At 39.8% G+C, this 144,179-nt stretch overlaps 1 long non-coding RNA gene and 1 other non-coding gene across 5 annotated transcripts; one reads left to right on the top strand and one right to left on the bottom strand.

The window, feature by feature from the left end:
- Positions 1–48,044: 48,044 nt before the first annotated feature.
- On the bottom strand, positions 48,045–111,990 carry LOC124234344 (uncharacterized). Of its 4 annotated transcripts, none has more exons than XR_006887275.1 (5): positions 111,863–111,990; positions 93,103–93,281; positions 82,065–82,141; positions 66,393–66,501; positions 48,045–48,253 (listed from the first exon to the last, which is right to left on the bottom strand). It is a non-coding gene; the product is annotated as an uncharacterized LOC124234344 (long non-coding RNA). The 4 variants fall into 4 exon arrangements; XR_006887274.1 differs by lacking the exon at positions 48,045–48,253 and adding an exon at positions 63,106–63,319; XR_006887276.1 differs by lacking the exon at positions 82,065–82,141.
- LOC124234403 (U6 spliceosomal RNA) lies at positions 103,432–103,536 on the top strand. Its single transcript, XR_006887295.1, has one exon. It is a non-coding gene; the product is annotated as a U6 spliceosomal RNA (small nuclear RNA).
- Positions 111,991–144,179: the final 32,189 nt, after the last annotated feature.

Below are 144,179 nucleotides of genomic sequence, written 5' to 3'. Positions count from 1 at the left end.
CTTCAGCCCCAAAGAGGGCTCTCACCAGAAACCAGCCATGGTGACCCTCTCCTCTTAGACTCCAGCCTCCAGAACTATAAGAAACAAATTTCTGTTGTTTATAAGTCACCTCGTCTATGGCAATTTGTTATAGCAGCCCAAGCAGACTAAGACACACAGGAGAGTGAGACCGTGCAGCAAAGTTTCACTTGTGCAAGACGAATAAGTTCTGGAGATCTAACGTACAGCAGTGTGACTACAATTAACAATACTGTCTCGTGTATTTGAATTTTGCTAAGAGGATAGATCCTAAGTGTTCTCACCACAGAAAAGAAAAAAAATGATGACTTTGCGAGGTGAAAAATATGTTAATTAGCTTGATTGTAGTGATTATTTCGCAATGTCTAGGTATATCAAAACATTAAGTTGGGCACGTTAAATTTTTGTCCATTAAACTTTAATAAAGTTGAAAAACCATATAAAATAAATACATAATTATTTTGGACTTTAGAGTCATTGTATTCTACATTTTTTATGCATATTAATTCTGAAAGTGAATAATGGTCCCCTGCATGCCTTCTAAAATTATCCCTCTGGACATCCCCAGGGCATCTCTTGATGCTCCCATGCTATGTTTTTATGGTGAATGGGCAATTACAACAACTACAGCCTGAAAAGAGCACAGTAATCAGGAACTAGAGCCCTCAGGAATGATGATCCGAGTCACACTATGAAAGTCTGGGTCACATTAGAAGACAAGCCCCCTAAGTCAGAAGAGGATGAGAGGAACCTTGGATGAGGAACGGAGGCATAGATGATCAGACTAGAGGTCATCCCACTAACCCTCCAGCCACCATTTTGAAGAAGTTGTGACTAGACGAGCAGACCTGACACAGAACATCTGAGCAACGAGAGGAGTGCGCTTAGAGGACACTTAGTGCTCCTCCCCGACCTCCTTGGATCCCTTGTACTGTTTCTGTGAGGTCCACCCCAAGCTTTGGTGTCTATTTTCCTCCAGCACTTGACACTCTTTTTGGAGAATTGCTCTCAGGGTTTCCTGGAGCCCATTTGTTACAGACATCCCAGAAAGCAACAAGTGCTGGGGCTTTTTCACCCCCTAGGGGCAGCTCTTAGTCAATGACTGCCAGGTAGGGACTAAGAAAGACTAGCCCCCTGGCCTCCAGTGGAGACAAACTGAGGCTAAGCCTCATACCAGAATTTCCCTGCAGAATCAAGGGACTATCCTTCAGTCCTCTGCAACCGACTCGTTTCATCTCTATCCCTGCCCTGCTTCTCCTACCCTTTACAGATTTCTCCTAGGAACACTTGCCTAATAAATCATTTGCCACCAATACTTGTCTCAAAGTCCACTTCTGGGGATCCTAATCCAAGTCACCCTTCTTAATTCATAGGCAAACCCTCAGTGATACTTAGCAAACGACAATATTACTTTCTAGAAGCGAGCTCAGAGAGTTTTCTCTCTTCCAAAGCATATATATAATTTTTTTTGAGGTAGATTGGCCCTGAGTTAACATCTTGCCCATCTTCTTTCTCTATTTAGTATGTGGGATGCCTGCCACAGCATGGCTTGATAAGTGGTGAGTAGGTCCGCACCTGGGATCCGAACCAGCGAACCCCAGGCCACCAAAGCGGAGCACATGAACTTAAGCACTATGCCACCGGGGAGCCCCTTCCAAAATATTTTTTATTGATGGAATATATACAGTAGTTGCCCCCTTATCCATGGGGGATATGTGCCAAGACCCCCAGTGGGAGCCTGAAACCACAGATACTACCAAACCATAAATATACAGTTTTTTCCTGTAAATACATACCTATTATAAAGCCTAATTTATAAATTAGGCACCTAAGAGATTAACAACAATAACTAATAATAAAATAGAACAATTATAACAATATACTGTAATAAAAGTTATGTGAATGTGGTCTCTCTCTCCAAACCTAGGCCTGAATCTGTGGCACCATCCCTCACTTGCAGTAAATGGCTTGGTGTCACTCATTTCAGGGATCCTTGCTGAGGTCTTCACAGAGGCTCAATGCTTGCTGGCACAACACGTTGCCATCAATCTGAACACATTTCTTATTTGTGTCTTCCACCCACAAATTTAATACCTTTTCCATCTTAATTAAGCACTTATCACACACACTGTAGGCATAACTTTCACAGTTTGAGAGAATACAGCAAAATTAGCAGGAATTTCTTCTTTCTTCTTCACAATTTCATGGAGAGAAGATTCGTTCTTACCATAGATCTTAGCGATCTCAGCATATGATTTTTTTCTTTCCTTATTAAGCTGAGAACTTTCACCTTTTCACTTAAAGGAAGCACTTTTTGGCTTCTCGTTGGCATATCCAAATGGCCAACATCACTAGTCTTGTGCTTTGGGGCCATTATTAAGTATAATGAAGATTACTGGAACACAAGCACCGCAATACTGCAACAGTCAATCTGATAAGCAAGACTGCTATTAAGTGACTAATGGGCAGGTAGCGGATCCAGCGTGGATGTGCTGGATGAAGGGGTGAGTCATGTCCCAGTTGGGACCAAGTGGGATGGCATGAGATTTTATCAGCTACTCAGAATGGCACGCAATTTAAAACTTATGAATTATTTATTTCTGGAATTTTCTACTTAATACTTTTGGACCACGGTTGACCGCAGGTAACTGAAAGCAAAATCGCGGATAAAGGGAGACTTCTGTAAGTGGGTTCGTGTGTGTTTTAAATTGCAAGGGAAAAATGAGATAAAACCTTTCAATACTCTGGAATATTCCTTGCTTTTATTGAGAAGTGATCTTCTTTTCATATTTCCTTCTTCATACTTACATGACTCTGCAGCCCCAGGGCAGCTTTCTTTTTCTCCCTCTTTTGTTCTCTGAATGAGCTCATAATATCATGCTATTACTCTCACTGTGGTGTTCAGTTTCGGCAGCTCAGTTTGAGCCTGCACTTGCAAAAAATGTACTTTCCCTCTTGGCTCAAAGCTGGGATGACGGCAGCGTTGTCTTCGAGGCGGGGCTCAGGTTCCACCTGCTTCACTCCAAAGTGCGTGTCTGCCCAGAGGACTGTGGTGAGCCCAGGGAAGTCAGCCTGTCTAAGCTCGTCAACACAGCCAGCCCTGTTCACTCATCTGGCCCGTGCAGGCCAACTGCCATAGGGAGAGATGAACACAGCCCTTAGAATGAAAAGATTCTATGCTGGAAGGTCAGGCACGCCATCCTGGTCCAATCCTTCACGTTCCAATGAGGAAATTGAGTCTGCTCAGGGTCACAGGCTATTTTGGTGCTGGGTCTGAGATTAGAACCAGATGTTCATACTCCCAGTCTACCCTGCTTCATACAGGACTAGATTTTGTCTCTTTCCCTTGAAAGAGGCCCCTTCAAGTTTCTGCCTGTGACAGTAGTGGTTTTCACCACTCCCTATATGGGAAAGACAGATGGAGATCTTCCAGATGAGTCACAGCTTCAGCTTTTCATTCAGCAAATGTCTACACTGGGTGAGGTTAGACATGTCCCTTTTACACCTCATTGACCAGAGAACGGCCTGATGTATAAAATGCTCCGCGAAGAAGAGGAGATGGGAAGACATTGGTACCTTAAATTCTAAAATGGGAACTCCCTGACTCTAAGGCATTACAGTCACATGGCCAGCTACTCTCGCGTGACCTGTACCAATGGCCATGTTATATTTTTTCTTCATTATTAACTATTTCAACAAAAAATAAACTTGTAAATAGTCGACTGCTTTAATGATTTTCATTATTCCAAGTTCTAGTGTTTTCTTGACTTTAAGCAGCTATGTTTATTAGTGATAACAATAGTCATTGTTAATAAAGTAATAATTTCTTTGTTCTTGATTTAAATGGATTGAGTTAAAAGTGAAATATGCGATTTAAATTTCAGCAAAATAGTAAGTAGAATCAGGGCTCAGGAAAGGAAATAAACTGCATTTCTTATTAATTATTATTAATAACAATTATTATTAACTGAAGTTATTATTTGTAAAGCATTGTGGTGGTTAATTTTTTGTGTAGACTTGACAGGACCAGGGGGTGGCCAGACTTTTAGTCAAATGTTAGTCTGGATGTTTCTCTGAGGTGTATTTGGATGAGTTTAACAGTTGAATTTGTAGATGGAGTAAAGCAAATTCTCTTCCCCAATGTGGGTGGGCCTCATCCAATCAGTTGAAGGCCTGAAAGTAACAAAAAGGCTGACCTCACTACAGATAAAGGGGAATTCCTCCTGCCTGATTGCCTTGAGCTGGGACATTGGTTTTTTCGTACCTTCAGACTCCAACTGAAACATCAGCTCTTTGTAGATCTTGAGCCTGCCAATCTTCAGACTGGAATTACACCATTGGCTCTCCTGGGTCTCCAGCTTGCAGATGAGAGATCTCAAGATTTGTTAGCCTCCATAATCACATGAGCCAGTTCCCTATAATAAAGAATTATACTTATTCATGTTTCTATTTTTCTGGAGAATCATGACTAACATAATCACCTACTATATGCCAGGCATTATTGTTAATCTCACAACAAAGCAATGGGACACATATTATTCTCCCCATTTAGCACATGAGAAAACAGAAGCTATGTAAGTTTCAATGACTTAACGGGAGATTACATAGTAAAGAATATTCCTAAAATTCAAACTCACGTCTGTCTGCTCTCAAAGGCTGAACTCTGCATACCACCTGCCTCCCCAAAGCCTCACACCATTTTCTTTCCAGCTTTGCACCGATCTTTCTAAAATGTCTTTGTTCTCTCTTCCACTTTGGTAGGACAGTGGAATGGTCAGAGCTGAAGGCTTCTTTGATGCACTGGGACCTCGCCATGTCTCAGGACTGTTGTTCCTGAACATGAATTTTTCTTGTACAGTTCTGTGTGTGTAACTGTTTTAAGCGGAGAAGACTGTCCTAAATCGGTACTGACCACAGGCTGTGACCTTAAATACTGCCTTCCCCCTGATGTTAGGCATAGACCATGCAGGATTGATCCACACATTGATGCACCTATGTCAACCAAAAGCACACAGAATTTTAAACTTCCAGGCCTGAGTCTGCTCTCACTTATAGCTCCTCAGCAGCTCCACAGAGCCAAGGCCGGATTTCCATCTGGGGACCAGAAGTTTCGCAAAGGAGCTCCATTGGCCTGTGGTAGAGTGCTAGAGGTTTTGTCAGAGCCAGCACTTCACTGGGCTCCATTGTACACAGATATAAGGCTGAGTCTCAAATACAATGGAAGTGGAAGATGGACATATCGTTTCACTGGGTAATAGTTTTATTCTTGGGAACTCTCTTTGAAGTCAAGGAGATGAATGCCTGCAACAGATACAGAGCGCAGAGTGCAGGGGAGAGTGGCGCTCATGTGTCACTCTTAAATGCTTTCAACTTGGCTATTTTTAAGTCAAATGTCTTCAAATATGTCAAAGACACTTATTCTAATTAAGAGAAAAGGCCATGGCAAGTTGGGATTTTTTTTTTAACTAAGCCAATTTTTTAGCCCTGTAAATACAATTGAATGCGTCTAGAAACTTTTGTTCAATTATGAAAACCACATGTTTCCATCCTCATGATTGGCTGACCCAAATTTCCCCATGTTTAAATATTTTAATACACATCTACATGTGTAAATACATGTATGTACATGTGTGTCTGTGTATATGGGTATATGTGTATCTGTGCAAGTTAATGTATAATGTGTATGTTTATGTATTTACCTATGTACATCAACACCAAAGTATGGGAAATATTAATCCCAAAGCGAGTTTTCATAGAAAGTTCCAAACACTTTATTAGTAAGTGCCATAACGAGGATGTTTCTACTTCAATGCCAAAATAGAGAAGCAATAAAATTATGTAATTATGTTTCATTAAAGGTACTTACAATATTTTGGATAAATAAAATTGCCATCTTGAACTGTTAATGACTTTTCAAGTATAATAAATTATCTTTGGCCAACTTGCTAAAGCAAAATCTCCATGAAAACCCACACATATACACACTCACACAAGTTGTTTCAAAATAAGAAAAAGAAATTGCTTATCACCTTAGAAGTAGTGTTGGAAGTGCCAGTTGGAATACTGAAAAATCAACTAATCTAGAAGGTAAATGTGAGTTGTAAGAGAGATACGAAAAGATAGTATTGGAACCCGGTTAGCCGTTCAAGCCCAAAACATTGGGAATTTGTTTTGACAAGGGCTTTCAACGACGGTAAAAACTGTGTGTGGATCAAGGACAAAGGTGATGATTTCATAAAGACTGGAGAAAGTATGTCACGGAACAGTGAGGAAACTTGACTAGAATTCAGTGTCCTGAGAGACATGTCAACGAGTAGGAATGGGCCAGATTATGGAGACTTTACAGGCGTTCAGATTAATACTGAGGATTGAGGTTTAGTCAGTTTTTTACTATGAATGATATGGTATGAATGTTTTTTGAGGAAAACTGATGTCATCATTGGAGGCCAAAGAGAGATTAGCTAGAAGGTTTTCTGACACCCAAGACTAGGTTAGGTTCACCTGATACACGCAAATGTAGGCTTCTGCTTCTTCATTCTATTTGTCACGCTTAAAGTTACTTCTTCTGTGTCTCCTTTTGCCGTTGGACTGTAAACTTCCTGAAGGATGAAACTATTTCTTTCTTATCACTGTAACCACTGTGCCATCTAGCATATGGCCTGGCACATAGTAGTTGCTCAATACTTACCTTTGAATAAGTGAATGAATAAATGAATGAAGCTATTACTGAATATAGTCCCACAAGATAAAAGATTTGAACTACAATTATAGATATGAAAGGGAAAGATACTGCAAACACTGAAAATTAGCTTAGCATGGTTTTATATAGAATATGCAAGGGGTGCTGAGACAAAAAATATTAACTATTTGCATGTGGACAGAACTTAAGAATTGACATAATACTTTCACAAATAACTTAGCAATTTTGAGGTACTCTGCCCCATGTTTCTGACCTGAAATAGCTGAAATATGTTGATGTCATTGACAAAAGCCAAGAATTGAGCTGCATCATGAGTTTAAAAAGTATGACAAATTCGGTTGCAGTCAAGTTGAATTTGAAAACAAGACAGCATATTGACATGTAAATTTCTAGTATTCAGTTGAACATATGGAACACTCAAGTGAAAGGATGTGTCTAGAGATACTAATTTATAGCCTTTCAGTCATGAAAAATCATGAGAAGTTTTCAAGTGAAAACCAGATCAGTTTAATAACATGTGTTCATTAACGTGAATTAAAAATTCACTTTAAGGTAGGTATCAGTTGCGTTTGTCAGTTCATGTATTCAAGGAAACTAAATACTCCTATTAGTTTCAAAGTTAATATTATTTTTTTAATTAATAGAAATGGAGTTAGGAATCTAGACAAAGGCCTAAAGTCCAAGTTATAGTGCACCTGTGCTGACTAACCTTGCTAACTAGTATTTACATTTCCACCATAAAGCAGTGGAAATTGTAAAATTCCACTTTCTTCAGAAAGGAAGATATTCCTGATTTTCCTCCATGGGATAAGTACAATACAGTGTTTTCTTCACAGTGGAAACATTTGCACGAAAAACCAGCAAACTAATGCCTATCTCTTGCACACAAGCATTATAAGGGCCTTTTGAGGCAATGGGTATTGATGGAAACAAAATTTGTAATTTCTTTTTCTCTCTTTCTCTCTCTCTCTCCATCCCTCATTCTCTCTCTAGGAATTGAATCAGAATCATGGTGCTATGTCCACAATTTTCTAAGAAAATACCATAATTGACTCAGAAATGATGAGTCATGTACAATTTACAAAATCGAAACTACTTAAGATGTCTATTCCTATCTATATATATCCTTCAAACTATATTCATATTCTCACAACCTGATTTTTTACAATTTCTACTATAATGCTTTTAAATTTTTTTCCAACTTTTGGTGAGGGAGCATACTTTTGGTTAGGATTATTGCTTATAATTCACTTTTCTGGTTTTCATACACAGAAAAAAACATATTGAAACCTGCCTGTCAAACACTTTGCAATTTAACAGAACTTTGAAATGAAAAGTTTTCCAGAAGTTTTCAAAGTGAAAAGTATGATCAAATGGCTTAAGCCAAAGCCAAGATTTCAACTCGAGTCTTCACCATTTTCTTGGGTTCTGAGGTTATTAACAAAAACATGACAGGCAATTTGTAAAACTAAATAACACAGTTTTTGGAAGAAAACGTCCTTAGATAAATTAGATTACAGTGACATTTCACTGAAACATGAATCGCTAGACTATGGAATTTAATAGATGACACTTGACTTAAATCCCATCCAAGAAGTTTGTTATCGGAAGTAACACAAGTGCCTCCACATGGTGCGTGGCACAGCCTCACCTAGAGAGTTCGCTAATACAGCAGCCTCTAAGGACAGCATGAAAGCAGCTCTCTCTTGGGTTTCGAAAACCCTTGCACAATGAGTGATATTTTTCAATCTCGCAAGCGTTACTTTTTCAGTGAAGTCTTTCCCATCCTATACAGAATTCCATTTAGAGTACAGTCACCAGCCTTTTCTAACTCTTTCCTGACATTTGGGTGTTTCTCAGGAATGCACAGTTCTGAAGGGCTCTTCTTGTTTACAAAGACAGATCTTAAATGTGGAGGAGGCATGCCCTAGCATGGTGAGATTTTAAGAGTGATGAAAGAGTCCTCTCCCCTTCTTCATTCCAAACTGACTCTCTTATTTGCCTGCTTAAATTCCCACCCAAAGTGATTGCATTCAAGTGATTCTCAGAAAAATCTGTAGGTCATGAACCAGAATGGAGCAGGAAGACACTGGGAGGGAGAAAGAGATGAAAAATACGTTCTTAAGGTCCCTCCTTCCCTCTTTCCTCCCTCCTCCTCTTCTTCCTCCTCATCCCTCCCCGCCACTCCCTCTCTCTTCCTCAATCTCCCTTGAACAATGAGATTAGAATGTAGGACCGGCAAAGGGAATGTTAACTCATAGGCCTGGGGCCGTGCGCACTCCAGCATCAGCACCAAAGACTCAGCACCAAGAAGTGGACTGAGCCTTAAAGCTCTGCTCATTACAATAAGTATTTGCCCCAAAAAGTGGTGTAGGGGATTTTTTTTGTCATTGTGGCTATTTGAAAACCAGGAGTAGGAGCACTTTTATTTGGTCCCTTGTTTGAATTTGGTACTGGAAGATCCAGAAAGACATCACTAGAAGTGTGATCCATCTGATGTGGGAGCTTGTGTTCATTTACCTTCCGCAAGGTTGGGACCTTAGTCACTAATACATTATAATTAGCTTTGAAATGTAAAGGCTTAACAATTGTTCTAATATTTTTAATACTATCTGCTTTCCAGGAGCTGGAGCAGGGATCTCCAAAGCGGAGCACACAAATGACAGGAGGTACAAGGCAACCCAATGAGAAATAAGAACATATAAGCAGCTGTTGATTTTTAGATCAAAAATGAAAAATTAATCTCAACTAATATTTAAAGTACAAATAATGACATCTTCACTAGGTTCATGTATCAGGTGCCACTCATCACACTAAGTACATGAAATCTCCAGAGAGGGCATTTCATAATGATAGGGGTTGGCAATGGAAACTTCACTCATTTGATCACTTTCAACTTATCAGTCAAATGAATCAAAGTATCTGGACATCATTTCTTTAATCCTCAAAAAGTGGGAAAGCAGCTTAAAAAAGATTCTTGGCGGGGATGGCCCCATGGCCTAGTGGTTAAGCTCAGTGCACTCTGCTTCAGTGGCCTGGGTTTGGCTCCCAGGCACAGACCTACACCACTCATCAGCGGCCTTACTGAGGTGGCAACCCGCATACAAAATAGAGGAAGATTGACATGGATCTTCCTCAAGCAAAAAAAACAAAGAAAAGAGGAAGATTGGCAACAGATGTTAACTCAGGGCCAGACTTCTTCACCAAAAATGAACAAAAAACATTCTTGGCGATAGAAGAGAGTACTAAATGCAAAAGACAAGGGGGCTGGCCTGGTAGTGTAGTGATTGAGTTCGCACTCTCTGCTTTGGCAGCCTGGGGTTCACAGGTTCAGATCCCAGGTGAGGACCTAGCACCACTCATCAAGACACACTGTGGCAGCAACCCACTAAAACAGAGGAAGATTGGCACAGATGTTAGCTCAGTGACAATCTTCTTCAAGCAAAAAAAAAAAAAGAAGAAGAAGAAGACGAATATTCAGAACAGATGTTAGCTCAGGGCCAATCTTCCTTACAGAAGAAAAAACAAAAACAAGGCTATGACAGAACTAGCTCCTCTTCTACTTGGGGAACAAGCTGTTTCTCAATCACATCATGAGATTAAAAAACAAGGACAGTTTTCATCAGATATGACAAGAAGCCCTGCAAATGAAATGAGAAAAAAAAATCATTTGAAAGAAGGATTTACCTCCACCAGTATCAGCGATGAAACTTGTCTTAAATGTATTCGCTAAAGATGAGATGAAGGAGAGATCAGAGTGAGCAAGAAATTTAAAAATATTATTGACTTCATCTGATGCATTTTAGTTTCTATTTTATGTTGTTTTCTATAAAATAAAACTCTCCACCTGCCTTTTAGATTTGAGAAGATATTAGAGTTTTTTGCATGAAAAGTTATCTTAGATTAGATTTGTAAGAAACTGTGGAAGCTTTTGAATTCTATCGCCTACAAAATTCCTTCTAAAACTTCCCTGATACACGGCCCTGCCATGTTGTTACATGAAAATTTCCTGGCTGAATATCTCCACTGTGGGACAGCTCAGAATTATCAGAAAATTCTTTCCTTTAACAAGTTGAATACTGTGTTCTTATAATTTCTTTTTCTATATCCCACTTATTCCAGTACTTCCCAGGTTGGATATTAACAGTTCCTCTTATAGCATGTTTTTTTATATCCTTTACTATTTATTCGTTTCTCATCTCTGAATGGATTCCAGTTTGCCTCTCTCCAACTCTAAGAACTCAAAGCATCCTTTGAAATGTTACCTAACCAGGGTAATAGGGAGTAAAATAATTGTCTTCCCTTCTCATTTAGTCCACAAATATTAAATGAGAAACTACTTTGTGCCAAGCACTTTTCAAGGCACTGGAGGTACAGTGATAACAAGATAAACTCTTGCTCTTATAGAGCTTAGACTCCAGTGAAGCAGCCATAGAGAACTAGCAAAAATATAAAAATAAACAAGAAAAACCTACATGGACACAAGAGCCAGGCAGAGATGTACAGCAAGGAGATAGGCCAGAGAATGACTTAGTGGCTAATCTGAATTGGGTGGTCTGGAATAGCCTTGCTGAGGAAGGCTACATTTATGCTAAGATCTGGAAGAAGAACTTGCCAGGCAGAGACACAGCTTGTGCAAAGGCCCTGAGGTAGGAAGTGGTTTAGCCTTGAGAACTTAGAGCAAGTTGAGTAGGGCTAGAGTAGGGGGAAGAAGGGAAAATACTATAAAATGAGGCTAGAGAAGCAAATAGTGACCAAATAATGAAGGACCTTGTATGACATGTCAAGAATATGTAATTTTGTGCTGACTTTATACTTACAGTTATCCAATAATACATTTCTCACTGCCTCCATTTCACATTCCATGACTATTTATAGCTGGGCTCCTAATCAACACACCATCGATACAAGTTCTAGGATGTGCCTTGTTTAGTTACACTTCTTCTCTCTGCTCTACGAAGCATTTGATCATTGCCACATGGAGGCAAGCAAAAGTCATTCCTTCATAATCCAAAGAATCTGTTGATTCTTGTCACCTAGCAGTCCATCACATCACACTTTCTCATTCAATGCCTGGACCAAATAATATTTCTAAAGGTCTTCAATTAAAATTGAAGGCTATTCCTGGAAATGGCAAAATAAAAAAGTCTAACCAATGTTTAATATCCTTTTATTTGGAATTCTTGAGTGTCTTAAATGTAAAAAGAATAACAGGAAAAATAAAACCAAGGGGTAACAAAATTCAGGTAGGAATTTAAACTTTATAGTATAAGTGTTGCAATAAGCATATTAAAATTAGTTTTGCTTGAAATGTCATTTGAGAATTTCAAACCCCTCACAGGTCTCTCTCTCAGCCACCTCACTTTGAAAAATAAAATGTTCAGGGGGCCAGCCTGGTGGTGCAGTGGTTAAGTTCACACATTCTGCTTCTGCGGCCCAGGGTTCTCGGGTTTAGATCCTGGGTGCAGACATGGCACCGCTTGGCAAGCCATGCTGTGGTAGGCGTCCCACATATAAAGTAGAGGAAGATGGGCACGGATGTTAGCTCAGGGCCAGTCTTCCTCAGCAAAAAGAGAAAGATTGGTGGCAGATGTTAGCTGAGGGCTAATCTTCCTCAAGAAAAAAAAAAGAAAAGGAAAATGTCAGGTTTTCATGGCTTGCAACCTTATACCCACAAAAACAGAAATGTTTTTTGCTTGAACTTCTTACTAAAGGAATTTGCTGGCCTATTTCCTTATAATTACTGTACACTTATTCCTTGATTAATGGCTTATATGTTGACATGTAATTTGTCGTTCGTTTTACGCATCTAAATCTTTCCCTACTATAAATAAAAGATTTGTGTCAAAACTCAACTTGGAATCTTATTTTGAATAAATTATTAGAACAAAGCTAGAATCACTGGTTAAATACTGGTCAATCGCAGGTGAACATCCTTTGACTGTGTATTTGGATTGATCTTCTTTTTTCCTAAAGTTACTATGTAAACCAACATTGTTGGAAAAACTAGTTTTTAATCTGTCAATGATCCTACAAACACTGTCCCATAACTCATCCTTTCACTTGCGTGAGAACACTTGCTCTCCTCCAGTACTTGAGTACTTTTACTTTTTGACGATATTTTGGCCAACATCTCACTCAAGACTGGTGACCATTTTTAACACTTATTAGTCTAACAGTGGAAAATGAAACTTCAGTTCTTAAAATTTTGGCTTAAATTTATATATGATAATAATCTAACTTTTTGGTGGGGTATTCCAAGCATGCTAGTTGCGTCTCGCCAAAAAAATTCACATAAAGTCCTGGCCCCCAGTATCTCAGAATGTGACTGTATTTGGAGATATTGACTTTACAGAGGTGATTAAGTCAAAAGAAGTCATTAAGGTGGGCCTTAATTCAATGACTGGTGTCCATATAAGAAGAGGAAATTTGGACATAGACACGTACAAAAGGAAGACGATGTGAAGACACAGGGAGAAGAGAGCCATCTAGAAGCCAAAGAAGAAAGGCCTGGAATAGATCTTCTCCCACAGTCCTACAAGAAACCAACCCTGTCCATACCTTGACTTCAGATGCCTAGCCTCCAAGCCTATGAGAAAATACAGTTCTGTTGTTTAAGTCACCCCGTCTGTAGTATCTTAGTATGGCAGCTCTGATAAACTAACACAGTGGTTTCAGAGAAAAGTTTGTGAGGATTAGAGATCACTCACATAATTTAATGTCTTATGAGAAGTCATTTTCTGGCTACGTATCTTTAAGAGCACATAAAGTAAATACCACAAAGTGGCATTAAGAAATTGAAATAGCAAATCGAAGCCAAAGGAAACTTAGCACCATTTTGTAAGTTGAATTCACTTTCACCAAATCACATGATACTGTCACGGATGACATTTGTGAAACATTCATTTTACCACCCATTAGCATTTCTCCCGAAGACACTAACTTAAACTAGTAAAAGAGTACTCACTCTCTCCTACCCATTGACTACCAAAAAAATCTTCATTTTATGTCTGCTCTTCTTTGTTACACCTTCTCCTGAGTCCTTTAAAACACTGTGCGGACAGACCTCTTCATTGCAAAAGAGCTGAATAGAAGAATTAGTGATTCAGTGCTTTCCTTTCTTCTCCATTGTCAACAATAATTAATGTTCCTATCAAAGTAATATGGTTTTAATGCTGGTTTGGGTTGCTAAGGACTACGGATAACATGCAAATCAATAGAACATTAAGGAACCATGATTCCCACAAACCATAATCTGAGATAAATACCATATGACTCAGTAAATCTAAGGAAATGTCTCTTAAAATTCTAATGCCAACTTGCAGTGCCAAGCAAATGCCAGCAGTTTCAGACTCATGAGCAAGGAAAAACTAGAAGTCTGTGAAACTCAGAAAACTATTTTAACTTATGCTTGTTAACTGTATTAACTAAAACTTAGGATCCTTCTTTTAGAAGGAAACAAACAACAACAAATGTTCATTTTCACTCCTTGTAAAAAATACAGAGAAAAAGTTATGTTAGGATTTTACCCAGGATTTTAGAGAAGGTTTATGCTAGAGCAAACTACAGGAATTTTGAATGCCGTAGTGAAGTAGGCTCTTCTGTCCTTGGAGATGGCCAATCATCTTACCCATAAAATTTGCTATTTGACACGTTTCTAAACTGATCCATTCTCCCTACAAGACATACAAAGTCATACTCCCCCACACATACCTAAAATAAAGGATAAAAGGGTAAAAACAGAGAGGTGGGGTCAGTTTGCTGTGACATCCAAGGGGAATACCAATCTAGTAAGAGGAGGGTGGCCACCACGGTTTCTAGGCAGTGACCATACTCACAGTCACGTGTCTTATGTCACCACTGTTCCAAGTCAATGATCTATTTTGTATCAGTCTCCTAACAAGGGACTAAGGTTATTTGAGACCTAGAGACTCCAGAGAAGGACTCTGGAAAGGGCTGAGAAGACTATCATGTCCCCGGCTCAATGGGCTAGAGTTTGCAACAGGGCCCAGTGAGGACCAGGAACAGTAACCAGGAACCTAAGGCAGAAAGTCAGATATACGGACTGAACAAACAATGTGGTGGATGAGCTGTCTGCACCTGGGCACCCACACTGACCCATGACTCAGTGTGACTACGCCAAGAACCAAAGAGGCCAGCTATAGACCACACACTGTGGTGGGTACGGGCTTCTCTTGTTCCATGCAGAATAAACCCATGCCAGGGCTCAGTGATTGGGGAGGAAAGGCAGGGTCTAACCACTTTTGTCTGGCGGATGAATAGATACATTTACGTCTACCATATTTTTGCTCGTTATTAAAATGGGCCTTAGCCTTTTACAAATCCACTTACTAAGCCATTCACCCAACTTACCGAAATCAACTGAAGAAGAGTGACATCACCACTGAGCTCTGGCTACACATCAGTAGAAAAGGATAAGAGAGATTAGATTGGAAAACAAACAGGTAAGTTCTGCAGAGCTCTCTTGTTTCAAGGTTAAGGTTTATTTCAGGAAAAGGGTTATTCAAAAAGTTGGCTATTCCAAAAGAGAGTGGCTTTTAACTGATATTTATTGAACTCAAATTAAAACAAGCCCAGCAATAAACATTCTTTTGGAAGATTTTTGAAAATATGATTACATGTGGGACCCTAAAGATACTGCAGTCTAATTCATTCATTTTGCTTATGAGAAAACTGAAGTTCAAAGAGATTCTTTCTATTACCTTATTTGTCAAATAAATAGAATTCTACCATGATTATTTAATTTTTAGAAGACTCAAAATGTTACACAAACTTTAAAACACCATACAAATATAAGGTATTGTTATTATTACTATTCATAACTAGAAATAAACTTGTAAATAGCTTGAGAGTGGTCAAATTGAAAAAGCTACGTGAAAAAGCAATTAAGAAATTTCCACTTCCAGGGGCTGGCCCTGTGGCCGAGTGGTTAAGATCGCGTGCTCTGCTGCAGGCAGCCCAGTGTTTCGTTGGTTCGAATCCTGGGCGCGGACATGGCACTGCTCATCAAACCACGCTGAGGCAGCGTCCCACATGCCACAACAAGAAGGACCCGCAACAAAGAATATACAACTACGTACAAAAATCTTTAAAAAAAAAGAAATTCCCACTTCCAGCCAACATAGAGTAACAGGGACTGATTTATCTTCCCACCTGAAGCAACCAAGAACAGGAAAAATATGTGAAAGAACAGGTTTTTTAAACTGGCTATCAGGCAACGAGAGATGACAGATGAGAAGCAATTGCCCAGATTACTGCCTTGAGAGATTTTTCGAGCTCATGGCACAGTGAGCAGGAACATGGGCAGAGACTAGCAGACTCCATGAGTCGAGGACACAGAGCTCAGAGTCTGGGAAGACTAAAGCAGGTAGTTTACAGGACAAAGTACTGGATGCAATTAACAGCAAATTAGACATTACAGATGCAAACATTAGTAAAGTTAAAGCCATATCAATAGAAACTATCTAATATGAAACACAGAAAAAAGAATCCCCAAAGTTAAGAATGAACAGAACTTCGGTGAGCTGTGGGGAAACTTCAAGCATCTTAACCCAAGTGAAATTGGAGAACCAGAAGTAAAGGAGAGAGAGGAGGATAGAAAAAATATTTAAAGAAGTAATGCCCAATTTTTTTCCAAATTAAATGAAATCTATAAGCTGACAGATCCAAGAAACTAAAAAACTCTTAAGCACAATAAATGTGAAGAAAATTACACCAAGCCATATCATAATCACCTTAATTAATACAGAGGAACCAAAATAAGAATGATAGCAGATTCCTCTTCAGAAATGAGATAAGAAGAAACACCTTCACAGTACTCAAACAAAAAAACAATATCAACCTACAACTCTATACCTATCAAAAATATCTTTCAAAAATAATGGCTGAATAAAGACTTGTTCCAACATATAAAAGTTTAAGTAGATCATCAGCAGCAGATTCACTTTAAAAGAAATATTAAAGGGAGTTCTTCAGGTAAATAGAAAATGATATCAGATGGAATATAGACAAACCCAGAGGAATGAAGAGCACTAGAAATGTCACTACAAGGGTAAATATATCTATTGAAAATGTCCGTTAAAAGTAAGGATCAAAAAAGGCATTTTAAGATAAATAAAAACTGAAAGAATTTTTTGGCAACAAATCTGCACTAAAAGAAATGTTAAAGGGTGTTCTTCAAACTGCAGGAAAAAAATGCTAGCCAGAAACTCAAATCTATGAGAATTGAAGACTGCCAGATATGGTAAATAAGTGGGTAAATATGAAAGACTTCTTTGTTGTTGTTCTTGTAATTTCCTTAAAGACAACAGACTATTTAAAGCAAAAATAATAGCATTCGATGGTGGACTCTTTACTTTAGAGGTAAACAGTACCACAAAAATGGCACAAAGGATGGGTGGAGTGGAAATAGAATTGTACTATTGTAAGGTTATTGCATTGAGAAGTGGCAAGTGTTAACTGAGAACTGTGAAGTGTAAAGTACCCCAATATTGATTCTAAATATAGTCATGTGCCACATGTTTCAGTCAATGACGGACCGCATATGTGATGGTGGTCTCATAAGATTAGTACCAAATAACCTAGGTGTGTAGGAGGTTAGCCTAGTAGGCTAGGTTTGTGTAAGTACACTCTATAATATTCACACAGCCACAAAATCACATAAGGACACATTTCTCAGAATATATCCCCATTGGTAGGCAATGCATGATTGTAGACTTTGATAAGTTTCAGGTCTAGAACAATTACTAAAACTAATAAGAAATATAGCTAAGAAGCCAATAGAGCAAATAAAATAGATTCTGAAAAAATATTTAGTTAATTCACTATTAAGAAAATGGTAAGGCAAGCCACAGACTGGAAGCAAACATTTGTAATACATGTGCTCAAAAAAAGGACCTACATCATAATATAAAGAACGCTTGCAATTTAACAATGATAAGACCACCAATTCAATAAAGAAAAGGGCCAAAGATTTGAACAAACAAAAGAAGAAAGACAAGTGGTCAAGAAGCACATGAAAAGATGCTCAAGATCACTAGTTATCAGGGGAAAAAAAGGCAGTGGTAACTATCTGAGGTGATGGATATGTTAACTAGCCTGAATGTAGCGATTGTTTCACAATATATGCATCTATCAAAATGTACACTTAAAATATATGTAGTTCTTAATTGCCAAATATATCTCATTTTTTTAAAAAAAAGCACAATGATACACCACTTCAAACCCACTCATAAACTTAGTATGTGACCCAACAATTCTGCTCCTACATACTTAATTAAAAGAAATGAAAATATATACCCACAGCAACACTGTAGATATGTATATGAAAGTTGATAGCAGCTTTATTAATAATAACTAAAAACTACGCAGGATCCAAATGTCCGTTAACAGGTGATTGGATAAGCTAATTGTGGTATATTTGTTTGATAAAATACTGCTCAGCAGGGGTTGGCCCCGTGGCCGAGTGGTTAAGTTCACGCGCTCCGCTGCAGGCGGCCCAGTGTTTCGTTAGTTCGAATCCTGGGCGCGGACATGGCACTGCTCATCAGACCACGCTGAGGCAGCGTCCCACATGCCACAACTAGAAGAACCCACAACGAAGAATACACAACTATGTACCGGGGGGCTTTGGGAAGAAAAAGGAAAAAATAAAAATCTTTAAAAAAAAAAAATACTGCTCAGCAATAAAAAGAAACAAACTCCTGAAGTGGGCAGCAGCATGAATCAATCTCAGTAACATTATACTGAACAAAAGAGGCCAAGCTCAAAAGGGCACATATTGTGTGGCCCATTGATATGAGATTCTAAAACAGGCAAAACCAGTCTATAATGATAGAAGTCGGAGAAGCGGTTGCCTGGGGCTAGGGGTGCAAGTGATCAACTTACAGAAGGGCAGGAGGGAAATTTCCGGAGTTATGGAAATGTTACGTATTTTGATTAGGTTGGTGGTTACACAAGTGCGTACGTTTGTCAAACTCGCTGAACTGTACATTTAAATGTGCGCATTTTGTAGCATGTAAATTATACTTTGATAAAGTTCATTTTAAAGAAAATAAAAATGTGCTCTGAATAAAACATTTACAGTAACAGTTCTCATTCATACTCCAACAATAGTTGTCGATCATTTTAGCCTCCCCAAGTTTCCATGTTCTGATGTGTAAAATGAAGCATTTGCAATCAATGACTTGAAAGTTCCCTTCCATTTGAACAGTTTTGGAACTTTTTCAAATGCTAAAATTAACCAGTCAAGTACAGTCCATAAACTTTCCATATGTACTGCTGTGTACCTATACATGTATAAATATGTGTGCATATACATATATACATGTGTACATTTATAACATGTGTGAATAAACACATATATACACACAGATATATACACATAGAGAGAGAGTATAAAAAATTCACTGCCTTTTTATGTGATGTACGAACTTAATGGTATCTATATTTAAAAATAGCCAAAATATATTTTTTACTTCATAGTTGCAAGGCTGATATGATGTCAATTGATCTTTGCAATCACAGTGAGTTAAGAATTGCTTATTGTTACTGAATTATTATAAAGAAGACCAATTTTGCTTTCTTTGTTATGCTTATGAGTCCAGATGAGATCATAGTTTCTGCAGAATAACCTTCTGGAAAGGTCCTGCTGCTCAAAACAAGCGAGCATCATATATCATATACCATATTGACTTTTTCAGAATCGCGAGAAACATTTAGCACACCTCACCCTTGTCTTTCAATGTTAAGTGTGTTCACCACCATCACTAGTCATCTTTTACTGAGCATGTGTTATTCACAGGACATCAGAATGAAGTAAACCCTAAAACATTAAAGCAGTGATTCCCGAACTTGCCTGTTTGTAAGAATCACTTACTCCCTTTCCTAAGGGACCTAATGAGTGGAAATCTCTAGAAGGAAGGCCTGAGGTCTATATTTTTTACGTATAGCCCTCCCTCACTCCACCCCATACACAATGATCTTCAAGATTAGCGAAATCTGGGAAACACTGGACTGGTGTGAGAAACCATAGAATTTACCTCAGAATCTCCTCAGATCACTTCTTGGAGACATTTGACACATTTAGTGTGCTCAGATGTGGACTGTTTCTTTAAGTCTCACTGGTAATTTAAAGAGAAGGAGGTGAGTGGTAAATGACAACCAGACCACCAGATTCTGGGGCCAAGGGTGTAGTCACTGTGGCGCTGTCTTGTGTTATAAATAAGAGTAACTAGGTCCGTTATCGTCAAGCAATAACCTCTACATGGAGCAGATATTTCAACCTGGGCCCTGAAAATCAAAATAAACTGGACATCTCTCATCCAAAATAGCCAGAACGTGAATTTTCAAAGCCAGGATCCTGATGTAAGCAAATGTGCTGGTGGATGTTGGGTGTGTATCCGATAGCCAACAATTTGAGCAATGCAGAGCAGCTATGAGAGTCCACTGCAGACTGCGTGACAGGTCCAGAACATGGCTCATTTAAAACATCATTTTTTAAACCTCCATTCTTAAAGCCTTAAAGACAAGACTCAGATCTGATCCAGGAATAACGGTAGCTGTCATCTGTAATTTAAGAGGCAGGTGATAATCTCATTTTCCAGCCCTCCTGTCCCTTGAAGGTTGTTTATCTTTCCATAAATCAAAGACTTTCCAGCATCCAGGTTTCCTTAGGAGCCTGGAAGGCATGTTGTGAGCAGATAAGCCAGATCAAGAGGTCAAAGGACAAACTTAGTTCACTAGTCCGGCAAGAATCAATACAGCTTTCTCTCCTCAAAAATGCCCTGTTCTCAGTTTACTCTGTCAGCTTACCAGTGACTAAGGAAACAGGAAGTCACTAGAAAGTAATGAGCTTCTCCAAAGAAAATATGTGGGCCACTCCGACCAATGTCAGTGAGATGGGAGTGCAGAAGGAGACGTAAATACTCTGAAATGGACACAGGGAAGTTTTGACCACAATTTAAGCTCTCCCTCTCCCGCGTTTACAGATGGACTGTTTCAGAGGGGCCAGCTGGTCCAATCCCAGGAAAACTTCAAAAACATCATACCAGGAAATGTAGACAATGTCCAAAATATTATCTGTGGAATCAGCTAAGGCTTTTTTTTATTATAAAAGTTCTGGAAACTCCTTAGTAAATGTGTTAGTAATATTTTAAAAATACTTAAACCTGTTGAATTTTTCCTACTTCTATTATGGCTGATTGGTCAGTCAGAAGTCTCTAATTCAATAATTTCCAAACCTATCTGATGGCCAGATCTTTTAAAAATACATATTCCAAGCCCCACCCTAATTCAGTGGTCTGGGATGAGATTCAGGAATATGGGTAGTAAAAAGCCTCTTTCCTGACCAAATTATAACTGGCATTCGATTTGTTCAACACAAAAGTTGCGGACAGCAAGGCATCAGAAAAAATATGGCATATGCATACCTTTAAGTTATAAGAGTTTATAAGAACCTAAAATATATAAATATATCCATTTGCCACATTTTTGATCTAAAGAATTCTTTTCGCATGTGGTCTACTGATTGAAGAGTGAAGCCATCTTTCTCGCGTGCTTCACACCCACAAGACTAGATACACCATTGCCGGTTTTAATTTCTTTGAAGTAGAACAAGGACTTAAAGACATTTGAAAGAAATCTGAACATATGCTCTTAGATTTTTACAGTTTTTTCAATCCCACTTTCCTTATCCACAGACAACAATAAACAAACATTATCACTCTCTTCTCAATCATACTTTATCAGTTTACGTTATTTACGCTGTGTCATTGGTAGGTTTCGGAACAAACACGACGGGCTCTGGAAAGCATTTACATCAAATGGCATGTTCAGAAATGCTTTGGAATATTAGGGAATGGGCTTTGAGCTGGGAGATGTCAGCTCGCCGTGGTCGCTAATCAGTATGTTTTGGGGAAATAAAAGAGAAAGTTTGTTAAGCCAGAGAATGAGTTGAATTAATAGAATCTCTACAATATTTCTTAAGAGCTCCACACACAGGTGATTAGGACAATTACCTAAGCTTGGGAAATATTACGCTAAACCAGGGCTTCTCAAACTTGAATAGGCATACAAATTCCCTGAGAGTCTTGTTAAAACGCAGATTCTGCTTTAGGATGTCTGGATTGAAGCTGGAGAATCTGAGTTTCCAACAAGCACCCAGCTTGTTAGGAATCTGAGTGGGAAGGCTCCCAGATGAGATCTTTATTATGTCACGTGATGTTCTTGATGAATAGCTAAAAAAGAGACTAAGCTGTGGCAGCAGAATTGTAGCTGAACGTGGATATTCTTGCATTCTAATCTAAATCTTACTTTAAAAATTAAATGACTTCTTTTAAACAGAAGAGTTTATTAACTAATGTTTCTCATTAACAGTGTAAAATCTTTTGAATGTTGCCAACTATTTTCTGGACTTAAGTTTCTGTTTAGTGGACAGAAGAGTTAGGGAGCAGTAGCAGAATGCATTTTCATTTTTTGTTGATCTCGACATTACCAATCCTCTTTTTCTGTCCCCCCTACCCCGCTGCCAGTGAAATAGAAATTGAGCTATTTGCTCTTGTAGGTTTTGGCTGACAGGGAAGGAAACGATATTCATTGAAAACCTCATCAGGACACTTCTTTTAATTCTCTCTTCCAGTACTTGTTGTACAGTTTGGTTTAGCCAGTGACAGTAGCTAACACAAAGCCCAAATCTGTAATTTCTTGGCAGTAAATATCCCCAGGATGAATCATCATGGGGAAGACAGCAGTGAAGTTTGACAGTGGGATGAGAAAGAAAAGCAGAAGCAGTCCTCTGGCTGAGGTGGTTTATTTCAATTGTCAATACATCACAAAAGAGACTTTTAGTCAGAGTTTCATTTCCTCCCATTGTGATGGCTCCTACCACGATTGACACTTGATTTGACCCATTTCTGGCAATTCACGGCGTTACGCTAACACTAGCAACCAAACTCTAACCATAGTATGCTCATGCGGTGCACAGGATTATGGGTACTGCTATGGCTATAAAGGGAGCATTTTCTCCATGTGGCCTGAGAGGAAGCAAGTCTGAATGCATGTGCAGGGAGGGAGAGGCAGTTCTCTCTAGAGGTTAGGAATGCAGCGCTCCATTGTCAAAAGCCTCCTGGCAGCAGTGTACAAAATCTTGCAGAGCAGGTGAACGTAGCTGGCTCTCCCCACAAGCCAGGATGCTCAATGCCTCCTCTTTAAAGGCCATCATTTACCACTGAAAATCCACATCTGAGACTTTTAACTCCTGCTTAGGTGCAAAGTGTTACTCTAAAAGCACATGGCAGTTCCCTTCAAAATCATGGCAAGCTTTTTAAGGAATAGAAGAGACAGAACAAGAAGCCTACTAAATGGGCTGTTATTGGTCAAGTGTAGCATGACAGTCGTGCCCACATTCCCATGTGTTTTAAAAATATCTACACAGGAGGGCTTTGAGTTTTTGTTGATGGTGGTGGTTGTTTTTGAGGAAGATTTGCTCCAAGCTAACTTCTGCCACCAATCTTCCTCTTTTTGCTGAGGAAGATTGGCCCTGAGCTAACATCCATGCCCATCTTCCTCTACTTTATTTGTGGGATGTCTGCCACAGCACGGCTTGACAAGCGATGCATAGGTCCATGCCCGGGATCAGAACTGACAAACCCCGGGCTGCCAAAGCAAAGCACGCAAACTTAACCACTAGGCCACTGGGCCAGCCCCAAGAGCTTTGAGTTTTTTTATATTGAGAGATGAAGACACTCCTTGCAGTGAATCCTGCTACTTAATCAGCAGGCCAGCTTTTAAAATTCTGTTTCACTATAATATGTAATAAAGATGTTTTTGTGATCTCTTAACTGTGTAATTATCAGAAACACAGTTCCATTCTTTTAGAGGCCAGAGACCCCTTTGAGAATATGATGGAGTCTGTGGGTCATTTTCCCAGGACCCAAAAACATCTTCTGCATACAGCTTCCAGGGGTTTATAAAATGCCCTAAAGACCTTTTTTCTTTATGTGGCTATCAAGTTACAAATTTTCATTCCGATATAATATAGATATTCCCTGAGTCTTTCCAAAGAAAGAGATATAGGTACTAAACACTGTAAGCTCCAGGTAAGAAGCCCAGAAACTTCTGTCCCTCTCAGAAAACTGTCTGCTGTCAGCCCCTGGCTCCAGGAAAACGTTGGGAGGGAACAAGAATCACCTACTGTGAAGTTCTGATAGCCACCAGCTTCCTGTGCTGGGGCCGATGGAACGGGCTTCAGTTATGCAAAACAGTTCATTTGGTGCCAACTACAGTACCCATTTCATTGTTCACTGTTTCCGTGTTCGGGAACTCCTCCTCAATGATCGCCTGTGGCGTCACTGCCATTCTGAATCATGCAAATGAGGATGTCATATCCTCTGACTCAGAATGCTTTATTTCATTGAAAATTATTTTAAGAACTGCAAGCAGAGAGTTGGTCTTTGCTTAGATCTGACTTCCAAATACATCACTTTTCCTTTTCCCAGAGATCCAACTGATGCAGAGGGAAACTGGGGAGTATGCAGGGAGGGACCCAGTGGATCTGAGCTGGAGAAGCATGAACATTTGCCAGCAGAGGAGTGCTCCTCTACTGAGAGGCTGTGATTCGCGGTCTTTGCCAAATTTGGTGCAGAAGCTAATAGTACATTTCCATGTATGTACTTTTCTCCCTATTTTCCCCAAGGAAAGGGCGAGTCAGGATATGCACGCATAGCATGCAGGACTGAAATAGACTTGTTTGAGTAGTTCTGTACCCTATTAAGTGAAGTTACTTGGCTTTGTGCATTTTGAGCACCAGCATCCATTCTGGATCAGTCAGGCAGCATCCCCGTAGGCCAACTGTCTTTGTACTTTTGTCTCTGTACTGAAACCCTATGCAATGAGCATAGCGATTTATGAAAAAAGATGTTAAAATAGGATTTGGGTCCCAGTGGGCTAGTTGTGTGACTTACTGGCTATGTGAACTTAGGCAATATATTGAACCTCTCTGAGCTTCAGTTTACCTAGCTATAAAATGGGATAATAATGGTACCTATCTCGGAGAATTATTGTGAGGATGTAATTAATTAATATAATACATGTAAACTTCCTAGAACAATGCCCAGAGTATATTCAGTACTGTTTGATGGTTAGCTGTTATCACTACATAACTTATCCCTGAAGCATTTCTTTAATTCAGGGGTAAAGCCAGAAGGAACACGTCTTGATTTTGGTTTACAGGACAAAAGACAGTCTAGCATAGACTTTGGAGGCTGATAGCTCACCACACTGGAAAATGCTTTAGCAGTTAAAAGTCAGCCAAGTTCAAAAATCATCTCTTAGCTGAATGACCTTTGGGCTCAGTGTCCTCAACTATTAAGTAATAATAGATTCTTTCTCCTGGAATTTTAATGGCACTTAAACCAAACAAAGCAGGTAAGGCACTTAGCCCACAAGGAGCAAGTGCACAATCAATGTTAGTCATCATAAGACTAAAAATTAACTTAAGCATCAAGGTATGCAAACTATGGAATATAGGCAGTAGACACCCATTCACTTAAGAACTTGATATTGCACTTACTATGTGCCAGGCACAGATCAACGCACTTCATTTTTTTAAAATCCTTTTATTAGTTCTCCCAGCAACTTCAGGAGACAGGTACTATTACTTTGCCCTACTTTAAATATGAGGAAGCAGAGGCACACAATTACCAAGCTGCACACCCGGGATTCAGTCTCAGGTTCCCTTGACGATGCTCTTCCAGTGCTGTCCAATGGAACTTTCCGCAATAATGGAACTCCTCTGTCTGTGCTGTTGACACTAGCTACTGGGCACGCAGGGCAACTGAGTCCTTGAAATGTGGTGAGTGTGCTGGAGGAACAGATTTTTTATATTGTCTGGTTTTCATTAATTTAAATTAAATTTAAATAGCCACATGTGTCCAGTGGTTACCATATTGGGCGGACATACAGCCCAGACCACCATGTTGCATTACTTTACTAAAGGGCTAGTTCCACTAAAGAGAGAAACTAGTAGGGACCCTTATCCACACTGTTCTTGCTCCTCTGGCTACAGTTCCTTCACTCAGGATTTTTATCAGTATTTTCTTTTATTTTTTAAATGGCCTTTTCTGATGCACTAATTATCTTCAGTAAATAGAGACTGCTCCAAATGCTCCATTAATAATGGTTCATTGTTTAACTTTTTACCACTTTTGCCAGGAAGGATTTCTCATTGTGACTGATGCCAGATACTATTCTTTAGCCATAGGTCACATGTGGACAGTTTTCTGCACATGCCCGTCCCATGCTTCTCTAGAGAGGGCAGGAGCTCTAGTTTGCTTTCTTGCAGAATGAGCAGCTTTCTGACCGGTGTCGAAACTGAAAATGAAGCCCTGTTGGACAGAATAGAAAGCCATGAAACTAGGCTTTCCCTTGAGGCACCAAATTATGCTTTTACTTTTGCTTCTATTTCATAAAATTAGCTTCTTGGAGCAGGCCTGTCTGATTGCAAATGGCCAGTCCTCCCCTTCTCAACCTATGTGCCCTTACTCCCACTGCCGTAATTTGGCAGTTGTGACCTGTCCGAGCTCAAAGAGATTCAGGAAAAAAATTTTTTTAAATATCACATCTTTCTCCTGAGTTAAATCCGTATTGCAGTAGGAAAAAACAATTTCATTTGAATGATAATATATGCAACTTGTTGCCCATTCTCATTTTGACTTCATGATTTTATTCAATTATCTGTGCTATGAGGCTCCATCCAGATGAGCACTGCCCATTTGTAAGCAGGACAGAGTCTGACGGTCACTTTTACCCAAGTCCCCAGCACAGCATCACATGTCATCAGCATTTTCAAAACTGCATTTCCAAAATCACCACTGGCATAATTTTGCTTAGAAGCCACATGACAGGAACCCCACAGAGAAACTTGAAATCCTAAGCAAACTTTCAAAATATGGCATAACGATTATCCAATGATTTCTAAAAGGAAAGGCAGCGGCATCTCCAGGTAGTTCAGCCTGCCTTGCTGTTCTTGGAGTTGATTGAGTAGTTCAAATGCAAATCTCCTGCTAAGTCATTTCCTCTCTTTGTTTGCAGACTGGATTTCCAAGCAGAATGTTCATATCTTTTTCTGTATGTAGACTGACTCAGCCTTGCCACAATTTTGTGGGCGAAGTGGGTACGTACGTTATGTGCTTATCTTACTCATTTTCTAATGATATTAGAATGATGATCTTGAGAGATTTTAATTTCTCTTGTTTTCATTGGATTCTCTCTTCTCTCCCACCTTCATTCCTATTGATGTGTTCATAGGTTATCATTTGGGTGAATTTTGACGCACAATGAGTCAAAAATATTAACACATAGTTTTGATACGCAATTTTTTTTTCACTAATATAATAGAGGGCAGTTGCCTTGGCACTTACCAGAAAGAAAAAATAAATAAATAAAAAAGAAACAAAACATGAACTTCAGGGTGCTGCTCTCAAGAGACCTGAGAATCCCATCATGATATGTGTAATATTTTTCATCTAGGTGCCATAAACCTCCTCTCATGCCACACAAATGCCTTGCTCCTCTGTCTGAGGTTAGCAGAAGATTTCAGTCAAAACTTGTGTTCAGGGGCTGGCCTGAGGCTGAGTGGTTAAGGTCACATGCTCTCCTTTGGCGGCCCAGGGTTTCGCCGGTTCAGATCCTGGGTACAGACCTAGCACCACTCATTAGGCCATATTGAGGTGGTGTCCCACATAGCAGAACTAGAAGGACCTACACCAAGAATATACAACTATGTACTACGGGACCTTGGAGAGAAGAAGAAGAAAAAAGCTTGACAACAGATGTTAACTCAGGGCCAATCTTAAAAAATTAATTAATTAATTAAATAAAAACTCACATTCACAGCTCATAAATTTTGAAAGCTGACAAGCCTCCTTGCTGGGTGGGTTTGTATGGTTAGGTAGCTGTGAACCTTAAAACCAATTGTAGAATTCCCTTGTCTGGGAAGCCAAGCTAGGTGAACACATCAATTGTGAGTCCAGAATTATAAAAACAAAAGACATCAGTTTTACCCCCCACCACCATCAAGTCTTTCGTTTTGAAGCATTTTAATATAAGCATTATGGTTTAAAATTGCTGCGAGTAGAAAAAAAGATCTCTGTGTTCTTGCTTTTAATTTGCTTTGCATCAATAACATTCATATCAATTAGAAAGCAACTTCTTGGGTAGGAGAGAAATAGAATTCATAGACATAGAAATGAAAAGATCAAAAACCATAGGTGTTTATTATTGATCTCTAGAAGGCAAAAAGTAGCCACAAACTTTGGGTGCTATTTCGTGCCATATTTTATTTATTTTTACATTCCTGAAACCTGGAACATGAGTTTATTCAAAAGGCAGGCAATGCACTAGACAGTGGAATACAAAAGAATAAGACACAATCTTTACTTCAAAGAAGTTCACAGTCTACTTAGGGAGTATGAACATAAGCATTTTAAAAGAAAGTCTTAAGTGCAGTAATAGCTATATGATTCACGAGAGCACAGAGGCATCCAACCCATCAGTCTTCCTGGAGAAGGTGGAATCTGATCTGTGATTTGAAGGAAGAGTAGAAGGCAGCTTTGTGAAAAGGAGGTAGAAGGAGAGCAAAGGGACAGGAAGGAGGAGCATGGTGCACATGGAGAATTAAAGTGTTTCCACATTGCTAGAGAGGAAACTATGAAGGAGAGATTCATAAGAGATAAGTCTAGACAGGTCAGAAGGGAACAGATCTTGAGGGCCCTATTTACAGCAGGTGTAATTTAGGATTTTAAGCAGAGGAAAGGAAATGTACAATTTGTTTTTTCAATTTTATTTTTTGTCAAATTTTTTTTCTGCATCAAGATGATCATGTGGGTTTTGTAACGTTAATGTAGTATATCACATTTACTGATTTGCATGTGTTGAACCATCCTTGCATTCCAGGGATAAATCCCACATAGTCATTGTGTATGGTCTTTTTAAGTGGATAGTTGAATTCAGTTTGCTAGTATTTTGTTGAAGATTTTTGCACCTATGTTCATCAGGGAAGTTGGCCTATAATTTTCCTTTCTTGTAGTGTCTTTTTCTGGCTTTGGTATCAGGGAAATGCTGGCGTCAAAAAATGAGTTTGGGGGCTGGCCCAGTGGTGCAGTGGTTAGGTTCTCATGTTCCACTTCAGCTGCCCAGGGTTTGCTGGTTCGGATCCCGGGTACAGACATGGCACCACTTGGCAAGCCATGCTGTGGTAGGCGTCCCACATATAAAGTAGAGGAAAATGGGCACAGATGTTAGCTCAGGGCTAATCTTCCTCAAAGAAAAACAAGGAGTTTGGAAGTAAGCCCTCCTCTTCATTTTCTGAAAGAGTTTGAGAAGAATTACTGATAATCCTTCTTTAAATATTTGATAGAATTCACCAGTGAAGCCATCTACTCCTGAGCTTTCCTTTGTAGGGAGGTATTTGATTACTGGTTCAACCTCCTTACTAGTTATAGGTCTGTACAGATTTTCTATCTTCATGATTTTAGTGGTTTATCTGTTAGTTCATCCTGCATGACAAACTACTCCAAAACGTAGAGGTTTAAAAGAATGACTATTTAGCCAGCACAGCTGATTCTACTTGGCTCTCACATATCTCTGGGGTCAGCTGGCAAGTTGGCTGGCAGCTAGATGATCCAGGAGGGCCTCACTCACACGATGGTTGGAAGCTGGCTGCCACAGTTCCTTGTTTCTACTCCATGTGGCCTCACATCCACCAGCAGGCTAGATTGGGCTCTTTCACACAGTGGTCTCAGGGTTTCCAGGGCAGCAAGAGCAAAAGCTACCAGGCCATTTGAGGCTGGAGCTCACAGTGTGAACAATGACATGACTATTTCTAAATTTTTCAGGTATCCAGAAAGGAAGCAATTTATGAAATGATTCACTGAGTTTGAGAAAGGGTGGAATCAACAGGTAGACCCTGGAAACAATTAAAATGGGGCTATGGTGGAATGAAGAGCTGCCACCATCCAATGGAAACATTTTCACTCTAAATGTAATTCATGTATCTCTCATCCCTGCTTTTGCAGAAATATGGCTACCCGCAAAGTCTCCTCTCATCACTGCCACCACCAACTACTTCTGGGAGTCCTTTCTAGGTGTCCCATGTGGGCTCAAAAACAAACCAAGTCAGCTAGGACTTACTTGGTGTTCATCAAACATTTCTTTTTTACCTGCCCCAGCTGCCTTCTGATTTAAGTAATATGCCATTCTTTAGCACCCCCACCTTTTGTTCTTGGAAACTCCATTTTCAATTAACATTTCAGCTTCTACTTGACACCTCTGTCAGTTCTGCTGGAAATTATAGCTGCTACCAAGAACAACGACAGTGCCAAATATATATGGTGTTCTGATGCAGAGCGGAGGAAAATGTAGCTCCATTTCTTTGATACTCTCAGGTGGATACTAAAGGATTTATACTGTCCCTCCAAATGTTATACATTTTAGTGAAAATAGTTTTAACAGAATGTACTATTGAGAAGAAAAACTTATTTGTTATTGTTTTTCTTTGGCTTTCTTTTTGGTTTTGGTTTTGTTTTGTTTTTTTGCTTTTAGCATTTTTGTTTTGTTTTTGATGATGTAGACTTATGAAGGAATAAAAATCTCCTCCTTCCCCCACTTTCACTCCAGATAGAAGATGCTAGCATTTGTATCTTTAAAGGTCTAACCTTTCCTTCTAGCATCACTCCAGAGGAGAGTGCACATTTTTATTTCGGAGCCACAAAGACAGAGTAAGCCAGGAAGAGGGATAGAAGGTGATGTTTTCAGCTGAATTGAGTGCCCCAATCCCCAGGGGGGCTTCTCTGAGTTAGAAAGAAGTCAGTGATGACAGTCTTCTCAAGGAATGGGAATTATGTCTCCCCTTAGCAACCTTACTCAAGGGCAGTAGGACCTCTGAGAAAGGGCTAGATAAAGGTGTGAGAACTGACCACTTAGAAGTCTTCCTACACAGAGCACAGAGACACCCACTTCCTGATGGAGGAGATGACCTTAAATAATGACCATCTCAGAATATACAATGATGGACCAAAGGCCAGAGGATCTTTGTCTCAATCTTCTAGATGGGGAAAGTCTGTTGGTTGCTCTAAAGACCCTAGGGTGGCATGGACAACCACCAAAACATGATCAAGTTTGAAAATCCTACAAACCCTGTTGAAAAGGAACTGAAACTGATTTATCTAACTTAGAAAAATAAACATTGTGGTTTTTACACACAAGTGCAGCAAAGAAATATTGATTACACAACTTCAGCTTTTATTACCAAGCCTTTCTCTCCCTAATACCCAGGCAGCTGGACCTGGGCCAGGGATGAATCTAAAAACAAACAAACAGTAAGCCATGTTCAGAGCAACCACTTCTCTCATGCAAGCACTGCTTTATTATCAGGCCAAGCTTATCTTCCTGGATCTCTGTCCCTGAGGAAAAATTCTCTCCCAGGAGATTCAACAGTGTCTATTGCAAATAGACCTCTGTTGTATCTGCCACATCAATTAGGCAAATGTGCCCAGATAGTTCTGAATTCCAGAGACGGGTAACATGGGACTCAAGACCATATGTTGGGGGTCATAGGAAATATCATGCTCAAAAAGTCATGTCCTCTGACTTGTTAGTAAGTAGATCATCTTCAGAAGCTGTATTAGGATGCACTAAATGCTATAACAACCCCAAAATCTCGTTGGACAAATGCATTAAGAGTTTATTGCTTCCTCACATCACAATCAAATGAGATCAGCAAGGAGCTATGCTCCACGGAGTCATTCAGGGATGCATTTTCCTGCCGTCTTATGGTAGTGCCACTTTCCAAGGATTCATCCTTCTCTGCATTAAGCCAGTGATGAGATGAGAGCCAATGACGGGGCAAGAGCATAGAGGACTGCATTTGATAAGACTCCATGAGTCAAGCCTTGAAGTTGTATGTAGCACTAACGTCCAAATTCCATTGCTGCAAATTCAACACACCCTTTTTGCTCACTGCCAAGAAAGCTGGGAATTGCATGCCCAGGAATCAGTGGAAATTCATTTGGTAAACATCTAGCCAGTCTCAAGTCTCAGCCACAGGAATCAGCTCTTTCTCTCTGCTTATGTTTCTCCCTTCTCCTGAATTGGATGAGTTAATGACCAAAGATATCACAGAAGAAAGTATTAAATTATGACTACATTCCAACGACCTGAACAACTTATAGAATCTTAGTTCTCTTTGTGAAAGTTAAATCCTAGAAACAGGTAGATCAACTCCTTATTTTAATAATTATTTCACAGTGAATCTATAATTTGTTCTGGTGCTTATGATGAGCAGGCAACGTAAAACACTGGAAATCTAATTTTTTACTTCCTTAGAAAGGTACAAACATTGCCTTGCTCCACAATTTTACTAATGTGGTGAGAGATTGGCATTTGAGCTCCAAAGCCTCTCCAGACTGAGGTCACAGCTATGGGCCCCGGAGACTTGGCCTCAGGGAGCCAAACCACAAATCTGAAGGCCTTTTGGTGAATTAAAGGAATGAAATTGAATGTGCATACCCTTGGGTGGGAGTGCCCTCATCAAGGATGCTACAGAGCCTTCTCCTCCTAGTCTGGAAGCCTGAGGAGTGAGTCTACAAGACCAGGCAGGTAATCTACTTGTTCTCCCCTTGGGAGTGCTGGAGATAGGGCAAACTTTCCAGCCAGATTCCTTTTCTAATATTCCATGCTGCACTGACCTTCTACTGACTACGTGCACTCACAAGTCTACATTGGGAAATTAGTTTAGGGAGGGTCTCAGATAAGACTTCTCTTGATATTCTATGAATCCAGCTTATCTTCAGTCAGTCTCTGATTTCTTTTCTCTTCTTAAAGATAGGCACCTGAGCTAACATCTGTTGCCAATCTTCTTTTTTCTTCTTCTTCTCCCCAAAAACCCCCAGTACACAGTTGTATATTATAGTTGTGAGTGCCTCTGGTTGTAGTATGTGGGATGCCGCCTCAGCATGGCTTGATGAACGGTGCCATGTCTGAACCCAGGATCCGAACCAGTGAAACCCTGGGCCGCTGAAGCGGAGCGAGTGAACTTAACCACTCGGCCATGGCGCTGGTCCCAGTCTCTGATTTCTAGTGAATGCCTTCTTCTCTAAATATATTTGAATTCTTTCATTGATCTCACTGTCAATTTTTGTCCAAGATCCTCTTCAGTTAAAGGCTGCCTAACACAAGCTAAGAATAACTAAAAAGTTTCAGAGACAGTTAAAAATGTTTAGGGATTCAGAAAAAATGACACAAATTTCAAAGAAGAAAGGGTCAAAAAGTGTTTTGAATGGTGTGACCCCTTGAATTTCTGCATAAAGTCACCTGGGCTACTTTTTCACAATGCAAATTCCTGGTTCCCACCATAGACCCACAAATTCAGACTTTCTGAAAGATAGAGCTGAGATTCAGAAGTTTTAAACAAATTTCCCAGGTGATTCTAATTCACAGTAAAGTTGAGAATCACTAAACTAAAGGATGATTGGGTCTCTTGATAAAATACCTTTATCTCAAGAAAGAACCTTCAGCATGTACTTATGGAAGTTTGCTGTCTGTCTGTATCATTATAATATGGGTAACCTAAGGATGACTACGAAGAGAAAGTGTTAAGTGTTCCCCCACTCCACATCTTGCCCCACAGAAAGCCTGATGTCCTGATAGATACCCCATAAACAGTAAGCTGGTTGATGCGTTCAAGCATATCCTGAAAGACACCATGCCCTATCCCTTTCTTCATAGATAACTAGGGAGAGAGAGAGGAAGATATGAGGAGGCAGTTGCCTCTTTCTTAACTCCTCCTTGGGTTTGGGGGGAAATCAGAGAGGAAGGGGAACATTGAACTTGTCCTTCCTCCTCCAAATCTTGACCCAATAGACTCTCCCATAAGGTTGTGAGGGTGTTCCAGTTATCTCTTCCTGTGGAACAATCAACCCCAAAACTTAGTGGCTTAACATAACCATGTTATCTCCATAGTTCTATCAGTTGAGTGAGTTCAGGTGGATGGTCAGTCTTGGTATTTCTCATGCAGTATCAGTCAAGTAGCAGCTGGATCTGGAGATCTCTGAAGGTTCATGGGCCAAGTGTACAAAATGACTCCCTCATATGGTTAAGAATTGACGCTGAGTGTCAGCTTGGGGCACATCTGGGACTATCAATGAGAGCACCTGCATGTAGCCTCTCCATGTGACTTGGGCTTCTCACAGAATTGGTTAGGGTGTGGGAAGTCTGAGAAGGACTGGTCCAAGAGCAAGCATTCCAGGCAGGAGCTGCAAGACTTCTCATGAACTAGCCTCAGAAGTCATAGAACACTCCTTCTAATTCATTCTTTTGGTCAAGTAAGTCACTTAGGCCAGCCTAGATCCAAGAAAAAGGGAAATAGGCTTCTCTTCTTGATGAGGGTAAGGTCATATTGAAGAAAAACACGAGGGTGCGAGATACTATAACAGCCAACTTTGCAAAGTACAATCTTCCATAGAGGGTGTCTCTGAAATATGGTGCAGATCTTGTTTTTATTTTCCCACCAAGGGTATTGGAAGGGAATTAAAAAGGTACTTAAGATTCTGGGGATGGGCTAAGGTAGGCCCAGAAGATGGTACAGAAGGTAGCATTGGGGTAACTCTGAGAGCTCAGCCACAAACCCCACCCAACTCCAGCTCCCTGTGGTTCACCATGCCTTGGCATTACAGCAGAGGGAACAGAGGCTAGCACTGTTCATTGCCTATAAAAACATCTCAGGGGTGAGAGTTGGGGGCTATAGAAGCCCACACTGCACAGCTCCCACGTGGAGTGAATAGATACCACAACCACATGCTCACATACACCATGCTGATGGCAAAGACCCATACGAAAGGCTCTCCATCAATCTTTCCACTCAGGCATGGGATGCCCTGGGCATTGCCCGGAACATACACAGACATGCAGGGCAAGAACAAGAGAGTGATTGAGAAGAAAGACAGGCCTTCCCTTCTTCTCTATCAGGTTCCTTGAAGCTACACAGAAGACAGTAACAGAGTACAGTGATTCTGGAATATGCATGAATATTTACTCCACAAGAGACTGAGAGCTTAATAATGAAATTAGAATGCAAATCACTATTCAAGGCTGAATTTATCAGCAGGGATGAAGACGCCTTAATGATGTTTTATACTTCCTCTTCTCTGTATCTCCTCCACACCTACCCATTAAAGGCAGGGGCAAGGGGTTGGGAACTTGAAAGATTATGATAACAGCATAAAAAATAATCCATTTCATCTTTTGACACTACCAAAATGCTCAAGCAAACTTTCCGTATGTAAAGACTTTTTTGAAATAAAGCATTTGACTCACTTTCCAATAAGAAGATCCTGAAAGTTAGACCTAATCGTTGTGTCAGAGGTGGTTCTGTGGCAAAAAGCATGAAAAATGTGGAGTGTTTTGGTTCCATAGAGATAGCTATTTCATTCCAGGAATAGAGCTATGTGGTCATTTATAAATGTCTGTCCCTGCCATTAGTTTGTAAGCTCCCTGAGGGCGGGGCCCACCATTGATTGTATCTCTAGCATCTGACATGGTACATTGCACAGAGAAGGTATTCAGTACTTGTTGAATGAATGATTGAGTTGAGTTGATGAGTCTAAGAAGCACAGAACTTTAGAGGGAGAAGTGACTTTCGAGATCATTCAGTTCAACCTTGATCTTACAAATTATTATAGGCATGGAGGAAACAGAAGGTTGAGGAGAGGAGGGCAGGGACAATAAGTAGAAGAGGACCTTAGGGAATGAATTCATTTGAGGTGTGAGAGAGCAAATAAGAGCCAGTGAAGGGTATAAAGAGGGGTGCAGAGTAGTAGGAGGGAAATCAGAAGAGAGTATTATGTCAGAAGTGATTCGCTGAGAGAAGAAGGAAGTTAAAAGTGTCAAAAATACTGTCAAGAAGAGGGTAGACCATAGTTCAAGTTGTGTAATTATTATTTCTACAGATTGAGTAAATTCTATTCAGGAGTATAGTTGGGACTACATTCCGTTCTGAAAGTAAACATAAATTGTGCCAAAGTGCATAGTTTTCTGCTCCAATAAAAGCTTTGCCAACTGTCAAATACCAGTACTTTTAAAATTTAATAAGGATCTACTTCACAGTTAGAGGTATTTCTTTCCCGACCCCTACCTTGATTTCATGCAAATTATGAATAAGGAATATAGCAATTTAATAAATGACTGTACTTTTGAACTTAGCTATAATAGGAATCTACCAGAAGAGTGATTTAGAAGAAAAACTATAAAAAGTATTCTGCTTATGTTGAACTGAATTAAGGCTTTTAGGGAGATAGATGAAAGTGTAGTTTGCTAAAAATAGGGTACTTTGAACAAAATAGAAAGTGTCACACATCTTATGCATACAATTGATATAAGTAGTGTTATTTAACTTATAACCATTGTCACTTGAATGGATGATCACCTATGAATTTTTAACTGCAAGTTGCAATCTGAGCCAAATCAAAATGAATACTTATCAAAACAATAGATTTCACTTTTGTCTGCACTGTACAATTACCAAATTGATATAATATCTTACACAGAGCATTATCATGAAGATCAGACCATGCTCTTTCAAACACATCATTTTCTCTGGACGTTTTTTTAACGTCAATCATCCCAAAGGATCTCTGCTAATGTCATTACAGAGAAATAGGAAATGAGGTCTGCCATTTACTAATGTGCCATTATTTTGCAAAAAAGAAAAATCTAATAGGAATTTAAAGAAAAGGAGTAGGTGGGAACGAGGAGAAAAACATGTTAAAATGTGAAAATCAAGTAAGACAACTTGTTCAGATTCCAACAGCCCACAGCATACCACATTATGCCTGTCTCATAAATTTTTCTTTAGCTTGGGGTAGAAAATTAAATTACCACATTTCTGTGATTTAGGATCTTTGAATTTGATTTGAATAACTGTGATTCTGAGGTTGCTTCACTACATTTTTTCCTATTAAGGTAAAGCTTTTTATTATTTCAAGAATATGATAGTTTTGGTTCCCTAAGATCTTAAAATGCAAAATATGTTTACTAATTTTATTAAAATGAATGTTAGGTAATTCGCATAGATACTGATGATTACCTACACAACAAGTATTCCTTCTTTCCTATCAGAACCCTGATTTTATTCAGGCAGTCACCCTATCTTCATCACTGGCAAAATCCTGATTAGCTTAAACCAATCGTGGGCGTGTCATTGCCCAGGAAAGCGATGTTGGTCCCAGGATGATCCCGCGATCTAAGTTGGCCCAATCAAACTGGAGAGAAAGGCTTAGTCTCTCTCTTTCTCCTGCTAGGCTTGAGCAAGGAACACGAAGTCCCAGTTGTCACAGAGAGCCATCTTGCTCCCCTGAGGAGAACTGGTCTTAAGATCAAGAGTGACAGAGCAGAGCTACTGAAAGAACCTGAATTTTCGATACCTCCATTGAACTGCTGTTCATTATCGCTGGAGCCCACTTTACCCTTTGGATTGCCAGAAATGGAAGAAAATAAATGTCCTTTTTGTTTGTCTATTTAAACGGAGCTTTTCTGTAATACACAGCCAAAAGCTCTCAAGTGTAACTTACTTAAACTCTTAAAAATGGCATTGTGTATTTACTTTATTCTTTCCTCACAACTTTGGGTGGCATACTTCTAATACATTTGAGAATACAGAGGCCAACTAAGGACAAATTATGTACCAAATATAATCTAACCATGTTATGACTAGAACTTCCGCAGCCTAACATACCAACAACATATGATAGTCCCTTAAGATAATTCAGACAGATCAAAACAGTAGCTTAAGTATTTAAACCATTCTGTGACCTCTGCCAGGTTACTCATTCTCGCTAGGCCTGAATTTCACATCTGTAAGATAAGGATAATAATATCTACCTGATGGACTTGTGGTGTAAACTGAAGATCTAAACATCTGAAACATAGTAAGCTCTCAATAAGTATCTGCTCTGTGTGAATTTCCCAGCACATCCAGCTCACAGCTTTACATAGTGGCTACTCAGTCAATGTTTCCTGAACAAAATAAAATTGAGTACTATATCCATGCTGTGAAATATGTGCTATTATAGAAGGAATAAGTACAATTAGTAGGACTTTTTTCAACTTTTGATCCTTCTAAGCCTTTCATTGCTTCCAGTTTTGCATTGATATTTTTCCTATCTTACTGCTCACTCCTAAACCAAAATGGAAAATTAGCACATGATTACAGTCTATTTAAATGTATGATAAGTCACATTTATATACCAGTCTGGACTTGATCAGGAAAACAAAGTCAATATCAACATTATGGAGAAAATGGATGGAAATAGAAATTAAGGCTACATAAATATGAGAGGATGCAGCACTGAAGGTTTTAGAAGATGGTGGCCGGACAATCTCTCAACTGGTGAGGGAGAAAAAGCCATTTATGCCTGGGAAGTTCAGGAAACTGCCACAACCATGAAGTGGGACCTTGCAGAGAGGTCTAGAAACCACTTCCTCTGCCACAACCTAGAGAAATCATAATCTGGGGAAGTCCAAGAAAGTGCCAGAACCACTAAGTGGAAGCTTGTGGAGAGGTCTAGAAGCCAGCTGCATCTAACCATCAGGACCTTCCCAGGATAACCGCTTCCATTTCACTTCCACCCTCCAAATCTCACTCAAGTTCCTCTCATTCACAAATTTTAACCCAGAACCACACAAAGAGGGGGATTCATGGAAATGTGGTTCTCTGCCTTAGAAGGGCCTGTTGGCGATGGTACCAAGCTGAAAACAACCCAGCCAGCGCAGTCCTTACAATACCCTTGTTAATTCATTAATTCAGCATCCATCCCATTACTATTACCATCTTTAACTTCCAAATAAAAATGATGACATCATGCTTCCACTAATGTGACTATCCTTCACACAACCAAAGACATGCTAACCATTCAACAAGAGGAGACAGACAGACAGTCCACATCACTGCTAATTCTTTAAAATACAAAGCAAGGTAAGTCCATTGTCCAGAGGAAATATGATACAAGGACGTCAGTGTAAGAAAAACTTAGGTTCAAATCCTAGCTCTCCTATTTGACCAGTGTGTGATCTCCAGCAAATTATATACCTTTCAGAGTCTTAACTTCTCCAGCTGAAAAACAAGAAAACATATTCTGTCTACTGCAAGTATTAGCGACATGAAATGCCTGGCTCATGGTAAGTGCACAGCAAGTATTAGCTTTTATCAAGATTCATTTTAAGTGGCTTGGATCAATTAACATTTTTTGCTGATGACATTTCCTGATGCTCAATAAATTGCTTTCATACCCCAGCACATTTTTGAATATGTTTGCATATTGCATAAACTTTTCATTTGCTGAAATTTTCAAATTTAAATGATCAATGTCTTGTTCCTGCTTAGGTAGTCTAAATATAAAGATATAGAGACAGTCAAGAGTTGACAGCAAAATCTCAAAAAAGGAAAGGCTAAAAATCTGAATGATATACAACTTGCAAGATCAGCTCCTGAATAATAGGAAATTAACTGTTTATCCAAAAAGGCAGTAGTCCTGTCGTATCTAAATTATGCCAGGGGTGACTTCCGGGAGGAATCAGCTTTCTCTACTACAAAGATCCGATGCATAGGTTTGTAACTCAATGCTCTGACTTCATGTCGGAGGAGAAAAATCTCAACTCAAGTATCCTACCAGAAAACACAAATTTATTGACACTGGCAGGTTACAACACCATGAAAAATTATAACTGGAGAGCAAAGACAAAAAACAAAAAACTCAAGAAGTCAGAATACTTGAGATGTACCTCTTCATAACTTGGATGGCTGTTCTTTTCTTTGGACAAAGCATACTGAAGGTTTTTCAGTGTTTGTACTGCAACTCATCCATACTTATGATATAATATCCAAAAGGCAGCCAGCAAGCCCAAACTTTAAGGCTGCCAACCACAAAAAATTACTTAGCACAACAATGATCTTTCTTAACCATAAATGACATTATCTTAGGCCAAGCTTCCTAGATAGGCTTGGATTGTAATAGCTCTTTACCCTGGGGCTTCTGACAGTACACCAGTGCACATCGAGAGGGGGAGAAAGGCAAACACAAAATGGAAATAAATTAAATTAACTCTTAAAATATCTCAAATTTTTAATAAATGGGGACATTGACCTTTTGAGTGGTAGCTCTTTGAGTGAAAACAAGCCATTTCCTGCCAAGTATACAAAAATCCTGGAAATTATAGGGTGCTTAAAATTATGTTTATGATTCCACAACTTCTGTGCATGCCAAATGTAGGGTAGTATAGACAAATTTCAAATAATCTCATTCAAGTATTTGGCTCTAAATAACTAAAATAACAACAGGACTTAGGAGAAAAATAATATTAGAGGCATACCATTCAAAACCCAAACACTTTGAAACCAAAGTCTCGTCTACGGTAACCCTTTAATTTTTGGACATTTCTAATGATTGCAAACTTTTCCATCTGTAGAGGAGACATCCCTACATCTACCTCCCATTGTTCCTAATTTTTCCTCCTAGAAAACTGGAAAAAATACTTTAATATTTGATAACTCCTAAAATGATACCACGTTTTCTTTCCTCTAAGCTAAATGTGTACAATTTTTCTTAATATTTTTAGGTTTCAAATCCCTTCTTTATTCTATGTGACTTTCCATGAAAACTTTTCAGTTTATCAGCATCACCTTCCAAATGTGATGTCCACATGAAGTGTGATGAATGAGGTGAGATTGGCTTGTGGACCAATATTACTCTATACTTGTCACTTCCTTGACACTCTGGCCTACCTGTCTACTTAGGACACCTAAGATTGAATATGGTTTTAAGCAGACATATTACATCATTTACTTGTCATGAGCTCATGATTGGCAAAAAACACTAGTCTTCTTCATAGAAATTAATGTTAAGACACATATTGTCCATTCTATATTTGTTCAGTTGAGTTTTTAACTCGTAACAATTTACATTAATCCCTATTACATTTCATCTTGTTAAACTTGGTCCTTTATTTCTACCTGATTCCAGATCTCAATTCTGTTATCCAATATATTAGCTAACCCTCTGAAGTTCATGTTAACTCTGTATTTCCTAAGCACATGGACAATGCTGAGTAGGCATAATCTCAAACACCAGCTGCACCTAGCCAGCGACCTCCTGACAGTCAAAGATATTGATATTGATTATTTTTATAGGTGCAACCTAGCACTCAAAGATTCACAAATTCCCCTAAATAAGTTATCATCCTGACCATATTTCTCTTTTTTTCAAGAAGATATTATCTCTATAGCATAACAAGCTTATATACTTGTACCATTTTCCTCATCAATCAACCTAGACACCTTGTTAAAAAAATGAATTTGGGAAATTTGAAGAACCTCGTTCTAAACGAATTCATAATCACTTGTCACAAGCACTTGTGCTTTTCCACAGGACCCCAAAAATATCTTTTAATTACTTTGTTGGAGTACTTTGTCTCAAGTTGATCATCAAGTTCACCAATCCATAGTGTTCAAAATCTTTTTTTGTTAATTTCAGGATTTTAATGCCTATTTTGACAGCATTTGCTCGTTTCTAGTTTCAGCACCTCCGTCATTGTCCAAGACGTTTCAAGAAAGCCAAAAGAAGTTGAGAAGCTCATTGTCATAATCTCTGTTGATCAGGAAATGTAGAAATCAAAGAGGATTACATGAGTTCAGGATTTTCCTCCATATTCATGTCCCCTGGATTCAACATTGTAATAATAATGAAGACTGAACAAATTTGACTTGAAAATTTTGGGGGTCTTTCTAACAAAACAGAAATAGGTAATGGAACATCTCAAGCTCGGCTCAGAATGTAACATTTTTCACAATCCGCTGTCTGAATTACTCAAACTTTGATATCTAATCTTGATATCTCATAAGGTCAGTCTTCTCGCCTTATTCATCTGCATGATTATCTTGGTTATCTTGGGTCTTTCTCATCTTCGCATGAATTTTAGAATTATCCTATCAGGTTACATACACAAAAATGCAAGCACACAAAAACGTGATGGAATTTTTATTGGAATGACACTGAATCTAAATCAATTAGAGAAGAATTGAAATATTTAATAGAGTTTTAATAGAGTATTTAAATAGAGTAGAATATTTAATAGAGTTCTATTTAAATTTAGAAGCATGGAGGAGAGGTCCCCACAGCTGGGACTTAGACCTCTGAGGAGGGAATGCGGGTGGGAGGAAGGGGTCACACAATGAAGCTGGTTTGGTAAATGTAGAAAAAACTGCAAACTGTGTGCAGCTGCCGTGTCACGAAGGAATTGCTGCTGCCAAGGTGAGGGAGTATTGCTGGCGTGACGCTCACACGAGCTTCGAGCAAACAAGAAGCCCGCAGGAACCCACAAGAAGGAGCAAGTCCCTTCAGCTTCCTCCAGCCTTGCAAGTCTCCCTCTGGACTCTCTGCTGGTAGAGCCTAACAGGGCAAGCAAAAGGTGGCTTGCAGAGTCCAGGTCCCAGCATCACTAAGCGAACTATAGACGGTGGTTTGGAAGCCAACTGGCCCACTCTCTTATTTGTGTCTCCATTCTCCCCTTCGTTCCTACTTTCCTCAAACCCAATCTTATCTGGTCTCTGGGAGAAATCTCAAGCCAGCAAACATGCCTCTGAGAAACTTCCAGTACTTCCACAGGTCAGCAGTTTCTTAGATCCTTGTTTCAATTTCATGGGAGAGGGAAGAGAAATTGGCCTGAACGCGAGAGAGAGAAAAGGAGAAGAGAATCCACAAAGAACAGTCTACTTTAAAGATTTAACTCTACCACGTTTCTACCTACTTTTGACAAAGCCACCGGTGGAGAGAACTGTTTTCTACTAAAAGAGAAACGGCAAGCGCAGTAAGTGGGAACTGACACCGTCAGTGTTGTGAAGCAGCAGGAATTGGTGGGACCGTGGAGAACACATGCCTGTCTAAAGAGGGCAGCAGCTGCCCAGCCAGCCATAGACTGCAATGTGGTAATGTGAGTCCAGTGTTCCCAGATCTCCTAATTTTTTGAGAGATGCCAGAAATCTGGGTTTTTATGTGAAAGCTTCCAATTTCAAGATGTTGGCTCAAAAATGTTTTAAACATTGTACAAGCCAAATGAAACATTGCAATGGGCCAAATCTAGCCTGTGGGCCATGGTTTGGAACGTATGCAGTGCAGCATGCAGACGAAAGGGGATCTGCGGCAATATATGGACCTCAAGTATCACGTCACGTGGCCTATGGGAAAGAACAGCCTAGTTCAACATTATGCGATAACCTGCATTTTAATGCAATGTTGGTTTCTTGTGTTAGGCTTCTTTTTGTTTCCTTTTCTTTCTTTCTTTTTTTGTTATCATTCTTGATGACGTTAACACAAAGTCAGCCTAACCTAGTGCTGTCAGCGTTAGCATGATCACTCACGTCAATGTGGAGTTAATTTAAAACGAACACTTTGGGAGAAAGAAACTGTATAAATCAAATATATAATCACTATTCTGGGGTTTGGAATTTGCTTCAAGAAAGTTGGCACCTCTTTAGTTTCACTGTGAGAGCAATAGTCAATCATTGGGGCATCTAGTAGGATATGTAAACTGGCGGCAATTTGAAATAAATGTTTATATCCATATAGATATATACATACATGCATTGTACCTATAGTATAATCATATATTAAATCCTGTGGTCTTTGGCAGAAACTTCTGTACAGCTCTATTACAAAATGATAAAGTATATTGCAAAATAAAATGTGTAGACATTAAAACTGGAATTCAAAATTTTGTGGTTTTTTTTTATATTTGTCAAACTTTTCAGTAGGTTCTTTGAAGCTTGATTCTTTATTTGAGTAGCAGAAAATCTTTTTCCCATGTGGAAGCTTACACATATTCCTAAGCCACGTGGAATAGACACTTTGACTTGTACGAAAAAGATTTGTGGTCTTCGCAAAGCCATTATAATTTCTCTGGTGGTACAGATGAAGCTATAAATAAATATATGCACACATATTGCATAAATTGTGTTAAATGTTTTTGAGTATGTTACTTGCTCTTACTCATCAGAAGTAAATCACTACATAGGCCCACACTTTAACAGAGCTGTAAACAGTGGGTTTCATCAAATACAATATTTCTCTTCTTTTTCTACCTCCATCCAATTCAAATAAGTCCTTTACCTATACTAACTGCCATCAACTTTATCTTTACTGCAGTTCAGGCTTGTAAAGGAGGGACATTAGAGAGAATTGAAAGCATGATTTTTTTTCACTTAAAACTTTGTCTTTTTTTTAAAATTTCATTTATGTAAGCTAAAGACAATCACTGTCGAGAACTCTAACAGATTGCATCTTCAGATCTTTGTCTATTTTGCTCGACATTTGTAATGTGTCCTTTATGCTGAAGTTTCTAGACATAATCATTCCACAGGCTTATATGCTCAGAAAGGAAAATAAAGTGGGCTTTTAGATTATAACAGCACTTACTAGGATTAAATGTGAGATTTTGATACCCCAAAGGGGTAGCTTCTGTCCAAAAGTTTACTTTGGTTTTAAAATTAATGTTTATTTTTAAAGTAATAAATTCATAAACCTCATTCCTTCTTAAATTGTTAAATTCAACATACAAATCTTATTACTCCATTTATACCTCCAAAAATACTAACAGTCACTGTTAAAGAGTCTGAGATTAATTTATAAATACTATTTTAAAAACTTAGTTATTTAGGTTTCTTTAAATTTTTTTTTTTTTTTTGGTGACGAGATTGGCCCTGAGCTAACATCTGTTGCTAATCTTCCTCTTTTTTTTTTTCTCCCCAAAGCCCCAGTACATAGCTGTATATCCTAGTTGTAGATCTTTCTAGTTCTTCTATGTGGGATGCTGCCACAGCATGGCTCGATGAGTGGTATGTAGGTCTGTGCCCAGGATCCGAACGGGCAAACCCCAGGCTGCCAAAGCGGAGTGCACGAACCTAACCACTCAGCCAAAGGGCCAGCCCCTTTTTAAATATTTTTAATTGCATTTATAAATGTGGGTACTTAACTGTGAAATTTACAAAAAAAAAACACTTTCTAAGTGTTCAAGTAATTCTTCTGTCTATAATAAATTAAGCTTATAAATATGATGGAATCAAGTTCTCCTAAATTTTCCAATATTATTCATAAACTTCAATCTTTGACCTTAATATCACAAGTCTAAAATGACTGTGCAGATTGCACATTTCAAATTAGAATTCTTATCTAATGTTATTTTAATGGCTGATGGTAGGCATTTAGTTTAATAACCAAAAGTCCACTTTCCTTTCTTCTAGATGTATGGTAAGAATGTGCTTCCCTGTCCATTGAAGTTAGCCTTGGCCATGTGACTTATTTTGGCCAATAAAATATGAGCAGAAGCAACACATCACTCTCTGGTCAGAAAACTTCAAGGACCAATTCTGTGTTCTGTTCCTGCAGAAACAATTACCAGCAACACTCCGGATGGTGGTGCTTCCATCAGCCTCAGTCCGTGACGAGGACAGTATGAAGCACATTTTCCTATCCTGCCTTTTACAACAACATGGTCGGACCTTGAGGGCAATGCTAAGTGAAATGAGTTAGACAGAAAAAGATAAATACCGTGTGTTCTCTCTTATGTGTGGAGTCTAAAAAGCTGAACTCATAGATAGAGACTGGAATGGTAGTTACAAGGGAGTGGGGAGATGTTGGTCAAAGGTTAAAAACTTCCAGTTATAAGATGAATAAGTTCTGGGCATCTAATGTACAACATGGTGACTATAGTTAACAATACTGTATTATATACTTGAAATTTGCTGAGAGAGTGAAGCTTAAATGTTCTCACCACAGAAAAAAACGATAATTACGAGAGGTGATGGAGATGTTAACGAACCTTATTGTGGTATTATTTCACTATATATATGTTTCAAATCATCACATCATACACCTTAAACTTACACACGGTTATGTGTCAATTATATCTCAATAAAGCTGGAAAAAAATAAGTAAAATCTGTTAAATTGTTTGTGTGTGTGTGAGGAAGATTGTCGCTGAGCTAACATCTGCACCAATCTTCCTCCAGTGTATGTGGGTTGCTGCCACAGCATAGCTTGACAAGTGGTGGTAGGTCCACACCCAGTATCTGAACCTGCGAACCACCGGCTGCCAAAGCGGAGAGTGCGCACTTAACCGTTATTCCACTGGTCTGGCCCCAAAATATGTTAAAATTTTAAGAAAGCCTATTTTCCTGCCTATCCTTGGGGAAAATACAGTATAAGCAGGAAAAAACTTGTAAGTCTCTATGATTTGGGGGTTATTTGTTATCATAGCCTGACCAAGCCTATCCTAATACGTAGACCAAATTCTCTTAACTATTATAAATACTTACAATACTGATGTAACAAGAGTATTCTCAAATGCAATCCATAAATTATTGATACTGTAGATTTGGCCCTATTAAACATTTCTACGTTTGATTCTAAACTTTCCTGAGGTTGAAAGACGCTTGCCCACTGAATGAGTAATCATCTCAAACAATTTTGGAGTTATCTCTTGTAGTAATTTTTTAGGATGTCTTCTCAGTTTATTGAATTTTCTTAGCCTAAGATAGTAACAAGGAAGTAAAATCTGGAATAGAGCAATTTTTCTCATGACCTGAATGCCAGGCTAAGCCTTTTATGTAGACAGTATGTTGTGGGCTCCAAATTTAAAGAAAGGTTTGAGTGTGGAGGCCATGAAACTCGTTTTGAGTTCTGTCATTATCTACTTTTCAAATCATGTTAGTTGGGGTCTGTAATCCCCACCTGGTGGTTACACCTCTTACTGGGTCAACCGAATATAAACATATTCTGTTCCAACTTCTTTTCATAGTTTTCTTATCTCTTGGGGTCAGAACTTAAATACATTTTAGAATGATATCCCAATTGTATTTTGGGTCGTAGAAGACATGGCTGACTCTACGTCACAACTTCTCAGCATAGCTCATTGATGGTTGGCAGGTGTTCATTACAAGAATTTTCTGATTTTCCAAGTTTAGTAAAGTGTTCCTTTTTGCTTTTCTCCATGGAACTTGTGGTACTCGGCCTGCCTAGACATCACTGTGGAATGACTCGATCCTCTGTACGTCTGCTGAGGTGGCTAATTTCATGTGTTCACTTGGCTAGACCATGGGGTGTCCAGATATTTGGTCAAACATTGTTTTAGGTGTTTCTATGAGGATGTTTTGGATGAAATTAACATTGAAATCAATGGACTTTGAGTAAAGCAGATTGCTCTCCATAATACGGGTGGGCCTCCACTAATCAGTTGAAAGCCTGACTAGAACAAAGACTGGATTCCATCCCCTGTCCCAAGCAAGAGAGAATTTCTCCAGCAGACTGCCTTTGGACTTCTTTTACCACATCAGCTCTGATTCTACTGCACACAGTCTTTGGATTCAAAATGGAACATCAGCTCTCCTGGGTTGCCAGCCTGCTGACCCACCCTACAAATTTTGGACTTGCTAGCCCCCATCACCACATGACCCAATTCCTCATAATAAATCTCTTTCTCTATATATACACATCCTAATGGCCCTGATTCTCTGGAGAACCCTGACTTGTTCCCATTTATCTGGGTTTTGAAAGGAAACAGATTGGAAATCAATTTTTTCTTATTCTGCCTCTTGTTTATTTTTTTTTTCCTTAATATTTAGGAAAATGTTTGACTTTGCTCAAAAAATTACAGAATGTGTTTTTCTGTGTTTAACTGCTATATTTCCTTCAGGGGATAATTTCAAGATTGTTTAAAGCAGTTTTCTGTTCTAACAGTTTTTATTGTGCCCTTACTACCAAAAAAGGAGTTAAGGTTGTTAATATATGTCTTCGGAGAATCTGACACACAAACAAGAAAGGACTGTCTTCTAGGAATACTGTCTTCTTACAAACAGATTTAGGGACAATTTGGTAGATCAAACTACTGTTTTACATGATGTTGAACAAAGACATGAAATGATAAAACTGACTAGAGGAAACAGTTGAGAATTTGTCCTCTACTTAATCATTAAAAGCAGCAGAGGGCAGATTGTCCCATAGATTTAGAACATCTTTGCCCAGTAGGGAGCAAAAAACAAAAAAGCAGTAAAAAGCATAGCAACTTTTTTTTAGGAACCAGATCTCTTTTGCTATATTTAAACCCTGTTTAGCCATTCATCTAACAACAATATATACTTAGGAGAAACTATATTTCTTCGTTCTCTGCCAGTCAATTAAGCTTCCTATGTAGAAAAGAGATAGAGAACTAAATCCATTTCAGAGCTTTTTATATTATGGAATAAATAGGCAAAATTAGTGTTTATGCAGTAATTTGAGGATTTTTAACAATCTTTTCTTCAAAGTAAGAGAAACAATGAGGTTCGGAGTCCAGGAAGACAGAATTTGGAATCACGAAAATCAGGCTCCCTTGTTGCTCCATCACGTAGTCATGTGCTTTTCTTAAAATCCAATCTCCTTGCCTATAAAAGAAGATAATCATAATTTCTCTGCAGGTTTGTTCTTAGAAGTAAAGTTAATATATGTAAAATGCCTCAGAGTCCGTCCTGAATAAATAGATGCTATTATTTTACACAATTTTCAAATTGCTACTTCATCCTGTGCAAGCCGTATCTTATTGCCATGAACTCATGGAATATGTAAAAATATGTTGCTTTGTTGGATTTTTATTTTAACAAAGTGCTTTGCTAGATATTGTATAATCTGCCTTCAGGTTTCTGGGTCACAATGAAATGAAAAGCCATAATTTCTGTTTCTCTGATGAGGGGATTATAAAGTGGGAAGAGAAGTAGTTGTATACACATCTCGTCACTGAGATCTGGAATCTTTCTTTTTTTTTTTTTCGTTGAGGAAGATTAGCCCTGACCTAACTACTGCCACTGCTCCTCTTTTTTGCTGAGGGAGACTAGCCCTGAGCTAACATCCATGCCCATCTTCCTCTACTTTATACGTGGGATGCCTACCATAGCATGGCTTTTGCCAAGCGGTGCCATGTCCAGACCTGGGATCCGATCCATGAACCCCGCACCTCCGAGAAGCGGAATGTGCACACTTAACTGCTGCGCCACCGGGCCAACCCTTGGAATCTTTCTATTCTAGGTGAAAATTAGGCAACTTGCTTTTCTAGGAGGAATGTTTATGTTGTTTTAAATAAAGAGGGGGGAAGTGTGCATGAAAATTATTCTAGAGGCTACCACACAGTGTCCAAGAGAACAGCCTCCAAAGATGACTTCCCAGTGCAATGGCTTCCTACCTGTGTGGCCCGTGTGAGCCCAGCTCTTCATCCATGAAGTGAGGACAGTAATAGTCTCTACTTCATAGAATTGTTGGGAGAATTAAACCATTTAATACACAGAAAGTATTTAGGATGGCTCCTGGCATGTACTAATATTTATTACTAGTTATTATTGCTGATCAACCAAATAGCCAAAAAAGCAAAAACTCTTACTCTATCTGGGAAAAACAGACCCTAAGAGGGAAAATTCAGAATCAAGACCAATCTTGGGAATGTCCTAGGTCCTGGCTAACCCTCTTTCAAAGGTAATTTTCCTGTTTTCCAGCATTTTCATGTAGGTCAAGTCAAAATAAAACAAAACTAAAGATAGCCTCAAATAAGTCATTAAAAGGCCTCTAGAAATCTGAGAGTAGTATGTGAAAAGGAATTCAGAGCCCCATTTTTGTCCTTGTTTGGTATTTTCCTTGGTTGCGTTGTTTAGTTTTCGGCTATATTTGATAGCTTTTACTGCAATAATGCCGTGTAAGAATCAATGCAGAATCTCATCAGCTTACACCAACTAAAATTTATTTCTCACATGTGAGTCTGTGAGGCAGCTACGGTGACTATGCTCCAGGCTGTGTACCTGGTTCATGTCCCTCATTCTGGGACACACAACATCCCCCACAGGCTGGTGCGCCTGTAGCCTCTAGGCCAAGTTCTTCTCATGGTAGAGGGCGGGAGCACAACAGATAAAGCCTAATGACATAAACAAAATTAAAACCTTGCTTGAACAGAAAGTGTGTCATAGCTACTCACATTCCTTTGGCCAAAATCAACCATATAACCAGGTCCAAAAGCTTTGAAACAAGGATGTAAATGCCTCCTGTGCAGGGGTAGTGGGGGTGACATTTGCTGAATAATAATACAATCTATTACACTTGCTAAACTACCAGAGCCCCACCAAGTTCAAGACCGAGGCTGACCATTTCAATTAACTTTATTCTGTGATGTGAGTCTCAGGTGTGGAAGTGCATCAAAATTACCAGAGTAACTTGTTAAAAATATAAATGGCTTGGCCCTTCCACAGTGATTCTGATTTAGTAAATTTGAGTATGAGACCCAGGATCCGTACTGTTATCAGCCTCACCAATAATCCCGTCATACACCAAAGTCTGAGAATCACTGGGAAAAACTATGCCTAGAGATCAGAGCGAGTCATTCCTGAGAGCAATCGCCTCCCTATTATGTCTTGCTGCTGCAGTGGAGAAGGGAGGCTAACACAGTGATAACATTCCTGCCTGCCGAAAAAAGAGACTGAATTGGAGTTTCTGATAGATTGAATTAATGACTCCCAGTTTTTCTCCTCTCCATGTTTCCACACTCATGCCACTCGACGCTGCAGTTCTTCCTACTAAAATTTCCCACTTTGTTGATGTTAGACTTAGTCATGTGACCTACTTTGGCCAGTGACATGCGAGTGGAAGTAACAGAGAGCCAGTTCCAAGTTTAAGCCATGTTCCTGCTTGCCCACCTGAATCTCACCTTGAGAAGGGTGTCCCCCAGTAGCTGCTGCTTCTCCAGACTGGGCCCCAGAATTAATACTCATTGATCGGCCTAACCCCAAGCAAGGATCCAAGCCCAGCTGTACCCAAGACCAACCAGATCAACCAACCTCCCCCTGAAAATCATATGTGAACAAGAAAAAATTATTGCTTGAGCCAATGAATGTTGAAGTGATGTGTCACTCAGAAAAAGCTAATTCACACAAGGCTTAAGAGGCACTTTCTAAGAAGCTCTGCTTCTCTCTTCCCAATTCTACCATGATTTGGAGAGTAATAATGGGAACTCAAAGCTCCCTGGATTGAAATGAAGCTCAGACTTTAAGCAAAATAATCTTTTTCTGAAACATTTGGATGCATAACACTAGAAAACATTTTCATCTGAATTCATACTACATCCTTTATTTGAATATACCTGAAGATGCAAGCGCATGAATGTAGAAGAATGAAATAAGAAAAAAAAAAAGGAATATTTAGGTCATACAACAGCACTGCTCTTTTTTTTTTCAAAATAGAAACAGATTGTTGTCCAGAATCCAGCAATTCTGGTGGAAATACTCTGCAATGGAAGCATGTTTTCCATTAACTTAAATACTGTGTTGACCTCAATCAAAAATACACTTTCTTAAACCGAATACAGAATTTATAGTCTTGAGAAACAGTCCTCGCCATCTAAATGTGCAAAGGGTCTGATGCAAATAACTCTGTCCCACGTGATTTTTAAAAATACTTTTTATTTTTTTTAACAAAATAAAAACCTAAAGTAACATTTATTCTCCCATGCAACCAGGCACTTTAGCCATGTGGAATATCTTTGAAACCTCCCGAGTATATTTTCCATTCTTGCTGCTGTGTATGGCCTTGAGGTCTTAAGAATATGATTTCTTTCTATTCAATAAAACTACTCAGAAAAAAACTTCTCAAATACAGACAGCCTCTACCATTTCAAGACCCCTGGAGGATGACAGTGCATGGCAGTCATCTTTTCTACTAAGCTAGTGCGTCCAAGAAGTGTCATAGAAGCTCTGTCCTGTTGAAAGGGACGACGTATTGTAGTTTGTGTCTGAGCTGCACTCTGGGCTTCGGGGCTAATGGAAATACCTCACTATGGAGGAGGGAGATGCACCATATGGAGCAAGATGGAGCCTGCATGGAGGGATGCAGGCCTCAGAGACTGCAGCCAGCTTGGGGTCTTGCTGCTCATTCAGATATTTCCTCTGTGCTTCACCTTTGCCCGTTGAGGGGTCCAACAGAATGTGGAAACAATTAGTCACATCTTGGAAAGAAATGAGAACAGACAGTGGAGGGAGGGAAAAAGAGGGCTGGAGGAAGGAAGACTAAAGGTCCAAATAGAACTTGTGTGAAAACTCAAGGCAAAAAATGAGCCCTAATTATGAGAAGAAGGTTTCGGGTTAATGCTACGACCCTCAGGTTATTGAAAAAGGAAGAGCTCCCTAAAGATGTCCGGCCCTGTAGGTAAACAAAGACCAACTCTATATTCATTCTATACGAAATCAGGAATTTACGGGATTAAATGAAGTTATTTCCAAGCCTGGAAGACAGTGATGATAAATACAACCTGGATGACCGGCAGTAGAGTGGAGGGTGAATTACCTACTCTTCATAATATCTTTAGAAGACTCAGGGAACTTAATGCTATTTCCCAAAAGGCTGAGTTCCGTCCAGCAATGCCAGAGACCTCATCATTCCATAAATTTCATTTATGCCCTTAGTCACTAGGACACGTGGCTTCTTTAAGTACATTTGACGGTTGCTTCCACAATCGTAAACACATCCTCTGAGTCATTCTCACCCTTTGGAAATGTTGGTTTCAGTGTCACACATAAATTCTGCCATAGTACTAATATTCATAATTTAATTTGCAGAATCTCTAAGCCAACATATGGTCTTTTCTATCACTTCATTGAAAAGCAGAAAATTGCTCAAGTCTGTGACATTCCTTCTACAGTGGACGATAACAATCCCGGGTCCCTCCGTCCTATGACCAGTCATATCCATTGTCTAAAGCGCACATTGCTTTTCAAGCAGCAGAGCATAAACATTAAAGAGTAGTCCCTCTTGCAAAGTAAACTCCCAAGATAGAAGCATAAGGTCGAATTGCTACCGTCCTCATGATTGCTGTTTTAAACATTTCTCTACTTCTCCTTCACACTTTAAAACAAATTTTAAATCATGTGGAATTTCCTTTCATTGAGTCCTGTCCTCTGGCTCTCTCCCACCCTCTGCCTCTCTCAGATGAACAACTGTCCCATGTCCCAAGCTATAAGGGATGTGACATGTCACTAGGGTGCTAAATTTCCACTGAAATTCAAGAAGATGGAGAAAACGGTATTTACCACAATATTTTCCAAGGAGAGGACTGCCCGTGTTTAGGAGAACTTTATAAGTCATTTGTGGCCAAGAAGACTCTTTAGGTGAGGCTAGAATTAAACAGAGGTGCTCGCTCAACTCCTCCCAGTGGGGTGCAGTGCTCTTGTTTGGTAAAGGAAGATGGGCAAGTTTGCGGCCAGAGCTGAATCCCTCTAACAATAGAGAAGAGAGTGGGCTCTGCCACCAGCAAGCCCCCCTCCTCCGTCATTCTCCAAGCAGTACGTTGCCTCTCCTCTAAAATAAACATAAGGTGTGAAGTGGTGCCACATTATCAGGCTGTCCAGGGCACCCGTATGTCTCAAAGCACCCAGATGCCCTGCTTTTTCTCTCTTCTTGGCTCTCACTCTCTCTTTCCATTTCTCCCTGTTTGTTTTAATTAAAGAAATTAAAAACCCAAAGCTTCCTCACAGATGTGAGCTACGTCTCAGCCATTCCCCTAATCTCACATTTCCTGATTCAAGTGAGCAATCAAAACCACCTCCTTTATGACGAGTCGGTGCTGGCTCTCTTATTCTTCCTTCCACGTGGCAAAAGCAAAAAAGAAAAAGAAGAAAGAAATAAACACGGCTTAGGTGTTTTATCAATCATTTAAGTCAGATCCTTCATAACTATTTTCTCCAGTTAGAAATGTGTCTGACACTATTTCTCTCACATTATTGGAAGTGGATTTAAATTCAGTTTCTCACTCCAGAAATGAACTTAATATATAAAATGGTACTCTCAGCCACAGTCCTAACTCAAACACTTAGCTCAGATACAAACCAGTTGTATGACTTGAAAACACTAGATAAGTGAAAAAAGTGTGAAAATCCCTACCTGTCTCTTACACTGTAATTGCAAATGTCTTTCAAGACTTGAAGAGAACACATTCATTAGACTAAACCATCCAGATAACTTAGATCATCCAGATAATTTAGCCCCATCAAGGAACTCAGAATGCAGGATTCACAAGAGCCTAACTCATAACAGAACGATTCTCCCAGTAAGACTATCTGGCCCCTCCAGAGATGAACAAGGAGGTCACTCCACCATCTAGCTCCTTTTTATCCACATACGTTTTTTTGCAGTAGTTTTTATCTCCAGATTCTAGCCCTTGAGAATTCTTTACTGAGCCCAGTAATTCTGAATGATTCATTAATGATGGTAGGGCCCTAGGAGCTAGAAAGCATTGATAATTACAGGAGGTTTACACTCTGTGCGTGACTTTAGCACACTTATCAAGTGCTTCGAAACAACGGTCTTGTTCCTCTGTCTACCAGTGTAAGAAGACAGAACAGGTAGAGTTGCTCCTGCTTTATAGACAAGGGTCACAGAAGTTAAATAGTAACCTTTTACTGCAGTAAACAATACAGTTCTTTAAATGTGATGTGCCACGAAAAATGCGTCAATCCCAAAAGATCATAACTGATAGGTCTCAAATTGGTAAGAGCACAAAGTGTGTTAGGCAGACCACAGTCTGATTCATCCCACTCCAGTGTCCCTCTTTTGGAAAACTCATGACTTATTTAACTGTTTCTAAATGCATTGAATATCCAAACTGACTGCTAACCAGATTGTCAGTGGTGGGAACAGGGTATCCATCATTGACAACAGTCAGAGGGTAAGTAGAACACAAATATTACAAGATAGAGACACAACGTGATACATCCCAACCTCACTCTGGACATGGCGTTAAGACTATAAGGATTGATGATGCATTTTATTTATTTCCTTTACTTTTTTTAATTAATGTTTTATTGAGGTAACATTGATTTATAACATTATATAAATTTCAGGTTTACAAGATTATATTTCACTCTCTGTGTAGACTACATTCTGTTCACCACCCAAAGTCTAATTGGCATCGGTCGCCATACACCTGTGCCCTTCTATTCCTTTTGCCCTCCCTCCTCCTCCGTTCCTCTCTGGTCACCACCAATCTGTTCTCTGTGTCTACGTGTTGGCTTGTTGTTGTTGTTGTTATTTTTATCTTCCACATACGAGTGAAATTATACGGTATTTGCCTTTCTCCATCTGATTTATTTCACATTTTAAAGAAGATAGGTATAACTTTCTCTTCCCAATTTCAGAATCAATTTGGGGTTTATTGAATGGCTTGCTTCCCAACTGATAAGGGAGACTTTCAAGGATGGCTAATCTAACTGGGGACTGGGGGAGGCACAAACCTTGGGCCCATCCCGTCCTTAGGGATTGAGAACACAAAGTTGAGAGCTCATCTCAGTTCCTGTGGTATTGGAGAGTGTGTTTTTAACTTGGAGCAAAGAGTTTTCCTCACCTGCAGAAAGGAGACTAAAATAATCCAGAATGTTACATCTTTGTTAGCTCTTCCCAGCTGGGCCTGGAGCCGCTGCAGGAAGTTTCTCATTTGAGAGTCTGAGGTGCTCTCTTTTCTGAAGCCAGTTCCTCCTGAAGGGCCACTGGGCTCTCCCCTGCCTTCTGGAGCTCACTCCAACACAGGAGCGAATGTTACAAGGCACCTCACATGCTTCAACCCAATTCCAACGTGTGAGCCTTTGGAGTCAGGGCCAAAGCTGCAGCAGCACATAGAGGAGAGGAGTAAGGGAGGCGGACCTGAAACAAGCTGACCTGGTGTACTAGTTTGCTAGCGCTCCCGTAACAAAGTACCACAGATGGGGTAGCTTAAACAATAGAAATTTACTGTCTCACAATTCTGGAGGCTGGAAGTCTGCGATCAAGGTGTCGGCAGGGTTGGTTTCTCCTGAGACCTCTCTCCTTGGCTTGTAGACGGCCGTCTTCTCCCTGTGTCTTCACATGGTCTTCCCTCTGTAATTGTCTGTGTCTGATTCTCCTCTTCTTATAAAGACAACAGGCATATTAGATGAGGGCCCACCTTAACTGATCTCGTTTTAACTTAGTGACACCTTTAAAGACCCTATCTCCAAACGCAGTCACATTCTGAGATACTAGGGGTGATGACTTCAACATAAGAATTTTGTGGGGGCCAAGTCAGCCCATAATACCTAGAATCTCCTGCCAACCTCTAACTCACCTGACCTCCAAGCCCCCAGGTCAAACGTCCAACTCCCTTCCCCGACCTAGAAGACCAAGTACCTGTGGATCTGGCTCTGTTCCATATGGAATGGTGCTGGAGGCCCAACCGATCATGATCTTTGAGTCCCAAAAGTCATAGTAGCAGCAAGGAAAATAAATTGAAGGACAACAAAATCAATCACTTCCCAGGAAGTCACAAGAAGCCAGAGTAGCAACTCTTTGTTTTTTGTAAATTTAACAAAAGGTTGTGGATAGGGGAGAAGAAAACTATACATTAAGGGAGCAGAAGACTTAAGACCCCACCGACTTCCAAAATGAGATAACCTCTAGTGCAAACTCAGCTCAGCCAGTTTGGTCATGCACTCTTGGATTCTTTTTAGTGGCCACCAGAGAAGGTTGAGACAGTGAGAGTTTACAACTCTCTTTCACAACCTGGCTACAAGGTTTTACTGAAATTCCAAATTCCTTCATACAGACAGACATTTATTAGCAAATACATATCAGCAAGAAACCGTAAGAGAGTTTATACAACGTGTTCTACACATTGGATAAATCCTTTTTAGGTGATCTGGGTATGGAAAGTTCGCTTGAAACACACTCGGCAAGGTTTGTGAGGCAGGATTCTGTGCCTAGAGGGCACCACGTAATCAGAAGTTCTCCGAAACCAATGTCTGTCTGAACTGAGAACCAATTAGAGAATCAAACCAGGACTGTTATCCCTAAAAAGACCAGTACAGGCCTCTGTGGATTCTTATATCCTGTTCATTAAAGAGTGGAAGCCAACCCATATGCACAAAATACGCTTGACTTCATCTGTGAGTACTCGAGCCTATTTCTAACATCCATCACCCTAATGAACAAACACAAGATTCGGCAATGGAAACCCAAGTTTTGAACTGGTGTGCTAGTGCATAAAGTATCCACAATTAACCAAGAGGATCTAGAACAGAAAAGTGTGTAGAAGCTGTTTCTGGAGTGGGTCCACTCTCACATACGGCCACCTGCCACCACTGGATTGTGCTGTCCTGCCAGCAGCATATCTGACCACACAGAAAGTTAAAGCCTAACTAACTGACACATACCAAATGTCACCAGGGCTGTAAGTACTTTAAAGTAAATTACAGAGATTGGAACACCTGTTGAACACAAAGTCAAACTGTAGAATGGAGAACGCACCACGCCAGGAGTTAGACCCCCTGTGTCTGACTTCAAGGCTTCCACATTGAACACATCTTCTCTTTGGGCATCACTTTCCTCATTCAGAAGATAAAGGGATTGACTTAGATCAAATTTATCAGAAACTTGGAGTTTTATGGAGGAGCTCCAGGAAATCTACAAAGTTGTGATTCACTTTCTTTTTTATAGTTTAACTGCTTGTAATGTATTTTTTAAATAAAGAAAGAAAATGCTCTGTGCAAACTAGCATGCTAGAGTAGAAATTAGTGCTACCAGAACAACTTGTTTTTATTCAGATCTTGAACTTTTTCTTACCGTATCTGTAAATGAGATATAAATATATTGTAAACGTGGTTGAGGAGGTAAATAGCTCAACATTTTTTTTTAATTTAGGCTTATGCATGCCAACTCATATAAAAGAACATGAGGAGGGACGTGACTGCAGGACATATGTGATGCCCTCAGTCAGATGCCAGCAGGGGCATAGGATGGATGCTCTCATCACAGCATAACTGTTAGTTATGCAATAGAAACTGAATGCCTAACACTTTGTGTACTTATTGTAAGTTCTGGTTAAAGTTTGATGGTTTATTTTAATTATAGGGTTACTGTAAGTCTTGGAGTCTTTATCTACCTTTTTCTTTTCCCCAGGTAAGAAAACTAAATTCCTCTAAAGCCAAAAATTGATAGGCATCACCGGCTAAAGATGAAATCTCAAAGAAAATTTGTTGATGGCTATGATGAATTGACGAGGCTCAAATTCAACTGTTAAAAGGTCCAACTATCTCCAGCTGATTCTTCCATTAGGGTTGATGTGAATCATAGCAGCACGTACAATGAAAGCAACGTCTCTCAAATTCACACAATACAACTTGAAGACAATAAAGTGTGACGGTACATTACTCAGGGTTTCAATGGGATTTACTCAGTAAAATTTTGCAAAATAATTTTGACTCCTCCATACTCCAGCGTAAATCTGATACAAAATATAGTGAATGTGCAACATAATCTCTCAGATTTTTTCAACAGTAATTGAACAGTCAATTTTTAGGAAAACATATGCAAACAATATTTAAACCTAACAATAAATGTGCATTAACATTTATATTCATATTGGAGGTCAGAGAAACACTACTAGAAAAAACTTATTATATCCTGGACACTTGACATCATCAACAGCAGGTCAACCAGAGTGTGTGAGGTGACAGCAGGAACTGTGTTTGGTTAACTGCTTATCTCCAGGAGGTAGAATAGTGCCTGGTACATACTGGGTGCCCCATAACTATTTGCTGAATGAATAAATGAGTGAGAAAGTGAGACAGCTGATACAGAAATATACCTCGCTTTATTATCAGAGCTCACAGAAGGTTCCAGATACACACATTACACAAACTTGAAAAAATGATTCTGAGACTGAAATCGTTATGCTACAACCAAAGGAGAATATAGATTTTTTTGACTGTCTCCATTTTGCTTATTTTTTATCATATGCTCAAACAAATGCATACAATGAAAATATGTTAGTTATAACATAGCAAACTCTCACAATAAGAGAGGAAATATTTAAATGTGCAGATCAGGAGTCTACAAACCATGGTTCATGGGCCAGATCCAGCCATGCCTATTAATTTATGTGTTGTCTGTGTTCTTTTGGGCTACAATGAGATTTGAATGTCTGCAACAGAGATGATATGGCCTACAAAACTGAAAATATTTACTATGTGGCTTTTTTACAGGAAAAGTTTGCCCGCGCATGGTGTAGATCAATTTTGGTATACTATCAATTAAGTTAGCAAAAATGCAATGACAGCTATCCCCCAAAATAGCTATGAAATGACAGAAAAAACAAAGAAGTATCAACTCTTATAAAAGCTATTGCCAAAATGGATTCATGCAGGCATATCCCACGAATCTGGAACCTACTATAAAGTATGTACCTTTACAACCATGCCAAATAACTCCATACGATTTGTGAATTTTATTAAAACATAACCTTTTATTGCAAATGTTCTAGAGTTACTTACAGTAATAAAAGCAGCAAATTCCAGAAATTTACTTTTTTTATACCTACAATTTTTACGATCCTCAGACAAGGTGAAAGTACAAATTATTTCAGCTAAGGAAAGAAATCATTTTTTGTTTGGGTTTTTTTTTTCCCTAAAAAAAGGTAAGCATCTTTGATAAATGTCTTTCAAATATCACAAGAAGGCACCTGTTTGCATGTCTCAATGATTTTTTAGCTTTTATATTTGTAAAATAAAATACAAATATATAAAACAATAGGAAACAAATGTGTAAGGTAAAAACACCTGTGGTCGGGAGAATTCTAAAGATGTCCTCCCAGGATTCTGGTTGCCTAGTTATTCAGTCAAACACCAGTCTAGGCGTTGCTGTGAAGGGACTTTGAGACGGAATTAAGTTTACTCATCAGCTGACCTTAAAATAGGGAACTTATCCTGGATTATCAAGGTGGGACCAATGTAATCACATAAGCCCTTAGAAACAGAAGAGGAAAGCAAAAGAGTTGCAGCAGAAGGAGAAATCAGAGAGATTCAAAGCACAGAAAGGACTCAACCCACTGCTGCCGTTGAAGATGGAGCGGACAATGTAAAAGGAATGTGGGTGGTCTTAAGAAGCTGAGAGAGGCTCCTGGCTGACAGCCAGCAAGGAACAGGATCCTCAGCCCTGCAGCCACAAGGAACTGAATTCAGCCAACCGCCTGAATGAGCTTAAAGCCTCCAGATCAGAGCCCAGCTGCCCAAGAACTTGATTTCCGCCTTGTGAGACCCACAGCAGAAAATCCAGGCAAGCTCACCTGGACTTCTGACCTACAGAACTGTGAGGTAATAAATTTTGGTGTTTTAAGCCATTAATTCTTTGGTAATTTCTTACAGAAACAATAGGAAACTAATACGATGCCCTTGAAACCCTTACCTGAGTCAAGAAATATAGCTTTGCCGGTCACCCAGAAACCCCTCCATGTGGCCCATCCCAAACACAGCCACCCCTCTCCTCACAAAGAAACCACTCTCTAGCCTTTACAGTAATTGCTTCATTGCATTTTATAGTGTTATCACCAACACAAGCCCAGACATTGTCTGTACTTCAGTCTTACCCAATTTTTAAAAAAATTCAACACCTGTTCAGTCATTTTCAACCTCCAGTGTCCCTTTCCATTCCCTTCTTCTTTTCAGTGTATCTGTGGAAGAACACAGGCTATTTATTTAGCCTGTAGAGCTTCCCCCAGTCTGGATATTGTCGATTGCATATTCACGGTGCAGATCACCAAGCTCTCTGCCCACTCTTCCTGCAAATTGGCAGCTGGATCCAGGGCCGTGATCAGTCTCAGATTTGACCCCTTTGGCGAGACCACATGGTGGTCTCATTGGTGGTGTATTCTTTCATCAGGAAGCACATCGAGTCTGGTTTTCTCTCTTGTGACAGCAGCTCAATGCCTAGATCTATATTCCACGTGTATTGCAAAATGGTGATATTATAATTATGTCAGTTCTTTTTATTTCTTTATTGGAATACTCTTTATGAAGACATGCTTCTCAACTACTATTTGTTACCCAGTAGGACAGTTCATATGAGAAAGACAGAATAAACGCTTGGTTCTTCCCTTTTTTTAAAAGCCAGTTTTCAAGACAATGAATTGATTCTCTATCATCTTCCAAAAATGACCAATTATTTTTTTAATTATGAATTTAGCAATTTAAATATATTTGATGGTGCTTGCCTCGTGGCAATTAAAATCATTATTAAACCTCCAATTTTCCAATCTTTGGCCAGTGAGTTGGTCTTTCCAGGTTGGTTCCTGGTAGTCTCTGGCCCTGGTGGTCCCTGATGACTTCCTTGAATTGGACAAAACAAGTTGACTGATTTTGTGCATATCCTGCCCCAAAACCTGGAATCAGCCATTTCTCCAAGAAGCCCTGGATTCCTATATTGGGAAATAGTATTTCAATACCACAATCTAGGTGCTAGGATTAATAGTATTTTTAAAAACTGGAACAGGCTCAACTTGGCAATATACAGCTAGTGATGCTACTATGATTCAACAGCAGATAAGGTGTCAACAAGGGTGTTAGAATATGGACCCAACATGCAGAATAAACACATTTTACTCTTTTGAAACAAGCTGTGAACATCTGACCACATCGGAGATAGCTGAGATTTTTCTTAATGACTTTGTTGAGCATTTCGTAATTTCAGAAAATAATATGTATTTTCACAATGAAGTGTTAAACTGGCAAAAAAATCATTCATCAACTCTCTCTAAATTTCAAATTTTATCATACAGGAATCCAGGAAGTTGCTAAACTTTACTCCTGATTTGACTTAGGAACAAATTTCCTATTACTCTTCTTTCAATCTTCCCAAATGGTTTCATCAAAGAATATAGTATAGTAGTTAAGTATGCAAGTTTAAGAGCCAAAATGATAGTCATTAACTAAATCCACTTTTAACTAAAATGCTGTATCACCATGTTGGTGACAGTACCAGTTGACCCCTAAGATTCTCTTCAAACCTGAAATTCTGTGACTCCATATATATTGTAAATTCATTTCAGCAAACTTTTGAGAGAATACTACTCTAGGTTCTTGTTAGCTACTAGTGGAAGGGAAGGAAAGGGATAAAATAAAAAATAAAGCAAAGTAACTGCCCTCAAGAATTATAAATATAATGTACAGAAACATAATCTAATATTTAAAATAAAATATAGACATTTATAGAATTAATAAAAATTCTATCCTAGCACTATATATACCCCATATACTCTAGGGGAAGTAAGGTAACAATAGTAGAAAATAGAACAGTATGCATATTTTGATACAAAATTGGCTTTTTTAAATGAAAGTATTATAAAAGTAACCAGAGAAGTCTAAAAGAAGATAAGCCAAAATGTTAATATTATATTTTTTAAATATTTTAATGTTGTAGTAATTCTTTAATAAATATCTAAATGTTAATAATTTTTTAATTTTAATAAAATATATAAATGTGTAATGTGTTTCACACATAAATATTCATAGCAGCAAAATTCTTAGTGGCTAAAAAGTGCAAACAACCTAAATATCTATCAACTGATGAACTGATAAACAAAATGTGCTATATCCACCCATAGAATATTTTTCTATAATAAAAAGCAATGGAATACTGATACACACTAGAACATAACAAACTTTGAAACTATCATGCTAAGTGAAAGAAGACAGTCACAAAAGGGCACATTTTGTAAGCTTCTATTTATATGAAATGTCCAGAATAGGCAAATCCATAGAGACAGAAAGTAGATTAGTGGTTGCCAGGGGCTGGAGGGAGAGAGGACTGGGGAGTGACTGCTAATGGGTATTGGGTTCCTTTGTGGGGTGATGGAAATGTTCTGGAATTAGATAGTGGTCATGATTGCACAACCTTGTGCAAACACTAAAAACCGTTGAAATATACACTTTAGAGAGGGGGAGATTTTACGGTAGTGAATTATATCTCCGTTAAAAATGAAAAAAATATGCATAACATGAACAGTAATATAATTCATTCAACACATATGTGAATTTTATAGAGATCCTTATAAACAAGAAGGTGAGAAGGTGGGAGGGACCAGGGAAGTCTTTACAAAGAAAGTGGTATTTGTGAGAGGTCTTAGATGTAGAAGCATGTCAACATTTTGCCCAAAGTTTGGCAAGCATAACAAATGATTAAAGCTAATGTTATCAGAGGAATAAACACTTGGCTAACATGATTCGTAATGTTTTTAACCTAACAAGGATTCACTTTTAAGCCAGCTCAGCTGGAGGCTAAAAATTTCTGCTAAATATCAAGTATTGAAAAGTCCTCAAAAGAATGAGGAATTTTGTCAGTTGTACATGTATTTCTTAACCAAAAGTTCTGACTCCCTCCTTCAACATTTCCATGGCTAGGTTAAGATGATACCCATTAAGCATGCCACAGCCTGTCAAGGGTAAATACATTTTTATCTGTTAGAAATCACATCACTTTGTGTTAGCAGAACAAGCAAGAAACCATGGCTTCTTCTTTATCGTGTTAAAGCACAGCGAGCCCTCCTAGGTCCAGATGGTTTATATAACATGACTTGCCTTGAGCATAGCAGTTATACACTTGCAATCTCATCCATCTTGGATGCACATATATCAATGATCTTTTATGAGCTGTCAGAAAGAATGAAGAAAAGTGCTAATTTTGTCTTTTTGCATCAGTGTTTAGCTGAATTAAAATTCAACATGGATTTTCCACTTCTTTATTCACATGATCAAAAGAGAATTGTTTTTCAAACTATTTTCAGAAAATGTGCCCATTTAGAGATTGATTTATAAACCTAGAGGCAGTGGATGGTAATAACAAAACATTGAACCACTACGGAATACATCTGCTCAGTTCTCACGATGTAATTACAAATGCACTTCCAAAGGCAGATTTTCAAAGACAGGGGGCCTCTTTGTATTCAATGGCCCTGGCAACAACTTCTTGGACAATTCCATTCCTCAAGCACATTAGATATTTATACCAGGTACACTCTGCAGTTCATTTTCTGTTTTCTTTCCATTCTTTTATCAGTGAATGGACATCCTTGCCTTGAACTGTAGAGTGTCCAACATAGAGAATTTATTCTGACCTAATTTGCAGGAATGTTTAATAGGTCTATGCGCCACTATCCCATTTAACCAACATACACATCATCTTTATATGCTCAAAGTACTATGAGAAAAGCAACAGTGGAAGGTACAAGATATCTTTTAGGTTAGCACTGAGAAGTCACCAACATTATAAGCTTATCTTAAAATTCTCCAATGCCTCCCCTCATCATTTCTGCCTAAAGTCTTAAATCCTTAGCATGGAACAAAACCAGCCATCATCTGGCCTCTGCCTAGCTTTCCTGTCCTCTCTCTTGCCCTTTGCTTACACAGACCCGAATGTAATTGTACTTGCACTTCCCAAAGGTTTAATATCTCTTCTCTATTTTATTTCTCAAATTTTCTTTTCTCGGCTGGGACATTTACCTCTTTCCAGTTCTCTGAGTAATCCCTACTTCTTCAAGATTTAACAGTGGAAAACTTTATTCAACTTTCTCCTCCTAGCTAGCTAGGCTGAGTCAAGCGTGAAGACCAACACTGTGATCTTTTATCTTATCTTTCTTGTGCCCAAAATATTGCCTGACGCATAGTTATTGCTTAAGTTTTTGTCCTACATTAATGAATAATCAACTTAGAAACATAAAGAAGGAAGCATATGTACTTTTAACAGGAGCGTGGGCTCTGCAGCCACCTGAGTCAACTACTTACTAGCTGTGCGCTGTGAGAACAGTTTCTTAACCTCTCTGACTCAGTGTTCTCATTTATAAACTGGAAATAACATAAATTGACTATCTCACAGCTTTAAATAGTTAGAATGAGAAATTGCTTAAAATAATGCTGAGCACATGATAAATAATTCATATACTACACGTTACTTTTAATTGATATTGTAATTTATAATTACTAGTACTATAGGGTTCATGCCAGGAATATAAAGACTTGGTTTCATCTCCTCAAGGGACTTAAAATTATTTAAAAAAAAAAAAAAAGAAATGAGGAATGACTATAAAATATTGTAACTAATACAGGAAATGAACCAAAGCTGTAAACAGGATCCAAAAGTTGCAAGCTCATGAAAGCTAAGATTGAATTACTGTAAGGTTAATGAAAAACAATTTTTTCCACTCTATCTTCTAGTAACTTTTTGAACAAAAATATTTTCGCTTCTTAGATGTGTCAGAAATAGACCAATTATTTTTTTAAACCATGCACTGAATCTTGATACCTTCCCCAACCAAGTCTCACCGTTTGGGTGGAGAATGAGAGCCCACAGCCAAAACTTATCAGAATTCACATCATCCCATGGTTTTGCTGTATTCTTTATAAAATCAACCAAAATGTAAGAATCCAAGTGAGTTTTTCACCTCTGAAGTGTTCACCTCTTAACGTTATGCACATGTTTTAATCTGTGCAACTATTGTTCAAAATATTGTTGGAGTTCATCTTTTGGAATGGCCTTCAGTATCACTTTGTGAACAACAGAAGAAAATCTAAAATTTCAGTTAAAATTTGCTTTTTAATAAAATAGTGTATGATCCATTCTGTTCATTTGAATCGACTGCACGGAAAGTTAAAGCCTAACTCACTGGCACTTACCAAATGTCACACGGGCTGTAAGCACTTTAAAGTCAGTTACACAGATTGATTAGAAATGAGGGCTAGCAATTTCCGAATTTCAAACCACCCTCTAAGGATTGAGGATGTTCCGATAATGTGCACAGGTCTTTGAATAATGTTGGAGAAGTTGCAAAAAATTTCAGAGAGCCATCTGTTATTCAGAGATTGAAAATTCAGATAAGATTATTTTAGGGACAAATCACGCTCATTACTTTACAGCCACATTGGGTGCACATGTGTCTCTGTGTGTATCTGTGAGCGATATTAGCAAGGATTGGAGAGTACATTGAATTATTTTGTCAAATTATTTGCTGTTCTTCCATACCAGCTCCTTCCTAATGCTCTATCCCTACCGGTCCCCGCCTTGCAGGAGGATTGTCCTGCTCACTCCATCACCATCAGGCTTAGCCCTGTGACTTGCTATGGCCAATGAAATAGCAGAAGTGACATGGGTCACTTCTGAACAAAACCTTTAAGAGCCATTGTGTGGTTCTATCATTAGTCTATGCTCTCTGCTCCTTCAGAGTGCAGAAGACATGGAAAAGAGCTATAACCAAGCCAAATCCAATATGTTACACAAATGAGAAATACATCTTCATTGCTGTAAGCCTCTGAGATTTTAGAGCTGTTTGTTACTGCATCATAACTTGGCTCAAACTAACTGATAAAGACAGTACTTTTTGAGGCAGAAGAAAGGAAGAAAAGTGAATGGATAGTTTGAAAGCTAAATCAATTTCATTGTAGCTTTCATAGGGCTCCTCTCCCTCTGAGTCCCAGAGAACAATTCTTCTTATTATTTATACTGCATATTTTATCTCTATATGATAGAATGTGCACTAATATTCTCACTGAATAAGCAAGTAACTAGAAGCAGATAGCACGTCCTAATTGTAAACAACTGATGCTATGGGGGAGTGGAAGGTGAAAAGAAATACCCATCAGTGATGCAACTGTGCTCTGAAGCATTTACTATCTAAATGGAAGAGTGAATCAACAGATCCCAGAAAAACTGAACTCAGGAAAGTATACTTACTCACAGGAGTCTGCTTACTTGGGTGCTAGAAATGCTCTTTGAAAAATCATTTCTCAAATTTAGAAAGTTAGAGTCATTGGACGTTTGCCACATGTTTACCAAGAGAATCCTGAAACACAGTAAAACAAAAACAGACTATGAGGGCTTAGAGAACACTGTGGATGACCCTACTACCACACTTAGGGAAAATTCTAAATATACAAAAATTGTCCAAGGGAGATTCTAAAGGTAGTACACTGGGCCAAAATCATCAGCTAAGTGGATCAGCCTGCTGAGTTGAATATTTTTTAAGAGGATAAATATGGGCCAAACGAAAATAAGAAAAGACAAACATGGGTTTTTTTTAAAGTATCATTGACATTTTGAGGTTTAAGAAAGGTAAAATAAAATTGCGTACACTGAACTTTAGTTCCGTTTCAGGTCTTATCAAATTTAAGAGAAATTTGTCTGCCGAGAAGATATAACTGATAAAAGGATGGAGGGTCAAAGGCAGGCATGTAAGTTCCTTGTTAAATGTATTTTAAGGAAAAAGTTTGCAAGCACGAACGTGTCTGTCCTCTTTTCAAGTTGGAGATTGCTAACACTGCACAGAACAGATAGTTCAGACAGGGTTTGTCATGCCCAGTGAAACATGAACTGTAAACAGCCGGGTCACATGCCAAGGAGCCTCACTCAAATTAACTTCATAGAATTTCACCGTTAAATCCTTGAAATATTAAACACATTCTCCATTTTACTTAGATTTATTCAATATAATTTAATAGGTTTAGACCAATTTTGTTTCCCCAAAAACCAGACGCTAAATAAACCAGCAACTGATCCTTAAGATGAGAAAGAGTTAATACCAACAGCTCCTGGCCACAAAATGTGTGAGCCTTAGCACCATTAAGGAGGAGAAGTTTGTCCTTAGGGGGTCTACACCCCTTTTCCATTCCCCAAGGGGTCGCCCCTTTCCCACCTTCTCCTACCAGGGGACCAGTGTCCCCTCCACTATGTGGTATTCCCTGTTCCCCCTCAACTTTGTTCTCACAATTGTACCTCTGTTACAACAACTTTATCACAATCAATGGTATTTGAACTATTAGTTATAGTTAGCTTTCTCAAAAAAGGGGGGGGGGGGGTGGAATTTCCAGGAGAATTTCTGGCTGGATAGAGGGAGTGCTTAGGGGAGGGGATAAAATAAGCATTATTATCCTTGTTTTCTAAATGTAGGCTAAGGAAAGAATGAATCCAGCATCGTTAAGCACCAGTGTCAGGCACCATGTTGGATGTCTTGATTCCTTTTTCTAATATACTCTTTATAATAATAATGCTCAGAGTAGGTATTATTGACACCATGTTACAGAAGAATAAATCCATGTGAGGAATTATTAGGTACCATTCTCATCCTTAAGCTAAGGGTGAAGAAAGGCCAAAATCCAAGACTCCTGACTCCTGCTCCAGTGCTCTGTCCACGGGTTCAAGCTAAAGGCAGCACTTCTCTGTGGCTACTCCCATTACACTTCACTTCCTATGTTCCTCATCCCCTATGTTTATCAGCATCCTCTGGCACAGGAAAGAACATGGTTTTTATAGAAGGCCTTTCATCCTGTGTAAAATTTATTGGAGGCTCTGATTCAGAGTTAGTTACAGGAAAAAAAATCATGGTATAATAACATTATATTTAACAAGGTGATACATTTTTTCCATCCTCCTCTTGGTATTTTAGACATTGTTCTAGGCCATAACACCAATCTTTTACCCCATGTTCGTGGGTTTGCAGCTTATTTGATCATGGTTAATGCTAATTGATATCATATACTTATGAAATAGTGTCCACCAATGTCAACTTACAGTTAAAATGCTGTCCAAAGTATTCTTTGTGACTTTCAGGAACAGAAGAAATAGAACACTGAACATGCAAACATCAGCTGGGAGACTGAGTTCATAGAACCTTCTTGTGCCTTGGAAATTAGCTAAGTTAACTGAATCTTCCTAGACCAGTAGAAGGAAGCCAGGACTAGCTAAAAGTGCTGACTTTCTATAAGCTAAACCTAGCTGAGGAGTATAATGCAGACCACATACAAAACTCTTTTTCTGTCCACTCTGGTTCTTTTTAAGGCCTCCAAATTCATTGCTCTTGCAATTAAACTTCTTCGCACTCCTGAGGCATTTTCTAAGTGCCCTGAGACTTCAAATAAAATGTGCAGCTGGTTAAAGGTTTGCTTTCCTTGTCTCCTGATAGAAATTTATATCTGGGACAACATCTGAGTGAGACACAAGAGATGAGGATGGTACCTCTAAACACCTTGCTTAGCAATTTTATTAGCTGTTATGTTCTTTTTACCATGGTATTCAGCATGTTCTAGGCGGTTTTGGCAAATAATTATTCCCCTTCCACTAGGGTTATGCAAGGCAGGTAGGGTCTAAGGGGACACAGTGAGGAAAAGTCATCTAAAAACGCCAATTCTTTCAGGTAAGCCTAATTTCCCCCAGACTTCTAGCTGTCATCTCCTAGGAACACTGCTGGTCCTAAGATGTATTAAAATGACCCTTCAGTAATTTAAAGCCAATAATTTAAATTAAATGATTTACTTTAAATAAAAGTCATGACAAAGTGTACAAGTTTCAAAATAAAAATGCTAAATGTAACATAACTGAAATTGTCCCGGTTCCCATGGAAAGGCAGTAAGCATTTGTGACCAGAAACCAGGGAAGGAAAGGGTTAATGAAGATCTGATCCATAACTAAACAAAGTCTGCCAAATGTTTTCCAGACAAGGAGAAAACTAAATGTGCTATTTTTCAGAAGTTGATGTCCTCGTTTTTGCAGATGTTGCCATCTTACAGTGAAACCTACACGGTTGCAGCAGGACCCTGGCAAATTGCTCCAGGTCTAAGTGTCCAAAAATTACCTCGGCACTGTTATATACCGGCATGTTGCCTTGAGCTCGTTATGTAATGGCATAGAACTCATTATGTAGTAGCCTGCACATACGCCTTGATCGGGCCCAGCTGTTATACAGTTGTAACACATCCTCTGCACTCTGGTGTATAAAATCTCCAAATGCACTGAGCTTGGTTGGGGGGACAGGGGGAGAGGGACACTGCTTTGGGAGCCATCCCCGATGTTCTCCATTGTTTGTGCAAGCAATAAACCTTTTTTCTTCACAACTTCAGCCTTGGTTGTGTTTTTCAGCTCCACACTCACCATGAGACAGACCCATTGAGTCCAGTTACACACTGACATTTTCATAGCTTGGCAAACTTCCTGGCTGGCTTCAAACTGCTTTAGCACATCTGATTTTACATCCAGAGTAGCAGCCTCATTCCCATTCCCAGCTGCTGTCATTTTGTACCTTCTCACCTTCCGCCAGCCTTCTTTGGCCCTAAGTCAACAAAATTGCCTGAGGATGAAGAAACAGAAACTGCTCTTCTCTCTCTAACAGCTTAGCAAATTTTTGTATCTTTTCTTTTTTCTTGCCCCACCTTGACCTGTCCCCTACCGCTGTCATACCATTGGGCCAAGGTTTAACATATTGACAAACAATTTTTAACATTTCTTTGGACCTATTCTCTTCCGTAAACTAAAATTTATGTATCTCTGGATCTTAACCACCATAAATTATTTCATTGATTCAAGTAATTTTTAAGACTCTTCTTCACTACTTCTTTTCTCTTTTCACACCAAAAGAAAAGGCAAGATTCTAGAGTCTGCTTTTCTACCTCTCTCATTCTGATATCAAAGACTTAGAAATGGGTTCCAATGGGGTCCTCATGAAAGAGACAGAACATTATTATAGGACAATAGAATAAGCCTTATTGACTTCCTATCTTATTATTTGGTCAACTGATTTAAAAGGCATATTAGAAACCCAAACAATACCGCACTTGAAGAAAAAATGGAGTTGGGGGTTGGGTTATCAATTTCAAGCCAACTGTATTCACTTTCTGCTAAAACAAATTACCATAAATTTAGAAGCTTAAAGCTTTAGAAGTTTAAATGCAAGACAAACTTATTGTCTTGCATTTCTTAGATTAGAAGTCCAATAAGGGTCTCACTAGGACAAAATCAAGATGTCTGCAGAACTGTATTCCTTCCTGGACACTCTGGCGGTAAATCCATTTTCTTGCCTTTTCCAGCTTTTAGAGGCCATCCACATTCCGTAGCTCATGGTCTTTTCTTTCATCATCGAGGCTAGCAACATTGCATCTCTAATCATTCTGTATCACATTTCCCTTTCCTGACCAGAGCTAGGAAAGATTCTCTGTTCTTAAAAACTTATGTGATTAGCTTGGGCCCACTCAGATAATCCAAGACAATTTCCTCATCTCACAGTCTTTAAAATCACATTTACAAAGTCTTTTTTTGCCATGTAAGGCAACGTATTCACAGGTTCTAGAGATTCGAACATAAACATATTTGGGAGGCCATTCTGCTTACCACACCTGCTATCAGTGCTTCATTCCCTACAGGCAAAGTCATACGTTAGTTGTTTTACTCTGCAGTAAATGTAACTTTTCACAGGAAGCCTCAAATCTGTCTCCAGATCCCATCTGTTTTCACAAAGAAGAGTTCCTTCATGTATTTCTTTGAGGGACCCCAAGCAGTCAGTTGCAACTACAATAGCATTTGATCTGTTGCACAATGTTTTGTTTCCATTTGAAAGATCATCTAAAGATTCTATAATATCTGGTTGTATTTTTTGAGAAATTGCTGGTCCTTGGTAGGTCTCAATAAAATGCTGCGGTGTCTTATCTCACATGTAGCCAGGAGGGAGGTGCCCATAAAATATGGCCATGAGATGGCGCCACTAGTGTCAACCTTACTCATCTTGAGAGTGGGAAAACAGCCAGTTTCATAAACTTTCCTTTTTCACCTTGTTCAATTTCCTCTAAAATTTGAAGGCTTCTTTCTTACCCATCTATGAAAGCACAGAATTTCCTAAACTTTTTAAGAATTAGATGACTTTCCCAAACTTCACACTTTTTTTTTTCTTTTGATGGTCATTACTACCACAGAAAAAGAAAGACTGTGCCTTCAAGATAATAAGCCCAATTTATAAAATTCTTATTTGGAAGCTAAATACTGAACTTTAGATACTCTCTCTGAATTACAAAAAGGTAATATTGACATTACTCTTTGTATCCTACTATTACTACTGTGTTTCCTTGCTGTTACATGTCCTCTATTCTACTTCGGAACTCTAAGCCAGTAGGAAACCGCTCTGTGCTCTAAGAAAAATAAAAATACCTTAGCAAGCGAAAGAGATAGAACAGGACCCTTTGAAGGAGTAAATAATCATCTGCACAGAGAATGTGTAAATGATATCGGGATTCTCCAAAGCCCGACAGTTAAACTTTTGGGCCTCAGCATCCCTTTACACTCTCAAAAATTATTGAGAATTCCAAAGGGCTTTTGTTTATATGGGCTATATCAATTGATATTTCCTATATTAGAAATTTAAGCTGGGAATTTTAAAAGTATCTATTTATTCATTTTTAAACAACAATAATAAACCTATTAAATGTTAACATAAATAACATTCTTATGCAAAAAAACTATATATATATATATATATATATATATGTATTGGGGGGTTTTGTTGCTGAGGAAGATTCGCACTGAACTAACATCCATGCCAATCTCCCTCTATCTTTTAGTATGTGGGCCACCAGCACAGTGTGGCCACTAACAAAGCAGTGTAGGTCCGTGCCCGGGGACTGAACCTGGGCAGCCAAAGCAGAGTGCGCTGAGCTTAACCACTAGGCCACCAGGGCTAGCCCAAAAAACTATGTTTTTTTAAAAAAAGAGCTTAGAAGAGTTACATAGTTTTATATTTTTGCAAATCTCTTTAATGTATGACTCAACAGAAAGCAGCAAGATTCATGTCTGCCGCTACATTCAATATGCTGCAATCCACTCTTTTGGTTAAAATACATGAAGAAAATTCAGCCTCCCACAGCTAAGCAATTGGAAATAGGAGGAGTATTTTAACAACTCTTTCAGATAATCGTGGGTATTCTTTGATACTATACCAAAATTCAACAACTGGTATTTTTTGAAGATGAGTTGCAGTGAACACTTCGTACTCTGGTCAGAGAATGTAAACAGAAAAGGTAAATAATATCTTAGCATGATTATGAAAATAGTTTTGACCTCAAAGACCCTCTCAGTTTATCTTGGGAACCCCTGGAGTTCCCAGACTACCCTTTAAACCCACTGCTGCAGTCTACCAGCTGCATTGGCTTGATAAGCAAACTCCAGCTTTCCTTCTGTGGGCCTCCTTTAAAATAAGTCAGGACAGAGTGCAAGACAATCACTCTCTTGTAAATAAAATTTGCTTCCTACATTTAGATAATTCTTTCTTCCCAATAAAATGTTCTACCAAGTAATATGAAACTTATGTGTGGACTTAAAAATCTTTTGTTAAAGATCTTTGAAAATCAAGTTTCACTTTTACTGGTTCCTCCTACCAGAAATGCTTTTGTGTCCCTCTCAAAAAGTACCTTCTTCGACCCATTTTTTATCTATGCTTATGTAGTCAATGATTATTATGTATTTTAGCATATCCATCATGTTGCTCTTGGTTATAATCCCCAGGGTTGATTATAATCCCCTGGGTATGGTGAAAAATAGCAAATCATATTTTCTGATCGTACAGGTCAGGCAGATGCAACAATTAGTTCAAACCATATTTCCAGAAGGATAATTAGGACAGTTCTCAAGATTGGTTACCACTAAGGAAAATGGTGTAGGAGTCGGTATGGTGTGTTTTTTAAAGATATTGGTGCTTTGGAAATTTATAACAACAAAAATAATGCTGGGCATTAGCAAAAAAGGATGCTAAAAGTTGATCAAGCAAATCTGTCATTCCCGTACAAAAGTGGCTCATACACCTGGAGTACTGTGAGCAATCTGACTATCATACCTCAAAGAAAACATAGTTGACTGGGGGAAGTCCAAAGAAGTTAATTAAAACACTTAAGAGAATAGACATACGTCTCAAATATGAGAGATTAAGAGACGAGGGTTAGAAGAGTGAAGTCGAAATCGTGAAAGGTGTAGATAGTACATAAAGTTATTTACCAAATCTGAGCATCTCTCAAATGTCTCCAGGTAGCTGTTATAAAGGACAGCAACGTCTACCATTAATAAAATTCCCCTTCGTGATGTCAGATAAAAAATTTTCCTATACCCATATCTTTATACTTTCAATAGAAAGATTATTTTATAAGGATTCCTTGCCTTTCCTATCCCTCTTCCCATAAAAAAGGGTTCTAGCTTTTCCTAGTCTGTCCTCCTCTTTCTGCCCTCCCAGGAGCACTCACTTTTGCAGGACTGATTCTTCAGAGCTTTTTAAGGCAGAATCAAGTGGATGGCAGGGGACAAAAGCATAGGAAGTTGGAGAGTTGAGGCTAGGGGAGAAATTTTCCCAGATGAAGAGCATTTGAAAAATAAAGGCCCAGATTCACCTGCAGAGAATGTGCGCAGTGAATGAGAATGGGGTAGGAAAAGGAATTTTTAAAAGCGTTGCTTTTGAGAGATGTTAAGGATTTAAGTTACTCTGAAGCTAATTTTGGTTTCAGTGCTGTGTTCTTTCGACCACAATATGCCCCAGACCTAACCACACCAGTCAAGGCTTTACAAACATTCCCCGTGTGGGCTCATCCAATAATGCCTTCGGGATTCCTTGTTAAAACACCTAGAATTCTTACGTAATGTTCCTGCTCTACCACATGATACTCTTCAGTAGAAAGTGGTTAAATTAAACTCCTTGAAGGACCTCATAAGTTAGGTAATTGGGACACAAGAAGACTCTGTCATCAAATGCTTTTCACTAAGTTAATTACAGATAAAACCAACATGAAGTGGTTAGAAGCAGAGGTTAAAATTTCACTCACTTGGACTTTGTATAATAATGAATTAAACTGCTGGACTGTATTGGCATTCTGCTGGGAATACGATTTGGAAATAGAAAAACTAGCCAATGAGTGGTGTGATTTGGTTCTTGAAAGTAATTTAAAGTAACACAAGCCCACCAAGACTTTATCTCCCTTTGATTTTAAAATGTTATTTGTGATAGGAACTTTGCAGATGAATAAGAAAATCTATACACATTCTCTCAAGTAAGATACTTTCTCCGTGCGTGTACAGACAACGAATTGCCTAAATACTTTCTAACTCAGGCACGGTGGCTGCAATTCAGCACCGATTCCTTTCTTGAAAAATTAACATACTCCACAAATCCGGAAATCACATCACCTTAAAAAGCAGCCAGTACTAAGGAGTGGGACTAAGGAGTACTAAGTACTAAGGAGTAGGAGTGAAGAGAGAATGCAATAGAAAAGAATCGAAGGACAGTGAGTGCTACAAAAATAAGGAAAATGGAATGAAAAGAATTAGTTTTCTCCTTTCTGTCTTGGGAAAGCATCAGACAAGCCCGCTTCCATGCGTAGACTTCACATAACATACGCTTGCTATTTTTCAAGACTTCAGGTAACACATTCCTAAACCAAGGCCCCGTCCAAATTCCGAGTCCATTAAACAGGCTTTGCATTACACTGTTCCCAAGAAAACGCTCCTTTTTTTAATTATGTGGTTAATGCCTCCCGTATCCCATGATAAGATTTTACAACCCTTTCCTTCTGCTGGTGGCATTTACACACTAAAAACAGTCAGACTCCAGAGCCTTGTTATTTTTCACTTTCCTTCTACAGCCACTATAAATTCGAGACCCTGATTTTTAATATGTTTGCCATTAAAATATATTAGCTAAAAACTTTAGGTACATTTCATAAAAATCCAGGTTCCTACCACACTCCCTCTGGTAATACCCTCTTTCCCTTCCCAAATACCACATCTTCTTAATTGTTTCAGAGGAAGGAGAAGCTTTCACTGTTGCATATGACTTAGAAATAAGAAAATATTCTGTGTGTATATGGGGGCATTGCAGACATCATCAGTGCTTTCAGCACTCACTGTTCCCTGTTTGCCAATGGCCGTTGACTGTAGATAGCTGCCCCTCTCTGCATGAGGGGCTGTCTGGTGCTGGAGTGTATTTGGCCCAGGAGCAGAGCAGTCCAGGCCAGCCAAAGTGCTGGAGAGTCAAGGCCCGTTGGAGCAGGCCTCAACTGTTGACTGACTGACGTTAGAGGACAATCTCTCCAGTATTCTTGCCTTCAGGTGTGACAACCCTGAGGCATGTTCTGCACAGCCCCTCAGAAGTCCCAGAGGGAATGAGCCCTGGTTGTCTGCCTGGTGATCTGCTCACTAATGCTCCTCCTCCAGGCTTCCTTCCCTGCCCTGTCTCAGTTCCCCACTCCCCGAAACGTACTTCCTGGGATTCCCTCCCAAAGAGACTCCTTGCACTTAAATCCTTATCTCAGGACCTGCTTCTGGGGAAAACCCACTTAAATCAGAGGGTACACTGAACGGTGTTTACTGATAGGGAGTAAAATTCATCAAAATTATTAGAAACTGTTGATCTGAAGGAGGAGATTAGGAACAACTTCACTTTAATTCAAGTCTGTCTGTGATATAAACTCACCCCAGAACAAGGCAGTTTAGAAACAATTTGACAGGGATCCAGAAAAGCTTCAGAGGGGAGGTGACGTTTCAAAGAGGCCTCAATGGATGAATAGGAGTTCAACTAGGGCAGAAGTATTTAGGGGACATCCGAGGCAGAGGGACCAACAGAATCAAGACCAAGAAAACACAAAACCCTCAGGGAAATGATGCAGATGAGGAAGGAAAGTAGTTCAGGGCCTTGAACACGATGCTAAATCCTTAGAGCATGAATTTCTTTCTATGGGGAGAAAATAAATGTTTGACTGGGAGTTTAATGGATTACAGTTATTTAGAACCTATAAACAAAGCATATAAGACAGCCTTCTAGAAATAATAATGGTATAAAATTTTCAAATTTCTTGAAAAATAAATAAAGCTGAATAAAGATTTTGACTAGCTTACAAAAATGATGGGTAACATAATATTTTTGTGTATATGTGCTTGCATTTGTTGTTGTTAGTGCCATCAAGTCAATTCTGATTCCTAGCGACCCTGTGCACAGCAGAGTCGAACCCTGCCTGGTCTTTCTGCACCATCCTCTCATCTTCCAGCACTCTATCAGACAATGCCCCGCTGCTATTCATAGGGTTTTCATGGCCAATTTTTTCAGAAGTGTGTGGCCAGGTCCTTCTTCCCAGTCTGTCTTAGTCTGGAAGCTCCACTGAAACCTGTCCACCACAGGTGACCCTGCTGGTACTTGAAATCTTGGTGACATAGCTTTCAGCATCCCAGCAACCACCACAGTATGACAACCAACAAACAGGTGATGTGGTTTCCTGACCAGGAAATTAACCAAGGCTGTGGCAGTGAGAGTGCAGAATCTTAACCGCTTGACCACCCGGGCTGGCTGACTTGTGTTTGCATAGATATATACATGTGAATATTGATGCTCTTTCATGAATAAAAGTAAGTTTTTAGGCAAAATGCACACTGTGGTTTCAGATTTGTGAAATGTGTCTGCATGTAAGGAAGGACAAAAGTACCCTACAAGTTGGTAGCTTTCCTGTATTGCCTATGGCAAATGAATGGTGCCACGACATGTTCAATTTCCAGTCTTCAACACCTCTCTCTTCCTCAACCGCCCTACTCAGCCTATCAAACTCCTGGCCATCTTACTTCCTAAATATCCCCCAGATCTCTCCATTTTTCTCAATTGCTTGTGTCACCACTCTGTCCGAGCCGCCATCAGCTCTCACTTTAAGGATGGCCAGAGCACGCATTCACCCTTGTCCTGCTTCCTTCTGTTCTCACAGAGATCGTGCCTCTCCCCAGCTTAAAGTCCTGCGTTGGCTCCCCTCTGCACTTAAGATAAAGGCTCAGTGTGATGTGGCCTCTGCCCATCTGTTCAGGCTCATCGCTTGCCACTCCCACACCCATTCTTGGTCCTCCAGCCACATTAGCCAACCTTCGGTTCCCCGAAAAGGCTGCGACCCCCACTACCTCAGAGGCTTTGTATGTAAAGTTCTTTTGCTAGGATACACTCCTTTCCCAGGGTCCCCTCCTTCTTAACCTATTTAACCCCAATCCTCCTTTATTTCTCAGCCCAAACTCATTGTCTCAAGCAATCTTCCCTGGGCCCCCAGATCAAGCCAGATCTCTGTTTGATGCTCTCCTAACATGCTGCATTTTTCCTCCTCCATCTGCCATTGTCCATCTGCATGCTTATTTGATTGTCTTCCTCCCTCTCTAGACCATAAGCTCTATGGTCTATGAGATAGCTCCATGAAGATGGCACACGGCACATAAAGATGGGCTTAAGAGATACACGTTGAAAGAAATTATATTAACAAGAAGTTAACTTGCCTCAGGTATCTTGTTAATCACTTTAGATGCATTACCTATTTAGGCCTATGTACAGCTGAGAAAACTAAAGCTCAGAGACTTTTAAATAACTTGTTCAATCAGCAATGACAGACCTGGAATTTATTGCCAAGTCTGTCTGACTTGAGCTGACACTCCTGACCACCATTCTATACTGCATGGCAGAATAATTAATAAGCAACATTTATGGAGTCATGTTAGTGTTAAGAGTTATGGGATCCTTTTTCTATTTCTCAAAATTTTCTGTCATATCATCGTCCTAATACATCTTCAATAAAAGTGGTCTTCTAAATGATGGATGAATTTTTCGAAGCTTTGCCTTATCCAGATTCTAATTTATTGATTATTTCTTAGCATCCTTTTCCAATTTGGTTATTTAGCTTCCAATGGTACCATATTATATCATTCCAGATACATTTTTCCTACTCTTTGCTTATGTTCTCCCCTAATTTTTGTAAAGCTGCAAAAAAGTGGGAAAATACACCCATTGAGACTTGTTAATTTTGTTCAAAATATAACAAAATATAAATGCATTTTCATGTACAGGTAGGGTGTAGAGAGTGTTTTGGAATAGGGCAGGAAGAGACCATGAGATATGGCTGAATTGTACATAGAATAAAGTCTAGGAAAAATCAGTTCCAGTTTGGAAACAATGCAACCAGATGGTATTTCCAGTTAAAAGAACAAACATGGTTAAAGAATGCCTACTGTGAATGGAACAGAATAGAGAGCCCAGAATTTAACCCCAGCGTATACAGTCAACTAATATTTGACAAAGGAGCCAAGAACACCCAATGGAGAGAGGATAGTCTTTTCAACAAATGGTGCTGGGAAAACTGGAGCACACACGTGGAACAATGAAATTGGACCCCTCTCTCACACCACTTACAAAAATTAACTCAAAATGGATCAAAGACTTAAACATAGGACCTGATACCATAAAATTCCTAGAAGAAAACGTAGGAAAGAAGCTCATTGATATTGGTCTTGGCAATAATCTTTTGGGAATGATGCCAAAAGCACAAACAACAAAAGAAAAAATCAATAAATAAGACTACATCAAACTCAAAAGATTCTGCACAGCTAAATAAACAATTAACAAAATGAAAAGACAACCTACAGAATGGGAGAAAATTTTTGCAAACCATAGATCAGATAAGGGATTTATATCCAAAATATAAAAAAAATACAGGCAATTCAATAACGGAAAAACAAACAATCTGGTTTAAAAATAGGCAGAAGAATTAAACAAACATTTCTCCAACGAGGATATCAAAATGGTCAACAGACACATGAAAAAAATGCTCAACATCACTAATCGTCAGGGGAATGCAAATCAAAACCACAATAAGATACCACCTCATACTTGTTAGAATGGCTGTCATCAAGAAGACAAGAGACAATAGATGTTGGCGAAGATGTGGTGAAAAGGGAACTCTTGTACATCGTTGGTGGGAATGTAAATTGGTCCAATTGCTATGGAAAACATTATGAGATTTCCTCAAAAAATTAAAAATAGATCTACCATGAGATCCAGCAATTTCACTTCTGGGTATATACCCAAAGGAAATGGAAACAGGATTACGAAGAGATATATTCACTCTCATATTGATCACAGCATTATTCACAACAGACAAGATATAGAAATAATCCAAATGCCTGTCAACAGATGAAGGGATAAAAAAGATGTGGTACATATATGCAATGGAATATTATTCAACCCTAATAAAGGAAGATGTCCTTCCATTTGCAACAACATGGATGGACATTGAGCACATTATACTAAGGAAGATAAGTCAAAACCAGAAAGACAAGTACTGCATGATATCACTTATACGTGGAATCTAAAAAAGTTAAACCTGTAATTAACAGAGTAAAATTCTGATTACCAGGGGATAGGGGGTAGGCTAAGAGTGATGGTGTTTAAGGGTACAAACTTAAAACGAGTAATAAATAAGCCATGGAGACCTAATGCACAGTATAATGAATATAGACAATAATATTGTACTTAATGATGTAATATGATAAATATCACATTAGCAATCATATTACAACATATAAATGTATCAAAGTAACACATTATACACCTTAAACTTATGCAATATTACACATCAAATTTATTCAATAAAAAATTGTCTACTGTGCCATGGGATTGAGTAATACACAGAAAGCTAAACACAATCTTTGTTCCAAAAAAAAGCCCAAATTATTTAAAAAGATTACCAAAAGGAGAGCTCAGAATAATGGGTAAAATTGTATAATAATAGAATCACTATATATTTTAAATATGCTGCTGTTTTCTTGGTAAAATTAGAATCATTTACAACATATACCTACACTTCTGTTTGTTTAAAACAAAAAGTGGTTTGAAGAAAGAGACAAAGGGTGAGGTCCCAGTGAATTAAGAAAACCAGGTCAACTTGATTAATGAGGAGACAAAAGAGGAGATGAAAGTATCAACAATTCTTGCATAATCTGTCACTGATCATATGCGGCAAGCTTACATGTGAGCCAGGGTATTGTCCTGGCCCACGACCCTGTGCCTTTATCCCAGAGAAATCTACTTATGCACCACACAGCAAGTTCCCAAAAAAAGGCAACTCTGGACACCCCATCCCTATTCAGCTAAGAGTCCTGGCCTGTTCCACATGCTTCTGGGTGGTGTCTGGCTCTCGGTTAATGCCTCTTCTTATGGGATCCTCATCAGTTGACCTTATCTCCCACCCCTGCTGCAGTTGAGAATCACTGTTTTGAGCTCCTCAACTTTTACCTTTTCCCAAGGTGCAGCCTTGCTCATTCTCTGGCTCTTTCTGCTTGTAGTTGACTCTGCCCAACCAAGTCCCAGGGAACACTCATTTGGCTGCTCCACTCCCCGGGAGTAGGAAGGAGCAGTTCACCATGTATGAGCAATCATCCATGTGACAAAGTTTGAAGGAACCCAGTAGCTTCCCAATTGCCCACCCACATCTCTGAAAATGCAGATGCTGTCAAAAAGGAACACAGCCAATCCTCATTATTCCCAGATTCGTCTACTCACTAAAATTTATTTGTAACCCCTAAATCAATACTCATGGAGCTTTCACGGTCATTCACGGATATACACAGAGCAGTAAAAAATTGGAGTTGCCCAACATACACATTCCCAGCTGAGGTCGAAGAAGGCGGGGCTCTCTGCCTTCTCGTTACAGCTCTCATATCATAAAACTAGTGTCCTTTTTGCAGTCTATTTACTGCCATGTTTTCTTGCATTTTTTTGTTTTTGGATGGCGATTTCACTATTTAAAATGATCTCCCAAGCACTGCACTGAAGTACTGTCCAGCATGTCTATTAAATAAGCTTCATTCTGGCATGACTTCTAATGTTGTTGTCCATGAGTTGAATGTTAACGAATCAACAGTGCAGGGTAAATAAGGTGTCTTTAAACAGAAACATATCAAATGAGGTTATGTATTAATCAGTTGATGAAAATATTGTGACCAGAGGCTCACAGGAACTTAACCCTGTATTTCTCCTAGGAGCAATGCTTCAGTATTTGCTAATTCGGTGTTTGCAAGACTTTATAGAACATAACTGCCATAAATAAGAAGAATCGACAACAACTTCATCACATGAGGGTCCTGGGGGTACAGAGCACAGAATAGATAGCAGTGTGGCCTGGAGGCAAGTTGGATGGGCTTCACCAGAGATCCTGACAGCAGCAGGGAGCACTGTGTCGGATCGGAGGAAGGCACTGAGCCAGGGCGAGAGGAACTCCAGAGACAAATTTCAAATTCTTCTCAACATTTCTTGAGCCCAACCCTATTCCTAGATTAGTAGTATTACTAAAATAGTCTGGCAACAATGTTACATAAACTATCCATGGCAAAAGAAGTGTTATGTCAGAATTTTCATCTTAATGCTTGACACTTTAGAGATGCATTGCCCGGTACAGTAGCCAATAGCCAAATGTGGCCATTGAGCATTTGAACGTGGCTAGTCTAAATTGAGAGATGCTGTAAGTGAAACATACACACTGATTGCAAAGATGCAATATGATAAAAAATAATGTAAAATATCTTGTGAATAATTTTTTTATTGGTTCCACATTGAAACATTTTTATATGGTGGGTTAAAAGAAATGTACTATTAAAATTAATTTCACCTGTTTATTTTTTACCTTGTTTAAAAGTGGCTACTAGAAGATTTTGAATTGTGTATATGACCCTCATTATGTTTGCACCAGACAAGGCTGAACTAGAGCCATAGCAGAGTTGTGAGAATTCATGCTACTATATAGTAGTTAACACTTATATGCTACTTACTCTGAACCAGGCACCATTCCATGTACTTTCCGGGTATTGACTTGATTCATCTTCCCAGGAACCCTCTGAGATAGGTACTATCGTTTTTTTGCCATTTTAAAGATGAGAAGAAAGAGACAAAGAAAGGTTAGGCAATTTGCCCAAAGTCACACCAGTTTTGAGCCAGACTTGACGAAGGTAATTTAGGTCACATTCTTAACTATTACACACACACATCCACATCAATAGATGGTTATTTGATGTGGACATCGAACCCTTGAAATAAAAATTACTTATTGGTTGAAAGAAAACTTGGTTTGTGCCTTCAGTGGTGCTCTTTGAAGACACAAACGTGTCTGTAAAGAATAATCACTAACTTCTAAACGTTACTTGAGATTTTTCAAGGGAAAAAAAAATTGAGTCATCATGAGTTTGAGGTGACTGTTTTGTCTCAGTCTAGAAGTAGTGTAGAAACAGATGTCAAAAAGTAAAAAGAAATCGTAAAAAGAGAATGGTAGGGGCTGGCCCCGTAGGCGAGTGATTAAGGTCGCGCGCTCCACTGCATGCGGCCCAGTGTTTCGTTGGTTCGAATCCTGGGTGCCGACATGGCACAGCTCATCGAACCACACTGAGGCAGCGTCCCACATGCCACACCTATGAAGGACCCACAACGAAGAACATACAACTATGTACCGGGGGACTTTGGGGAGAAGAAGGAAAAAATAAAATCTTTAATAAATAAATAAATAAATAAATAAGAGAATGGTAAAAATAATAATAATAAAAGAGAATACTAAAAATAAAATAAATAGGGAGAGTTTAGGAATAACTTTTAGTAAAAACTGAAAAACTGAACTAAATTTACTAAAAAGTTTTTTAGTGAAAAAAAAACTAAAAAGGGTACAGCGAAGTCCCCCATTTTTAGATGAACTAAGCTTTTCTAGGTAAACGAAAAGCGAAGTCAACAGGAATAGGAGTCTAATGGAAAAGACAGGAAACTGGTAAATGAATGGAAAGGGGATTTGTAACACAGAACTACCCAAGCTACCGGCATAAAATTGCTTGTTTGTTCTTTCAAAAGTCATCCGAAAAGTCTTTGAGTGAGTTGTTTCCATTTAAAGAATAATAATTATATCCATTTATCAGCCAAAGGCCATTAAAATCTTTCCTGTGCTCTTTATTCCTGGGAAGGAAGGCGTCCAGGAAAGGAAGCGAAGGAGCTCGACTCCCTTTGGTACCCCAGGGATCTGGGCCTCCGAAACCTGCTACAGGGCTTGTAGATGTCATTTTGAAACACTGAGAACAATCAGTCTACGTGTCACGGCACACTCGCATGTCAGCCATCTCCTCTGTCGCACAGGGAAGCCTGGGGTGGTGGCAAGCGGTGCAGCACCAAGTTACTTGCCTGAGTCAAAGCCTACATTCTACGTCCTCTGTCGCTTATTACTCCAGGCATCTTGGAACATCACAGAGTTTCCAACAGTCTCATTTTAAAAGAGAGGGGGAGGAAGAAGAGGAAGACATATGCATAGTGGTTAAAAATCATACAACATAACTCAATAAAACAAATAACCCCATTGAAAAATGGGCTACTGGGGCCAGCTCCATGGCATAGTGGCTAAGTTCGGCAAGCTCTGCTTTGGCAGCCCAGGTTCACAGGTTCAGATCCTGGGCAGGGACCTAAGCCACTTGTCATCCATACTGTGGTGGCGACCCACATACAAAATAGAGGAGAATTGGCATAGATGTTAGCTCAGGGCTAATCTTCCTCAAGCAAAAGAAGAGAAAGATTGGCAACAGATGTTAACGCAGGGTGAGTCTTCCTCAGAAAAACAAAAAGGGCTACAGATTTGAATAGACATTTTCCAAAGAGTATACACAAATGGCCAACAAGTATATGAAAAAATACTCATCACTAATCTTCGGGGAAATGCAAATCAAAATCAAAATGAGATATTATCTCACACCTGTTAGGTTGACTATTATCAAAAAGACAAAAGACAGCTAGTGTTGTCAGCCAAGGATGTGGAGAAATTGAAACCCTTGCACATTGTTGGTGGGAATGAAAACAATGGTGTAGTCACTATGGAAAACAGTATGGAAGTTCCTCACAAATTAAAAGTAAAATTACCATATGATTCAGCAATCCCACGTCTGGGTTTTTATCCAGAAGAATTAAAATCAGGATCTTGAAGATATATTAGCATTCCTATGTTCATTGCAGCACTATTCAATGGCCAAGACGTGGACACAACCTAAGCGTCCATCAACAGAAGATTGGATAAAGAAAATGTGTTATATACATACAATGGAATACTGTTTAGCCTTCAAAAAGATGGAAATTCTGCTATATGCAGAAACATGGATGAACTCTGAGGACATTATGTTAAGTGAAATAAACCAGTCATAGAAAGACAAATATTGTGTGATTCCATTTATATGAGGTATCTAAAACTGTCAAATTCATAGAATTAAAAGTGAAAGGAATGGTGGTTGTCAAGGGCAGGGAGGAGGGAGAAATGGTGAATTATTAATCAATGGGCATAAAGTTTCAGTTAAGCAAGACATGAATATGCTCTAGAGATCTGCTATACAGCAGCACACCCATAGTGAACAATAACATATTGTCCACTTAAAAATTTAAGAAACTAAATTTCACATTGTGTTCTTACCACAATAAAATAAAATAAAAATGAACACTACAGATATATATCAATTAATAAAATGATCTAACAAAAATTCAGTTAAAACTTCCTATAAAAGGGGGGCTGGCCTCATGGCTGAGTAAAGTTCCATGTGCTCCACTTCTGTGGCCTGGGTTCACGGGTTCAGATTCCATGCATGGACTTCTTCCACTCATCAACCATGCTGTGGAGGCATCCCACAGACAAAAAATAGAGGAATATTGGCACAGATGTTGGCTCAGGGATAAAAAAAGAGGAAGATTGGCAACGGATGTTAGCTCAGGGCAAATCTTCTTCACCAAAAGAAAAAAGAGAAAAGAAAAAAAAAGTTGCTAAAAAAAAGCATAACAAATCTTTCCTCTTTGACTTTTAGTTTAAGACGTTGGCCACATTACCTCTGGGAGCCTGTCTCTTTCTCTATAAGATGTACATAATCATGCCCCCCTTATGGGATTGGTGAAATGATGCAATGAGGTTATCTTTGTAAAGTGTCCAGCAGAGTGCTTAGCACATAGTAAGAGCCCTAAAATGATTTTTAAGTAGTTGATGATAATTTCTTTCCAACTCAGACATTCTATGGATATAAGAACCAGCATTGCCTTGTCATGCTCTATTTTTTTTTTTTTCTGATCTGTGTCTGTTCCTTATTAAAACACTGCAACACTGTGGTGAAGGAAGAACTTATTCAATAATTTTGAGCATCAAAAAGCAAACCAGGGGCCAACCCAGTGGCGTAGTGGTTAAGTTTGCATGCTCCGCTTCAGCGGCCCGGGGTTCACAGGTTTGGATCCTGGGCGTGGACTGAGCACTGCTCATCAAGCCATGCTGTGACGGCATCCCACATAAAAAATAGGGGAAGATGGGAACAGATATTAGCTCAGCGACAATCTTTCTAAAGCAAAAAGAGGAAGATGGGCAACAGATGTTAGCTCAGGGCCAATCTTCCTTACAGAAAAGAAAAAGCAACCAGTTGACAGCAAGCCCCAGTGATGATTCTAAGCATCACAAGTGGTCCTCATCATTTCAGATGGAAGAAGTGAGGCCACCACTTGCTCAAGGTCACACCTTTGGAGGAACCATTTAAGAGAGATTTGAAACTCAGTTTCTCCTCCAAGCTCTCTGGTTCTACTCGTTAATAACTTTTCTATTTCTCTCTCATTATTTCTCTCTAATTTTGGTTTTCTCCAATAGTAGTTATAAACATACCTCCCTACAGAAGCTCAAAGCCAAATGCTGGTTAAGTCTCTGTATTCTCACTGCCAGAAGCCTCTGTTTTAAACACTTTTCTTAAGAAATAAAGCCTTGTTTATAAGCTTTAGACCACTGCTGCAAAAGAAAAAAATGCAATATGCAAATTAGACATTTTATAACTACAGTTAAATAATCAAGGCAACACTCCAAACGTCAGCTAGACGCTTACGTAATTGCATTTCTAGCACTTACATGAGCCATAGTGAAAGTTAAGGGGGAAATGTTGCTTATTTCCTATTAACTTCAGACTAGAACCTGATTCTTATTTGCCCTTATGAATAAAGCTGAACTGTTGTTTTAAAACCAGACACTGCACTTGGGTTCTTTTAAGGTTCCTGGTTGCAACAAGGGAACAGCAGCAAATTTCGTAAGAAGGAAAAAATGTTTAATGAAAAATTACAGTTATTCCAAAAGAATTGCACTAAATGTTCAGCTTTCATTATGTCTCTCCATTTCCTTTCTGGCTTTTGACAGATCAGCTTCTCACTACACATATCGTCTCTTTCTAAGATTAATTTCTTCAAGGTCAGTTTTTTCCAAATCTGTTCATGTACGCTCAGTAGAGATGGGATCAGTTGATACTCCTGGCCATGCCATCCTGATTAATCAATCAATAAATAATTATTGGGTATCCTTAGAGCCAACCTAGAATGCACCCAATAAATGCACGCTAAATTGAATGGAACTTAACTTTATTCCATTTAAGAAAGTAACTGACTGCACATGTCTTGGTTTGGGTTCCCCCAAATGCAGATCCTGAGATAGAACTCGGATGCAGGTAGCTTCTTTGGGAGGGGCATGGAGGAAAGTGAGACAGGGGAGGGAGATAAGCTAAACAGGGTGCATTAATGAGACAACTGGCTTCCAACCCAGAGCAGACACTAGGAGGAACCATATGAATGGAACTTTATGCAATCCCGGGCATTTCCCCCATGCAGCCATCTCTACTCTCCTGCTCCTGTCCACACATCCTCTGCTTCCCTGGGGTTGCAGACGAGAGTGAGGGTTTGGGTCCTGCCAATTCTCAGATTGGATTCTGCAAATTCTATCATCCTCCGATCCCAGACCCCACCTGCTGTCAGAGGCCAGTCCACGCTCTATCATTCTTTGAAACAATGCTCTCTGCCACCCCTAGCCTATAGTTATTAATCTCATTTGAAATCTTGCTTTTAAATCATTATGGATGATCTTGGTTGTCTGTTCTTCAACACTTTTTGCTCATCTATTCCCTAAAGTAATTTCAAAGGACTGTGTCCTACCTATCACATTTTTAAGTTACCTATTCATTTTTTATCCTAAGTTAAGAAGTTGCTAGACAAGACTTCCAGTGAAGTGTAAATATTGCAAGTCTAAAATAAAGCTATTACTACACTCTTTACATGTTTCTAATGGAATCTAAATTCCAAAGGAATTTGATACTTAGCATTGTCCATTTAAAAATATAAATGTACATACATATCTCTTTTATAATGTTCCTCCAAGTCTTACTTCCATTTCATCTTCTCCATAGACCTTTACCCTAATACAATAATATATTATACTTTAAAGAATTTTGCTAAATAAGCCCATCATAATTCACTCCAAAAAAAACAGGCTGTAAATTGACAATTTTTTTAAATTCCCTGTGACCATGCACATCCAAACGTTTTTTAAAAACTTTTCTTCTGAAAAGTTATCATAATACTTCACATTTAGTACACAATTAATCAAAAGAATGCAAATATACTTTAAAAGTTGATAAACATAAAAATGCAAATTCCACCAGAATTTTACCTCTTAATAAGACAGCTAAGACTGGTTTGTTTTTCCTAATTAGTTCATATCTCCACGAATGAATATTACTTGTTGCTAGAATGAGATAGAGGCCAGCATTAATGTTATTCTCCATTTTAATAAATAGCACTGATAGGACTTATCAAAAAAAGACAAGTAGCTGGAAATGGAATAGATTTTGTTACAGCAATGTCCTTCAATTCTTTGACCTTTTTCAGAGTTACATCCTAAACATAGCATAGAGGTCTATCATCAAACATTATTTTGAATAATCCTGAATAATAATAAATCTTCAATTTTGCTTAGAGCAAAACATTAGAAACCACCTGAGTTGTAAAAGGATGTGTTTGCCAGTCATTAGAGTACTTTGCTTTCTCATTATCAGTATTTCACAGGGTCCCTTGGTTTGGCACTCAGGGGTCTTCCCCCAGCAAGAATAAGGAGGAATAAGGGGAAACATGGGAAAAGGGTGAGTGTGAAAAGAAAAGAAGAAGAAAGTCTGCAGATCATGTGCCTATAGGCAGATCCGTTTCAGCAAAGAGGATGTCGGGAATTTTAGGACCGGAAGCTGATCTTCTTGATGCTGCCCATGTCCCTGTGTGCTCCCTGTGTACTCCAGGGTACACACACACACCCCTGTTTATCATTTATTGGCTTTGGAGTAGACTTCATAATTGCATCTTGCCACAAATAAAAAGAACCTGCTCAAAATTACAAGCAAACTGGGTGCAGCCTGCGTGCTATAGGAGTCACCCAGTCCAAATAACCTGATTTGAGCCTTCGGTTGATAGATTTAAGATTAGTGGAGAAAGTGGGAGCATCTTCTAGCCAGAGGGCAATAAGATGAAAAAAGATAGAGATGCTGGAAATCACTAAGGATATTCAGGAACAAGTGGAAACATGAGTTTTGTTGATGTTCATGTAACAGACAAGGGGGAGACATACAGAAAGTGTTAAAGTGGTCAGTGGGGAATGAATGGAGATTTCCAGCTTGGAGAGTCACATGAAGTGGCCATCTTTAATGATCTGTAATGTTCATTACGGCAAATGAAATATGGACAGGTCATCAGGATTTTATTCCACTTGAAGTATGTCAGGACATTAAATAAAATCTGCAGGTAGATAAACTCAAAAAACAGCCTGGCATGTCTTGCCTTTGCGCAAACTTTCCAGCAATTGGTTTTAGATTCATGTGGATGTTAAATGTGCCTTTTTTTTACCCGTAGTGTGTGTATGCATACATGTAATAATCTGAAACAGTCTGTTATTCAATTATAGCAATATATGCATAGTTTCAGGCAGTCTAAACCAGTTGGTTCCTAAACTAATAATTTCTTTACAGAATGGTTTATTTATTGAATTCAGGGTGATTCCTCTATACTGGGCAAGTTGGCATACCAAAATGGTCTCAGTTAGAGTTGAATTACCTTAGTTTTACCTGAGAAAGAGAACAGCAATAAAAATTTGTTGTATCTTTTTTTTTCTTTTGAGGAAGATTAGCCCTGAGCTAACATCGGCCACCAATCCTCCTCTTTTTTGGTGAAGAAGACTGGCCCTGAACTAACATCTATGCCCATCTTCCTCTACGTTATACGTGGGACGCCTACCACAGCATGGTTTGACAAGCTGTGCGTAGGTCCACATCCAGGATCTGAACTGGCAAACACCGGGTCACTGAAGCAGAATATACGAACTTAACCACTGCACGACCAAGCCAGCCCAAAATTCATTGTATCTTTTCTAAATAATAGCAATAGTGATGATAAGGACTCTTGTCTTTTGTCTCATCCTGGCCTTGATACCAACAAGCAGAGACAGTCTAGGACCCTTTTACATCATGACCCCCAAGTCAGCATTCTTCTGAAAATGCCTATGGTAAAGAGAACAATGACCCCCTCCCCTGAAAGGTATCCACATACTCATCCACAGAATCTGTGAATAGGTTACCTTCCATGGCAAAAGAGACTTTGCAAATGCGATTAAGTTAAGGACCTTGAGATAGAGAGCTTTCCCTGGACTATCTGAGTAGACCCAACATGACGACAAGGGTCCTTATAAGTGAAAGAGGGAGGCATGAACGTCAGAGTCAAAGGAGACGTGATGATGAAAGCAGAGATTGGAGCAATGCAGAGCCATGAGCCAAGGAATGCAGGCAGCCTCCAAAAACTGGGAAAGGCAGGAAAACAGCTTCCTCCTGCAGCCTTCAGAAGAAACCAGCTCTGCTGTTATCTTAATTTAGCCCAGGGAGACCCATTTCAGATTTCTGACCTCCAGACCTGTAAGATAACAAATTTGTGTTGTTTTAAACACTAAGTTTGTGGTAATATGTTACAGCAGCAATAGGAATCTAATAGCGCCCTAATGAAATGACATGTACTTTTACAAATTAACTATGTAGACATATTATATATTAACCACACTTTAAAATTATAAATGTCTCCTAAAATAAAATATTTTTTTCTATTTTTTGCAGAAATAGGCTGGGCTTACTTTAACACACTGTTGTTAATCACAAAAATAATACATCCAGAAATTGTGGAACAAGAAGTAAAAAATCTTGCCTATCATTCTACCCCCATACAAATTATATTTAACATAAAACATTTTTTTCGTAATTATCACCTATGACTTTTGATTAGCCTAAGTCATCCAACGCAGATATGAAAATAAGCATAGCATCAAGGGAGGCCCAGGGAAATTGAGAGAGATGAGTAGCAGAAATTGGGAGGTTATTAAAAATCATGGGGCCTCCCTAAATGGCAGGAAATTTATCAACTGTGCTTTTCCTTCTTACTCCAGTAATTATGTTTGCCCAGAAATCCATGGATATGAAGAACTCATAGATCTTCAGTGGGAAAATCCAGGTTTTTTCCTAAATTCATGATGCAGAGAACAGGATTAAAGGCCAGAGACCACTTGGGGTGGAAAAATATTAGATTAAAAAAAATGGATCCTATCCAAACGTCGTGGGCCAGCTTGAATTTTGGTGAATCTAATGATTTTTGAAAAATATCTGTTAGAACTTTTCTCTATGCCAGGTTCCAGGGTAAAACCACAAGTAGGAATTGATCTGTTGTATTTTATAAAATCCAAATGCTGTTTTTCTGCTTTTAAATATTTTTTTTAAAAAAATAAACAGATTCTGAAATGAGACGCAAAGGAAGAAGTGGAGACAGCACATTTTAACCTTCTTGAGCTGCCAGGCCATCTCTCCGGAGGGGGTCAAGTAAAGCCCACTCCTCTCCCTCCAGGGAGCTGTGACTCCCAGTGAGAGGCTGTTCATAGAGTGCCCACTCCTGGACCATGTGTGAAAAATGTCCAGGAGTGGCCAAAGCTTTGAAATTAAGTGTGCTCACATTTAAACTCACTAAACCGAGAGAGAACAAGTGAGAAAAAGCGACGAGTGCCCAAATGCTTGTGGCCTTGTTAACACTTTCTAGAAAGTCTTTAACTGTCTAATAATATTATAGGTTTCTCTGTCTGCTTTCCCTAAAGTTATATGGGCTTGCCACTATGATCGAGTGGGAAGGCCTGTCCTCCTCCTGAAGTGACCTCAAAGTTCAGCAGCTGTTTAAGCCCCAGAATTCCTCCTACACTCGCTTCACATGAACTTGAGGTTTCCACTGCTAAGATCTAAGCTTGAACGGGGATGTTCTGATAGGAGCAAATGACGAGGCCAAGACAGTGGCCTTGGAGAAGTTTGTGAATTAGGTTTGGAGGTGACGGGACTTCAAAGCACACCAGCCTTTGTCAGGTCCAGTAGCAGTGCCTAGAAAGAGCGTGTGCATTTTTGTTGATAGAAGAGGAACTGGGAAAGCTCTGTCTCCAGCAAAGCCGGATCCCTACTACTTTGCTTGCAGCGATCCCCACAGTAGTTCTGGAAGGCAAGTAACATCTATGGAGAGCCTTCAATTGAAGATTTTAGTGGAGGGGTCAGTGGACGGAAATAACATACCTCTCCCTTGTCCAGGGTTCTAATTAATAAACAATTGAGAAGTAACCCAAAAAGAAAAACACAGATGGGAAGCAAACTATCACCTTCATGACCAACAGAGGCTAAGATTCGTCAGAGAGACAAAGGGCATCCTAAAACTGAACACAAGAATGAACCAGACCTACTCAGCTGTATTAGTTACCTATGCTGTGTAACAAATAATCCCAAACTCAGCAGCTTTAAACAACAAATATTTATTATCTCACAGTTGATGTGGATCAGGAATCTGAGTGCAGCATAGCTGGGTCTTCTGACTCAGAGTTTCTCAACAGGCTGCAATCAAGGTGTTGCCCAGGACTGTGGTCAGCTAAAGGTTCAACTGGGAAAAGATTGGCTTCCAGACTCACTGGCTGTTGGCAGGAATTAGTTCCTCACAGGCTGTTGGACTGAGGGTCTCAGTTCCTTGCTGGCTGTTGGCCAGAGACATTGGTCCCTTGCTACATGGACCTCTCTGTAGGGCTACTTACAACACAGCAGCTGGCTTCCCTCCAGAGCAAGGGCTCCATAAGACAGAGAAAGAGAGGGCCAGCAAGACAGAAGTCACAATCCTTTTGTAAGCTAATCTCAGAAGGGACATCTCATTACTTTTGCCATATTTGTCTGTTAGAAGCAAGTCACTAGGTCCAGCCCACACTCAAGAGGGGGAGATTATATGAGCACATGAACACCATGAGGCAGCGATCATACAGAATCTTCTCAGAGGCAGCTCACCATGACAGACAAGTCAGGCAGTGCTTGGGGAGGACATTGGCCTCTCCCTGCCCCAACCCAGAAGAAAAAAATTCCTACTCCCCAGAAGCAGTTTACCCCAGGAGAAATGATAAAGGATGGACTGCACTATACTTGCTCTTTCACACCCACCAGTTGGGTGAGTAAATTTTGAATAAGCAAGGGGTTAGTGGAGGGAGGCTATAAGCCTCAGGCTAATAAGGGAAGGGAACAGAGGGAAAGGAGGAGATCCTTTCAGATGGAAAGAAACATCAGGAGTAAGGAACGAGCGGCCCCCAACACTCACCAATACCCTGTTTATATTATGATGTCCATTTTACATATAAATAAATTGAAGCTTAGAAAGACTGAGTAACCCAAGGTCATGCAGATACTATGTGATGGAGCCAGAGTCTATAAATACCCAACTTCTGAAAGAGTGCCATACTCTGTATTATAATTATACTTCCCCATATTCAGCATCTGCTGGGAAGCAACTATTTGATGAAGCCATTTATAGTTGCCAGTGAAAATATCTCATTTCAGGAATGAGACTCAATTGTTCCTTCTGCATCCTTGAATGTCCCCTAAGTCTGAAGTTTTATGACAGTGATGAAATAATAGCTCTGCCAGAAAATAAAATACACACCTGGCTTGGAAGCAAGCAGTCTCTGGAGTCAACTGTCGGCGACCTGGGAATGCTGTGGAGCGCCTTGGGACTGTGCAACTGGGACTTTCAGCTGGAAGACTTGCCAATAGCTTGTAGCCCAGACAGAGGTGGTGACATCCAAAGGCTTGTCCAGAGTGCACGGGTAGGATGTGTCACTCCTGATAACATAACAGGTCACAAAAGCACTGCTTTGAACTTGAAACAAGATACTCGCTTTCATCAACTACCCATTCACTCCTGCCCTTTTGTTCTTTGATGTAGGCTATAGATCAAAGATGGCGACACTTAGCTTCCTGCTGCCTTTGAAGTACAGGGTCAGTAAGACAGCTATTTCTAGCCCTACGTGCTGCACAGAAATATAATGTCTGGAGACCTTTGTCTCTTCAACATTTCACATCCTTTTTTAAAGGAAATGGCCAAAAATATACATTTTAACGGAAGCATGGTCATATGTGTATTCTCATATTTAGTCTCATCGACTCAATGGATATTTGAGTGCTGTTGTTGTGTGCCAGGCACGGTGATGTGCACTGAGGGTCAGAGATAAATAAAACAAAGACTTGTGTGCCAGGAGTACAAGGTCTAGTCGGGGGGCGGGGGGGTGGGGGGGAAATCAGTGGACTCCCAAAAACAATGCAATGAGTGCTGTCGTAAATGGATGTGTCAGGTCATGTGGGGTCTCCAAGGAAGGGCTGCCCATGTGAATGGTACTGACAAAGGCAGATAATTCTGAGTCATGGGCACACCTACGAGTCTTTCTCTCTGATACCCACCTCACTAAGCTGCTCTTCCCTTGCCCAGAACAAAAGAAAGCTGTAGGCATGAGGAATGGGATGTGGAAAGGGACTAGACAGGGGTCCACAAGTCAGGATAAAAGAGCTTGTGTGAATAATGTTTCCCAGAGAGACTCACATAATGGATGGCCAGCAACGACCGACATGCACATCCAAATCCTCTGAGATTCCCCACCCGCCAGAGGGAAAGATTCCACCTACACAAGAAAAACCTAGGCTTTTGCTGAGTCCTAATCATTATTCTCCTCTTCTGAATTTCCCACAGAAATCTCTCTCTCCCTCCAGATCAAATTTTGCTTGTTGGTGATACCTAGATTTTTCTAGAATAGGAACTATGCAAGATTGAGGAGTTACTGAGAGCTAGTTTGCCCTCTGTTCATCACCTCTCTCCAGCCAAATAGCAAATGAGGAGCAATTTTGTTTATACAAATCATGCAATCTTCATTTACTGGGATGTGGCAGAATTCCTCTTAGGTAACATGGATGGTATTTCTCATCTAGGCATCCACAACAATGTCCAGCTGAATATCCTGTCAAACACACTAAGCATCCAGTACTTGGCTTTTCCTGGGAGATATCTGCAGGTCTCTGTATCAGCGAAACCAACAATATATCCATGGGTCTCTCTGCAGTTGAACTTGAATATTCACCTCCTCCATCCCCACCTTACACTGGCTCTCCTTTTCTCTATGGGTCACTAATGTTTTGAATTAAATTTCCTACCCACTTCACCTCCAGTTTTCTCATACAGAGACATTGTCCCTGTCTGACCTTTTAACAACCCACTTGCTGTTTTTTGCAAGCCACTGTTTACTTTTCCCCTGCAAGAGCACTCACCCCCCCGCCACCGAATCTGTCAGCAATGGCAGCCCTTTTGCTGATCTATTTCCTTCACACTAGTCTTACAGCGACCTCCAACCGCAGTTGTCTGTTCTCTCCTTTCCTGGTGTATTTGGGAACGGGGGCAAGCCATCATCATAGCTCCTTGATGGAGATACTAACATTAGATGCTATAGCAGTCTTCCTATTATTATAATACTATAGAAGTCGAACTTTGTAAGTCTAAGATCCTTAACATCCATATCAGGAGTTCAAAATGAAATTGAGCAACCCACATCTTTGTTTCACACCTACTTGTTCATCTAGGAAACAAAATAAGCTGTGATCTGCTGAAGAAGAAACCCAGCTTTGTAAAACAGCCTCCCTGAGTTTACTGAGGACAGTTCAGACTCACATGGAGACATATTGCACTTATATATAAATGTCTGTACAGCTGTAAACTCTGTCAACATGAGTACACCATTGAAATCTTCCATCTTCCTTTTTTCACATTTGCTGCCTGCCACAGCCTGTCTGCTTTTGACTATAGTCAGAAATTTGGCAAGACAATTTTCTTTTATTTTTTACATATTTACAATTTAAAGTCATATTTACAATTATGAAGAGTTGGGTTGTTAAAATAATTTACCCTGAGCTCCTGGTCATAACGAATGTTTATAAATTGATTATACTTCTACCACGAATTGGAGAGGCAATGAGGAATTTTGACACAGCCTGTGTGATAATCCTGATCAAAACCATGCCACAGTTTTCATCAGCTCTAAGGTCGTAGACGGCTGGATATCTCATTGAAACGAGGTCTCATCACTAGACAGAGAAAAGCTTCGTATCTTCAGCACAGTCAGTTCCATCAGTTCCATCCTCTCCAAACGCGGTAATGTACACCTTAGCATTAAGTAAAGACATCAAGGTGTGGTGCCTGCTCATGAAGACAGGTAGCCTGTCAATTAGATATTGCTGTGTAATATACCAACCGAAACATAATGGACCCAACAACAATTATTTTTATAGCTCATTGTCTTAGTCTGTTTGGACTGCTATAACAGAACACCACAAACTGAGTGGCTTATAAACAGCATTTTTTATTTCTCACAGTTTTGAATGCTGAGAAGTCCAAGACCATGGTGCAGGCAGATTGGGTATCTGGCAAGGGCCTGCTTCCTGGTCCATAAGTGGCCATCTTTTCACTGTAACCTCATATGGCAGAAGGGCCAGGGATCTCTCTGGAGCCTCTTTAAAAGAGCACTAATCCCATTCATAAGAGTTCCTCCTTCATGCTCTAATCGCCTTCTAAAGGCTCCACCTCCTCATACCATCACATTGGGTATGTCAACATATGAATCTAACGGGACACAAACATTCAGACCACAGCACTCATGATTCTGCAAGTCAGCAGCCTATGCTAGGATCAGCTGTGTGGCTCTACTCTTAGCTGAGCTCCTTCAGGTATGTGGGGTCAACCACGGGTTGGTTAGGTGGCTGTGCTTCTAGAAGTTGGCCAGCTGTCAGCAGGGGTGCCTCAGCTCTGCTTCACGTGGTCTTTCAGTCTCCAGCAGCCTAGTCTGGGCACGGTCTCATGACCTTGGCAAGGTTCCAGGAGAGAACAGACGTGCACAGGCCTTTTGAAACTGTCTTAGTTTTCTACTGCTGCATAACAATTACCACGAACTTAGCACCTGAACACAACAATCATTTATCAGCTCACCGTTCGGTAAATCAGAAGTTCAGCACAACATGACTGGCTTCTCTGCTCTGGCCATCACAAAGCTGAAAACAAGCTGGTCTGAGTACTTGTCTGGAGACCTTGGGGGAAAAAATCTGCTTCCAATTTCAAACTTGGTGTTGGCAGAATTCAATTCCTTGCGGTTATAGGACTGAGGTCCCTGCTTCCTTGCTGGCTGTCAGTCAGAGTCCACTCTCGGCAACCAGAGGCTGCCCACACTCCCTCCCTCAAGGCCCTCTCCAAGCCAGCAAGGACACTTCAAATCACTCTCATGCTTCAGATCGCTGACTTCCTCAGTCTCTGACCTCGAGACCCAGATTTAGGGCTCATGTGATAGGGCAGGCCCACCTGGATAATCTCCCTATCTTCAGGTCAACTGATTTGGAAAGTCAGTTATATCTGAAAAATCCCTTTTCCTATTATGGAATCACAAGGGCAATAGCTCATCATATTCATAGGTGCTAACCACAGTCAAGGCAAGGAGATGACACAAGAGTGAAGGTCACTGCAGGTCACCTTGGAATTCTGCCTACTGCAGAGGCCTGGACACCACTGGCCCATCAACATTTCCACCACATTCTAAAGACCAATGTGGGTCAGCCCAACTGCAAACGCTGGGGAAATAGATGCTATCCTATTTATTTATTTATTTACTTACTTATTTACTTATTTATTTATTTATTTAGGTGAAGAAGATTGTCCCTGAGCTAACATCTGTGCCAATCTTCCTCTTTTTTGTATGTGGGATGCCGCCGCCACCACATGGCTTGATGAGCAGTGTATAGGTCCACACCCAGGATCCAAACCCACAAACCCTGGGCCGCTGAAGCAGAATGTGCAAACTTAACCATTAGGCCACTGGGCTGGCCCCAAGATGTTAACTTTTGATGGAAAAAGCTTCAAAGTTGCATTGCAGAAAGTGTAGACACAAGGAGGGGTGAGGGATTGAGACCATATATTGCAATCTGCCAAGACAGCAGGCATGAGACCTGCTTACAAAGTCCATGCTGCAACACAGTGACCTGGAGAGCAAGCCCACTTCTAATTACGAGGATGGGAATATGGACAGGAGGCAGTAAATGTCAGGCCCGCACTGTCCCTGGAAATAGACCCGGCCATCTTTATTTCCTGTCTGCTCCACTTCACAAAGACCAATCTGTCTTTGCCTCCTGCTCTCTCGTCAGTGCGATAAAACTTCAGGATGCTCTCACACCTCACTTTGCTGGGCACCGGGGGTGGAAGCTTACTGTTCCCAAACCAGAAACCTAAGAATGTTAATATCCTTTGTAGAGAATCTGCTGACTGTGTTTGTTCCCAACGAAAAGGATGAGAGAGGCAGGTGCAGAGGAAATAAAAGTCGCAATCAGTCCAGATGGGAAAGTCAAAATTGGCAGATAGGTTTCCTTTCACTTACTGATATTTCAAAATTCGTGGAATTTTAAATCTTATCTTTATGTTAAATCCTAGGAGTTCTCGTCTCCCTTCCATATTTAAAACTGAGGGGCTGGGGAGGTTTAAACTCAGACGTGGAAAGAGACAAGAGTCCCCACTAGTACAATACTCATGCAAAATTAATACAAAAAAATTTTAGGTGGGAAAAAAAAAGGTTTTCTGTCCTCAGTGGAGTTTTATCTATTTATTATTAAATGTTTTTGAGGCTTTAGGGGCAGGGCCAGAGAAAACAGGACTTCAAATATCAGCCTCTTTTTAATTTTTTATTTTTGTGTAAGTGTTGAAATCATGGCCTACTTGTGTTTAAATGGTTTTTCAGAGCTTAATTGGTTCATGGAATGTCAAGAAAAAAAGAAAAAAATGAGCCGCCATATGTGCTTCCCGGGCCGCCTTGGAAATGTGCACCAACTTCAGAATGAAAATTTGTAGGGAACATATATTATTTTTAAGGGCTCTCAACAGCTGTCGGGAATCATGCTTTTCTCTATATACATCACTGTACTGCTCTCACATCTCAGCTAAATGGGCTAAATTTACCAAGCTCTGCATAACTTCACAGGCCGGGTCTGCCAGAACTCTCAGAAGTTTCCATTGCTGATTGGAGTCTAGCCAGCAATATACCCCAGCCTCCAAGAAGGGTGAAAGGGAAGCAGAAAATAAAGAATCACATTCAGGGAGAAACACAAGTCAAGAGCAGGCTAGAGGAAGACACGGAAAAGTTGAATTGCGCTGTGTTTTTATTTATTTCACGACAGCGCTATTGAAGGGTCTGTGGACTGTCTTTCAGTGGCTCCTTCAGGTGACGATCAGATCATTGTTGCAGGTGGAAGGTTCAGAACAGCAGTAACTTGCCGGCAAATATGAGCCCCTTTATGAATACAAGTCATTTTTGTCACCTTCCATTTATGTATGTGCTATTGAAGTAGTAACGGACACATTTAAGTTTTTTTCTCAAAAAACCATTAGCTTAGCTGGTGGTCTGTATTATTTCCACATTTAAGCAATAAAGCAGTGTTCCTTTTTAAAAATCTGACTTTTGGTTCAGTTAAATTTGTTGCCAGATCTCCCAAAAAGACAGCTGAAGTCTATTAAATATGTTGATCACTATTATTTGGAGAAAGTGTTGGCAATCTTTCGAGTGGGGTGCAGTGTTGCTGATGTATTTTTCTGACAATGTAAGGATGAGACAAGACAAAGGGAAGGGAATGGGAAACTGAGTGGTGATGCGGACCTAGGGAATCACTCCCCTCTCAAAAGTGTAAATGCCCACCAGGACAGTTCAGTCTGTCAGTCTCTTGACACCAGGGTCTGCCTTTCAAGACCCTTTCTGTGGCACAGGAAATAGTCACATGGAGAGACAAGGAGCCTGGCTCCCTACGCTCAGCGCTACTTATTCCAAGTTGCTGTGTGGACCCCAGCAGGGCTTAGGGCCCAGGAAAATCATACAGAGACGGCCTTGATCCCCAACATTTCTGTAGTTATAACATTTCTCACCCCCTAATAATATTACCTGACCTGGCTCTCACATTTAAATATATCCATTCCATAGAGCCAGCAACAGCACAGGCATTTTGGGGGCCCATGGGTTTACCATGGGGACAAAACAGACATGACTGGTGCCCTCGGGGGAATTGCACCCTGAGGGCATTTTGCTTTCAAATAGTTTTTCCTGATAGAATTATCAGAAAATGACCATTTTGACGGTATATGACCATTTTGAGAACATGAGCCGCATCCTGAAACATGTACGTTATGTTGTAAACCATGATTAAAAAATAAAGATCCCTGTTTCCTGAAGCTAACGTGTACTTAAAGTGAGACCCTAAAAAAGCCAAAGTTACGTATTCACAGATATTCTTCTGAGAAATTAGGGAGAGGAGCAAGGTAAGTTGACGTTTGTGTTTTTTACTCCATTTTGAAGACCTAAAAAGCTTCCTCCCTCTTAATTTTCTATTGCTAAACCACAGCATTTTCCTGTTTGGCATGAATAAAGAAAACAGGTCTTTCTCTTTTTTTGTTTTTCCCACTGAGAGCATGAAATTGGCCATTCAGTTATTACAGTAAGGATTAGTGAGGACATTTCAAGCACAACTAATTAAAGAAGCGTTTCCTGAAATTAGTATATTTGGATTTAATAACATTTGAAGGAACTAAATATAAAATGCTACCGATAAAAATAAAAAGAATTACTGAGAATAGAGGGGTGAAAAGAAGTTTGAGCAAATCTTAAAAAGGTGTGAACAAAATGGGAGTTGAGTTGTCGTCTCCATAGCATTCTTTTGTGAACTTGTCAGTTGGTGGAAAACTAAGTCTTCACTATTAAAAACAACCCGGTGAGCAAAAATTTAGTCTAGAACAGGGTGTGGTCTAAATGACGAGACCTATGATGATGGAAATGTTCTATATCTGTGCAGTCCCAATGAGGTGGCCAAAAGTCACACGACTTATTTAAATTCAAATTAACTGAAATTCAATAAAATTAAAAATTCAGTTCCTCAATCACAGTAGCCACATTTTAAGTGCTTAATAGCAACATGGAGCTAGTGGCTACCACATTGGACAGCAAGTTCTAGAAAATATGAAAGATCTTTAGGTATGCAGTGAACATCCATATTCAAAGCTTGCCAAATAAGGGTGGAAACGGAAAATGTTTCCCAAAAAACCTCTGTGGAGCATGAGAAAAAAAGTCCACTTTGTATGATCTGCGGAATTTTTTCCTTTTTCCGTCAAGTTTTGGCCAATAATTAAAACAAGTTAGTAGTACTTTTCATCCCAAGGTCTTGAGCAAATTCTCAAGTCTTCCTCTGGAGAATTCCCTTGATATGGTTTTACACACCCTGTCTATAGAAAGCATACTTTCCAAGCACCCAATGTATGTTTTTCATGTGAATTCACTTTTCTGGTCCTTTGAGCATACTTATAATGGAAATTCTCCCTACATAAAGCCTATCTATATCTTAGCAACCACACTTCCAAGGCTATTCCATGAAGCAGGTTTGTCTATTTAGTTTTGTGTATTTCTGCAACTCAAACCACGCAATAAGATTTCCAAACTGGCAAGAAAGATGAAAATAGACAAGGTCCTTCCTTGTATATAGGTAAGCCTCTGGAATGCCTTCCCTACGAGAGCTGGCATGAAACGGGAATTCAAATGACCCCAGGTTAAAGTTTGAAAACCAACCACAGACTTTGCAGTCAATGAGCATCATAGTCCACATGCTGGTGATGGAGTTTATTCATGAATTAATCCATACAAAGTATATCAAGAGTAGTCTCAGTGGATTTTGTGTGACAGAAGAGATATCCTTAACTAGCTTCAGTTTCGTGCTCAAGAGCATCTTTCTTATAATGTTCTTATAAGCTTAGAATTAAAGTGAGGCCAGAAGCTATCAAAAGCATCCTTCCATCTCTACCTGCCACAGAAGAAGTTTACCATGGAGAATTCCTGGAAATGATTCACTCTACTCTTCTGGGGTCTGCTCTAGTCTAAATAGGTGGGAAACAATCTACTGAATCAATCCCCTTCGTGGGAATCCCTTCAAGAAACAAAAGAGTCTGGGGCCAACTAGGTCTCAGGTCTGCCTTAAGGTGGCCTTGGGGAGCTCTTGTTTGCTGATTTATACAAACTCATCATCATCATCTACATCTGGAGCATCTTCAACTAGAGATTAGACATCTGCCTTGAGAGAACTGTATTTGGAATTAGCATCTGTGGGACCTGACTATTGATAAACATAATAATAAATACATCACCTTTTTGAGAATTGTTTAATGCACTTCATTACATACAGGGCACTGTTCCTACATGCATATGCACATGACGTCTAATATAATTACTAATGTAATTTACTCCCTAAGGTGGCTGTTTGCTTAAGAGATGCACACTTTACTTCTAAGGTACTTGAAGAGCATTTGCTCCATGACCTTCACACTTACTGGGCCAGTTCTGACCCAAGTACAGTCCGAAGTCTAAACTCTAATTCCTAAGGTTGAGACCAAGCCAGATGGGCCCCACGGGAAGAAATAAGAAAAAAATGAGATATATCCAGGCCAACATTCTGATTAGACTCGTCTCCAATGTCAAGCTCAAGAGTCAGTTCCCTACTCCACCCAACCCAACATTTTACCTCCAAAAAAGATGACACAAGACCATGCGTGAAATATGTGTGTAAAGTGGAGCATTGAAGGAAAAAAAGAAAGATGAGGGAGGGCAAAATGGCTATAGAAGAGTTGAAATCTAATACAGGCAGAAGAATCTTCCTCAGAGGGACAGCAAGCCCAGGGTCAGAGCAGACGCTGGCAAACTATGGCCTATGCGCACATCTGCCCGCCTGCTTTTGTAAATAAGTTTTATTGGAACACAGCCACGCCTACTGGTGTATGTATCTTCTGCTGCCGCCTTCTGGGTACAGCAGCAGAGCTGTGATAGAGACCACATGGCCCAAAAAGCTGAAAATATTTACTGCCTGGACCTGAAGAGAAAGAGTTTGCTGATCCCTGGTTTAGAGTTTTAGGTTTTGCTGAAAACACTCATTACTGGAGTTCCCGGAAGCAATTTTTTCTGGTTAGAAAATGAATGGGGGAGACATTGAACTGTGTCTGTCCATTTGTCACAGTAGCACATGTGTCTCACTCTGAATGGCAGCTCACAGTCTCATCGCTTTGTTGCCTTAAGTTCTGAGAATAATTATTTCTTTGCTAACGTTTGGTGAGCTTATCTTTAGGGACTTGAAAGAAGGTTGGGGACATCTCAGAGATTTAATTTCAAAATATGTTTACATCTAATGTTGGGATCCTCCAGGTAGGGAGTTAGAATAACAATGTATTCGCCTGAAGGCTCTGCAAAGGGATGTTACTGATTGGAACTTTGTAGCACAGGCCATGGGAGTGAACTTGAAAAACAGGCATAATCGCTTTTCCAAATTTTCACCATAAATAATCATTTTATAAAGGTTCCAGTAATCTGCCCACTAGGAAAAAAGAAAAAGGAAAAAAGAAATACTAAAGGAGGACAGTACACAGTGGTTTTGCTCTAAAATAATCATGTGTAATGTCATGCTGCCATCTGCAGTATTTCAATATTTTCATCCAAACGCGGGAATTTTAATGAGCTCTGTAGATACGTGACCAACCGATTGAGGGAGAAAAGTTTTGCCAGCACAAAAGCTCTAAAGCGTTTTAGACCAAAATTTTCTCTTTCGTCATGGTCTGCTTTCTTCCTTGCCCACACGCCACCATTTTAAGTTTGTTCTGTTTCCTGATCGTGCTGATGTATGCATGGTGATATTCCACGTGAAAATGACTTAGTGTGCCGGACCTGTTAGAAGTGCCACAAAACTGGTCAGAAATGCTGTGACTCACTCTGTGCTCACACTCAGGCAAATGCCAAGTGTGCTGCAACGGTGGGGTGTGGCAACGGCAGAGAGGAGACCTGAAGTCTAGGGAAGCCAACTTTTTAAAAAAAACTTCGGTATTTGAGGGTTAAAGAATCTAAGAGAAGTGCTTATTTCAGGAGCACATACACTAAAACTGAACATACAGACAAGATGGGCATGGCGCCCGTGCAAGGATGAGGTACAAATTCCTGAAGTGTTTCATATTTTTTCAAAAAGGTAAGAATCTAAGAGGATCTATTAGTTTGCAAGGGCTGCTATAACAAAGTATTACAGATTGGGAGGCTTAAACAACAGAAAACTATTGTCTCATAGTCTGGAGGCTGGAAGTCCAAAGTTAAGGCGTTGGCCGGGTTGATTTCTCCTTGGCTTGCAGACGCCCACCTTCTCGCTGTGTCCTCACATGGTCCTTCCTCTGTGTCTGTCTGTGCCCCAATTTCTTCTTGTAAGGACACCAGTCATTAGTTTAGGATCCACCCTAATGACCTCATTTAACCTTAATTACCTTTTTAGAGGCCCATCTCCAAATACACTTACATTCTGAGATACGGGGCTTAGGACTTCAATATATGAACGGGGTAAGGGGAGGACACAATTCAGCTCATAACAGGAGACAAGTTAAATAAAGTACGTGCTTCTAAGGTTTGGACCTAGAATGAATTGAATACAGTAAGAAGCAAGGCATTAGGATGCCAAGAAAGAAAAAGGGGAAGGAGGGAGAGAGTGGGAAGGGAGGAGGAAGGAAGAATTGAAGGAAGGGAGAAAAAAAACCCTCAGTTAATAAATAGAGTCTAAATTTGTCCAAACAAGATATCTTGCTTAATTAAAGAATTCACCCCATCTGTGCCTAACAGGAGGAGGAAGGAGTCTAAAACAAGAAGATGGTGAAAGCTGAACGATCCCCGCCATTAAGGCCATTCATCTTTGCCAGCTATGTCCTGTATTGTCCAATAGAGTCTTGAAGCTGCAATGTCACCATGGTTACCAAAAGTCCTATTGCTCTGAGGCTCCCAAAGAAACCAGACGCCAGATCCCAGCTAAAACTGCCCCCTGAAGTTTTCTTTCAAATTTGCACTGGAGATATAATCCAAATTAAGTAAAATAGAAAAACGTGGATGCTCTACCCTCAAAAGGTATTAATGCTTCATTGCTGAACACTTTGGCCCACAGCATCTGTTGAAGGAGAGAACCCTAAGTTGTTTTTCAGGCCCTGACATAGTCAGCTAGGGACGCAGAGCAGACAGCTCACCCCATGATGTTTCCACTAAAGCAACAGCCTGGTATTTCACTGTCTGGCTGTTCCTGTGACACGCTAGTAAAGGAGTATTGACCTTATTCCTTAATCTATTACTGCTTCTTGATAAATGGAACAAGAGCCTCCAATTATTATGATTCCAGCTATTTGTGAGGCTTTCGCTAGGCATTTTGCATACATGATCTTATTTGATAATCCCCTTTTCAAATTCTTCAACAACATCAATGCATCCACAGAGAGCTATTTTATACAAAATATGGTTTACATTTTGTACATTTATGGTTACCATTTTGTTTTATGCTTTCAGGAAAAATCCATAGGCTGCAAAGCAAAAAATAAATTATGATCTGAACAGTTTTATATTGTTTTTCTGTTGCGATTTTGCAGCAGCTGCTATATTCTGCCCATGGGGATATTATACGTCAACTCACACACCACTTAGTTTTTTTCACTGATAATTTTGAATCAGTAAATGCATAGAGTCACAGACAACACAACTTTTAGACTCCCATCTTCCCAAGATAATAACTTAAGTATACCTAAAGCAGCTGCTATTAACAGCAACAAGAGTATTATTCATTTATGGAAAAAGTGCAAATAAAGAATAATTGCTCCTTATAAGCATAATTTCAATTACTGCCACAAATGGGAAACACATGTGACTGTAGGCGTTTGACTGAGCTTACAAGAGGGAACCGGTTGGTGTAGCATTTTGTGGGGCAATACTGTCATCTGGTGGTCTATACAAAGTATTTCACTTTAGTCCTGTTACATGCACTGTATAGTCCGTTGGAGAGGGACTATCCCAACCCTTGACAGTGTTCCAGGTCTCCTTTTACCCATTTATTACTTCCCTGATCGCTAACAGATACAGAGAATCCGATTTGTACGCATAGACATTGTAGAATCTACATGCTATTTAAAGCTTATGGATGAGGCTGTTCCAGGCGTTCACCGCCTTAGACCCGGACGAGAAGGGATCCTGCTCTGCTCCCCACGCCTCCCATTTAGACGGTTCAGCTCTGATTTCCCCTGGCTGTGCCCCTCCCTACAGATCAAGGAGTCCTGGAGCCAAGGGACATGCCCGCGCAGACCCAAGTCCTTCTCTTCCTGCTTCTCACCCTCTTTGTGGCCTCCACCAAGGCTTCAACTTCCTTGCATCCTATTATGCACTAACGCTCTCATTTTGTCTGAGGTTTTAATGAATAATAACTGGCTCCCGCTTCCCAGATATCATTTGCATTGGAGCAGCTTCCCGAAATATCCAGACACACCCCTTCCCAGCAATAATAATAATGAAAGGGAATTTTAAAATACAAAAACAGGCCCATGGGATAACCCTTCCCACCCCCTTCAAATCACGTATCGTGTCTGCAAGAACCCTGGAGCGTTTTCCAAACCTTAGACCTCTGCTGCCACCTCCAGGACGTTTGTCGTAACAGCATGTTCTACTGCGGCTGTTTACTTCGTCAAAAATGTTACATAAAGTTCAGTTACAGCAGAAGAGCGAGCTCTACAGATCTGCTGTACGGCATCGTGCCTGTAGTTAACAATACTGCCCTGTGAGCTTAAAAATTTGTTGCGAAGCTGGATCTCATGTTGAGTGCTCTTACAACAAATAAATAAAAGCTATTTAAAATAGAGAGGGAGGAAGGGGGCAGGGGGAAGGAGGGGAAATGGAGAGAGGGAGGAGTGGCTGACATTTAGTATTTGGCATTTCACAAATCTTGTAACACATTTTATTTGCTACTGTATCAAATACGAGAATGATAAAAACAGCTAACACTATATATATAATGTAGACATATATAATAAGTAATAAATGTCATGTTTTATATATATAACAAAACTGTGTGGATATGAATAATATAGACACATCCTACAGGAGGAAGGACTGGCATTGACATGGGGCTTACTCTGTGGCAGACAAGGTTCTGTGTATTTTATCAATGTTACCAGGTTTACACATTTTATTGTCTCAACAACTCCATGAGGTGGATACTATTATTAGCCTATCTGTCTTACAGAGGAGGAAATTGAGTTTCCAAGGAATTAACTTGTCTAAAGCAGCCCAGCTAGTGAGTAGCTGAGCTTGGACTGGAGCCCTGCATATCTGGCTTCAGAGTCCATTCCTCGCCATTGCGTGAACCCCTGTCCTTTCATTAAGCCGGATGATAGCAAGAAAGTGTGATGCTGTGAGATAAGAAAAATTAGACATAGCACCAGCCTGCATTCATTCACAAGTATTGCTGGGCACAGAGAACGCAGAGGTGAATAAGACAAGCAATGACCTTGCTCACTACCACACATGCAATATGAAGGAGAAAAACAGATAATAGATGTTTTCAAAAAAGGAATATATGTGTGGTAAATATAGTTTATAAAATATATAAGCTATATTGAGAAGCAAAATAGAGTGATGTGATAGAAAGTGACTGAGAGGCTATTTTATAGTAAGTGGACTGAAAAGAGGTGATATTAAGCTACAGCCAATCAAAAAAAAAATTATCTATGTGAAGTTCTATGAAGAGAGAACATTCCAGAAAGACATAAGAGCTGGTGAAAAGGCCTGAGAGGGGAAGCATCTTGACGTGCTTGAGGAGCACACACAAGGCCTGTCGTCAGGAGTGAAGAAGGGAAGGGAGAGGATGGCGGACAGAGGTCTGAGAGCCAGGCCTGGCTGCACCTTGGGTGACTGGATAAGCCAGCCCAGCCTGGAGATTTTATAGTAGGTGGGAAGAAAAGCCTTTGGAAGACTTTAAGCCTGTTAAAAAGATCACTCTGGCTCCTCTATGGAGAAAGAGTATTAAGGAGAAAAGAACGGAGTACGATCCCCAGGCAGAAATCACTTGCAATGGCACAGGATGGGAAGATGCCCTCTACTGACAGGAATGGGGATGGGCAGATCTGGAGGGATCTGTTGTGTATGTTGTGGCCGTGGAGTCTACAGGTGTAGGTGATGCTTTCAATGTGGAAGAGGAGGGGAGAAGATGAATTTAAAATAATGCTCAGATATGGGGGGTGGCTATGTCCTGGGGAGGAGAAAGTGTAAGAGTGGATGGGAGCAAATCTAGAATTGCGCTGAAGACCCAGAGCAGGAGCCACATTCTGTCTTTCTGATTGTATGACTGTAGCCTGCCTATTGAGCCTCACTGAGCCCCACTGTACTCATCTGTTAAAATGCTGGAGCAGATCCTTCTGCTTAGCAGCTCCTTCTCTGAGTCTGTGCGGGATTTATTGCAGTTTGCACAGAACGGCTTTAAAACCTTCCAAACCCATGGGTAATGATGGAAATACACATTAGCTTACTTTGGATGATCCTACATAAAACACACACACACACACACGCCTTAGTAGTACCCAACCCTCAAAAGAAACTTCCAGAAATGAAGATGAAGTTACATTCCAGAGTCACAATACTCTTACCACATTACTAGTTTAAAATGAATTTTCATGTTACATAATTCTGAAAACGTTGGAGGGAAAATTCCTCCAGACAACAGAAGTATCCTGTGCTTGTGGATTTATAGACACTTGTAGCGAATCTTGTAGACTGGAGTAAGTTCTTTTTCATTTGACAATATCATTGTTTTTACACCAGTTTCCTTCAAGTATTGGACCACTTGGGTTCAATTCTTTTCCTCAAGTTATTTTTAGAGGATTCTGTGAGGTTTGAGAATTATTGCTGGAATATCTGGGTTTCTTACAGAAAATTCCAGGGAATCAAAAAGATTCTGGACACAGAATATGTGAAGTGAAAATAGAGAAATGGAAAGAAATATTCCATCTTCTGGGAAAACATGCAGAATTATCAATTATAGGAGCTAAGCTGCGTTTAAAACTTGGTCCCTCTTTCCGCTCTCAGAGGGGAGACTGTAAGGGTGGGGTGGGAATATTTCTGCCCTGTTCCTTAGAACTTTTATAGAATTTCCATTTTCTAGTTTGATTTCTCCAAATACTTGGAGGGCAGCTGAATTATTCATGTTGCCAAAACCACTAAATCATCTATGCTTGAGCAGATTGGTCTAGATTTTTGATAAATCTTGATGTACAATAAACACCAGGCACTTTGTGATCTGCTTTTAAGACATCAGATTTTGGAGACCTGGTATTTCAGATTCCTCAGCCAGGGTGAATTTGCCCACCCAGTGGTGGGCTGTGTTCAGCTCTCCAGGTTTGTTCCACTTCTTAACATTGCTATCGTAGGAGATTCGGGCATTGGCCAAGAGGTTGGGCTAGCTAACCTTTAAGGGCCCTTAGAACCCTAAAGTCCTGTGATTCTATGCCTCCATCAGAAAGAAGAATGTGATTTGCTTCTCAATAGTAAAAATAATGATCAATATCTTTATAATCATAATAGTATATACTTATAAGCACTGTTCCGCACATATTTTCTCACAAGAACTTATAAGGTAGGTGCTATTGTTGTCGCATTTTCTAGAGGAGGAAACTGAGGCTCAGAAAGTTGAAATAACTTCCTCAAGGTTGGAGGCTCAAAGGTACTTGCTTCCAGAGTCCATTTTAAGATACTTGAGAGCACAAATCTCTTTCTTGGCATACAAGACACACAGTGAAAATTCCACAAAACATTTCTAACAGCCACGTCACTGCTTAAAAAGTTTAAGAGTCTAGAATGGCCAAAATCTGGACCCGTGACAACTCCAAACGCTGACAAGGATGTGGAACAACAGGAACTCTCATTGATGGCTGGTGGGAATGCAAAATGGTACAGCCACTTTGGAAGAGAGTTTGGCAGTTTCTTACAAAACTAAACATACTTTTACTATACGATCCAGCCATCATCCTTCTTGGTATTTACCCAAAGGAGTTGAAAATGTATGTCCACACAAAACCCCGCATGCGGGTGTTCGTAGCAGCTTTATTCGTAATTGCCAAAACTCGGAAGCAACTAAGATGTCCTTCAGTAGGAGAATGGGTAAATAAACTGTGGTACAGCCGGACCGTGGAATATCATTCAATACTAAAAAGAAATGAGCTATGAAGCCACAAAAAGACATGGAAGAATCTGAAATGCATATTACTAAGTGAAACAGACCAATCTGAAAAGGCTACATACTGTATGATTCTAACTTTATGACATTCTAGGCAAAACTATAGAGACAGTAAAAAGATCAGTGGTTGCCAGAGGGTGGGGGAGGGGGAGGGATAAATAGGCAGAACACAGAGGATTTCTAGGGCAGTGAAAATACTCTGGGTAATACTATAATGAAGGGTTTATGTCATTATACATTTGTCCAAACCCATAGAATATACAACATCAAGAGTGAACCCTAATGTAAACTACGGACTTTGGGTGATTAGGATGTGTCACTGTAGGTTCATCAATTATAACAAATGTACCACTGAGGTGGGGGATGTTGATAAAGGAAGAGACAATACATGTGTGGGGGCAGGAGGTATATGGGAAATCTCTGTACCTTCCCATCGATTTTGCTGTGAACCTAAAACTGCTCCAAAAAGCTATTTTTGTAAGTTTAAGAGTCGAATCAAGAGGTGTGAATAGCAATATGGTTAAGCACTTGGCAACCTTGAACTTGATCTTCGTAGTATGAGCCTCTAAGAGGCAATCTTGCTATTATAACATGGTCTTTGCTCTCAGCACTAAGAGGGTGGTAATTTCCAAAGCAAGATGAATATGTCAGGAGAAGGCTAGAAGGACATGGCCCTCAGCCAATTTAACAGATCAGTCTATCAAGAAATGAGTATGGCCAGAGAAAGTGTGTGCACCTCTTACAAGAACATCAGAGGTGTTTTCATGTCTTTGTAACACTGACATTCTCTTCCAAAAATTGGCATAATCTCTGACAAGACAGCAAACTCACACCCAAACAACCAGCTGAGAAATAAAAATAATCAGTTATTGTCAATCCTTTTATCACTGTTATTTTAACCAACCTGTTTGAATGGGCCCCTGCTTTGCCAAGAACAGATAATCTATGCTCAGCTTGAAGGCAGAAAGAAATAATGGCCAGGTAATATTTCTGAAATTCACAGACAGTGTGTTAATTTATGGTGTTCATAACACAGTGGAGAAATATATTCATATATGAAGGAATTCAGTCACATATCTAGGTTAAATTAAGAAAAAAGAAGCACCTGAAAATCTTATTATAGAATGAGTTTTGAGAGAAAAGAAAAAGCTTTTAAGTATGAAAGCAGGTTCTCTTTAGATTTGTAATCCTTAGCTGTAAGGTTCTCACTTTGTGAGCCACTGTTGTATAGAACATCACAGTAGAGAATGTGACAATTTAATAGACTAATTTAATAGCTTTGAAAACAACCGTTGATGTCTACTATGCCAAACCCACTCTACAGATTAGAAAACAAAGTCTCAGAGGAATTAAGTGAATTTCCAGGTTCATACAACTCATTGGTGTCTGAGTCAAGTGTAGAAGCTGGTTCAGTCTCTCTTGCAAAAAATGAAAGAAAGAATTTCGGGCAACAAAAATACAGCTGGGCCTTAGATATTAGTTACACAACTTTTCAGCCAGCTCTTCCAAACTCACCATGTTTGGAGACTTCAAAGAACATTAAGATACATTAGTTCACGATCGTGACACAGGGAACTCCTAAGGCATTCGTTGCCTAATACTTCTGAGGGCTGTTGGCATCCTATCAAATCTACAGATTCTTAAATGACATTGAAAAGAACCAGGCATCATTTTGCATGATGCTTGTAAACACACCTACTGTTCAAAGGGACTTTGTTGAGCTTAGAATGATTGATAGAGAAGACGGTTAGTTAATATAGGTACCATGTGCTAAGTAAAAACTCTGCGACAGATTATTCTAGAAGGAGTAGACTTAAAATATTTCTCTTTTCATTTTCTTTTGAAATACCCTGTACCTAAAGCCAGCAGTTGGTTGAAGGCAGAGAGATGTTACAAATGAAGATTTAAACAGAAAAATTAAAAAGCCAATTTTTAACATCTTTGTTCTTTTCAGAACCGCTATGACCAAAAGTTCTGTTTAAAAAAAAACAACTTTAGTTCACAGAGAGGCTATAGAAAAATGGTAAATTGAATGGAAGATAAAACTCTTTTACTAAGTCTAAATCAGTTAGTCTCGTATCCTGTTTGTAAAATGACTGGTTCCCACTCAACTTGTTTAAATCTCTAAAATTTGGTTATTGCATTTAAGATGTGAAACCAGTTTCTAACCTACATTTTATCAGTTCCTATTTGCCAGTAAATAGACTAGTTGGCCCCAAAGCAAAAAAGTCCATTCTTACAGAGCTGAAACAAATAAAAATTCAAAATACCTGAAAGCAGGATCATCATCTGGTCCGCTGGGTTCTCCTAACAACCAGAGTGAGTCAACTCATCCTCATGAGAGCTTAAAAGACCAAATAAACAGCTGCTATTTCTGTAAATAACACCTCACCCAGCTGTGCGTTGTCTCTGACGTCATGAAGTCCCTCTAAGACATTTTTAAATGAGGTATGTGAGACTGCCCAGTCGTACCTCAGACATAGAAATGCCCTACAATAACCTGGAAGCTTCTTCTAGAAAATTATTCTTCTTGCCATATAGATACGTTTTCCTCTTCTACTATAAAAAAATGGAAGTGTTTCAATTAGCCACAGGTGCTCACATGGCCCTGCTTGCATTATTCCATCTAAAGACAGAACTTGCCTGGCTGTGGGTACTGCTGCCTGCACACAGTGGGCAGAGTCCTGAATGAGCTGTCAGGCTTCACTCTCAACTTGGTCTGTTACTGACCATGTTTCCTTAGACGTGTCTTCCTCTGATGGGGAAAAGAAGAGAGAAGAAAGGGATAAGGCCAGTTCTGCATGCTTCCCAGGGTTATTTTACAGACAGTGAGTGTGAGAAGAACTTGAAAAGTAGAAATCACTGTACAATGTAAGGTGGAGGTGCTACCACCCAAAGCTTGCAGCCAGGACCATCCCACTGTCCCAGCGCGGTGACTCAAGGCAGAGGCCAGGCGGTTTGCGGCAGGTATTACCAGACGTCCCCGTGTGCAGAGGGATCCCATCCTTCTCCATCCATGGCTGCCCTCTGAATGGGCCTCGCCACAGCCTCATTTCCACAGAATGACTTCAGAACTTAACGATAATGATGCATCAGGGTTTAGAGGTAAAAGGTGCTGGGACACAGCTTAGATGTTTCCAGAATGCCTAAGTGCCCTCAATCGTAAAAGTACGTGCCCTCCTGCATTTGGCCTGCATTCCAGACTGTCAGGGTCCTCCCCATCCCATGGAGCCCTGATGGGAGCCTACTGTTGAACATTCTCAGCAGGTGAAGAAAAGGTGCAATGGGTGGTACCCTGGGCCTTAACTGGAAAACTGCCCAGGAACTCGGAAAGCCTGTATGAGCCTTTAAGAGTGGCGATTTGAATTCCCAGCAGGACTTCATCTCTGGAAGTAGCTACTCACAACTCTTATAGGGTTAACTACATAATGTGAAAAGAAATATCTTTCATAAGACAGCTCTATTTTGGAAATAGAATTCATTTTGTTTAGTCTTATAAAATTCTTTCCTATAACCTACCTAGCTATTATTTTTGTCTAGACAGATTCAGTCCTTCCACACACACACACACACACACACATGCACACACACACACTGTCCCGCTCTCTCCTTTTTGGGATGCCCCCCTATCTACAATGCAGTGGAATTGCAGAGGTTGCTAAATATATTCAGGTGTTTTTATGGAGTGCAAAAATAAAAGAGTGCTTTCTCTTTATTTTATTTTATTTTAGGCAAAAGGTAACATTTTTCATAAAGAAGAGAGTAGGCCTCTTGGATTTTTATCTGGATTTTCTGAGATCGTCCAGTACATGTTTGGAGTGGAGACCTATTCACGTTCGTTTGTACGAATCCTACTCCAGAGAGTTCTTAAACAGCCCTAGCCCTACACGCAGACTCCATCAGTGCCAACGCCAGGGGGCCCGAGGTCCCCCTCACACAGTTGAATATGAGTGAATACGACTGAGTCCTTGTGAGTCCAAAACTTCACGGAGTACCTGACCCTTGTATGCAGATGTTATTTCCAGGAGTGAAGAAATGAATGGAAATTCGTTTGGTCCCAGCAGCCTGTCAGTTCCTCTAGTAGCAAACCATAAAGGCATCTGAGGAAGTGCTGGTGAACCAATCAAAAGGGGGCTTTGTTTGTGAACTTGGCTGAGCCCACCTCAGGCCTTGTAAATGTCATTGTGTGTACGTGTGAGCATCTGACATTACTCAGCAGCACATACCAAAGGCCAGGAATTTGTCAGAGCTGGGCTGATTAGAATGCCTAAAAATATTCTGTTTTTATCAAAACCCATTCTGATGCCTTTTAGCATGAGGGCAAAACGCTAGAGCAGCAGGAACTTTAGGAAGCATAAATTCCAAGAGGCTTTCCAAAAATCTCAATGACACAACCTCATTGTGTAAGACGTAACTCTTCAACTTGTCTGTCTTCATCCCAACAGATTTTTTTTTTGTAAACCATATAAGGCAGTGCTCTCTCATTTATAAACATGTATAACATGTAAACAAATTTAATTCAACAAATAGTTACTGAGAACCTATTATACACAAGGCACTTTGCTGGGCCCCATGAACAATGTAAGATCCAGCAAGTAATCGTCCTTACTTTGAATCTGACTGCAGTGCTGGAAGAGTTGAGACCTTTCCTGGGAATGAGCTGCTCTTGGGCCAGACAAACCATGATCCCTGCTTTAGAAGAGGCATAAACCAAAAGCTAGAGAAGAAGAGACAAAGAAGAGATTAATTTTGCTGGCGAGGACTGACAAAGGCCTCATGAGGATGGTGGCATTTTGATCTGGGCCTTTAGGAGTAGATAGAGTTGGCCAGGCAGAGATGGAGAAGAACTCTAGGCGGAAGAAGCACATGAGTATGCAGAGATAGAAAGTGCAGGGCATTAGAAAAATGGGTGTGAGATCTTCAAGTTGTTTTCATTATCACGAGGGATGGGGTTTTCCAAAATGAGAAGGCTAATGGCACCAGGATAATGGCTCCCACAATCCCTGCAATGGAGAAAATGCACTATAAAGCAGCAGATTCTAAACGAGAGGGAAAATATCATTTCTGCAAAATGGCCAAAACCACAAGTGTGGTGATTGAAGCTGAAGGTAAGCCAAGCTTGATCCTCGTTTGGTGGCATGTTAAAGGGCTGTCCTTAGGCTACCACATACGTGTGCACACAAATGTATATGTATGTACATTTCACTCAAGGCCCTTCACTGCACAGTCGTTCTTTCTTTCTCAGCAACCCAAATCTTCTTGGTTCTGGATTTTACTTTAAATATCTTCCACCCATCAGAGATTTACAAAAAAGCTGAACCTCGTGGTTTCAACAATATTTCCACTGTAGAGTTTGGGGGAGTAAATCAAGAGGTGTAACATCTTGGATGGTAAGATATTTGGGAGAATTTCTCAGGAGTTGTCTTTATTTTTACCTCTAAAATGATGAAGAAGAACTATCTAGCACTTATGGAGAGGATGTATTACCACGTTTTGACACTATCAGATAGAGCCAGCCAGGTGGCTAGTACACAGTCGTTCAACAAGCAGTTACTCAGTACCCAATGTCTATACACCTATGAGGTGATAAAAATCATGCCTGGAAAATAGTTAATAAGACAAATGAGAGCAATGCCCTATCTTTATGAAGAAAGGATTGGCCCATCTATTAGTAAATTAGATGAGGGAGAGAGAAAGGTATAGAAAGAAAACAAAAGATATATTCTAGCCAAAAAAAAAAAAATGTATATTGAACCAAACATTAAAATAAATGTGTAAGCCCAACCCCACATTTCTAAGACCTGAATTCTAGTGACTGAAGTCAAGTAAGTTGACTTGATCATTGGCACAGTTTTCATGAATGTTCTCTGTAACTCAAAAGGACACAAGGAAAAGTCAGGCATTTGATTCATTACCAGTGTCTATAGATAGACTTGGTTATTCTGAACAATAGGCGGATTGTTCAACCATGCCTTCCCTATGAGCTGTGCACCCGCCCACCCTGAGGCCACCTCATAGCACAACCAGGCTGACCTCGGCTAACCCAGGCACCACCTGGTAGCTAAATCGCTACGTGGTTTAACTTCCAATGTCTTCTTCATTTCATCTTCCAATGCAGGCAGATCATGCACATACTATGTGCAGGTTTTCTTTTTACTTTGGGGCAGGGGAGTACAGTGGATGATTTTCCTCTCAGCAATATAAAAGGATTAGACATCTAAACCAAGTAAAGCTCTAAGAAGATGGGAGGGTAAGTACAACTAAGACAAAAGATCAATGAGCTAAGGCATTCAGAGTGGCCAGTCACTTATTTCCTGACCCTTTACCAATCTAATGAAGATGGAAGTCTGAGGAGAGGGTTGAGAAAACAACAGGAAGGCAGGAGCCATGATTAAGTATGAGTTACGCTGTGAGATCAGTTCAGAGGGACAAAGGGAGAAAGTCAGTCCTTAGATTCAAGGTCTAAAAATTAGGAGAATCCAATCAGAGCAAAGAGTAAAAGAAGGGAGTCTAGAAAAAACTAAAAAGAAACTGGTAACAACACGAACTCATTCATTGTAGAGAACCAGAGGGGTTGGCAGCAAATGAGGGAAAGAAATTCCGTGTGGCAGTGAGGGGCTCAGGAACCGGCACAAGAGAGAATTGTGAAGGTGGAGAAAACTGAGTTAGGAAGGAGCAGTGAGAAGGAGAGAGAGACTAAGAACAGAAATTCTCAATGGTAAGGCAACAAGAACAAAGCCAATATACCCTTGTTCATATGCGTGTGGTGCATTGTATTAAATTCTTTGAAACATTTCCTGTGAAACCTCATCCTCAGACATGAAAATTACAAGTCGAACCTCTCCACCACGAGTCACCTAAAAATAATATCCAGGTACTGGGAGAGGTGGGGAGTAGGCTGGAGCTGAGTGGCTTGTGCATCCAGACTTGTTCTTTAGATCCAGAAAGTGCACAGTCTAGCAACTCATGCCAAGTTGGAGAAGCAGACACTCCTGGTGGGGCCCCTCTCCAGGCCTGCCAGAGTCGACTGCACTCTCACTTCAGGTAGTCAGCTGAGAAGTGTGGCAGAGCCAGTCTTCAAAGTGCAACCACCATAATCTATGAATAGCTGCCCTCTGATGTCCCTTTGAGCTCCAATGTCCTAGGATCGAGGCTGGCTTCCTGGGCATGCAACCTGTACATGTGCTCAGATGGGTCATGCATGTGGTTTAACGCTCTGCGTTGCCATCTTGAAATTCATAATAATGTTTTTTAACAAGGGCCCAGAATTTTCATCCTGCCCTGCGCCTCACAAATTATGGAGCTGGTCCTGTCTGGGATCCCTGTCGTTTACTCTGACTGGACAAGGACTGATGTGTCTTCACTTCTGGGACCACAAATGCACAGCCTCTCTTCAGGACTTCTGTCCTCAGAGCACAAACTACCACATGGAGTCTGGGAGGTCTCATAATGCAGCAGTGGTCCAGGATGTCTCACAGCTCCTATCTGGACGGAGGAGAAGAGGCTGAAATCACGACTTCCCTCTCCCGGGGTGGGAAGAAGGATTGTGATAGTTCATTTTATGCATCAACTTGACAGGACCCCGTGGTGCCTAGATATCTGGTTAAGCATGATTTCTAGGCGTGTCTGTGAGGGTGTTTCTGGATGAGATTAACATCTGAATCAGTGGACAGTGTCAAGCACATTGCCCTCTCCAGGGTGGGTGGGCCCCATCCAACCCGCTGAAGTCCTGAATAGAATAAAAGGCTAAATAAGAAAGAATTCTTTCTCTCTGCCTGACTGTCTTTGAACTGGGACATCAGTCTTCTCCTGCTTTTGGACTCAGACTTGAACTCGGAATTGGTTCTCCTAGGTCTGGATTCTTGGCCTCCATAAGTGTGAGCCAATTCTTTATAATAAATTTCATATATATGTATATATCTCTTATATAATATCTTACACATATAAAATAAGAATATATAATAAGATATATAATATATAAATATATAACTTCTTATATATAACACAAACACATATAATTATATAACATATATGCATACAGAATACATATATACATAAATTATATATGTACATCCTATTGGTTCTGTCTCTCTGGAGAACCCTGACTCATACAATGATGGGAAAGATAATCGCCGTACATAGACGAGTTTCTTGGAGGCCTCTGGAGCTTCAGTTAGGCTTCCAACCATATTGCTAGAGTTTATTATGAGAAATATCAAACCCATGAAATTCGAAGTTTTCATCACCTCTGGAGTCAGCAAACCCTTTCTGCAAAGAACCAGAGAAGACACATCTTAGGCTCTGCAGCTCAATCATCTCTGCTGCAACTACTGAGTGTTGCCATGACAACACATGATAACAGGAAAGCAGGCAAAGATGACACATAAGCTAATGGGCGTGCCTGTATGCTGATAGAACCTTAATTGCAAAAACAGGTGGTGAGCGGGATTTGGCCCAGGGGTTGAGGTTTGCCAACCCCACCTCTAGAGGGAAGAGTCATCTCATTGAATCAAAGCTTACAGTGAAAATCAAATGACCTGAAGTTTGTTCTTTTGGTTACTTACTTTGTATAACCCCAAATGAGTCTTTACTCCCATGGTGACTCATTTTCCCTGTCTGCTGTACAAAGCTTTTCTTCAATTTATTATCTGATATTTGGGGGGTGCATAGAAAGCCATAAAGGAGAATCATACAGCCTGGCTTGGAGACGCTTGCTGGTCTCTCTTCTGCTCTGTCTCCCCGGTTGCCACATGCGCTAATCTGTTTTACAAAACTAAGTGCAGGGGCTTGCAGCAGCTTGGATAAAGATGAGGAATCAAGAAGATGAAAAGGAGCAAGAACTCGGAGGGAGAGATGCATACCATAAAAATGGGGCAGCAAATTGGAAAGATGAAGATGGGAACGAAAAAAGTTCAAAGCCAAACCACGGAGAATTCAACCCAATGAGATCACTAGACTGAGGTAGGAAAAGAAACATCACGATAGACTTCCAAATGTGTTTTCAATCTCTGCTCCTTAGAAATAAAATCTCTCCCATTGTGTATTCCTTACCCTCCCAGATAATTTGATACTCCCTCTGGGGTAAAACTGAATATCTTCGCTTACCCTAAGAAAGGATGTCGCCTTCAGATTGCTGACAACCTGCAGGAACTCACGCAGGAAGAGAGGAATGCAGCTTGTGTGTTACTTCTGGAGATGCCACCTCTAGCACATTACGTGTCACGGCCACTGTTATGGCCGTATTTAGTCACATCGGCTGCTCTTCCTGTCACAGTGTTAAGTCTTTGCACAAGAAGACGAAGAACATGCCCATGGATCTTTTGAAAAGGTCTACAATATTTTCTGCTTGACATATGAAGGTTATCCAAACCACAGTCTATATTAAAAATAAATAAGGCTGAGTTTTTTCCCTTTGTATACAGCCTGCTATAAAAAGCAAGGCCTCTGTCACCTGTCTCACACTGTCAGGATTCGAAGGGTGCCCAAAATTCATAGAATGAGAAAAATCAGTTCTAGAGAGGGCTGGTGCTTTGTCTAAGCTTCTAGAACTAACTGGAATTGGGAGCAGGGCAAAGATTCAGGAGAATTATTAAACCATCTACGTAACTACAGAGAGCTGGTGCACCAGTTTCAGCTAGGAGGAAACAGGAAGTTCAGAAACAGAAGGAAAGAAATGCTACTGGAATGTGACCCCTGTTGCCTTAGGGTAGGTCATTGACTTTGTCGAAGCCAGAGTGTCTGCAGGCAAAGCTGCTTGGCCTCTTTACATTCCTGGGAGACCCTGCTACACAGACTAGTGGAAAGACCTCTTACCAACCAGTCACGTGACTTTGAGCAAATCACTTGAGCATTCTGCACTGCAGCTTCCTCATTGGAAAAATGAAGATAATCCAGTAAGTTCAAGCCTAGGTGATGGAGGAGTGGTGATGTTGACAGACAGAGGTGTTAAGGGGAAGAGATATGTTGACAGAAAAAGAGGTGATGAGTATGGCCATGTTCTTTTCGGGGAAAAACTGAGAGACAGTTAAGCAGATGTGATAGATGCTCCCAAACCAATGGCTTTCAACTGCAAGCACCAGCCACTCTCTCCCTAAGATAATCTCTGGCCCTTGTAGCCCATTTGGACCAGATGGAGCAGGCAAAAAATGCTAAGGATTTAATGTGCCCCAGAGGCATTCCTCAACCAGTGACGGAAAAATCCCAGCTCCCTCGCCCTGGGGGCGGGAGCAAGGCAACACGTCTGAAGCAGGTCCTATAAGAGACCCTGGCAGAACTAAAGAGCTGCCACACACAGCAGTAACCTGCTTGACATCATACCCTTTAATAGCTTCACTATCTTTCCTATCTCACCTCTCCACTCTCTGCTGCTGTTTCCTGGAATTGCCTCCCAAATAAACCACTTATACTCAAATCCTTTTTGTAGAATCTGTTACTAGGAAGATCCAACCCAAGATAGCCAAGCAGAAACACCCAGCATTAGCACTAGTCCAAGATACAAGCCTAAGATTTGTGTCAGAAGGACAAACTGTATTTGTAAGTTGTTGTGCATGCCCATTTACGGTGTGGAAAAGAGAGCTTAGAGTGAGTTAGCTTAAACATAAAAATTTCGAAGTGTGTTCAAAACTCCTAAGAGCAAGAGAAAACTCAAGCAGGAAATACTTCTGCAGAGGCCCAACAGGCAGCAAAAGAAGATGAAAACAGGAAAGACCTAGTAATAAATAAAGAATGTAGGGGACCGAGAGAAGCTACAATGAAGCCTATTTTACCTCTGACACACCTATCTTGGATCAGAACATGCACAAACACACAAAAGTCCTTTAAAAAATAAAGACACATATCCCGTTGGCAGTCCACCAATTTGACTCTGCATCTACCTACCAGGAGAGAACGGAGAGGGCAGCTAATCCCCTATCTAGTATTGTCCTCTAATAGACGTATTTGCAGATCTGAGTAGATGCTGCCTCCTGTACAACAGAAGGTTGTGCCCATCCGGGAAGAGAGGGAGACAGGCTCACCATTCCTGAGTGGCCGGGAATCGGTAATAGGATCATTCCATGTCTTTCCCCCATGTGCTTTGGCAAAGCATGAGTGTGCAGTGACAGCTACATTGACTTCTAATTCTGGCCATGGGTATTATTAGTTTTTAAGCACTGCTAACTGGCAGATAGATTCTAAGTTGGTCTCCATGATCCACCTGATAATCATAGTATCCTCCTGGTACTCAATCCTGTGTGTGATTCCTCCCCTTGAGTGTGGGCGGGACCTGTGACTTGTTTCTAACCAATACAATATGTCAAAGGTGGAGGGATATACATAAAATTGTAATGTCTGTCTTGCAAGGACACTCTCTCCTTTGCTGCCTTTGAGGAAGCAAGTTGCTCTGTGGGGAAGGTCCATGAGACAAGGAACTGAAGGCATCCTCCAGCCAACTACCAGCAAGAAACTGAAGCCTTCAATCCATCACATCACAAGGAAGTGAGTTCTATCAACAACCACTTGAGCTTGGAAGTGAATCCTACCCCAGTCAAGCCTCAGATGAGACTGCAGCCCCAGCTGACATCTTGATTGAAGCCGTGTGAAGTAGAGGACTTAGCTGAGCCATGGCCAGACTCCTGACCTACAGAAATTGTGAAATAATAAATACATGTTGTTTTAAGCTAGCAAGTTTGTAGTAATATTGTTACACAGCAATAGATAACTAACATGCTAACAATAATCTTGTATTGACTTATCATTGGCTCTTAATCCCAAAATTGGGCTGTTTATCTTGAATAAGTTCTAACCAATAAACCATTTGATTTGAAAATTATTGATTTTTGTCATTGCCTTTCAAAAATCTGTTATAGTGAATATGGAGGCTTCCAAACTGGCCAAAAAGATTTCCAACAACACACAACTCCTTGAGGAGGTGACAAGAGGAAACCTGACCGACCATGACCAGATCTGAAGGGGAACTAGAGAAGTGCCACTGTGCCTGATAGGCGTCAGCATCAACCTCCAAACAGAAGGAAATATTCAGTGTCTTGGGCTCCATTTTCCTCCATTTGAGCTTCAGGAAAAATTGGAGAAAGTCAGAAATGTGAGTAATGACTAGCTAAAGAGCCATGATTTGAAACACAGTCATGAGATTTAAAAAAAACAATCATGTTCTTGAAAAATTGGTGAAATTACCATACAGTGACCAGAACTCAGAACTGAGGACTTCAGCCTGCACATAAACTTATCTGATTAAGAATACTTGTCAAAGAATTGACAAGAACAACAATATAGTGCCAATTAGTGCAACGCTTTTAATAATGAAAAAAAGGGGTTGTAAAATTCATTATGAAATGTCTTTACTGTAATCTGTTGTAACCACACATAGAACCCAGAAGAGCAGATAAAACAGGCTTTTGCTGCACATTCAGGTCACATCTTGTAACCCATAAATGGCTGGTGTGTATGTGGATGGGTGGTAGTTCATAGGGCTCAGAAGTGGCTTCTTTTCGTTCTTGAGTTCATCCTTCCCAATTTCTTTCTTTTTTTTTTTTTTTTTTTTTTGAGGAAGATTAGCCCTGAGCTAACTGCTGCCAATCCTCCTCTTTTTTGCTGAGGAAGGCTGGTCCTGAGCTAACATCCATGCCCGTCTTCGTCTACTTTATATGTGGGATGCCAACCACAGCATGGAGTGCCAAGCCATGCCATGTCTGCACCCAGGATCCGAACCGGCAAACCCCAGGCGGCCAGAAGCAGAACGTGCGCATTTAACCACTGCGCCACCGGGCTGGCCCCCCAATTTCTTGATAGACATGGCTCATGAGACTTTCCCTCATAGCCACGTGTCTTACGGCTGGTAGAAATAAATGTCCTCTCCCAGGGCCGCTCAGTCCCTTTAGCTCCTGTATGCATCCTCCCGTTTCCCTCTTATTCATCTCATCCTCTAACATGGTTGCCAGTTGTTCTGTTCCATTTGCTTCCTTTATGGATGAGGAGTAGGCAATCAAGGTGTCAGGAAAGTGTGGGAAAGGGGGAGAAGACAATCTGCCTCTCATTGTATCTCCGAGGGACTGAGTCATCTCACAGCTGGAGGTAACCTCCTCTTAGAGCACATTTCCCATGTGCTATTCCTCTGCTCAAACAGCATGCACTTCTCTTACCCTGGGCTTCACTCTCTTACCCATGTACCAAGCTGCAATAGGGCTATAGGGAGCTTCAGAGATTAGGGAAAGCAAAAGGCCATCCAGCCACACTCTCTAGCTAAACTAACTCTCTGAGTCTGCTCAAAGGATGAGTGCCTCTCCTTCCCCATTACAGCCACAGAATCCTGGAAAAGGATTGAGGTATCTTACTGCCTAGGCATGCAGTGAGCAGCATCCAGCCACTTGGACAATGGCCACTCTTCACATCCACCTTATTTCATGTGTCAGCCTAAAGCATGGAGGATTTCCAAGTGTCCCCTGTATGGACATACCACTTCTTCTCCATTTCAGGGCCCAACCATCTCACACCTCACTTCCTAGCTCAAAGTCACTGGGGCCTTTCTCTCCTCTTCCCCAATTTTCAGCCAAGAAGTACCCTTCTCCTCGTGTTCAGCCTACCACTCACTCCTAGATAGGGCAGATATGAGGGAAGATCCAGCTCCTCTTCAGTCTCATCTAGAGCACAACCAATGCAGCATCTCACAGGTACCAAAGTGTGTAGACCAGGTTCCTCCTCCACCAATTTCTTGATGGATTGAGCACCATTGCTCTGGATCCAGGTGCACTTTGTACACTGGTAAGGATCCTGACTGGTCCACCAGCAGATATGAAATGCCTCCAGGTGTCAATTATCTTAGGTCCACCTAGGACCCCCAGGTTCTAAAAAAAGACCCAATCTCTGGCCTGCAGTTTCTGGCATTGCCCCTGGCTGATGTTCAAGTACTTATGAAAAATTTTAAAGTTGCAAAAGTTTTATGCTAGGCCGTGAGTTAGCCAACATAATATTTGGACTTACACTTCGGCTCAGTAACACATCGAAGGTGTCCTGGTTGTCTCCCCCAAAATGGAGGTCGAGATCTACTAGAACTTTCAGCAAAGCAGGACATAGCCAGAGGTTTGGGTCCTAACAGCACCACATGTGTACACCAGGACACCTATAACTGGACTCCATTGTCTTTTTTATTCCAGATGGAAATTTCCTAGCATATTATTAAAGTGAGGTTGTGGGTTCCCTTGGAGATGATACAAAATAATGGTATTTTTGGTAGATATTTTTTAATCCCTCCTAATTTAAATATTTCCCATCGGAACAGTTCCTCATTCTCTCCTACTTGGTCATAATGATTCAAACAGGGGAGCAGTGAACTGAAAAATTTCTCCAGAAAATCCGTGAAGTGAAGGCTCTCTTGTCCTACGTGAAAAGAGCCTGCACAGGCTAAAATTATGTTTCTCAAGTTTTAGCTGTCCAGTTCCAAGGACAAAAATTCAGAGCTTTCTAACTGTAAGGGTTTCCTATTCTGAATCATTTCTGAAAAGACTTCTTGTGTGAGCAATAGTTTTCACTGAATGAATGGCATACAAGGGTCACATGTTGACTAACCATCCTCTGCCCTTCAGTTCATGGGCTACATCATAATTAAATCTGGACGCACCAAAGTCATCAACCAGCACTCTGGGCACGAGGGGGTAGTACTTCCAAGGCCAGAGTAACTACTGTCTGAGGGCTGAATTTACCTTCTGACTGCACCATAAGTGAGTGATTCTTATTTGCAATCTCTGCAGCAAGGTTTTTTGTTGTTGAAGAAGATTTATCCAGCTCACATAGGATTCCACAAAGAGGTAGAGTTTGGGGACAAGCTCCTCCACTTACGAGCATTCCACAAACTCTCACACACATCCTCCTCCTCAACGGGCCACTGGGTTCATGATAGATAGGAAAAAATCCTTCTGTTGGGACTTTTCCTTTTCTCTACGTTCCACGGCCACCCAGTCTCCTTAAACTCCTATTCTTTTCCCTTTGGGCTCTCCTTGAGTTTTCCTCAGCTATTCAGCTCCACTTCTTTCTAGGAGAAGGGAAAAGGATGGGGAAGGAGGCTTCCCAACATGAGTCAGATATCTACAAGACCCTGAGACCTTTCCCAGCACTCTTCTTGGATATCTCCTGAAATAATTATGCTATGTGTCTCTTCCTTCATCTCAAGTAAATACCATATGCCACCTCTCTTCTCTTACCCTAGAAATGACGCAGGATGGAGAAAGGACGTTGTTTTTCCTAAGGAAAAAAAAAAAGACCCATACTCTACTCATTAGGGTTTATGGGGCACCCACTCCATGCCAGACACTGTGATAAGTGCCTTAGAAACACAATGTTAATTCAGCCTCACAAATAAAGCTGTTATTCCCATTTTATAGATAAAGATATTGAGATGTAGTCACCATACAACTAGTAAGTGGCGAGCCCAGATTTGAATCCCACTCTGTAGTCGCCACTGTGCTCTGAGAACAGGAAGTATGACAGCTAAGTGCTAGATTACAATATTGGAATGTATGTGCACCATCTGGAGTTATGATTCAGGGAGAGAGCAATTGAAAGTGTAAAGTGGATATTTTCTTATTAGTCTAGGGCAGATGTTCTGAATGGAGGTGATTTGCCCTTGGGGAATATTTAGCCATGTCTGGAGACACTTTTTGTTGTCACAACCGGGGGCTGCTACTGGCATCTAGTGAGTAGAGGCCAGGAATGCTGCTAAACATCCTACAACACACAGGAGGACTCCCCGTAAGACAGAATTACCCAGCCTAGGATGTCAACTGTGCTTAGGGAAAGACACCAGCTCTAGGGGTTTGGTCTAGTTGGCACATATCCCACTCTCCATCCCAATCTTTGTTGTGGATTTTTATTCTCCATGTCTGTTTTGATATTATGTTAATCTTTTACTGTGAGGCAGCTCAAGTTTAGGAAGAAGGAAGAATATGGATAAAGGACACACAAACTGACTTTCCAAGAATCCCCTGAGGGGACAGCACCTTGCTTGGAACAAAATGCTCTGAGGGCACTATTTTCAGAACCGTGACCCAGCAGACCAACTGTTTGTCATTTCCACACCCATCACTTTCAGGACTGGTGCTTCCTGGAATCTTGTTTCAGGAAAGCGGTTGGGGGTGGGGAGAGTGGTTACCCTGGAACATGCCGTTGCAATGAGAAAACTTGAAAGGAAAAAAAAAAAAAACCTGTAACCTGATGCCCGTCTTCAATACTCTCTCCACTAACCATAAATCAAGAGAAAGTGAAATAATTTCCATCACACTCAAATGGCATGTTTTCTGGGGTTTGCAAGAATGGAAGAGACAATGTGGAGAAAATGTATTGTTCTGTGGTTCTGAAATCACAGTCCAATTAGTCAGAAGATAAATTCAAGAGGCTTCAGTAATAAAATGTATGTCCCAACCTTGCCTATATTAAGCAAGACCTAGAAGTCAAAAAATGAGAGATGTTAAGACGACCTTAGCCGAGAACATCTTTGTTTACATTAAAAGATTTACACGTAAACTTTGAAAGCACGCTATGACTCAAGAAAATATTTTAATTGGCCTTTAAAATATTCTTATGGGGCATATTCAGCTTGTTTAAAATGTTGCCTGACTTGTCCCTGGCTATACGACAGCTCATTACACTGTCTTAACACCATAAGAATTATTCATCATTATGTCAGTTTTTTAAAAACCATTTCAGATTTTATCCAATTCTGGATAGAGGTTATTTATACCTAAGAATGTTCTTAACTGCTTCATGTCAGAGGAAAAATCTGGAATGAGTTACAATTATTACCTCATTTAATATCTTTTTAAATTATAATGTTTTGGGAAAATTTTGCTCCGGTAATTCTTTGAGCCTAGAATGTCCTTTTATCCCCTTCTCTGTCTCTTAAAATTCTCCTTATCATTCAAGGCCTAACTCAGATACCACTTTCCTCCATGAAACTGTTCCTAATTCTCCAGCAGCATTAACCAAATGTTCTCCTTTGCTCCCAACTACATTGCTTCTGTCGTCACTAAGAATTTATAATGATCATTTTGCATTACGTTACTGTTACTTGCCTGAGTCTATCTTTCTGAGTTATGATACTTTCAGTGGGACAGACAGCATCTTATTCATTTTGCATCCCAGGAAAGTGATAGGGTGCCTGGAATTAGTAAGCATCCAATAGTGATTGATTAACTTACATAAAATTGTATGGGTTTGATCAGCTAGAAATTGTTTTGCAGCTTGTACTCTCGGTTTGTTTGAAGGAGTTTGTTCATTTCAATAATTATGAGACCCAAACCTCCATCAGTTAGGACAAATAGTTCTAGTACCTTCTCTCCTCCAGTCTTAATTTTGAGTTCCAGTAGGTGCCAGAAGATAAGCAAAACATTTTCTGATTCATACGCTGTCTCGGATTGGGACCACACCAGATCCCACAGTCCAAGTGCGTGAATAATACGCTAGGTATCTGGCCTGATTTTAGGTGCTTGCAGGAAAGCTGGCTAATGATTAATTAAGGCAGGCTCTTCTATAAATGCTTTGTTTTAAACTCCCCCACTTATTCCTTCACTCAGTAACTCCCTCATTTATTATCAACAAAGGACACTTGGACACCTAGTAGATACTAAGCATGTTTAACAACTGGAAATACAGTGCTCAGTAAGGACATGGAACGGACCTCATATAAAGAAACATAGGAGCATATCAATAGAAGATTCTACCTCTTAATATCCAAAAATCTAAAAGATTGTTTGAAGAGAAAATGTTCATCCAGAATACGCCTTGGGTGGACAAGGAGAGTTTATCAGGAAAGACAGGGGCTGTTCTAGCAATTACATTTCAAATATATACAATGTGCCATGGAGATCACAGGAATAATACACACCAAGGTCACCAGCCATGCGTGGAGGGAGTACTTGCAAAGATGAATCCAAAGACAGGGACCATCTCTGGGAAAATTCCAGCTGTGATGCTGTACTGATGTTCTGCACCAGTCTCACCACCACATCTCCCTGAAAGCCAAAACTTCACTAATGTGGTTGGATTTTGTTTTTCTATGACCTGAAACCTGATGTCCTATAACAGGAAAACTACTCCCAGGCTGCAATTTGTGGCCGGGATTCTGCTTACAAATATCGAGAATGGCACAAATCTTACAGATGCTGTGAGATTATGTTTGTAGAGAAGGAAATCAAGCACAATTTAAGAGTAGATTCCCAACTTTTCTTTATCATTTGCATTCTTAATCCTGCAACTCTGGCTAGAAACACAGAGACCCGGATCCTAGGGTTGGCTGGTTTTGCCAAGTTGTGTAAGTACGGGTAAATCACTGAACATCCCAGGCTCAGTTTTCTCATTTTCAAAATAAAAGAGATGGATAAGGTTATCTTTAACTATGATTTACTTGGTTTCTAAATTCAACCAATCTGAGATTCCTCCCAGAGCATTCTATCAAGATATCTGGAGAATCAAGCTTACCTACTGAAAATTGTTGCCAATATGAAGAAATGTCCATATAGATAACCATTCACACTTCCGTTGAAATTTTGTTAATTGTTGATTCCTTTCTTTTCTCTAGTGATATGATGATCTCATATGGATGTCATCAAGGTCACTAAAAGTAGAAATGTTTCTGTACTTCAAGACTATATTGGAAGACATAAGCATTATTTCCTTTGTTCCTAAATTATGTATTCCTGAATGATGTGCAAAAATGAAAAGATGAGCATCTTGATAATATGTACTTAATTCTGCGAAGAAGTATCTCTTCAACTTATCTTCAACTTGCATCTAAATTTGTATCTGTCTTGTTTTTACTAAAGAATTCCATGAGGAAAATCTGGTATGAAAGAAACTTACAAAAGGACAATTACATATTCCTGAAAGGAAGAGTTTTGCTTCAGTAATGGGGAAATTTTAATGAAGGAGGACCTTCAAGCAAAACTCATCTCAAATCCCTTTTATTCATTTAATTTTTTTAATATCTTAAAAGTTATTGAGCTGAAAGTAATATTAGAGATAATCTAATGCAACCCTTTTCTTTTAGAGATTAAGAAATTGAGGCCATGGCTTATGGCTTGAGCAAATGAGTGACTAATATTGCCATTTACTGAAATTGGGAGCTGTAGAAGATGATGTCCGGCGTTGGGGAGTAGAAGGGAGAGTTGGAGATGAGGATCTGATATTTGCACTCATTGAGATTTATTGAGTTGCCTACACAAATTCAGGTAGACATGTCCAGAAAACAGATGGATAACACAGGTGTAATGCTCAGGAGAACGTGTGTATACACACACACACACACACACACACATATATATATATGTATGTATATATATATATATGTATGTATATATATATATATAACCTTTAACCCTAACCATGAACTGGAGATTGATAAAGAGAATGCAAAGGAGCTAGAAAAAGAGCAACTCAAGTGTCAGAAGGAAAACCCAGAGCATAAGAGAATGAGTTTCCATGCAAATCAAGAAATGATTTAGGGTTGGGTTTGTTTTGGGTTTTTTCCCAACAATATCAAATTCTTCTGAGAAGTTCAACAAAGCAGACTATAAAGGGTGTTTGAATTTAGTGATATAAAAGGTCATTGGTTGACATTAACTTGAGTAGTTTCAGTGGAGTGATAGGTATAGAAGCCAGGTTATAAAAGATTGAAGTGTGAGTGGGAAGGAAGGAAATAGACATTAAGAGTACACACTCTCCAGTTGTTACTGGAGAAGAGAAGAGAAATTGGGCAATGCTGGGAGAGAAAGTAAGGTGGAGGGCAGATCTTGTTAAGCTAGGACAGACTGTCTAGGTTATGCTGCAAAAGATCCAGTAGAGAGTTAGAGATTGAAGAGGTAAGTAGGAGTGATCGTACAGAAAAGATAGGCAACAAACAGAAGAATTGGTAGACTTTTGAGACTTTCATCGGTGACACCTCCAGTATGGAGGAAGGGTAAGCAATACTGGAGTCAGGGTTGCCTTTCAAAACTTGAGGCATGAAGAAAACATGGGTAGAATTTCCTACATCTTGTATAGGCAGCCTGGCTTAAGACAAAAGTTACACAATTTTAACATGAGAGTGGAGGTCACAGGACCAGTAGCTTATCTGCCTGTGCTCAGCTCCATCAGCCTACTTCACAGTAGGGACAGAATGAAGTGCAAGTCACAGAATAATCACCCCATGATACACAAGGCTACTGCACATAATCCTATTCTGGAGGTACTCACACAAGTGTGGTAAGAGTAGGGAAGGAGTGTGAACTGTGATTACTCTATTTATTATTGAACATGTTTTTCACTAAAATTTGTTCCTTTGGCTTTCTGTAAGCATTAGATGTATCTGTTAGAATGTTTTTGATGTAAGTCACAGAATATCTGATTTGAAGTAGTTGAAACAACAAGAAACCTTGTGTATCCACTACCACAGTCATATAAGTGGAATCACATAGTATATAACTTTTGGGGATTGGCATTTTTCACTCAGCATCATTTCCTGGAGATTTGTCCAAGTTGCTGTGTGTACCAATAGTCATTCCTTTTTATTGCTGAGTGGTATTCTATGGTATGGATTGGTATGGATATACCAAAATTTGTTTAACCATTCACCAGTTGAAGGATAAATAGACTGATTACACTTTTAAGTTGTTACAAATAAAGCTGCTGTAAACATTTGTGTATAGGTTTTCATATGAATATAAAGTTTCATTTCTCTGCAATAAATGCCCTAAAGTGCAGTTGCTAGGTCATATGGTAATTGCAGGTTTTGTTTTATAAGAAACTGCTAAACTTCTCCAAAGTGACTGTACAATTTTACATTCCCACAGCAACATGTGAGTGGTTCAGTTTCTCTGCATCCTCACCAGCATTTGGTGTTGTCACTATATTTTATCCATTCTGATAGGTATGTAGTGGTATCTCATCAAGTTTGAATTTGCATTTCCTGATGGCTAATAATGTTGAATATCTTTTCATGTGCTTACTTGCCATCTGTATGTCTTCTTTACTAAAATGTTTACTCATGTCTTTTGTCATTTTCTAATTGAATATTTTTACTTGAATTCAGTTGAGTTTTGAGAATTTTTACATATTCTAGATACAAGTCTTTGTTGGATACGTGGTTAGCAAATATTTCTCCCAGGATATATTTTTCCTTTTCATCCTTTTCACATGGGCTTTCACAGAGCAAACTTTTTAACTTTGAAGCCCAATTTATCAATTTCCTTTTATGCATCATGCTTTGGGGCCAAGTCTAAGAACTCTTTGGAAGATGGTCTTTTTAATCCGTCTGTTACCCCTTCTCCAGGGTAGCCTCTGGAAAATACAAAGTCAGATCCATACCTCACATCATAATGAGAAAAAACTCCAAATGAATCAAATGTAAAGATACAAAAGAGTAAAACAAAAATATTTCAGAATAATGTATAAGTGAAGTTACAGACATAAGTGAATAAAATGGACAAAGGAAACGAGCAGTTCACAGAATTAAAAAATTACAAATGGCCCTTAAACATATGAAAAAATGTTCAGGCTTTCTCAAAATATGAAAAAACAATGAGTTAAAACTGCACTGAAATACTGATCCCACATGTCAGCCTTCAACTAAAGTTTAGCCACATATTCTGTTGGCATATGTTTCAGTCAAGGTCATTTATAGAAAGAGATGGCACACTTGAATGAGGTGACTATTTACAAAGGGAACACTTACAAAGATGTGGGTTAAGGGGAAAAAACAGGCACAGATTAGCAAAAGCTGAAAGCCATTACCACCCTTAGGCCTGAAGGAGCAAGGAGAGGAAGCTATGACCCGAACCCCGAGAGGACAGAAGGAGGAGGCAGATGTGAGGTCTTTGGTGGAGGGATTCAGTCAATCTACAACATGAAAAGGAATGAGAATAAGTACTGAGACCTCTCTCTGCTCCCTCTCTGGCTTCTTTCTCTTCCTTCCATTAGATGAACCCAACAGGAAGCCACAGGACAAAGCAGTCTCTTAATGCTGAACATTAAGATTAGCCTCCTAGGGTACAGATAATACGGAGAACACTGAAGAGTGGGTGGGGAGAAGTAAATGGAAACTATCGAGCACGGCAAGGCTGTGGGGAATCATATCTTCTTCTCTCTATTAGTGATGGGAGTGCAAAATGGTGCAACCCCATAGAGGACAATTATTCAAATGCAACTAACTACAGTACACCTCCCCTTTGACCCAGTAATCCCACTTCTGGGAATTTATCTCACAGTTATACCTGAACTCACAGGAAATATTGCATGTTCAAGGTAATTTATTGCATTATCACACAACGTAAAAAGATTGAAAACGATCCAAGTGTCCATTTATAAGGAACTGATAAAATAAGTTATTGTACACTTGCATAATGATTTACAATGTAACTGTCAAAAAGAATGAAGAAGACCTCTAGGTATTGACATGGAAAGATTTCCAAGATATGTGAAATAAAAGGTACAAAACAGCATAAATGATGCTAACATTGTTAAACAGGGAGAAAAATAAGAATTTTATGTCTGCATAAAAGCAATCGGAGAATATATAAATGTAATAAAATGTTATCCTAATAGGATGGACAGGAACCAGCACATGAATGAGACTTCTCAATAAGTGTGTTTTTGTATCCATCTGAGATTTTGAACTATGTGAAAGTATTATCTATAAACTATTTTTAATTACCATGTATTATCTTTCTTAAAACTCTAAAAATGCTCATTAATGGGGAGGAAAAGTTCAAAGAATTCATTTAAGGTGTTTCCTCCTCCTTTCTCACAAATCCTACTAATCAAACAATCTATTAACCCAATTGTCCATAAGCCTTCCAGGCTTCCGAGATATCGTTTACTTTACTCTCCAAATGAAATTTTTAAGTCCCCAATCCCAATGCTGCAAAGGCCAGAATACTCCTTGGGATTCCTGAGGATCTCAGCTTCAATCCTACTCTCAGCTTGAGTTTTGGCATCCACTGATAATCTGGCATTCTTTATGTGCTGTTTCCGCTCTGTTCTGCTTTGCTCTACATTTGTCCACATTCACTCCACTTTCATTTTCACAAAGCACCATTAAAACATGGCTGCTGTAAGAGAATTTTATGATATTTGAAGGGTTCTGGAGGATGTCAAGATAAATTATCAAAGACTTGGAAATGGGTGCACTAATTGCAAAACCAATAATCAGGTGCCCTTTCCATACAGTGATGGCATTGTCTAAAGGAAGATCCCAGGAGTATGTGCTTCTGCTTGTCTTACCTACTGACTAGGCTAGTTTACTACTCTGTAAGAGTAAGCTGTAGAAAACTGATAATGACATAAATAAATTTTATCCAGTATAACTACAACTGATTTCTACCTTATAAAAATGACCCCAAACATTACATTTTATTGCCTAGTAAGATATTACTCAATTTTGCATCCATTTCAGCATTCTTGACTATCTAAACATGTATGTGTGTGTGCACATATTACATACATACACATATATATTTGTGTGTGTGCACACGCACACGTGTGTATATGTGTATAGCTATCCTTTAAACAAGTGAATTTAAACTATGAATTAAATAAAAGTTCTGTAAGATAATAATGATTTTAACTTTTCGAAAATTATATTTTAATAAAGGAATCAAGACACAACATACCAGAAAGGAAAATAAGAACTTCAAATAGAATATCAGACACCTTATTCTTGAAAACTTTTAGCCACTCCACAAGCATTTCTCATGGGTCCTCTGTCTCCTTGGTCCACGGCCTCCTGCCGTGCTTCTCAGGCACTTCCTCCCCAGACCTTTCCTGTCATCCCTCTTCCAGTTCCCAACATCTCAAGCACCAAGCGACAGCTCCAAGATGTCTATTCCTTTACAAGATGGAGGAATTCAACTCCAAACGCCTACCTGTGACAGCTCTTGGCCTTCTTTGAGTATGCAAGAAAGGCTTATTATAAATGTTTTCTTTAAAATTACAAAAAAGAAGTCATCTATAGCTGAGATTAATACTGTTGTCACCTGAGAATTTCTTCTTTTGTTGCCACATTATTTTATGTTAGACATGTAACACCCTCTGCCAACTGATCATGGGTTCCACTTTAAGCAAACAAAAACCCTCCAACTAAAACCTCCCATGGAAGGAAGAGCCTAGAATCCAATAAGGACTGGATTCCCATCATGAACACGATAGCTTTGGACCAGGTACTGATGCGGCAAATGATGCCTCACTGGGTTTTGCTAGGGTAACTTTGGGAAACTGAGCTAGACAACTTTTAAAGTTCCTTCAAACCTTGAGATTCAAAGAGATCACAATAATATTTGCTGAACTAAGGCTTTATTCTCTAAAGTGGTCATACTCAGTGTCTATGCAGTAAAAAATTTGTTCAAACCCCTCAATACCCAACTCTATGGAAGAGTCCTGGAAGACTGAGGAATTCCTCTAAGCTGCCATTACAGTCCTTCTGTAGCCACAGTTGACACCATCTTCTTCTCCTGGTGGCCTTTATCTGCCCCTGCAGCTCTGGCTCTTGACCACTTCCCCGCTTGATGTTGCTCCTGAGCTATGACTGTGATATCCTTGCTCTGTGACATCACTCAGCCATCACCAGGTCCCCCAGTCAGGCTACACTACTCTGCAGTCAAGGCTTTTTGCTGAGACAGCAAGCACTTTCTCATCATGTTTATAGATCTCCAGAGTTTCTCAAAAGCATGATCCTTTCTCTCTCTGGTTCCTAAATAACTTCTACTAACATGGCTTTTATTATTTTCACTTTTCGGGTTCTTTTCAAGGTCCTATCTCAAGGAACTTGGGATATGCTCCTCCAGAGCCAGGTCAACAGACATGAAAGAGGCATCTCAGAAATGGTAAAATTCCAGGAACAGTAAAAAGATCGGTGTTTGCCAGGGGTTAGTGGGAGGGAGGATGAATAGGAGAAGCACAGAGGATTTTTAGGGCAGTGAAAATACTCTACGTGATACTATACTGATGGATACATGTTATTATACATCTGTCCAAACTCAGAAGCTGTACGACACATACCAAGAGTGAACCCTAACGTAAACTATGAACTTTGGGTGATTATGATGTGTCAGTGCAGGTTCATCAAACGTACCATGCAGTGGGGCATGTTGATAATGGGGAAGCTATGCCTGTGTAGGGGCAAGGAATATATGGGAAATCTCTCTACCTTCTTCTCAATTTTCCTGTGAACTTAAAACTGCTCTTAAAAAATAGTCCTAAAATACAAAAAAGAAAAAGTAATCTAATACCCCATCATGGAACTGTAATTCTCTAGAAATACTGATGCTCTCTGTTGTCAGATATATTACTTTCATATAAGAAAGACTGATGATATTTTTAAAATCAATTTGCAAAATGTTTCTATGCAGATGACTACTTTTTTTTACCAAAAAAAGAGTAATATTATTCACAATAGACAAAATATGGAAAACAACCTAAGTGTCTATCAACAGATGAACAGATAAAGAAAACGTGAATGTAAAGACAATAGACTATTATTCTGCCTTCAAAAAGAAAGAAATTCTGTCAGTTGTGACACATGATGGACCTTGGGGGCATTATACTATGTGAAATAAGCCAGACAGAAGAAGACAAATACTGCATGGTGTCACATGTATGGGGAATCTAAAAAAATAAATAAATAAGGTCAAGCTCATAGAAACAGAGAGCAGAAAAGTGACTGCCAGGGGCTGGGGAGTGGGGGAAATAGGGAGAAGTTGGTAAAAAGGTACAAACTTTAAGTTATAAGATGAATAAGTTCTGAGGACCTAATGTATAACATGACAGCTATAGTTGCTAACACTGTATCATATATTTGAAATTTGCGAAGAGAATGGAACTTAAATGTTCTCACCAAAAAAAAAAGTTAAATATGTTAGGTAGCAGATGTCTTAAACAACTCAATGGGGGGAACCCTTTCACAATGTATACATATATCAAATCATATTGTTGTACATTTTAAATATCTTGCAATTTTATTTCTCAGCTATACCTCCAAAAAACTGAAACAAAAGTATCGTAAGACTTTCAATTGTTGATAGAAGCAGCTTGCATAACTTAAAGAAAAACATATAAAATGAAAATATAGTAGGTATTTATTTTATTTAGACTTCTCTCCATGCTGCATGCCCTGAATTTAGGATGGGAAACAATATAAAATTAGAAAAAAAATTTATTCCCAGATGGAATCTGAAAAAAGCCAATGATCTAATCTTTTAAAAATTATTGTCATGAGATGGCTGAGAGGAGCTGAACTTTACAGAAGAGTAAGCACGGACACAGACTTACATAAGCGAAGAAGAAAAGAATAACTTCTCAGAGAGCCGTCAACTGCAATCTTGTTACGAGAAGACAAGATTTCTTTCTATTTGCAATAGGAAGCTGCTTTGAACGAAGGGAGCACGGTGACAGAACCAAGCAATGACTTCACAGGAGACCACAGTCAATCTTGATGGAATTTCTGGAAGCCCAGGTCATGACCCTAAGCCTCTTGAGGAAGACGAATGAACACAAGCATAAATGGGAGAGAAGGGACAGAATGGCTCTTTCTAACTTTCCTGTAGAAAATTTTTTAAAAACTCAAGTAAATTCTATAAAAAGGGAAAATAAAGCCTCTCTTGGAAAATAAGCTATAAAACTGGCAACGGCTTTTGGTAATGGAACATATTGACCAAAACTCATTAGGAGAAAGAACATTCAATCAAAACAAACGTACTGGAGTAAGTAAAAGAAACCTGCATGTGACATCTTTGGTGTCACAAACACAGATGTAAATAATATTGGTGCCAGTCCTATATAAAAAGACCCATGAAATAAAGGAAGCTTTTCTTCTAGAAAGCTCTTAATTTTCCAGTGAATGAAACAGAAGGAGGAGTTTGATCTGGAATTTCGCTAGGGGGCTCAGAATTCAGATTTGTTCTGCTTAAAAGGAATCAAATTCACAACCAAACGAGTTGTCAGTGTCGTTTTTCATAAAAGCAATCAAAAAGAAATTTCAAAGTGTAGCATGTTTAAAAATTGAGGAGCACCTACATAATTAGATGACAGAAGAGACAGGCAAAAATCACAGTAGCCCTCATTTTCTTCGGGATTGCAGAGATCTAAATAACATAGAGGAGACCCACAAATAAAATAACTCAGAATCACTCAAGACCAAGATCGCTACAAGGAATATATGATAGTGGAAAAGATGAAGAAATGGAGTAAAATCATAGGGTTTGGGTTACGGGCTGGTCATTATAACATCAGTGCAATAATGATCACTTACCAGCTTAGTCGGAAGAAAAATAAATAATTTTAAAAAGAAGAAAATGTGTTGTGTTTTCGGAACTATCTGAGCAAGAAGGAAGCCCATTCTAGTTTTCAGGAAGATATATCATTATTCTGAAGTGGAAGAGGAAAGAGAAGGGGAGAGAAGCTACTTTTACTGGATAAGTACATGGCCAGACATAAAGCTTGGCATCTACATATGCTTTCTTTCCTGATCCTCACAACAACCCTGGTAGGAGGCATTATTGATCCCATTTCACAAATAGGAGTAACAGTGTAACGACTGCTTCTCCTGTGCCAAGAACCACACTGAAGACTTTGCATGGATTATCTCATTTAAGCCTCACAATAACTCTATTAAGTGAATGCCAATGTTATACCATTTTACAGAAATGGAAACTGAGGCTCAGAATGTTTATCATACATGCATTAACAGTGGCACTGGGATTCCAAGATCCCTGGACTCCTTTATAGCATATGTTCTTCCCCTTATACTAAATAAAAAATTTCAAATCTGAATGAACTGTAGAAAGCATGTCAATGAGGAAATTGACCCACGCAAGGCCAGGCTACCAGTGACACAACTTCTCTGCGTTTGAATCCAGCCCAGAGTTCCTTCCAGGTCCCAACAAGGCCAGAAGGAAATCTACAAGATCAGCTAACTCCCTTTGTCTGATTCTATCCATGCCAAAACAAAACCTGCTGACATTAATTTAATTTCCAAAAAACAGTTTTCTCATCCTAGAAGAAAGAGGCATTAAAAGGAAGACATTGAAAGACAAAGTCATTACAGGGAAGTCATTGAAAAGTTCCCAAAAGAACTTTTTGGGTTGGTTTATGGTGTAATGCCCAATAACTTTAGCCAGCATGCGTCAAGCTGCCAAGGCCTGAGCCAGCCATCGTGGTTAGACACCACTCACTCCCAGAATCTATGGCTTAGGTAGAAAACCACAAACGTAAGTCCTGATGCCATGTGCTGCTTCCTTTCTCTGTTTGGACATGGGCAGAAATCCTTGAAGAAGCATATTTGAACAACAAGAAGCAGAATGTCCATCTTTCTTGAGAATCATCCAGAGAGATGCCCACTGATGGCTAGCATAGTCGTAGAACTAGGATCTCATAGAACTGAGATATGAGCTCCCAAGCTGTCAAAGGGACATTGCAGAGAACACTCTGCAATGAAGTCATCACCGTTAATTCCATAGCCATCATGCCACCCAGTGCTAGATTGCGTCTGCTCTCGTAGAGGTCACAACCTCAAAGAGGAGGTAGACATTGAATAAATAATTATAAGAATGATAAATGCCATGCATGAGAAAAGTTATGGCATGTGGGGGCCTAACATAATCTGGGCCAGGGGGAGGGGGCAGGGGTAACACATACATAAAGACTTCTCTGAGCTTGTGTTGTGTGTGTGTGTGTGTGAAAGAGAGAGAGATGGGGTGGGGGCGGCATTGATAGCAGAAATCAACATCCTTGGAAAAGGCAACAATATGTAAGTACACTGATAGGAAATAAAGAGCAGGAAACATTCAAGAACTAAAAGAAAACTCATATGACTGGAGCAGAAGGAACAATGGGGAAGAGGCCTGGAGATGCAGTGGGAGAGGTCGATGGACATTCTGACTTCATTCCTGGGCCTTGCGAGCTTGCTTAACAAGTCTGCTCATGAGAGATGGATCTGCTTTCAGTGTTCTGCCAAAATCCAGTTTAAGAGCCTGCAAGACAGAAGGCCAATGCAAACATGACATCTACCAAGGCAATGATGCCACCCTGTTGGCCTCGTGGGAAACAGCACGCCAGCCCTCTGCTCCCAGAGACAGTATTTTGGTTCTGCCATGTGACTGTGAAAGAATGTTTTCATCTGCGCATGTGATTAAAAACAGTTTATCAACATATAGATAAAGGATTCCTTGTGTTCATTTTGTGAAAGACAATTTATTGGTTCATTTTGGTAAGAATCTAAATATCTATTAATTGCTGAGATTTTACACATTGGCCAAATATCCACCTCCTTTAGCCAAAAGTGCCTTTCCAACTTTCTAACTTCGATCAACATAAGTTTCTTATCTTCCAAAACTCCATCAATAGGATCCTTGAAGAAATTCAGAGCAGCACATGCTTAGATTGCAATTTCTATGCCTCATATCAACACCTTTAAGAACAGCAACTGCTAACATAATTTAATTTAGTAATTCTAAATATGTTTATGTTAAGACCTCATAAGAATTTTACAGAGCATCAGTTAATGAGACCTGGACCAAAAGCCTTCTTTCGTAGGAAAGGTTCATGAAAATCTTAAACTCAAGCTTTTTCTTGCTGCCCTACCAAATGTCTGGACACAAGTCTGAAAAATAAGTTGCCATGTCTAATGATTACAATTTCCATTTCCACAGACAATTCCAGAAGCAGATGCAGCCCCACAACATATGTTTAAAATTTTTTCTACATTTTACCAAACATCCAATTGTAAACACTGAAAAAGTGAGTTCAAAATTGATATCTAATATCCCCATCTTGACTGTATATAGATAAAACACCCAGGGTTTTCTAACTGAAGTTTACAATTTATGGTTTGTTATCATTGGACGTATTCTAACGTATGCAGAAAGTTGGAAGGATAAGATCCAGCAGAGCAGGAAGGTGGGTACCACTGGTGTGAGCGGTTTGGCAGAGACGAGCCTCAGTCCGTGTATAGAGGAATAGTCCTCGTGGCACGTTCTCACTTAAAAGAGCCAGGTCAGTCTGGACATTGACAATTTTCACCAGAGTTTGACAAAGGGCAAAAAAGAAATAACACTGTAATTCATGTGTGCTAAATGTGAAACTTTTAAAAAGCAAAACTGTAGCTAAGGGCGAATTTTTATGATAATGGTCAGATTGTAACTCCTGAAGAATATTAAATGGTAGAAGATCAGAAAGTCTTCTGAAAGCGACAGTTAGGCTCGCCAGGTAAAACACAAAAGGTCCAGTTAAACCTGAATTTCAGACAAACATCAAGTAAGTGTTTAGTGTAAATATGTCCCATGAAACTTTGGCAGTATTTTTTATTTGCTAAATCTGGAAACCCTAGTGATAGGAGGCTATTTTTTATTTTTATTTTTACTGCCTTCCTGCTTTATAAGGATTTGAGTATGCAAGCTTGACTGTAAGGTGCTGAGACTAAAAGCTTTTCACATGAAAGGGAGAGAGATGGACGACCAAGCGAAAGCTGGGAAGATTAGTGCTAGCAAAGAGAGGAAAAGAAGACAAGACACTCGGTGGAGGTCCGAGGGGCATGGGAGAAGGGACACAAGGAAGGGACATGTATGAAATTTTATGCCACTTTCCAGAGATGTAAAATCATCTTCCTTACCCTCTACAAATACGTCAGTAAAATCCACGTTGCTCATGAACGCATTGGGATGGGGGTAAATAGATGCTTTCTGAGTCGACTCTTTTTTGCCACTAAAAGGTGCCAAGTCCTACTGAAAGTTTAGCACAAAATAGCCCACATATATGGATTACATGAATAACTGGAGAAAGTCTTACAAGCAAGAAGTCCACATATATTCGTTTCAGCCTCTAGACCGGCAGGTCCGCAAACCCACCCTGAATAAATGTGAACCAAAGTACACCAGCTTAGGGCTGGTGGACAGCAGCTCCTGAGAAAATATAAAAGAAGGCTTGGACCCAGACCAGACTAAAATCACAGCCTTAACCACTCATAGACAAGGGCTTCAGTGATATCCTACCCATGGAAGACTATGACAGTACCTATATGAAGATTTTTATTATTATTATTATTGTTAAACATTGGCTATGTTATTATATTACTATAAAGGTCAAACACCAACATAGCACTGTTAACTCAATGCCTTGTGAGTTAACTTTAATTAACTTAGTTACACCTAAGTTAACTAAGTTTTTAACTTGGTGTTTTCCTTTCTAACAACTTAACAAGCTTGGCCATTTTGTGGCTAAATCACTTCATAACATAATATATTTATAGAAATTAAATGAATTTCAGCAACTTGAAGCGATGAACTCCACCGTAAAACATCTCTGAAATCTTTTCAAATGCCAGCTTTCAAAACAAAAACTTGGAAGCGTGACTCCATTTTGATGATAAACACCTGCAATAAAGTAGGAACATTTTTCCAAACCACTCTCCCAGTTCCATTGAATATCAAAGTGCTATTTGGTCAGTTTTGGGGACTTTATTGTTGTTGCTAAAAATATTTTGTATTATTCAGAGAGAACTTAAATGAGTGAACCAGCACTTGTCAAGCATCCTGCGGACTGCCACAGGGGGTACCAAAGTTGAGGTGTTCTGCTGAATCTTTGTTTTGGACACGATGTGACTGTTCTGAGTATGGCAGTTTCCATCTGTCGTTAACTGTGGAAAACAGAGCACAAGATTATTCCATGGCTGGTGTGAAGAAAACACACCGTGAGTATCTGACAGAACAGTGCCAGGCACATGGGGGTGATCGATACACACTCGTTGAATCAATAAGTTTCTCTATCTTCCCTCTAACTTTTAGGAGAAATATTAATGAAGGAAAAAAATGAATTCTAAGTGCATATTGGAAATAATCTAAGTGATAGTGTATATATGCACATTTTAAATGCCTTTTTATCTTTTCTAAAGGATATGTTGAAAATAAAGTAAAACAAATGCCTCTGTCTAGACAACGTTCTAACCATGAGCCAGTGGTTGGACACGGAAAATTATGGCTATAACCATGTGAGTTAGGGAGAGTACATAGACCAAGAGTTCTCAGGCTTAGCTGCACATTAATATTACCTCAGATGCTTTTCCAAAACCCCAATTCCCAGCCCATACTCCACACTCATTCAATCAAAATCTGTGTGTGTAGAACTCCAGCATCAGTATTTTTAAAGAGGGATTTCATTATGTAATCAAGGTTGAGAATGACAGACAGAGACAGTGATTCTCCTCTCTGTCCAAGAAAAGTGTGCATAGAACTCTATTCTAGACAAAGAATGGATAAAACCCACCTCCATTTCTAAGACAGTGTTGCACCGTCCCTCCTTGGCTGAGAACCATTCATCTTCTTCTGCATTATGTTCCCAACTGGGGGGTCACAAAAATGGGGGGCAGGGGCTAAGAGAAGTTGAGTGCTCTATGCTTCCTCTTCCAGCAAGATCCCTCTCATGGTGCTCCATTTGACATAAACTTATAAACATTAATGTTCAAAAGAGACACACACGAACTTATAAGAAATCTCTAATAGAAACAGAATTTCATGTCAGAGAGCGTCAGAGTTGGGAACCCCTGCTCCAGTGTCTTCTGCTTCTGGCTTTATTGGTGCCTGAGTTGGCAATGAGTCCGTCACCTGGTAACTTTAAGCAGCAGGAGGAGGATTAGCCAAATCAACTGTGCTCAAGTCCCGAGGCCACATCCTGTCCGGGGGAAGGTCCTCCCTGCTCTGCTCTTGTGGTGGCAAGAAACAGAGTCCCACAGGCTGTCTCAAGTCATGAGGACTTATTAGGTGGCTATCTGGGGCAATGAAAGAAATGTGAATTCCAAATCACCAATGGACCCACTCAACCACAGCTGTTTGTTGAACCTCTGCCACTAGGGTGATGTGGCAATTCTCCCTCTGTCGGCTTCTACCTTCTCAGCCCTCTTTCCCTCCCTCCTGCATCTCCCCTCTACCTCCGTGTTTACTCCAGAGTACAGCTCCCTCTGCCTTCCTATGAACCTAGCTGCTTTCTGTCTCTCTTTGGATCTTTTCAGCTTTTGCTCCCAATGCCCAGACAAACCAGAATCTCTCATGTGACACCCAGGCATCAGTACCTTTGAAAGCTCCCCAGAGGGTTCCAATGTGCAGCCAAGGTGGAGAACCACTGCACCAAAGGGGTATGGGTAAGGCAACCTGGGTTAATAATCACACATAGCGTTAGCCCAAAATAAAAAAAAAACTTGAAGAAGTTTTCTCAAAATGCCTGGGAACTCTGTTCTTGCGTTTTTGTTTTAATTCGGGATCTCATTTCTCTTCCTGTGGAGTATAAACTTATTCATATGTATGTTAGTGTCTTAACTGTGTTGTATTTAAAGGGAAGCAAAAGCCGCCTTAGGAAGTGGTGGTCTCCGTGCAACCACTTCCTGGAGAAACTATCAGGCAAGCGATGAATGCCCTCCAATGAGCCAAGACTGCCATCTAGTGGTGACTACCGCTGAATTGCAAACACTGGGTTTCTCAACTTTGAACAAAGCTCTTGGGGAAGTGGCTGGTCAATTTCAACAACTCATCTGCCGAAAACAAATTGCACCTGTTGGTAAAAGTAGCTTTGCCATTTTCAAGCTGTTTGTGCAAAAGTCTCCAGGATAAATTATTGATACTGAATTGAACTTATAAAGGAAAAGTAATTTCCTGATTCTGGCAAGTAAGTTTGTTTAAGTGAATTCAAAGGTTGTGTGACTGATAGGATGAAAGTAAATGGTGGTTACGAAATAGTTTATATACACTCAAAGAGAAATGGCTAGCGATAAAAGCTCAGCTTATGGTGTGAGTTGAGTGGTGGCTCCTAGAAAGATGTGTCCACATCCTAATCCCCAGAGCCTATGAATGTGATCTTATTTTGAAAAAGAGGTCTCTGCAGGTGTAATGAAGTGAGGATGGGCCCTAATCCAGTGACAATCCTGTAAGAGACTCAGAAAAGAGGAGACGCAGGGAGCAGAGACAAAGGCCATGTAAAGATTGAGGCAGAGATTGGAGTTAATGCAGCCATGAGCCAAGGAACCACAGAAGCCACCAGAAGCTGGAGGAGGCAAGGAAGGAATCTCCACTAAAGCCTTTAGAAGGAATGTGGCCCTGCTGACACCTTGACTTCAGACTTCTAGCCCCCAGAACTGTGAGACAATAAATCTCTGTTGTTTCAGAACAACTAGTTTGTGGGGATTTTTTACGGAAGGCACAGGAAACAGTTTTCTCTTCACTGTATTCCTTCAGGAAACAAAAATAGCATGTTTGGAAATGACCTGGGTACCTAAATTTGTTTGTTTGCTCACTTGTTTATTTTTGTGCCAGAGAGAATATGAGCTTGACTCGAGGACTCCTCTCCAGGGGAGGTACTTACCTTTCGGTCAATAACAAACAGAATTAGGAGGAGCTTAATGATTTGGCCCAACAGAAGGCAAGGGAAAAAACAGTAAAGTGGGAGAGTAAACCTCTTGCGAACATTTGCCCAATCAAATCGGGGAGCTTTCACCCAAAACTGGGGCTTCTGCTGGAACTAGTACCCTAAATTTCTCTTTTTTAATAGGATACTTTTAGATTCTTTAGTCTACAGCATTACAGAATGCTGTTCAATTGA

This window comes from Equus quagga, unplaced genomic scaffold, assembly GCF_021613505.1.
Source record: "Equus quagga isolate Etosha38 unplaced genomic scaffold, UCLA_HA_Equagga_1.0 73442_RagTag, whole genome shotgun sequence".
Lineage (NCBI taxonomy): Eukaryota > Metazoa > Chordata > Mammalia > Perissodactyla > Equidae > Equus > Equus quagga.
The sequence above is the reverse complement of the archived record's forward strand: the minus strand, read 5'-3'. Positions and strand labels throughout refer to the sequence as shown.